This window comes from Gallinula chloropus (genome assembly GCF_964237585.1).
Source record: "Gallinula chloropus genome assembly, chromosome: 3".
Classification (NCBI taxonomy): domain Eukaryota; kingdom Metazoa; phylum Chordata; class Aves; order Gruiformes; family Rallidae; genus Gallinula; species Gallinula chloropus.
This window is the reverse complement of record NC_140087.1, coordinates 67,593,202-67,736,411: the sequence shown is the minus strand read 5'-3', so window position 1 is coordinate 67,736,411 and position 143,210 is coordinate 67,593,202. Positions and strand designations below refer to the sequence as shown.

Below are 143,210 nucleotides of genomic sequence, written 5' to 3'. Positions count from 1 at the left end.
CCACTGAGTGTGCATACTTTCCCTATGGACCATTAGAGATTCTATTCTATGTTTTTTTTCTCTCTCCTCAGTGTTTTCTTCGGATTCCTTTCCTCTTTACCCTGTGTGTGGCAATTTCAAGTGCGTATCCTATGTGGGGTTTTATTCTGATCCATGCCTGTTTTGTTAAATAAAATTATGAACTAAGGCATGTGTACAATGTCTGTCTTGAAATTTAGCAGTAATATCCTGATCAGGTTAGATCTAGGATGGAGAGTTTGCCACTGAGACTTCTTGGCTGTCTGCAGGCTAGGGGACATAGCATCACCCTTTCCCTGTATCTGCAAGGCTGTCTTTTTAACTGATAGAGCTAGACATTCATTCCTCTTCAAAGCTCATTTTGAATGTCATGTGAAATCACGTAATTATATCAAACTGTACAGCATCTGCTCGTGAGTCAGATAGAAGAACATGACGATACAGCCCTTTATTTCTTTAACAACTTCAGGGAAAGAACCTCCCCTGCAATTAAGCATCACTTCATGAAATTAGCAGTGATATCTTGGGCTACAGATTTCATTGTTTCAGTCTGGCATGGTCGGCAGCATCCCTGCTCCAGGGAAAGTCAGATAGCTTGCCTAGCGACAGCTCACTTGAGGCGTTTGCTTCCTGTCCTCAAGACAGAGCATGGTTCTTGTGTGGAGTGGAAATCATTAAACCCTCTTTTTAATAAAAGTGGGGACAGTGTTTACACAAGAACAGATGTGAGTAAACACAGGCGGGGAAGCAAAGTGTTTTGAGCTCTGTAAGGTGAGGTTCAGAGGCGGTCAGGTAGCAGTGCAGCTAGGGGGTGAAATAAACCCCTAAAGACCCAGCTTTAAGATGGGGCATGAATAGCTATGTAAAGGGGATTATGAGGTGCATTCACCTGATAGCAGAAGATTGAGCTCCAGAGTACTGTGGGTCACTGTGGGTGGGATGCAGAGATAAGAACTGTTATCCACAGCTGGCTGGGTTGGGCAGTAGAAGGCATATCCACATGCAGTTGCTCCCTCTGCTACTACTTATGTACATGCAGCATAAAGTAATACACAGGTTTATTTACCTGGACTCTGACATTGGCATCTGCTTAATGAGAGAATAAAGGAGCTCTAGAAGCAAATTAGTCCAGAGTTCTGCTTTTCAGACTGAAGACTTGTGGTTTAACCCCTGCCAGTAACAGAATGCTGTGTAGCTGCTCGCTCACTCCCACCACACCCATGGGATGGGATGGAGAATGGGGGGAGTATAAAAAAAACCCTGGTGGGTTGATATAAAGGCAGTTTAATAGGATGAGAAAGGAATATAATAATATATAAAATAACTGATGCACCAATGCAATTGCTCACCACCTATGGAAAAAGAAATGTGATGCCCAGTCTGTTTCTGAGCAGTAATCCTGGCTCCCAGCTGGCTTCGCGGGTCATGCTGAGCATGATTTTGTATGGTTGGGAAAATGCCTTTGGCCAGTCTGGGTCAGCTGTCCTGGCTGTGCCCTCCCAGCTTCTTGTGCACCTGGCAGGGCATGGGAAGCTGAAAAGTCCTTGGTGTAGACACTGTAGCTATCCAGCAACAACTGAAATCAGGGTATTATCAACTTTATTTTCATGCTAAATCCAAAACACAGCACTGTATCAGCTACTAGAAAGAAAATTAACTCTATCCCAGCCAAAACCAGGACAATCCTTTTGATAGTGTGACTCAGGTGTTGCGGGTGTGTGTGAGAAAGTAATGCAACCTGGAAGTAGTCATACTGATGTAGTTTACCACTACTGTTAAGTACCTGAATACAGAGCACCTTTTGTACTCCTGTTGCCATATATGTGGCTTAATTGATACTAATACAGTCCTGATGGTGGTGTGTTGTTTTTTTAAACAGCAGCAGCTAAAAAACCCCAGACAAACCCTGAAAACCTTTAGCTGTGGTTCAAAAGTATGAAGGCTTCTGATATCATATAGGCCAGGATGAAGTACAGAATACTTTAAGGTGATAAGGGAGGTGGGATTGGGCAACTGTTCCATCCCAGTGAATGGTGCTATTTTCAGGTTCTAGTTACCAGTGAAAAAGCTAGGTTTGTGCATCAGTAGAGTGAGGCTGCTGATTTCTGGCAGGGAGGGAAGCTCAACTTTAATCTAAGATGTGACTTGATGAGTCTCTGGCTTTACTGATGAGGTTAAGAAGGTTCCTATCTCCTCGCTTGCATTTACAGAATAAGCCCACAAACAGCTTAAAGATGTCTTGGAGCCTATGTACAGTTTTATTATCCAGAATATTTTATGGCAAGGTGTACTGCAGCTGAGATTTCAGGTAGGTGACAAGTTCCTTTAACAGGACTTACTTAGGAAAGGCTGGCTGTGGAGTACAGGTCACAGAGGGAGAACACAGACCAGCATTCACCCCGTTCTTGGCAGGGAAGCTGACTTACGTGCAGTTGCAACTTATGCTGCGTTTACAGCATTATGAACAAAAAGCTCACTTGACAGAGCTTTAGCACTGAGTGCTGCCAAGTAACATGCCTACCTTTGGTCCTACTTGTATGTCTGCAGGGCCATGCCATGAGCTGAACTAGGAGAGAGATACAGCTGAAAAACTGAGTGGGTAAATCAACTTGTAAAAACATGGGCAGGGCAGGGAAAACAGTCTGTAAAGTGGTGCTTCCAAAATTGAGGTGGCAAGCCAAGGAAGGAGCAGCAGGAGACATGTCACCTGTAGAACTTGGAGATGCCAGATGTCAGCCTGAGTACATGTTGCTTGAGCCGGGGTAACCATGCACATCTTGGTCCCCTACAACTGTAATGTAAAACGATGTAATAGTTAAGCTCTTGTGTTGTATCATGCCTGCAGCAGCCCTGAAGTATCTGCATGATCAGTTCTAAGAGGCGGTGACTTGGAAACTGCGTTAACTTCATCACTGTTTTATGGCTCAGACATTTAAATGATCCCACCCCCTTGCTTGATGCAGTCATTCTGATGTTAGTGGAATAAGGAATGAGCTCAGAACCTGGTCTGACACGTGCAGGTTTGGTTCTCTGAACATGCATCCTACTGGAACGAGCTGTTGTGGCATCGTTGGCCATGGGAGTCGAGTGCACACAGGTGGTGTCTGCCGGCATGTCGTGTGTCCAGTTCTGTAGCATTAGTTAAAATGGGGATAGTAATGCCTGAAGAGCTTCTGCTGGCTTAATGCTCACTGTATTAAGAAACCACTTTTCGTGTGGGAGGTGAGGAAAGCTAGCTGGGCTAATAAGTGATGATTAAAAAGAAAAAAGGAAAGAAGGTATAGCATGCATGGGTACAGTTATGTAAGAGAAGCGGAGAAGGAAATAGATCAGCGTTTCTCCAAGAGCCTCATCCATAGAGCTGCCGGGGAATTTGGCTGCAGGATCATTCTCAGCACACCCTCCACTTCCTCTTTTCCTTTTTGGGGCCAGAGATGGATGAATTTATTCAGTGGCAAGCAGGATGCAGGCTCTGACTCCAGCCAATGGTGCGTGGTGTGGTGCTGTTTACCTAGCTTACGCAAGGCAGAGCCAGCCCCTCTTTAGTCAGAAGGCACTACCCACGGTTTAAGTAAAAGAGAGCAGACTGAGAGCAGAGGCACTCAGTCTGGCAGCTGCGGTGGGATTAAAGGAGTTGGTGGATTTCGGCTGGTTTTAAACCATATTGAAGGGGGAGTGTGTTTTCTTCTCTACTGCGCAGAAATACTGGGAGGACAAAAAGATTCTGGTAAGTGGTCTGCATGCCATTACTTTTACCTTCTAGTGTTGTATTGTTTCAGTCTGTCTTCTAAAAGCCCCAGCTGCAGTGTTTGTGGGGAGTTGAAAGTTTAGTGATGTGGTCAAAAGGAAATCTGAGAACAAGCAGTATGTCTGTGGGCTGCCCTTCCGCTTAAAATAGGAAAAGACAGTCAAAGTGTATAGTATAATAAATGCTTCTTGTTCATAAGAAGTGTCAGTCGCTACTCATTTAGAATGAGTCTAGAGCAAGATGCCTTGAAACTGTCAGCATTACCTAACAAAATCGTACCAAGGGGAATATCTCAGAGCTGTTAAAGATTAATGTTGTCGAAACAAAAAAAAAAAAGGCTTTAAATATAACTGTAACCCCTGTTTTTGCAAGATGATACAGTATGTTATGTGAAAAGGCTTTAAAACCACATCTATTTAGCTCATACATCAGTACATCAGCTGTCTTGTCGGGAAGTCAGAGCCTCACAAAAAGCAAAATGATAATGTTCAGATCTGTAGGACAAGAAGGCATTGTGGCTTCTGCAGGCACAGGGTCCTCAGCTGGGTATTCTATAGAGTTCAGGTGCCTCAGACAGTGGATCTTTCAGGACTCAGTCATGAAAGCATAAAAAGCTCCATCTATTTGCGTAACGGCCCTTTTAAAATTAAAATGCTTCTGCTTTGGCATAAACTCTTAGCCTGCATATAGAAGGTGCGCTTCTGTCATCGACTTGAAATGAAAGTCGGGACTGCTTATTTTTAACATAATACTGCCTAATTTGTCAGAAGGCAGTAAGGAGGATAATTTTAAAGGGTCCTGACTGCAAAGTTGTCTGTATCCAAACTGTACTTCGACCACATTTTACCAGTATTGTGCAAAGTTATTTGCTTTTCTGCTTACATGCCCTGAAGATAGAAATCAGCAGTGCTGTGGCTAATGACCACCTACTGTTTTTCTTTCAGCATGCCTCTGTCATATTGTTTAATGGCTTCATACATTACAGGCGCATAGGTATAGTCTTCACTTGATAATCGAAATTACCCTTTTTAACAAAGCAGAGTTTCTAGTAACGGCCCAAGTGCGGCCAAAAGCTCACGTAGAAAGCTGCAAATTAATCTTAGATAGCTCATGTGAATAACTTTCATGGGTAGCAAGTACAACCTGTAGCATTTGGTCCACGTGCTGCAGAGGCAGTCAGGTGAAGAGCTTTGCCTCGTGTGAGGCTGTGTGCTTCATTACTGGTATATCCGAAAGCTGACGTGGAGGACATGCGTGGTAAGGGGGTGTACACCGTATGTATGTGTAGCAGTTCAACCGGCGAAGAAATTTTCTCGGCTAATTAAGGTTATAGATAATATTGCAGTGACAGCTTTAAAATAGACACCTTGTGCCGAAAGACAAATGTTTTCAGCTTCCCACACGCAGTCTGAATTACATCATTTGTAACCTGTAGGAGGCTATCGTGGTTTCCTCAGGGGAGGATCAGCTGTTACTTTTCGTAACTGAAAAAAATGCTGGATTCTTCTTTTTTTTTTTTTTTTTCCCAGGGGAATATTTTCAGAATTTTAATTTTGTCAGTCTGTCAGAGTGGATTGTTAGCAGTTACATAAATCTTCTGGGTTTGATATGCCTCGCCACGTCCTCATCCCATCAATGACAGTTCAGAATAACAGGACTGAAGTTACTATCAGAGGCTGTTTGAAATCGGGCCCCTGTACTTAGATGGGTTTTTTCTGTCTTTGGAACAGTAACGCTATTTTGGAGTACTGTCTTAAGGTACATGTTTTCATATATGGGCCTATAATAGAAGTCTTGTTCTAAAACACTTGCCTTGTTCATTGCACAAGGATGCTTGTCCTCACAGTGCTATTCCTGACTTTCTGAAAATCACAGAGAACTGTTCAGACTTGTTTCTGAGACTGAAACAGGACTTGAAGCAGGACACTGGATGCCATCCCGACTAAAACTGCTGTTTCCTAGAGCAGAAAAAGGTAGCTGTAGCCGTGGTGCAAAGCAATAGTTTTACTCTGTGTATCAAGTTAAGGCTCCTTTGAAAGCGTCCACAAAGTGTCTTCCTCTTGCTGTGACTCTTGTTTCCAGGATGACCAGCCTAATAATGGCAGATGTCCATAGTGAAAAAGATGCTTTCATTCTGCTCATGAGAATTAAAACCCCCTCTATTGAGATTTTCCAGATGTTCTGAAGGCACAGCCTGCAATAGCTGTTTGCATTGTTTTCTGTTTTCTGTTTGGTTTATGTACCCTGTGCAGGGAAAGCCACTGCTTGCTCATTTCAGAGCTTGGTCTCCTCTTACATTCATTGCTTTCATATCGTAAGACACTCTTGTGTGTATGGTGGGTGACTAAGCTTATTCAGAGGCTGTGAAAGAAAAGGCGAATGGTATAGCCAAATGAGAAAGAAAAACCCATACAAAAGCAAAAGTCTGGGCTGATTTTCCACACTCACGTGGCCTTTATTTTATTTATTCTGTAGTGCTGAAAAACTCCCCCTAGAAAGGAGAAAATTAGTATCCTTCCTTCGAAAGGTAAAGCAGGGCTATTGATCTAAAGCAATTTAATACATTAACAGCTGTGTATTACCTTTCCTGTGCGTTTGTAGTGAAGGATGCAAGCTGTAAACGGAATCTAGTTAACCTTGAAAGTGAAATATAAAACCTGTGGAGCTTGAAGCTTCAGGTATGTGTGCGAAGGAAATGTGAGCTTGTTTTTATTGGGAAGTTGGGGAAAGCGTGAAAACTGTGGTGGAAAAACGCATTCTTTGGCATGTTCTTCCACCCAGGTGATTGCTTCAGTAAACACTATTTTAATAAAAGCTTCCAAAAAGATTGTTAGGCAAAACAGCTAAAGGAGAATAACTTTCTAGTGGTGATTCAACTGTCATGTAGAAGAAAGTGATTACTCAATCTTTGTCTCAGCTTTCAGCAACAGTGATGCAAGGAGCTGATTCTGTATTGCTCCCACCAGCGTAGATCAGCAGTAATATCACTGGTATTGTTTGTGGAATCTGGCAACTTGGACTCCGTGGGGACTTGTCATCAAACAAGAAGGCAGCCTGCTGGGAATTACTTTGGGGTTTTTTACATCATCTTATTATTTATTGCTTCTTTCTACTTCTGTGCTTGCAAATGCCTTCATATTAACATGCTGGTATTCTACACAGATCCTTTGTGTCTCTCCATGACTTTAACTTTGTTCTGGTCCTTTAAATCTGGAAATGAAGATTTTGCCTTTGAAGATGTGGCTGTAGAAGAGAATGTGCACCACAGACATGCTGCGTGTGCACTCGGAGTTTAGTTTCTGATCTTGCTGACACACAATTACTTAGTGGAGATTGGTAGGAGCAGTAAGGAGCTTAAATATGGAAATGGATTTTGGTAAACTTGGGTCCTACTTTTGTTTAGTCAGGTAACTGCACAGTTCAATGTGAATTCTTTGTTTGAAGAGCAGTACAGGGTTTTGCATCCAAATACAGCTCCAGACAGTAATATGTAAATCTGGAGGGGGAGGATAAAATTTTGCTTCTTCGGTAATGGGGTTGATCAGAATTTATGCTTTAGCTGATCAGTAGTGCAGTTAAGGTGTACATTTCAGTTCATTGAAAAAAAAAATTATGGGCTTCCTAAAATGAATTCTACTCCTAAAATAATTTAGGCTGCCAGGTGGTCTGGTCCAGTCCCCTAGCTCAAAGTGGGACTGGAGAGACTCAGATCAGGTTGTTCAGGGTCATGTGGAGTTTGAGGTTGGACTGTCTTTCAAGAACAGAGGTCCCACAGCTTCTCTGGATTACTTTTCCCTAATAGCTGATCAGGATTTTCTGTGTTGCAGCTTGGTTGTTGCTTCTTGCCCTGTCACTGCCTACCTGTGAGAAGAAATAGATTTGATTTTTTTTTTCCCCGTATACTCCAATTTGATACAAAATTGCTGAGGGAAGAGCTGGATATGAGAATTGTAAGGGTAGCAAATGGACAACTACAAATAAATTGTATAAAAACGTCGGTAGACAAGCTGCCCCGTGCTTTGTTTCTAGAAGCCAAAAAATACAAATCCTAGAATATGTGGATAGAGAACGTTAAAAAAGAGAGTATTATAAACATGGAAGCATTTCCAGTTTTGCAGCTGAATCAGCATATTTTAATTTTAATATACTAATTGACAGAGGACTTCTTTTTATACTGAGAAAGTGGTTTTTTTAATGCAGTATTTTAGAAAAGGGCTACTCTGGCACCAGCTACAGTTGCTTGCAGCCTATAATGCTGGCTCTGTGTTTAGAAAATGATGGTAATTTATTACAAAGAGACTTTTATTCTTGTATTTTTAGCTCACAGCCGAGTGTTTAATGAATCTCTGCTTGAGCTCATTGAATTTATGTTCTCCCTTCCCCCTGTCCCATTTTAACCGTTAAGGTACCGCTATTCTCGCTGCCATTCCAAAAGCTGTACTGGGTCTCCTAAAGAGTGAACTTAGGAGGTGCTGTACCTCGCAGAGAACAAGATCTGAAGGCTTTCTGTAGAAACCACCAAAGGCTAATCGTGTTTGTAGTCCTGTAATGAGCAAAGGCAGCTGAACGAGGATGGCTGGTAAGCTAAAGCATAGTTCAAAGGCAACCAAAATTTATTATATCTCTGGGTCCCCCACTGAAAATGGCATGTTCAGTGAATGTGGGCAAACTCTTAAACATTTTTATCTACTCTGAGGCATGATTTGTGAGGTCTTCCTGGAGAATATTCTGCCTCCAGATGTGGAGACTAGTGTTTGAATGTGACAGGAGAGACTGCAAGGATACAGCTCTTCCTTCTGCTTGAATGTGATCACAGATCCGTAGCTTGTTTTCTGCATAGCAGTCTTGCCTTCTGTGACTCAAGTGAACATTGAACAAGCATGCTTGTAAGAAGTTGGATTTACATTCCTAGAACAAATTTAAAATACCCTTTCAGATTAGATGTCATCTCTTTCCAATCCCTCAAAACAATTGCACGTGATGGTATTGTGCAAGTTACCTTCCACGAGCTTCCTCCCAGCTCCAGAGGAACCAGTGTTATGAATAAAAATGCATTACTTTTTCATGAGGGTTTTTTCCCATCCCAGTTTCCTATTTTTGAGACTAAGTAGTGCTATTTGATACCCACAGTGTTCTTATGCTAACTGCAGAAGAGAGAGTTGTACTTACCTCTTGAGCAATCAAGTAACGCCTTTCCAAACCTGCTTTCTCTGCGTGCGGGCTCCTTTACTCATGCAGTCTTTCCAGTTGTGTAATACAGGACTGGGCACAGGTTAGGGGTTTTCAGGCTTTACTCTCTTCTCTGTAGCAGAAACACACATCTTGACTTGAAAAATTTGCTGCTAGCAGTTCTGTGATTTTTTTGGGTGGATGTTGGATGGGGTGGGATCTTGTAAGTAGCACCTCAGTCCTCATCAATATTGCAGGGTTTTGGAGGAGTATAGATCAGCGTGTTGTTCAGAGCAGACTCCAACAAAGCTCGCTCCACCAGCGGCTGGAGATGCAGTTGAAAAATTAATGGTCGTAGAAGCAAGCTAGCTTGCACATGTTTTGCTCACTCAGTGAGTTGCTTAGCTGTATACTGGCACTGCAGGGCCAAGCTGTCTTTTTAACATAAAAGTTTTAGGAAAGGCTAACTAATTGTCTTGTATTCTATGAATAAAAACTGGACAGGTTATTCGATAAGAGAGCTTGTTCTATAAATTAGTGGATCTTTCTGGAAAGGAGCGTTCCCTCCTGTAACTTCTTAAATGCTTTATCCAGGCTTAAATGATCCATAAGCCTCCAGTGGGAGAATATCTAAGTTTTATTTACAGATAGCAAATTTGACTTGGACTAGTCTTTGAGACCTCATTGGAAGAATGTAATCTTTGTTATTTCTGGAAATGAAATGAGTCTTTTGGTTGTGATGCATCAGGCAAATCATACAGGGTGAGAAGTAGCATGTGGTGGTGTGCTGATTTTGGTTTTTTTTTGAGAGTCCTGGATTTTGCATGGGCTTGAGTTGAAGTTAAGTTGGAGGTGTTAGTTGTGGAAGAGGTGTGTGCAGCTAATAAAGGTTCTGAGACGTATTTAAAAAAAAAGTTCAAACATTCAAGCCATGCTTCTGAAAACGTGTCAGCAAGGTCTTTCACTGATGATGGCTCTCTTTTCCTAACTCTTGAACCCATCCTTAAGTGAAATAAGAAATGTCCACACCATCATGTGTGCTGGTCGCAAAATAAACTTTGTGGGATTTGAATGGGAAAATGTATTAAGGGGGAGCTGGACATTAGATGTTGGATGCTTTCCTTTGTATTCGGATTTTCTAGTTAACATCTTCCATTGCTTAAGTCTGTCACTTGGAACCATTGGTTCCATTTGTGGTTTCTGCTTTGTTCTCTTTTAAGAGTAGGTTAGTGACCACCTGCTCAGGAAACTCTTCATAATCTCCTTTCACTGTTCATGGGTGATTAATTTCAATGAGACTCAGAAGCTGTCTCTCTGACTGGGAAGTGTATTTTTTTATCTTTCCATGAAATCTTTCGCTTGGGTGAACAGAGGAGAAGTTATGCCAAAACTTTTCTTACACTAATGGCAAAAGTTAGTTATTTGTATTACTCACAAATGTCGATTTAAAGGACAACCATTAGGTATCTTAGGGAAGCAGTGTGGAGCATTGCATGTGAAATGCAATGGCCAAAATGAAATGAATTATGTGGAGAGGACTGAAGCACAGGCGAGAGATTGCAGATACCAGTGTTCAAGTAGAAAATAAGATAATTTGTGGAGGAGATTAAAACATTATAAGGTGCTTTTAGAAGACAATATATAAGCAACTCTAATGCGAGAAGACTGTAAAATAAAACCAGAACTGATCTGTACTCACATAAGTAGAAATAGTTCAGAAAGATCTGGCTGAAGAGCCAGGCGGTGTTAAACACTAAGAGCTAGATAGTTTAGTAACCCTGCAGTGTTTTCAGAGAGTGGCTGGTATGGTGCTCTGAGTTGGGGTTGTGATGCCAGGATCAAGGATGACTCCAGATGGCCATAGCAAACATGTACACTGAATACAGTTAATGTTGTGGGGCTTTGTTTATCAAATAGAACAACCTCCACGTGGATGTGTTAGGAGTACTAGTATGAGTACCAAGATTAAAATCTTCATCTTGAAATTGTAATGGTAGAGTTTGGGTCCCACCCACAACAGAAAAGATCCTTGCCATCCCTTTTAACTTGCTGCAACATGTGGGTCAGCAAGCTAGAAATGCTTTGGTGCAAATTATACTGCTCTGGGGTCTCCTGCACTGTTGTTGCTGTTCCTTTGGGGGCTGCTGGATCAGTGTGAGGCACTTTCTGCCCCAGCTGAACGATGGATATACCCTGAGGCTTGAACCGGGATAGCTGCCGGGTGAAGATGCACATTGATTCCTGTGCAACGAAAGTACTTTGGTGTAACTGTCACGTAACAAGATGCAGACGCTTCCCAGTGGCGATGTGCAGATCAGGTTTGTTCCTGTGCACTCACACATCTAGTTAATGGGTCAGGATATTGTTGTGATAATGCTACATGTGTGTTAACCACTAAGACAGTCTCCAGTTACCTGATTGTTTCAAGCACCATGAAATCCACAGTACCCAGGCTTGAAAGCGAAGGAGAAGGGATTTGGAAAATGAGAAATGAAAAAGAAGGGTTTCAGTTTAGCTTCCTGGTTGTGTTGTGCAGACATCACAGCAAAAGTTTGTAGTAGAGTAAGATGTCCTTGTGTATTTCTGTGAAGCGCTCCCAAGTATGCATGTGAGAGAGCATGAAGGAGCATACTGGATTTTCAGAGAGTAGTGTGAGCTGAGTGCAGGTGGGGATCAGCATACCTGTGCTGAATAAGAAATTGATAGATTGAAAAGAGATGTTGAAGGCCAAGCTTCTCCATGAAGGAGCAGTGGGGACCAAGAGTGGGTAAAGATCAGGTCAGTAAAGGGATCTTTGCATCAGCTTCTGAATGTGAGTAGGGTGTCAAGCACTGCCATGTACTTTTCTCTGTTCTTAGGATATGAGATGGTTGGTGGTAGATAAAATCTTGATGGTGATATCTTTTTTGCTAAAATCAGCAGTCTAGTTGAGGTAGAAGAAAATGGAGATAGAGCCGTACTCATGATCAAAGTTGACAGGATTCAAGAATTATGTGGGCCTTAAAGGTGTATTTGCACAGCAAGCAGAATGTTAACCATCAGTATTTAAAAAGCATAATAACTTTTTGAGTTGTTATAAGAACTTCCCTGGAAGGGAAGTTAAACCTCAAACAGGCGAGCATCAAGGCTCATTCTTTATCAAGCAGGTGCTCTGTTGGGTAGGCAGGAAGGTCAGAGGTGGGTTGAGTAGGTCAGAGGTTCCTGGAAATGTTACTAGTGAGAAGCTGTAGAAAATATCAAACTGTTTCTTATAGCTGAAGTATGGACAAAAAATGCACTTCAAGAGACAGTTCTCATTAAGAGTTACATGTAATTCCCTCGGGAAGTCTCCTTCAAACAGCTGTTTGTGTCGCTTCTGTGTCGGGTTAAGCATGAGATCACATTGCACTCTCCACACCTTGGTAGACACCTTTGGTAGACTTGGTATCAAATAATTGTACAACTTCCATTTGCAAATCTAGAAATGTCTTGGAAAGCTGTGAATCGGATATTTTCAATGGAAAACTTGTAGCTCTGTAGCTAATGGACTAGTCTTGCCTTTTTTTTTTTTCCTTCAAATGTAATCCCCATCTTACTCTCTTTGGTAGTTGAACCAGATGTAGTAAAGCCATTTACCACGCATACTAAAAACTAGCATGAAGGAAAACAATGGTGGATGTTTTAGTCACGGCCATACTGGAATTTTCTAAATTAACTTGTGTGTATTTGGTATCTGGTAGTTCTTCCAGGCAATTAATCCTTAATTGCTGTGGTTTTTATACACATTTTAAAAATTATTTCAGGCAAAAGCACCCAATACAGAAAACAGATATTGTACCTGCTGTAGCAGATAGGGGTGCAGGTTTGTGTCATTCATAAATTCTAGACTTTTCTCTCACACTTTATTTTATCTTTTGTTTTTACAGGAAATAATGAAACAAGTGTACCACAACTCTTGATCAGAGACCTGAAATTTGAGAAGTCATTAGCTAAGCTCATGTTTTCTCCTGATCAAGAAAATCATCCATCAAAGGCACCAGTAAAATATGGTGAATTGATTGTATTAGGGTAAGTGTTCATGTCTTGATTGGGAGTGAGAATGCAGTTCGAATTTCAGGGGGCACTTAAGGGGATAAAATGCAGGTCCCACAACCTACCACTCCTTTTGCAGTATGTCTAGTGACTGTGGAACTGATCAGCTTTCCTTTGGTGGCTGGTCGGATGGAAGGGTAGGAATGGAGGAAGGGCTGCCTTTTTGAGTGGCAGCTGGGCGTAGTTGGAAACTTGCGCTGCAGTATGCTTGCGTTGTTTGTATGTTTGCAATGTGTTTACCTGACTCTGGAGGTTGGGCTCTAAACACTTGGGTGGATAGATGTAAGTTGATTTTTCAGCTGTTGTGTCCTTACCAGGTAAGTGTTCTGTGATAAAGGCAGCCAATTTGTGAAGGGGTTTCCAGTCAATTCCAGATTGGGCTGAGGCAGGTGACTAACGTGGTATTGTGGAAAGGCAGGTTTTCTAGGATGTTAAGTAAAATAAAAGGAGTTTTAGAAGAACATAGTAGCTGCCTATAATATCCAAGTGCAAACTGATTTTAATAAAGCGAGTTTGCCAGCTGGCCTGCTCATGTTGACATGTTCAAGGTGAGAGTCTGAGGGTCTTCTAATGGATTAAATTGGAGTCTCGGAGGGCAGGATATCGATTCCTTATAGGTTTGCATTTCAAACAAAATTCTTTTAAATACTAGTGTATTAATTGCCAGGGTTGGCAAGCATTTAGAATCTCCCATTTACAGTGTGAACACATCTTTTAGAGATAAAGGTACAGATAGGCATAAAACCTTACTTGTTTTTGTGTTTGGGATCTGAATCGTTTTCGCTTGTCAGTAGTAGCCTTGAGATTAACATGGGTAGCATTCCTTGCTCAACGAGCTTTCTGTGTATGTGCTGTAGTTCTGTAGGCATGTTTCAAAATTGTGTTTGTCAGTTCTCATTCAGATGTGTTTAATTGGAAATCTGTAATTACTAATACCAAACTCATTAAGAATTTGTGCTTAGATTTTGAAGTTCTTCTTGGTCTGTATCTCGTGAAAAGTTAAGTAATGCAGGAAGATGGACTTTGTTCTTTTCACTGTGCTTTTTGGTAGGTACAATGGGTCTCTCCCAAATGGAGATAGAGGAAGAAGAAAAAGTAGGTTTGCTTTATTTAAAAGGGCCAAGGCAAATGGGGTGAAACCTAGCACCGTGCATATTGCCTGTACCCCTCAAGCAGCAAAGGTAAGCTTGCTTTGTCTAGTTACATTGTCTTTTTCCTGGTGTGCTCTCTTAAGAGTTCAGTGAAGTCAGTGCTGTTACCTGAGGTGAAATGATGTAAAAAGCATGAAGTTTTATCCCAGGTTTTTTGAAACCTGTCAAGAAACCATTCAGCAAAACAAATCTGGTCTCCAGAAAGAAAAATGTTTATTTTTGAAACATGAATGTTCTGGGGACAGGCTAATCATGTAAAACCATTTCTGTTTGGTTTTCCTCCCAAACTCACTAGCGATGTCAGTTCTAGCCTTCCTGGCTTTGCCCTCATTCATGCTTTAGGGCTACCTTTCCTTGATGTGAAGGTGACTTTGAAACAGAGCTTTGCCAGAGCTCTGTGTGCATTTGCTGCTCAGTCCAGTGGGTAGGAGTTCCCTAGGGATGGAGACAGGTGAGTTCTGCAGGGTGCAATTTTTATGGCCTGTAAGTTCTGAGTTCCCATTAAGAAGCAGTAAAAGAAGGTCCTGAAGTTGGATTGTGTTTCATGTCAAAACTATCACGCTATACTGAAGTATTACTGTGAAATACTTGTGTTGTGGCAAGTCAAGCATATGTGTGCTGATCTTCAGTAAGCAGTGGAGCATGTCTACTGAAACCAGTGGAATTTGAGAATGCTCAGTGGTTGTTTAGAAAAGATCTCCAGTGTTGAGATCAGGCCCTTGAACAAAAGTAGCGTCAAGTGTTTGACTCTCTAAACACCTTGATGTTTGGGAATACTGATTCCTAAACTCAGGAAATGGCATAAAATATTCTGAAATCAAAACCATATTGCTAAACAAAGTTATTGGAATACAGTTGCATCTGTAGGAGATCTGGGAAGAACTTTTTTTTTGTTAGTTATTTATGGTCATCGAGTCAGTGCTAATTAGAAGCACTTTAATGAGAGTATTTCTTCAGTTCCTAGGAGGTAATTACGGAATGAAAATCTGGACTAACAACTGAAACCCAGATTACTTCTGCAGCCTCTGAATTGCTTCATTTTACTCTGTTTACCACCACTGCTTGTTACATGTTTTTGCTTATGTGTCTTACTAATTATCACTGATTTTTAGTATGAAGTGGGATTCTGTCCTTACAGTTAAGTCCCTAAGTTTGTCCTCGCTTTGCTGTTGAAGTTCAGGCTGAGAAGGCCACGAAGGTGTGTTACATTCAGTTTTAGCTTTTGCACTCAGTTACTTTGTTCTTTTGTGTCAAGGCTTTAACATGACTAACAGTGTGCCTTGATTATGTATATTTTGTTGCAGTGTGTGGTAAAGAGACCAGTTTGGTCTGTTGCTGAATCAATCCTGCAGCTGTAATGGTTGGGACTGGTTTTTTCTGCAGTGTAACTACAGGTGTGTCACCGACAGCCATCTGCCTCAATGCATTAGTCGAGCAGCATAAGAGCCTGGTTATATATACACTGCCTGTTTTGCTGATGTGTTCAGTAGAGATACTGTTCACTGGTTCAATAACACTTGGTATTTTTTCCGTAGGCAATAAGTAATAAGGACCAACACAGCATATCTTACACTTTGTCTCGGGCCCAGACAGTAGTAGTTGAGTATACTCATGACAGCAACACAGATATGTTCCAGGTATGTGAAGTGAATGTGATTCATTAATGTATTCTTGCTTTTGGTACTTTCTAACACGGCACCCTCTCAACAGGCTTTTTCCCTCAGACCCAAAAATTTGCTCTTTACTGTTCAGAGTTGTTTGTTGCCAAAGCCATGACATGAACAAGGCTGTATATCTGTACATCTCTTTTAGGCTTGGTCTGAGGTGAAAGTTGTTTTTTTTTGTGACTAATGCAGAGGATTATGGCTTTGCCTTTGATTGCCAGTCTGTGAGTTGTGTAACCTGTCTCCTGGTCCCTCCTTGCAAAACACAGAATAAATTGTACGGTTCTCTTTAGGGACTAGGAACTTTGCTTCTAGCATTTATGAAGGGATTTAGGATCAGCTGCTTGGAGATGGCATAGAAGAAATGCAACGTGAAAATACAGGAAAGCCTCTGACACAACTGATATGAAAAGCACCCGACTCCTTTAAGCAAACCCAGAAATAAGCCCAAAGGGCTGTGTACTGAGGAGAGAGGAGCCCCAATTCCGATGCTCTGAACTGTCAGCACAACTTTGCTGCAGTTCCTGTATGTATGAAAAGGAACCACAAACACATTTGCAACTGTGATGTGTGCTCATAATTGTTTCCTGTTTTTCTCAAAAGGAGAGGTTTTACTTCGGGGGTTTTTTTTGGGTGCTTTGTTCCCTCTGATTCCTGGACTGATCTTGCGTTAATTTTTGTTGTTGTTGCTAATTTATGGCAAAGAGTTTTGCTGTCACAGCATTTAGCTGTGACGCCACTGCAGGACCTGAGGAGGTGGGAGGTGTTGGTAAGGGGTGGAGGAAGCTGTTATGCAGCTGCGAATACCTACAACAGAGCAGAAGGGCTGTAACGAATTTAACCGCAGCACAAGCTATTGTTTGTGTAAGTGTTCTCTCTTCAGGCGTGCTGCGGCACGTATGCTGCTCTGAAATGGCCAGTGGCAACCCCTGTGTTCTGATGGGCTACCCTGCCGAAGAAGCAATAGAAAAAGACCTTCTAACAAAGCAGTTCTGGTCTCGTGACAGCTCTCCATCCAGCCTTCACCAAAATGCACCTCACCTCAGGCTTTTGGGTCTCCTGCCCAGCAATTAATAATAATAAAACCAGCTATTTTGTAAGAGGTTTGTTGTGAGAGCTCTAGAAGTGAGGAGAGGTGGTAGTGGTCTTTAAACATGGCTACGTGGATGTTTGGGAGAGGGATATAACTTTTCCTGCTCTGTAAGGAAGTGGACAAAGTTAGTTAACTGGGAAAGCAGTGAAACCCCGGGTCTATCAGACCTTGTAGCATTGTGTGGGACTGCAAAACTTACTCTTCCATGCAACCAGGAAAGAAAGCCCAGCTGCTGGAAAAATTGGTTGTAGTCAGATGTTGCATTCCTGTTGTGTTCTGTGCATGTTAATGTCACCCCTCCCTGCCACAAACATCTCATACCTTGTCTTTTCCGACACATTTGCTGCTTCTCTGTGCCTCACCAGAGCTGGAGAACCAGCTCTCACAGTCTTAATTTTCCTACACTTCCAACTAGCCTGACACAGTTTAGGATATTCCGGGCATGCGAAGTGACTGAATATCACTGTTGTTCCATCTAGCTGCTGTTTCCTAGCTGGTCTGGTGCTGCTGCAGCTGGTCAAACTGACCCGAGAGTGACCTTTTTGATGAGAAGGCCTTCAATGGGAAGTCATCTCAGAATTGACTTCATGACATCATTTTATTTCTCTTTCATTCAGTTGGCTGTGCTCAGCCTTCAGAATAACTTCGATCACGTGGAGGTGGAATAACTCATCGTTTCAGATTAGCCTTTAGAAACCTAAGTTTAGATTGGTGGAAGGGAATTCTTCAACCTGGAATGTAATGATTTTTTTATCTGATCGCTTCTCATGTTGTTGAGTTTGAATATTCCTGGACCCAAAGGCAAACTTCTAAATAGTTGGATTTGGTTTTTAAATCCCTTTCCAGATTGGTCGGTCAACGGAGAGTCCTATAGACTTTGTGGTGACAGATACCGTTCCTGGAAGTCAGAGTAACTCCGATACGCAGTCTGTGCAGAGCACTATATCGAGGTTTGCCTGCAGAATCATCTGTGAACGTAACCCTCCTTTTACAGCAAGAATATATGCTGCGGGATTTGACTCTTCAAAAAACATCTTTCTTGGGGTAAGGGAACTATTTGTGTTTTCCACAGAGCTCAGTGCAGGCAGGCTTATTTCTAAAGTAATTCATAGCTCCACTTCAGGAAAATTAAAAATTTTCATTGATGTAATTTCTCTTAGGAGAAAGCTGCAAAGTGGAAGACATCGGATGGGCAAATGGATGGCCTGACCACAAATGGAGTTCTTGTTATGCATCCCCGTAATGGCTTTACAGAAGACTCCAAGCCAGGGGTGTGGAGAGAGATATCTGTGTGTGGGAATGTGTTCAGCCTCCGTGAAACCAGATCAGCTCAGCAGAGGGGGAAAATGGTAAGAGTAGTGGTGGAACTCCCATGCAGCGTGTTTATTAAAGTGGGTACGGACGCAGGTGGGGCAGCTCGGGCATAAATGCCAGGCTGGAATCTCCCTCATTCAGTGTGAATGTCACCTCTTATTAGCTACGCTGATGTGAAGGTGTGTGTCCTGCTCAACCTAAATAGAGAGGTAGAGAGTTTATCTGCAAACTAGTGCTTCATTGAGATCTAGATTGCTCTCCTGAATTGAGTTGCCAGTCTGCTGTGCATCATAGTCATGCGCACATTTTAAAGAGTGCTTTCCTCAATCTCTCTCTTGAGTTTATGCTTCTAAGGTTTCCCCACTTGTTGGGGAAAATAAAAAATAGTTTTACTGACATGTGTCTATATACCTGGATATCTGTTTCCACCTTGGTGTTCTGAGTTTTCTTCTTGTTTCCAAAACATTGAGGGTTAAACCAGATGATCTCCAGAGGTCCCTTCCACTCCCTACCATCCTGTGATTCTGTGATGTTTCCAGGAGGTGATTGGTTTGGGTGTGACTTGGGATCTTGCAGCAAAAAGAAATGCTGCATAAACACTTGATTCAGGAATGCTGACAGCTGACTTTTTCTGGAGGAGAGGGAAGTCAGATGTAAGAGTGTTTGAAGTAGAGAGTCTAAAATGTGGTGGAGGACTAAACATGACTTGTCATATGCAATTCCTGCTGGATGCATTTCAGGTAACATAGCTGGGAGTGGTATAAGGATGGAGTTGAAAGAAGTTGTTAAGGCTGCAGAGGTGGTTTTCAACCTTTTTTTTTTTTATGTGCACATCAATCTCAAATTTTGTGGTTGTTTTTTTTAAACAGAGATAAGATGAAACTGGCCTTTGTATAGGTATCTTGTGTAGGATAGTCAGTAACTGCTTGAAAACTTACGTCTGGATCTTCCAGGCAGATCTGTGTTATGGAAGTGCTGTATGTTACTCTTCGTTTAACATGCGGTGACTCCTCTCTCTTGTTGTCCATCACAAGGTTGAGAACGAAACGAACCAGCTCCAAGACGGCTCTCTCATTGACCTGTGCGGAGCAACGCTGCTGTGGCGTACTGCGGAAGGGCTTTCTCGCACTCCCACTGTCAAGCACCTGGAGGCTCTAAGACAGGAAATAAATGCAGCAAGGCCCCAGTGTCCAGTGGGGTTTAACACCTTGGCGTTCCCCAGCATGAAGAGAAAAGATGTTGTAGACGAAAAGCAGCCGTGGGTGTATCTGAACTGTGGCCACGTCCACGGCTATCACAACTGGGGAAACAAAGAGGAGAGAGACGGCAAGGATCGCGAGTGTCCCATGTGTCGCTCTGTCGGCCCCTATGTGCCTCTCTGGCTTGGATGTGAAGCGGGATTTTATGTGGATGCAGGACCTCCAACTCACGCGTTCAGCCCGTGTGGACACGTGTGCTCAGAAAAGACAACTGCATATTGGTCCCAAATTCCTCTTCCTCACGGTACTCACACTTTTCACGCAGCCTGTCCATTCTGCGCGCATCAGCTGGCTGGTGAGCAAGGTTACATCAGACTCATTTTCCAAGGCCCTCTTGACTAACACACGTGTTACTGAGGACTGCAGTAAACTGATAAGCTAAGCAATTCTCATTTTTAAACCAACTGTTTTTCGTATTCTCTGGGCTTTGCTGGTTTGCATTGAGATGAAGAATTTTTAGTTTTTTGTTACAACAGCTAAATCCCTCTCTGTTGTCTGGAAATGGAAGGGGCGGGGGGGGGAGAACTCCTGCTTTTTTTTTTTTTAGTTAAGAACTATTTCTGAAGAGGTGAAAGAAGTGTTGTAGAGTGAACTTTGATGCCTTCTGTTTAATGGTTTTGAATTATATGCCCACAGTGTTTGGAAGTTGTTTCGTTTCTTTTTGTATATGGAGGGTAAATAGTTCAAAGAACATTAGTTTACAGCTTGGATGCAAACGTTGTAAAATATAACATGTATATTAACTCTTTTCTATTTATCTTTATTATTGAAAAAATATGTAGAATGTATAGAGAGTAGCATGGTCGTAGTGTGTTCATCCAGCAGTTGGATGTGTAGAGTAGTTCTGGATGGAGGAGGACACAATATGGAAATGGTAGAAAAATCTTTTTTAATCTAAAATACTGAGTTCTTAGAATAGTTAAAATGCTTTTTAAACAAAGCTAATGCAAACTATGATGGCATAAAGGTGTGCTTTAACCATGTTGAAAGGTAGCTGAGAAGGACTTCTTAAAATGTCTTTTTGTTAGGACTGTACTCAAGATCTGGTTACGAGGAGAATATTTACCAGACTCTTTGAATATGCAACTTAGTCTAGATTAAGGATTTTTTCTCCTTTCATGCTAACATGTCTCTTTATTTAGCATTAGTGACATTTGTGATGAGGGTTTTTCCAATGTTAAAACATCAACAAACCTGAAAAATGAGGCTCATTTTGTTCCTTGCTGACTGGGGTGGGAGGTGAAGGGAGAGGCAGATGCACCTGTGCACATGCAGGGAGCAATTAGTGTATCTGCCGCGGTCCCAGCTCGTGTCGGAGCCTGTCAGTTGGATGTTCTGCCTCTCATCTGGTGTGTGGTTGTCACCGGCTTTGTTGTACCTTGCCACAAGGTGCAAGTGCTCACCTAGGCTACAGAGGGAACAAAGTTGAAGCCTGGTACCCCAGGGGTGTGTCCCTGCACCCGTCACGAGGCTGAGCGATGCGTCCCTGTTCAGCTTGACACAGTCTGCAGTCTGTTAGGGGAGAGCTTGAACTGGGGCTGGACCAGACTGGTAGTCCTCACTGTGGGATGCTTGTGCAAGGTCTGCTCGCTGCGGTGGGCTCTCTGTGGTAGTCTCTCTCGATGCTCTCCCCTCCTTACCCTTCCTTTCCCTTCTGTATCCACCAGAAAAGGCCAGTGCACTACATCCAGCTTTGCTGCTAACCCATCGTGCTTCATGGCAAACACACAACCTGACCTTTTAAGATTGAGTTGAGATATTTTGGCCAGCTTCATACTTTTTTTTCCCCCTGAAATAAGTACTGTATAATTGATAGTAGCAAACTTCTGTACTTTATAGCATATACTGTACTTTATCTTTTCGTTTTGAAGCTGTTCTGAAATTTTCTTGGTTTAAAGAGAGACCTATCTTGCTTAGATGTCATGAATTATTTACTTTGACTGTCAATTGTTTCTCCATTTTTAAAAAGAAATTATATATATTGTTTGGTTCACTCAGGAAATGCATGTGTCAGGAAACCTGTATTATAAGTTCAGTTAGCTGTCATGTACAAGTAACTGCTGTTACTCCCTTTCCACAGAAATAGAACTGATTTTGACATTTTCCAGGTTATATGCATTAAGTAATGGAACTTATGCAGCAAGAAACCCCTGTATTGTAGTTGTTCTAATCATTTTATTCAAACTATATTATACTGTAGTTTAATTTTTATTTGCAAATTAATTTATTCAAACTACGTGAGTAAACAGTTTTCAAAAACAGCAATTCTGGGATTGTCAGTTGCTTTGTTTCCAGGGGATGGGGAAGGTGGCTTCTGCTGTCATGTGGCGTGTGTTCAGCATGTGTGGAGTAACATCACGAAAAGGAAGTAATGTGGAGAAGCTTACATGTTATCCCTGTCATGGATTTGAATGGCTCCTTTCAGATGTGACCTTTAATGTGTTTTATGTTTAACCCTGCATTAACAAAGGCAAGGTTGTTGTTCAGAAGGAATGGTTACATGCTCCCTTCCCTGAGGAAGCTAGAAGTAACAAAATCTAAGCAAAAACTTTAACCAACTGGCTGGACTCCTAAAATACCAAAAGCTCTTGATTCCACCTCCACAAAGTCAGATTGATGCTTGTGGAAGTTTCCATACTATAAAAAAAGACAGGGATCTCCTGGAGAGAGTCCAGCGAAGGGCTACGAAGATGATTAAGGGCCTGGAGCATCTCCCTTGCGAGGAGAGGCTGAATGAACTGGGGCTGCTCAGCCTTGAGAAAAGACTGAGAGGGGATCTGATCAATGTTTATAAATATCTGAAGGGTGGGACGTGGGGGGAAATAGCCAGCCCCTTTTCAGTGGTCTGCGGAGACAGGACAAGGGGCAATGGCTGCAAGTTGGAGCACAGGAAGTTCTGCACCAACATGAGGAAGAACTTTTACACAGTGAGGGTGACAGAGCCCTGGGACAGGCTGCCCAGGGAGGTGGTGGAGTCTCCTTCTCTGGAGATATTCAAGACCTGTCTGGATGCCTGTGTGACCTGTCCTAGGAAACCTGCTTTGATGGGGGTTGGACCTGATGATCTCTGGAGGTCCCTTCCAGCCCCTACAATTCTGTGATTCTCTAGTCCTGATCTTGTCAGTTCCAGGGGTGTGAAAAATAAGAAAAGGACATGATTAAAGTTAGAAAGCAGCATGAGTAATAGGTGAGTTGTGAGAACAGATTGAGAGCTGGGTAGGAGCAGACACTTGGAAGGTGCTGTACTTGCCCTGTGTTGGAGAGACAGCTGGATGCCAGCATGGAACTGATGGTGCAGTTGGGTACGTGCAGTTGGGTCTGACTGTGGAGAGGAGGGAGAGAGGTTCATGCCTAACCTACAGCCATTGTTCAGCCTCCGCTGTGTTAGGATGATACATCATACATTCATTATATTTCTCTACCCCTGCTCCCACCCCCAAAAAACAAACACTGTGGCAGGTGTAGTCTTAGCAGAGCCAGCTGTTAGTCTGGGTAGCGTTATGCCAGGATAACCTGCCCTATGTTCTCTGCTCCTTGTGTACTTTCCTTAACCTGAGCTGGGCTTGTTAATGCCATTTTAAATAGGGAGAACACGGGCATTCAAATGCCTGAGACACAGGAATCCCGCTGTCAAAACCAGGGCAGCAGTGCTTTAGTAGTTCGAGGAACAATTCCCTTACAACATGCAAGCTAACTAAAAGCAGCGTCTCTGACTACGGTTCCCAGTTTGGGTTCCCCCTGGGCTTCTGCTCTTTAATAAACAATTTAAACAGAAGGTCTTGTGCTCCATAAACTGTAAAATGAGCGTCACGGTAGAAGTGAAATGATCTCTTTGACTCAACCGGCTGACTGAAATGCTCTGAACTGGAAGGCCTTTGCTTCTGAACCAGTTTGGGACCTGGGAGAAGTGCTAAAGGTTGTGCTGCTGGCTTTGAGACGATCACAGCTCCTCTTGTGTTCAGCTGTAATCAGAGCCTCGTACCTGCAGGAACCAGCCCCAAAGGAAATCTCTGGCCCCAGCCTGCTTTCAAAGTGTGTTTGAATGGAAGAGAGGCATTGGTGATGCAACCAGCAGATGGGACATGGCCGTTCTCTGGCAGAGCTCCATAGGTCTGCAGAACTGATGAGGACATGAGGTAAGCGTAGGCCCTTTTCTAGCCATAAAGATTTGTGAAGATCTGCGGAAGTGCAACTGGAAATGGGCAAGTAGCTTTCTGCAGTTTCCTTGTGCGTCGCTGCTGTGTTCCACACAGCTCTGTGCTGTGTGCAATGCAGGTGATTTAATGAGCTAATTTGCTTTTCAGCCATAGGAAACTGCATGGATTTAACAGGGGTAAAAGGCACAGCAGCTGCAGTGGTTGGTTTCTGTTTCCTAAAGCAGAAGTGGGGCAGCTCCTGGTGTGCTGACTCACAGCATGGCGGGAACGCGTTGACAGGGAGGTTGCTGGGGGCTTTCCCCGGGAGGGTGGTGGGAAACCCAGCAGCAAGGCTCTGTTCCCTTCGCTGACTCAGCTGTTGGGTTCAAGCAATGCCATGGTCATGTGGTGCAGCTCTGTGACGTGTGGTGCAGGCTGGAGATGAGGTCTTCTACCTACATCTGAGCCAGGCTTTTTACACCCACAACACTGATATCCAGAAAGGTTTAAGGACACAAAGTCAGCAGTCTTGTGCTTAGAGGTGCTCTGCAAATCCCGTAATAGCCCTGCGATCTCCTTCAGGAGAGACACTTTCCAGGTCCCATTCTAAAAATATGTTTCCAGTTTTGCAATGTAAAGCTGTCGTGATGACTGCAGCTATCTACCTGCACACTGCCTCCCAGCCTGAATTAAGTCTGGCTGCTGTTGAATTAGAACCGATTTCCTGGTCTTAGTCTTGGCTTGTGCAATTCCTGCTTCCTTTTCTATAAGAATATCAGCAAAGCTCATGTTAAAAATAGACAGCTCATCTATTTTTAATTGTAGTGCTCAGCTGTAGCATAAGGGCTGTGATCATCCTGGAAATGGAGCTTTTAAGGCGGCTCTTGTGGCTACGGGAGATCACTTGTACATGCGTTATTGTGAATCCCAGGGAAAAAGGTCTGGGAAGGCGTCTGAGAAGCTACAATACCTCCTGTGACTTGTGTCGGAGGCTCTCTGGCAAGTGTGGCCTCTGTGTAGGCAGCAGCAGCCTGCACTTTCCCAGGTGCTCCTTCCAGGGCAGCAGCAAGAGCTCAGGACCCTGCCAGGCTTGCAGTGAACACTGAGCATTGCTCTGCCCTACCCGCTTTGGCTGTGGTATCCCATGGTAACGTACCCATGATGCAAGCTGAGCTGGGGAAACACTGGTGTGTGTGCTATTTATTGTACAAGCAACAGCCAGCTGCTGGTTGTTGGTCTGGTCCTGTCTCCCTCCTGAAAGCACGAGGGTGCTAGATTTAAAGAGCAGGGGTAAAAGTGCTTTCATTCCCACCAGTCCAAGCCGCCCCTGTGAGAGGACCCAACCCGAACGCAGCCTTGGGGGTGCAGCAAAGCCCACAGCTGGATAGGCCGCTTTGGACATGGCTGGGCATCAGTGTGGCGGTAGGGAACAGCGTTAGCCGCAAGTCGAGTGCCTGAATCAGTACACTCCTGCAAGCTGCTGCCCACCCTCTTCCTCCTTCCAGCCCTGGCAGAACCCGTCCTTCCCACAGCTGCAGTGAGCAGGCAACCTTGCAGAAGGAGGCCCTGTTGGCTGTCCCTGGCACTAGCTTGTGTGGGGTCAGGTTAGGCAGGGGCTGCAGGGGGGCATCCCCTGAGGCTGAGCTGGGGGATGGATGAGGAACTGGAGGGCAAGTTCTGGCAGTTAGAAGCTCCCTGCCTGTGCCCTGCCACTCTTCCTTTTGCTGCTAGCATGGCCAGCTCTCCACAGGTGTCCTACTGCTCCTCTTGCAGGGCTGGCAGGAAGGAAAGGGAACCAGCACTAAGATCCCCCCGTTTCCTGGCCGTGCTAGTGAAGGATGTGTTTGTGGGAGCAGCGAAGGCACCAGCAATGCTCTGTTCTGCCATCCCTGCGGAGGGCCCAGTGCTGCCGTGCAGGGGGTGAGACATCTCTCCTCCTCTGCGTGGGCACGAATGACCTTACTCATCAACTAGAGAAGCACTTTCCTGCTGGCAGAAGCAACTCCTTTGTAATTTGGCAATGCCTGCAATATCGTGATGTTTTTATTTTGAGTGCTTTGGCTGATTTAGTGTCGCTAAATGGCTCTGGGGCAGGAGTGAATTATTAATCTGCTCCGACCTCCTCTACCCTCTCTAGGTGTGTAATAACAGCTCTGTACTGGGAGATCTGCTGCCTTCCCAACACATTATGAGGGTCGGTTCCTTTGCTGTTGTAACTTATGCCAGGATTGTCTATTTTCTCCTCTTTTAGGGGAAAAGCCTCATTAAAAGGCTTCCCCTCTGCAGCATGTGACGGACTCCTGAGGATTCCCCATGAGCATGTCACACGAAGCCCCAGCTGCACAGACAAGGTAGATGGGGAATGATGGCTCACACTTTCAGGTAGTAGATGGAAACACAATGCTCACTTAAATCACAATGGGTAGGGGGCAAAAGCTCCCTTTACATATATTCTTTACTGATAACTCCCACCATCACCCTGCCTGCTGATTTATAGCTAGTTGTCTTTGTCCTTTTATTTTTCTGCTTCAAACCACCCCCTCCCCCCACCCAAAAAAAAAAGAGATTAACTTCTGTCTCTTTACTTGTTTCATGTGTCGGTTTCTCAGTCACCCTTGCTGTGGTTATGGTTATTTTTTTAAGTGTTCCTATGGAAATATGTGACTTTTAATGCATGTTGGCTGGACTCGGGCCCTGCAAAATGTGTTCCTCTTCAGCCTCAACAGTGTTTCCCTTCAGTCTCTCCAGAGAAATGCTGGGAAACTGGTCAAAGATAAGGAAAAGAGCGGTGGCTTTCCTGAGAAACAGCCCAAGATGAGGCTTGTGGTAAGCCCAGCCTTCCACCTCTGGGCTGAGAGGACCCGCTTCTTTCCCTGGGTTGTGCTCAGATCCCCATCCTAGACCTCTGACACCTGTCAAGTTGTTAGTACATCCACCTTACAAAGGGGACCTACGGGTGCTATTCCCTTCAGCTGTTGTAATTTAGGAGCTGAATGAGCACACAGCATTTAGTACTTCCATATCCTCTTCTCTCCAAAATAGTATTTTCAGCTGATCCCAGAAGATTTGAAACAAAACAAAAGCATGCAGTGCTATTCTGAACTTGCCTGGGTGCAGAACTGAAGCCTTCAGCTTGCTGTCATGCGCTGTAGGAAAGGAGTTGACTCAACTCGTCCTTTCCAAAAACCCCATGATTTTATTTTTTTTTTCTGTTGTGTGGGAGGAGGAGAGAATTAGTTATTCAGTGGAATGAGGACAATTAAAAGCAAATGCAGCTTCCAGAGATGCCATCAGCTGTTCTGTTGGCCCTGAGCAACAGAGACGCAACCTGGCTTTTTAATTGGTGTCTTTTTTTTCTTGTTCTCTCTGGTCTGTGCTTCCTGTTGGCACAGCAGCTGATATTTTCCTAAGTCTCCATAGGACTGAGATCCAGTCGTGCCCACTTTCATTTTGCCCAGACAGGGACCACAAATGTGACCTCAGTAGGGACAAAACGCTCCAAACTGCTGTGGATGTGAGAGGTCATGGTCTCACCTGCCTAGTCTTGCCCTGTGATAGGGGATGTGTCTGTGAGTCCCACTTCGGGATGAATCTGTGGTGCCACCCTCCGCCGCTGCTGGAGGGATAAATGTCTGAGGTGGGTCGCAGGGATGCAGGATGCTGCCCCTTCCCTACAGGCTGTGGTCACGGCAGCCAGCTGGGCAAAGCCGATGCCAGGCTCTGCAGAGCAAAGCTGCTGGGGCTGCAGTTCATTTGATTAGCTGGCTTCCCTTCTGTGGAGGAGCTAAATCAATCAGATCTTTTAAATGCCACGTAACAGCATGGATATTTAATGCTTTTTCACTTGTTTGCGTTAAAAGTGGGTTCAGAGCAGCTTTCCTGAGAGGCAGGGTAAGCGATACCAAAGATCTGGGCTCCGTCATCACACTGGGTTTTTTTGGGTGTTACTCAGCAGTTCTGCCAGCGTCACTCTCTATCGCCTGGAAATCTCACTCCGCCTGTTCTCAAGCGGGAGAAGCAGAAGGTGTGTGCAGGCGCCTTTGGGCGTCCGAATCAGGGCTCATGTCACACTCCTTGGCAGCTCCTGGCAAATGCCTGCCAGGGAAAGCCATCACCAGAGCTGGGGCAAGTGCCTTTGCAAAGAGCGGGCAGCAGGGGCTTTGACTAGAGGCTCTGCCAGCCCCCTGCTCTTAAAATGCTGTTGCCAAAGGCAGGGTATTGATACAGCTGAGTGTTTTTCGTAGCACAGAGATCTAGAATTGGTGTTCCACAAGACAGCATAAATGTATTTCTAGACCCTGTGTGTCTGCATTTTGTTATATTTTTATCTTTACAGCCTAATGGTTAATAAAGACAGGCTGTATTTATGTCTCTGCAGCAAAAATGATGTTGTACGGTGTCATGCAAGAAGCTTAGGTCCTTCTGGCCCTTAACAAGCTTTGAAGACTGTTATTGAGGGGCTAATTCTCAACTACAGGAGTATAAAGGAGGGATGTCAGAGGTTGGTTTCCCTGGGACACAGCAGCAGAAGGGAAGAGCAGCTGCAGGAGGCCCCAGGGTGGAGGTATTTAACCCACCTTTGCTCCTGGTACTCAAAAACATTAGCAATGCATCCAGCGTATGCTGTGTAGCAGCAGTTTCTAAAGGACTTTCCTCAGCCCAGCGTGCCTGGCTGATCCTTACATCCTGTATGCATACAGTCAGTGACTGCCTTCTGTTTGCTCCCAGGCCCTGAGCAGCAGTGTCAGATCTGGGCACCTCCTGGGTGACTCTGTCCTGGCAGAGCCTGCCCTGGTGAGCTGTAGCTAACGCACTGACCGCGGGCTTTTCTGGTCGTGCAGAGTGCCGATCTGTAATCATAACTGTAATAAGTAATTGTTCTCAAACCTTCTATGACTGTAAATAAGCAACTAGGGCAAAGGGGAACCATTGTTCCATCACTAGTAACACCCTGAAAGAACTTCAGATCTTGCTGAGTTGGTGCCTGTGGTAGACTATGGCTGTGAATAGGTAACCAGGTCAAAAGGGGAACCATTGTTTTATCACTAGCAACATCCTGATAGGATTAAATGAGTTAACCAAATAAGACACTGAACACAACGTAGAGGAGGACTACGGGGGACCAGGACGACCCCCACTACCAGCTTACACAGCTACAGAAAAACACTGGAATATGCCACGTGTACCCGGAACTACAGGACTATAAAAAGGGGACTCCAGAAGGGTGAGGTGCGTGCCGTTTGCAGGAGCAAGGGTCTCCTCCGGACGCCCAGCGCTGATATTTGCCTATATCTTGCGGGCTTGCTTAATTAATAAATTGTTGTTTGGCTTTATCAACTGGAGTATGTCTCAAATTTATAACAATTTGGTGCCGTGACTCGGATGCAACTCACAAGATGGGACTCTTGGTCTTATCAGGGAGGCGCCCCGCCTGTTGTTTGGCGGCCTTGGTAGCCCATTTCCCATCTCGATTGCACCGACGAACCCAAATTCCAAGATATTAGGCAAAGGAGGCCGGCAGACCCTATAAACTTTGTGCACAAAGGTCCGGACGAAGACGCAGGACGCGTGAGTATCTGGGGGGGAAATCCGTTCGGTCTGGGTCGGGGATCCTGGAAGCGCGGCGAGTGTGTGTGTGCATGAGAGGGGGACCGGCAGCTCGCATTCCCCAAGCGAGTGCGGACCCTCAGTAGTGCGGTTCTCATTGCCCGCGAGGGCGTGAGCCACGAACCAGGGGAAGCGAGTGAATATATTGTTGACTGAGTGCGCTCCAGACGATGGGACAGAAGAAGAGCAAGCTGTCTGATCCCATGGGTAGCCCAAGGGTAGTGCTACACGGTAAGCCGCCAGACAGTCCTTTGGGGTTAATGATTGCCCACTGAGGGGACTAGCTGTCTAGGCGATGAAAGAATAAAGACTGTACGATATGGGTAACGTAAACTGTGTAACTACAGTGTGACCTCCTGAGAGTGAACAGGGGAAATTTGGATACTACAGTGTGGCCCTCTCAGGATGTATTGCCCCTGTGAAGTTTGTACGTAATTATAGGATGGCCGCCTCTAAGGCAGTCAGTATCTCTAATGATGCTTCTTCCCTGGCCTGGGGGATAGATAAGTTTTGCAATCTTGAGATGCACTGATCTTGTCCCTTACCCCAGGGACAGGATTGGGTGAAAAACTGCTGGCTCCATTAAATTATCTGGGCTGGCAGAATCAGTGCAAAAAGGCTGTGTGTATTCAAGCATGTATGAGCCATGGAGGCAAGGCATTCCCCTTGCCACACCTTAAACCACTGATTAGGGGTCTTCCTGATAGCTTGAAAATCTATGTGCAAAGCCTAAAGGAAAAGATTCTGCGAGCAATTGATCACAATACTTGCTACCCCAACTAGCAGAAACAGCCTGTTTTAACATGGGAGATTTAAGAAACCTAATCATAGAAGGTATAAAGGAGGCTGCTCCTAAACTTTACTAAAGCCTTTGAGATTGAGCAGGAAAAAGATGAGACACCCTCAGTGTTTTTACAGCGACTGAGAGATCAAATGAGAAAATATTCGGGTATGAATCCTGAAGATCCTGTAGCACAAGGTCTTCTGAAAGTTTATTTTGTGACTAAAGCATGACCTGATATTAGGTGAAAGGTACAGAAGATAGATGGTTGGAGTGAAAGATCTTTGGAAGATTTACTAAGAGAGGCTCAGAAAGTGTTTGTGAAAAGAGAGTAAGAAAAGCAGAAGCAGAAAGCAAAAATGATGGTATCTGCTGTTGATGAGGTAGTAAAGAAAAGAACAGAGCCAGTCTCACCTAGAGATAGAGGGAAAAGCTGGACAAAAGGAAGTGGGAGGGGTGTGAGAAACATGAATGGAGGAGGAATTGGCCGAGGTAGGGGAAAACTTTGGCAATCCCTATGGGCTGGTTTTCTCTCAGCAGGATGTTACTGGTGTAGCAAACAGGGACATCTTAAGTGAGAATGTCCTGAGCTAAGAAAAGAAGAAAGGGTAATTCCCTTCATGTCCTTTGAACATGAATAGGGAAGTCAGGGGTTTATTAATTTAAGGTCCTACCAAGAACCCTTGATAAAATTGAAGGTGGGACCCCAGGAGGAGGAGGATGTTGTCTCCCTGGTTGAGCTTCTAGGACTTCCTTAAATTTTATGCCTCAAGGACTGAAGCTATAAGACCAATGTATAACTGTATCGGGGTAAAAGGGAAAGGATTCCCAGTCCCCATGTTTGAAAATACCACTTTAAGATTAGGTGATGAGAAAATTTGTGGGCAATTTATATATCCCTGATTCCGGAACTAATTTATTGGGAAGAGATTCGATAATACAATTAGGATTGGAATTGAAAACCCAGGATGACCAAATTGTGGTATCCATGTCTTTACTAACAGAGGAAGATGAAAACCAAATTGATCCAATAGTGTGGGTGCGAGAGGGTAATCGAGGTGGATTAAACATTACCACTTTAAAGATTAAACTTAAAAGGGACAATGAAATTATTTGCCAAAAACAGTATGCTATTTCATTGGAAGGCTGTAAAAGTCTCCAACCATTTATAGAGAGTTTAATTAAAGATAAGCTTTGGAAACCATGTATGTCTCCTTTTAATACCCCAATCTTATCAGTAAAAAAAAAAAAAAGACAACAAACAAACAAACAAACAAAACCCCCGATGGGTCATATCCTTTGGTACAGGATTTAAGACAGTTAAACCAAATAGTTCAAGTGCGTCACCCAGTAGTTCCTAAACCTTACACTCTATTGAGTAAAATACCAGATGACCACAGATGGTTTAGTATGATTGATTTAAAGGATGCTTTCTGGACCTGTCCACTGGACCCTGATAGTAGAGACATGTTTGCTTTTGAATGGGAAGATCCTTTCACAGGACAAAAGCAACAAATTATTTAGATGGACAGTTTTACCTCAGGGATTCACTGAATCACCAAATTTATTTGGACAAGCATTGAAACAAGTATTAGAAAAGTTTAAAGTCCCAACTGAAGTCACCCTTCTACAATACGTAGATGATCTTTTAATCTCAGGGAAAAATAAGAGAATCGTAAAGGAAACAACAAATGCTTTGCTAAATTTCCTAGGGAAACAGGGACTAAAAGTATCAAAAAAACAAACTGCAGTACATGGAAAAGAAAGTTAAATATTTAGGACATCTAATCAGTGAAGGGAGACAGAAAATAAACCCTGAGAAGATAAGAGGAGTAGTTGAGTTACTTCTGCCGAAAACTAAGAAAGAGCTGTGAAAATTTTTGGGATTGACAGACTATTGTCGCCTATGGATTGAATCATTTGTACTAAAAACAAAGGGATTATATTTTAAATTGTTAGAAGAGCCTAATGACTTGGTATAGAGTAATGAAGAAAAAGAATTAATACAAGGATTAAAACAAAACTTGATCACTACTGCTGTGTTGGCACTGCCCTCCCTTAACAAACCATTCCACTTGTTTGCTACCATAGATAAGGAAACAGCCCTGGAGGGGGGGAGTTACTCAAAAGTGGGGAGGCAAACGACAGCTAATTGCCTATTTATCTAAACTGCTGGACCCAATATCCCGAGGGTGGCCTGAATGTGTACAGGCAGTAGCAGCCACAGCCCTCTTGGTGGTAGAAAGCAGAAAGCTAACTTTTGGAAGAGCACTTATAGTAAGCACTCCACATCAAGTAAGGACAATTCTGACTCAAAAGGCAGGAAGAGGTCTCACTGATTCTAGGATTTTGAAGTATGAGGCAATTTTAATGGAAAAAGATGATTTAGTTATAACTGCTGAATCATGCCTCAATCCTGCCACCTTTTTATCAAAAGGGGAGACTAATAACCAAGAACTTGAGCATAACTGCTTAGACATAATACAATATCATACTAAAGTGTGACCTGACTTGAGGGACATACCCTTGCCAACAGGTCTCCGTTTATTTACCCACTGGGTAGTACAGGCACTAGTGGACCACTTTGGAACCAAGTATATGTGTACTGGAATTTATAAAATCACCAAAAGGATGGTGGGAAAGTGCCTGACATGCCAGAAGGTCAATAAACAACAACTCAGAAAAAAAAAGATACCGGGGGGGAGGGACCCTTTCTTGTGTTGCTTACCACAGATACTGCGGTTTGAACGGCCGAAAGAGGTTGGACGCACACTAGCAGAATAAAGACCGGTTCCAGAATCTCGGTGGGAAACTACAAACAATCCTGACAACTTAAACGCCACCTTTCGAAGAACCAGCGAGTAAAACTGTCTATGAATGACAATTTATTTTGTTCAAATGTTGGATGTATATGTTATACTTTCTTTTGTTTTGAGTGTCGAGTATGTAAAGACAATTGGTGGGTACATTATAGAGAAAGAGAATATACCCCAGACATTTGTGAAAAATGTTATTGGGCAGAAAGAAAACTAACCGAATTAACCCTTAAATTAGCAGTAAAAATTGGAGAGATTATCCAAGGGTCTGAAGAGTGGTGGAGGATATATACAAAAGGGATAAATCCCAAATTAGGTTGTACATATCCTAATGAATATAAACAAGGTAGCCCAAAAATAATTCGGGTAGTGTGCCGGTCCCAGGTGAAACATTTGGATTGTTCAGCCCTGGAAGTGAAACATAAAAATTGGGAAGCCTATAACACTTGTAAGCTGAGGACAGGAAGAACCCCTGAAGACTATGACTGCTGCCGAGAAGATGGAACACCTTGCTGCTCCAAGCAACGGAGTAGGCAAAGGAGGCAGAGGCGTAAGGAAATCGTGGGGTATTAAGCCCTCCAGTCCTATCACGAGGTGGCTCCATACACCAAGGCTGAAAAAGGCACCAGATACCCAAGAACCAGAAAATACCAAACAAAAATGATTGAGTCCAAGCGTCACCACTCTAGAATAGTTATTATGAACCCACCAATTGCCTTAAATAAAGGGGGGCTAATCATTGTATTTTTATAGATTTATTTAAATTTTGTATTTTGTTATTTGGGGACTGGGACCGCATTAGATCCAAGGCAAAACGTATTGGGTTACATTATCTCAAGCTTTGAATGCTACTACTTTTTGTGCTAGTCTTGCCACACCAAGTACTCCATTTATCACGTGTTTGGTAGGAGTGCCACTGAATAGTTCCACCTGGAAAGTTTTTGAGGTTGCAATGAGTAAAATAGCAAGATGTCCTTATATTTATAATGCCAGTGAGGGCATGACAAGGTATGATTCTTGGGATGATAGAGTCCCAATTGGTTCAGAACCACAGGAACTGGAATTAATGGGTTCTTTGAATACCAGCTATTGTATATACATAGATGCTGCCAAGTACCCATGTAACGAAGGTAATCACGTTAATGTTTCTTGAATGATGACCCAAAATTGATTTAGAAAAAGAAGAGGCATCGATGCTATTATCTCAAAAAGCAGTTAGTCGGTTTGAGAAACAAATTGGTCAAAATTGAAAGGGGGGATTGTAATAAGTAATTGTTCTCAAACCTTCTATGACTGTAAATAAGCAACTAGGGCAAAGGGGAACCATTGTTCCATCACTAGTAACACCCTGAAAGAACTTCAGATCTTGCTGAGTTGGTGCCTGTGGTAGACTATGGCTGTGAATAGGTAACCAGGTCAAAAGGGGAACCATTGTTTTATCACTAGCAACATCCTGATAGGATTAAATGAGTTAACCAAATAAGACACTGAACACAACGTAGAGGAGGACTACGGGGGACCAGGACGACCCCCACTACCAGCTTACACAGCTACAGAAAAACACTGGAATATGCCACGTGTACCCGGAACTACAGGACTATAAAAAGGGGACTCCAGAAGGGTGAGGTGCGTGCCGTTTGCAGGAGCAAGGGTCTCCTCCGGACGCCCAGCGCTGATATTTGCCTATATCTTGCGGGCTTGCTTAATTAATAAATTGTTGTTTGGCTTTATCAACTGGAGTATGTCTCAAATTTATAACAATAACGCTGCTCTGTACTTAGTCAGGCGTCTTGCAAAACTCCATTACGACTGCCTTTTGGCTGCCAAACATGTCATCTCAAAGGAGAAAAGCCGGTTTGCCAGATAGATGTTTTTCTTCCAAAAGAAACATGTTCACTGGCATGATGTTACTGTCCTTTGCATGTGAACCCTGATCAGCTTTCTCCTCATTTTGCTTAGTACAGATGTCAGCTGAGCGAGTGTAAAACTGTAGTTATGGCTCTCCTTTGAGTACCACATCGTGGGGGGCTCTGAAATTTCCCTACTGTTTCAAGGGGAGAAAAAAGAATGAGTTCCCAGACTGGATCAAACATAATTTTTTAACGAGTTTTCACAGAATCATAGAATGGTTTGGGTTGGAAAGGGCCTCAGATCATCTAGTTACAGCCCCCGGCTGTGGGCAGGGATACCCTCACTAGACCAGGTTGCCCAAAGCCCCATCTAACCTGGCTTTGAATGCTTCCAGGGATGGGGCTTCCCCACCCTCTCTGGGCAACCTTTTAAATGCAAGCTTCTTTGTGACAGCTGATTTTAAAATGTATTGTTCATAATGTAGCTGTGGATTCATGGAAGGTCCTCTCGTGCATTAGCCAGCTCTACCCAAATCCTGCTGGCGGGCATTCATCTCACCCTTTCAAAATTCTGCAGATTCATGGAGACTCCACAACCTCTCCAAGCAGTTCCTCAGTTCAACTATCCTCCTATTGAGAAATTGCTCCTCTCCTTGACCTTGAAGCCTCCCAGAAGGAAAGTTTTAACATATGACTTCTTGTTACTGACACCACAACCCAGAGGGAGACAATAGGGTTTTTTTCTCCCTCCTCCTAGCTGTCTTTTACACATGTGAAGACTGTTAGTATGTTTCCTCCCAGCCTTTTCTTCTCTAAGCTCAAGCAGTCCTTTTCATCTTTCTTCACAGCATGTGCTTACCGGACTGCTGGGGTTCTTGCTTCTGTTTCCCAGGCTCTGTCTTCAGCTTTGCCAAGTCTTCCCCAAGACCTTCCACTTGCTGAGTGAAGTGAGAAGGTCCCTGTCCCATCCTGTGCACTGCACATCCCTTCAAAGCCTCTTACCCACCTCCTTCAGTGGACACAAATCTATCCTGATGGTTCTGTTCCCATATGTTTCTGCCCATTGAGAAGCATTTCAGTTTTGGGTGTGTGAGCCCCGAATGCTGAGCAGTTCAGATCTTCTACAGAGTCCTATCAGGTTTTAACTGCCAGTGAGGAGGGTGGGTTATCCACACCAAAACAACCCTCCACCAGCAAATATTAGTGCTGCTGGCAGCATTGCTGCTGGGACCCCTAGGATGGGATACAGCAACTTCCACCCTGAAAAATATGATGGACAGGGTCCCTCCATGCTGCAGGTTTCCATGCTTCTCCTAGAGCATTCCCAATTCACCACTCTCTGGGGGACAGACCCAACACAGACCAACGATCTTACACAGCCAGGCTATGTCCATCTTCCCTGTGATTTGTCCCTGTCCCAGGCTGCACCTGAGTATTGTGCTCAGTTTTGGGCCCCTCATTATAAGGAGGACATTGAGGTCCTGGAGCGTGTCCAGAGAAGGGCAACCAGTCTGGTGAAGGGGCTGGAGAGCAAACTTTACAAGAGGCGGCTGAGGGAACTGGGGTTGTTCAGCCTGGAGAAGAGGAGGCTGAGGGGGGGCTTATCACACCACCTACAATGACCTGAAAGGAGGGTGTAGAGAGGTGGGGGTTGGTCTCTTCACCCAAGTGACAGGTGACAGGATGAGGGGGAACGGCCTCAAACTGTGCCAGGGCAGGTTCAGATTAGACCTGAGGAAAATGTTCCTCACTGAAAGGGTTATCAGGCACTGGCACAGGCTGCCCAAGGAGGGGGTTGAGTCACTGACCCTGGATGTATTTAAAAGACGGACAGATGAGGTGCTCAGGGATATGGTTTACTAGAGGACAGGTACGGTTGGACTCGATGATCTCAAAGGTCTTTTCCAACCTAGTGATTCTGTGAAACCAACTCATCAATGAACAAACCTCAAATTCATCACCTCCCACTCTAGTAAGTTAAACTGAAGAGCAAGTTGAGACCAAAGTTGTGTACCTACTGTTTGGGTTGCTGGGGTTTGTTTTTTGTTTGAGCAAAAGCTTTTCTATTCTAAGCACTGGTGCAGAGTTTGGGAATAAAAGAGTCACCAGAGGCATGGCTGCTACCGAGCGGCAGTTTGCTTTCCCCTCCGTGACACTGAATGAACTCATCCAACAAATGGACCTGGGGGGAAAAAAAAAAAAAAAGAGGAAGGGTGCCTAACAAGCCTTAAACCTCTGATATTCAATTTATTAAAATTTAATGATGAGGTATTAATAATGAATGCAACCAGGAAGAAGGGAGAACTGCAGTGTAATGGCCTCAAGATTTCGAGTTAGCCAGATTTCTCAACAGAGCTGGGAAAGAAGAGGGCATCTTTCAAAAGGATGAAAAGACTCCTCTGAGGGACAGATGTAAGCCTCAGTCTGGAATAGTCTCTGCGGGATGGGTAGATTGCTTGGGGGAAGAGTATTTTAAGTCTTTCTTTCATTAAAAGCTGAGCTGGTGGTGAGTGGAACCACATCTTGTAAGGAAAAGACAATCACGAATGCCAAGACCTTGAGTATAACCTAGGGAATTGGGGTCATTTCCTTGCTGATGCTGATTTCCTGTGTGAAATTAACTCTTTCTCCCATTCCCTGCAGCACACATACAGGAAATACAGCCTCCTGCCTCCTCAGCTGGATTTTGGGAGCCAATGTTCCCATGGCAGTAGTTGTCAGGGACACCCCAAACCATGTGATGGATGTTACATACCTTGAGTATAAGCAACTTGCCTGTGCGCCTCATAGTAACGTTGTCTAGACAGTTTCCTTTGGTGGCTGTGTGAGCCAGCATGATGCAAGTGAAGATACAGCACGTCGGTGACTTCCCTTTCCTAGCTGCCAGGCCAGCTGCATTATCAAAGTGAGAAACTGAGTTAGTTAGGTATGGCGTGTTTTTGTAAGCCCACAGCGGTTACTTTAGGATCACGTGGAGTTTTTAAGATTAATTATACTATATTTGGATGTCCCCTTAGATAGCAATAATAGGTTCTCTGACCCTGTGGGACCCATCCCATCCCCAGAGTTTAGAAAGTTGTTCACTGACAGCCATTCGATTAGTTTCTTGAGGGCTCCAGAGTAAATTCTACTCAGCCCTGCTGACTCTGAATTCATCTCATCTCTCTTAACTATTGTTTAAGCTGTTCTTTCCATCATCTGGCCTGTATTTCCTCCCTGTGGTTGTTAGTACGAAATGTGTTAATAAGCATCTGGATGCCATTAACATATTTTGTGAGAACAGAAGCGGAATAAAAAGTAGAAATTGAAGGCAGAGGCTATGTATAAATAAATAAATCTGTGTTCTTTTGTGTATGCATCAGGAGCAGCTTCCCAGAAGAAGACATCTTTGCACCTCTCTTTGTGCTTTTAAAAACACACTGCTGGGACTGATTGATACTGATCAGGTAGGTAATAAAACAGGCCAGGCAAGGGAGTGGCCATGTGGTAGCAAGAAGTGCTTCCATGAGACCTAGAGGGCATTGGAAAGAGCTTGGTGCGTCTGTGATCATCTCAAAAAAACCCTGTTCCCATAAGCATTCCTGTTCTGCCTTTGCGAACAAGGAATAAAAAGAGGCAGGACAGAAGCATCCTGACCACTTTTCTCCTTGCTTTTCATGTCTGAAAAGCAAATACTGAGCATATCTGAGGTTCTTTTGAACAGCCAACAGCAGATGAAGTAATTTGAGGCCTTGCCCACAGCGCAGTTTACCCCACCAGCTGCTGTAGGCCGTGTAACAGAGGTGCTTTTTAATACAGCACAGACATCTCATTAAATCAAGTACTAGAGAATGTCCCTTCGGTTTTGACACACTACCCACAAAGTGTGATGTACTTCCTGTTACACGGGAAGAAGTGTTGTCAAGGCGAAGAAGTGGATTAGTGTGGATTTTTAATTATTTTGATCCTGAGCTCTGATACATCCTAGAACGAATAAAGAGGTGGTGCAACAGCTGAGCAGACCTCTGGTGGGGGAGCCGAGCCCTGTAAATGCAAGGAGGTGATTTTGGCCTTGCTTCTGTCTCCTCCTTCCTCGGCGCAGTTGCTCAGTTCCTACCGAGGCTGCCCGCAGGCAGACACTAGGAGACCAGAAAAGACACATCCAGGTAGGCCTCATTTCTGGAAATTTGGGGAAAGGCTGCCATCTGCTGTAGTACAGAGCAGCTGCTGGAAATAAATCTGACCTAAATCAAACCGTAAGAGTCACGCTGAAGCTGAGATTAGTTTAAGAAGCTGTGATTAGCTCAGGAGAGAAGCAAAGTTAGACACTTGAAGACAAACTGTGCGCTCTAAAGGCACATTGGCATTTTCCACAGGGATCACTCTGCCAACAACAGCTATTACCTATCCCTACAAAACCACACCCCTGGAGGGAAAGAACCACCCTCATGGTACGTGTCTCCTTTAATCCCTGGTAGTTCCCAAGGAGGTCAGAGATGGGCAGAGAGGGAACTGAGGCACGTAGCACTGGGGATGCTGTGCCGCTTCCTGGATGGAATCTAGGTGCCCACAATACTTGCGCACCAAGGTACATGTTTTTCCTTTCAGCAGTACGTGTGTGAGACCTCAGATAGCAACTAGCTAGCTTGGCTGCTTCTGCATTACGTGGTTGGGATTCCTGGGACTGTACTCTTGACCAGTGGACTTTGCCTGAGCATGGCAAAGTTTAAAAACATCTTAAACTCAGGGCTTTTATCTCTGATCTTTAAAATAAAATCTGTACTGAGTCCTGTAGTAAAACTAGAATCAAATCCGTATCTCTGGAAGTCCCTAAGATCCCAGGCTTGCTTGCTTGGTACCTTCTTTAGACATCAGCAATTTGCTCTGCTCTTTCTGATCTTTTTTCTCACTCCACTTCATCACTTGCTTTCAAACTGGAGCTCCTGACACCTCACTTGTTTTATAAAAAGATTTACTGCATCTGGCAACTTCTGTAGATGCATGTTCCTGGAGTCCTTTGAGTCAAACACCTCCTCTCTCACATGCTCAGATGAAAAAGATGTAGCTTTTAAAACATCTATGTTGCGTGTTTTCTGCCTGCTTGAAGGCACAGGTCCATCCCTCTGCCAGGTGGTGCCTAATACACTAAAGCCCAGTAACATCAAAACATTTCACTGGGATACCAGGATGGTTGGGAACAGTGAGGTCTGGGAAGGAAAACAGTTGATTTTGGACAGTGTTTTGTTAGAGCAGTCAGGAGGTCTAACATCAAATATTGCTGGAGAGATGGTCAGATCAACATGACAGGTAGTCCAGCCTAAATGGTGGAAGCAGATAAACAGATGCCAGAAAAAGAGGGGTAAATGTCTGCCAGCAGTACAAAGGTAGAACCACAACAATGCTATAGATGAATTCCATACGCATCAGGCATACCTGGTCTTTTCAGAGTGATTCCTTGTTGCCAAACAGGAGAATCTCCTGTAGTGGTTTTCAGTACCTTCTCATCATTTAAAAAAAAAAGTCCTGTTTGAGTCCGTGATTGATGATACTGGAGTTACCACTGCTCAGACCAGACTGTTTCCCATGACACTTCCCTGAAAACATCCCACTAGAATCCCTCCTTTTGTAATGTCGGGGTGGCAGTGGCAGAATTCAAAGAGAGCGCTGCACATAACAAAGCTAGCCTGGAAAGCTGACATAAAAAAAAAGCCAGAGCCCCTGATGACTCAGGTATTAACCTACTCCACTTCATCAGAATAAGCTGCCATCTGATAAAATGTGCTCACTCCAGACACAGAAACAAGAGCTTTTAATTTTATGCAGCTTCCTTATTGGAGGCTGACAGTATCAAGAAGAAACTGGGTTAAATGCAGATACATCTGCAGCATGTCTAACGTGCTGAGGAATGACTTGGAGCCAGGAGGAGCTCTGCTTCCATTGCAGACATGGAGGAATAAAAGCTGTATTGCTTAGAAGCTAAGGGAGAGATCTGGCATCCCTGTTTTATGGACTATCCTTGTGTCTTGATGGAGTCTGTTAAGAAACTGTCCTAGACAGAGTCATGGACCTCCACTACCCTAATCCATCTACTTTTCCTGCCTGTGGACCCCTTCTGTGCACTCTGGTGTGCAGGAGTGGCATTCTCATCCTCACCCACACTCATGAGTGGTGGCTCTTTCCCATCTCTGAAGAAGAATGTGGATATTGTCCTCTAGGGTCGGACCAGGCACCATCCTGCCCTGTATCTTGCCTCTAGTGAGGACACAGCATGGCAGGAGGTAGCCTGTGAGCGCAGAGGTGGGCCAGTCGTCTCTCTTCTCTACATACACGGGTCTGATCCTGAGCTCTAATAGTAAGCATTTGTTTGACATGATAAAAATAATCTTCAAAATTGTTGTCAGTGTTCATTTTGAAAGCCACTAATGTGGCCCTATAAAACTGCCATCCCATTCTGTGTTTTGCTAAGCTCCTGCCTCGAAAGGTTTCTTGTGGCACTGAGCTCCACACTCCACTTACACAAGCCACGGAAATGTTTTCCTCGCTATTGGCATGAAAAATTCAGTCTTGATATCCCTTCACATCACTGAAGACAAGGAGAGCAGAAACTCCCCATCTGCTTTCTCTGCAGTGTTCATTATTTGACACGTCCTTTCACAACCCTCGCTTCCTTCAAGGAGAGTTTTGCCTTGGTGTTTAGTCGTTCCTATCATTGTTTAACGCTACTCTTTTAGAGACAACATTACCCACTACACTCAGAGTTCCTGGGGGAACCTCTAATTACATTTAATCATTATTTTCACTTCTATCCCTTATGGATCCTGATACCTTGTCCGTTTTTCACTGGTAGTACAAGCTAGGCAGAAGTTTTCTGTGAAAGTTTCAGAAAGCAAACAGGGACCCTCTGAAACACTACAGCATCCCAAGAAAGGAGCCCAGATATTATGAGAGATAAACCAGCTTTTACAATAGTTGGCTACTAGTTCTGCCACCAAGCAGTAATACGCATTTCCTTACTTATTATTGTCTCTTGCACTCTCTCGTATCTGGGAAAACATCGAGCTACTTTGTTCTTTTTATTGTTTATTTTCTACATCACAAAACTCACTGTTTCCCCTGTTTCTTTTCCAGGAAGACTCGCAGAAGACTCCTGAACCAGAATGAGTGCAGGAAAAAAACCTGCCATATTTTTGTTGTTTTTCAAGAATGCCATTTTAACTCACATATCTGAAAAAAATGGTAGAAATTTCTTCCTGGCTAGAACTCCTGGGAATAGGACTTGTTTGTGTTGGAGACTCTTTGTAGGACTATGTCCCACACGCTTAGGAATGAGGATGTTTGTCATTTTGTATCACCAGGGCACTCTTAATGGACTGGCAGCACTGAGTCACGTTCTCCCGCAGAGCCAACGTGGCCTGTCACAGTCAATAGGAAGCAGAGATAACTCAAATGCTACAGTCAGAAGATTTACCGTCAAAGCATCCTTTACAGACCTAAGTTGTACTTAAAGAGGTAGACTGACAACACATCAAGTGAATTATGGTTGACTGAGTCACAACTTCCTCACTAAACTCTGCAGGTAAAGAAAAGGCCATACTTTTCTGCAGAGAACTGTCATGAATATGAGAGCTCAGACAACCAGCCACACTGCATGCCCTGAGGAAGCTGGTTATGGTTTTAACCAACCTTTCTTCCCAAAGTCACAAGAAACCATACACTGATTACTCTGCTGTCTGGGGGCAAGGAGATATCTTGGGTTGGAGTGGCATCGTTACTGCCATTGTGGTGTTTAGCCAAAAGATGACAGAAAAACAATCAGCAGGAGGCAACTGCATGTCTGTCAACCTTTCCTTCTGGTCCATAAATATTAGGCAGCATTAGTTTATTCTTCCCAAGGGAGAACGAGGACTTTGCTGTTAATAGAAAATGCAGCAGAACAGTAACAACATTTCATTCAGAGAAAACACCAATGAAGCATAAGGTAGAAAATGAAACAATTCAGGTAGAAACCCAAACAATTTGTTACTTTCCTCACATAAGAACAAGAGTCCCTTCATGGCAACTGAAAAATATTAAAAACCATGGAAGGGCGCCTGGCTAAAAGGTCACTTTGGGGGTATGGTTTTCCCCTGTGTCTCTGGCACAGTTAACCATTGTGAGTTTGAAGGTACCTCTGGTGAAATGCAGACCTGAGGCTTTCAGCCAGATCAGTACTTCCTGGGCAAATGTTGACCGAGGGGTAGGTCCAGCTCCACATAAAGATCATTTCACACTGCATGAGCGATGCAAGATTTCTTTTTAAAGCTGCTCTAAGCAATCAACAGAGATTAATCTGGCAGGACATCCTCTCTGGTAAGGGTGAAGATGCTTCAGTATCTAAGGTCCTCACCAGCTGAACACTGAGATCAAGCCTGCACATCAGGACCTGGCTCTGGTCCAGTTTCCAGACCAGAACCAGACACATCCAAGGCAGGCATAGAAAATGGTATCCATGCTGCAGCACTCACCTTCAGCTTCAGGCTGACCCCTAAGGCTAGGGAGGAGAAACTTGGTTTACCAGTGAGGCTGTGGGAAGGGCTTTCCCTTCACAAACTGCAGCTGTAGGTAACAACTACCCACAGCTGCTCCTCTGCTGGGAATTCCCTTTCTTTTTGCCTTTCCCCTTCCTTTGCATCTGCCTCTTTGCCAGTGGAAAGTGTAATAGAGATACTCCCAGGTCCTTTTCCAGAAGCCAGACTACTGAAAGCAAACAGCAAGTACACTTTGGGCAAACCCAAACTTTCCATCTCACTTGTGAGTACTTACAGGAGGCACAGGACCACCCCTGGCCAGCTGTTAGCAATGAGCAAGGCAGGAATGCCATCCTCAACCCACATGGCTAAGGGCATTCATCAAAGCCAACAACAACACAGCAACACGTAGCAGAACTGAAGTGGAGGACAGGACTAGTGTGGCCTCCATCCCTCCCACTGTCTCTCTGATATCATTGACTTTTTCCACGCGAATACATTCTGCAGGCTCAGTCTTTGTGCACTCTGCATCTCTATACAGCCAACAGTTTTACGTTATGCTTGTGACCTCTCACTGTACTGCAGCTGTGTCATGTTTTGGGTATTAGAAGACAGATAGACTCCAACTAATGTGATCTCTAAGAAAAAAAAAACAATCAAAAAAGCAAAAACCACCAGCAATCCACCACGTTTTCCCCATGAGAGGCATGTCAAATGTGTGCCTGCAGTGTGAAACACAGCTGAGGCTGTTAGGGACAAAGAGATTTCTGCCAGGTGGCGGAAAAGATGTTATGAAAATATTGTGAGTGACGTTTGCAGGTTGCTAGAGGGAAATTCCCATTGGCTTCCTACCAAGCATTTAATATTTAACATAGGGGTTTTTACTGCTTTTGCTGTTCCAGTTTCAAATAAAGCCTGCCTGAGCCATGCTGTGCTATACTTATTCCAGCACCTCAGAAAGCCAAGGATGGTATTTTGAAACATGAGAAGGTACAACTTTATTTTCTAAAGAACATCTAGGAAAGATTTGATGGATGTGAAGAGAGGACGAAAGTGGTGGTAATGACTTCACTGATGCTGAAGTCAATGTTTATGAAGTAATAATATTAAGCTGGTATTTCTTCCTGATATGCTACATTTTCTGCTCTTTAAGCTCAATGTATAAAGCAGTTACGTCTTGCAGGGTAAGACAGATGAGATTTCGTGGCACCTTCACATGCAAGGCAGTAAATGGTGCTATGTCAACCTCAGTTGGTGCCTCCTGGACTGTCACACATACATGAGAGGCAATCAGCAAGCCAGGCGGAGTAGCCAGTACTTCAGTACCCACAGGAGTACATTACACTGTCCTTTCAATAAACTTTGCAATGAAAACTTTGGTGCTGCTTGAGTTGTGAGCCACAATAAACACTGTAAAAAACTACCAGGAATATTCTGATGCAAAAAAACATTGAGCTCCACAGCAACAGTTTTCACTTACCAGTTGTTGTGGCTTGAGGACGTTAACCTGAATCAACAATAGCACCACCACCAAAGCCAACCTAACCTCTACTTTCTGTGCTAGGTGTGAAATGCTTGCTTCCAAACTGGGCTGGATTTTTTTTCCTGGTACTGTAAGGGAGTCAAAAGTGATCTCTGTGCCCTCAATAAATTGGAATGTTGCAAAACTAGGACTGCTGATGTGTGGGCTGGGGCTGTGATTATCTCAGGGAAGGGTCCTGGACTGATCTCCAACATGTTCATAGGCTTCCGTGTGTCCTGTGTAGCAGGAGCTTGCTTGACTTCGTAGCATGAGGCCAGCTGGGCCTGCAGATAGGAAAGTGAGAGGGGAGTAATTGCAAAGAAGGCATCATGAGATCCTTATTTGTGCTCCACGGCATTACGCAGTATTACGCAATCCAATGTCTGGGGACGCATGGCTGCATCCAGATGTGCAGTGGCTTGAGAAAGGGAAATTAAACAGTGAAAGCAGGAAAACTGCAGCCACACATTTCCATTGGCCTCTGAGGGTAAATGCTAATTAAATCCTCTCACCTGCTTCTCTCACGTGTTCCTTTTAGCAGTGTCCTAAGGTCTACAGAGCTGCTGGGAGGAATGAAATGGGATGCTGCAAGCACAATATTGCAGCCTTCCCAAGACAGTGTCTGGAACAAAACAAATAATGTCCTTAATGCAGCACTGTGTGGCAAACAAAGTGTCTCCACAAATCTCATGTTATTTTCTTCCTGCTATTTATCTTATGTGTGTGTGTATGTATGTCTTCTGCATCTATAACTTGTTCCTTCTCTCGCAGAAAGCCCAGCCTGCTGCCCAGACTGTCACAGGGTTGTAATGGGTATCAGCAGCTTTCTGTTGCCTTTAGCGCATGTGATAAGAAAAGCTCACTCCTGCTATATTCATCAAGTAAGAGCCTGCTACCAGGCAGAGGAGCATCCCCAGCCAATGGGTCAACACAGGGCAGTCAGATGTGTCTTTCAAAGAAGCCACTGACGAAACCCTGTGACTCCCAGGCACCCGATCCTGGCAATGGCCGTTTGGTATTTACATGTCTGAAATCTGCAAAACAAATGGGATCCAATGAAGGTCTGTCAATCATGATAAATAAAGAGCAAAAGAGACATCTTCAGCCCGGCTGGTCAGGCACAGAAATCAGTTAGCAGTCTGTGAGATGAAGTGTGAACCTATGCATTTCCAGGCATTTAGATGGCCTGTAGCCACGTGCTCACATGCCTCTGCTCACTAACCCAAATGGAATTACTGCTATTAATTAGTCTCCCTGCGTTTCGGTAGCTTTTGTTCACTGCCACAGGTCTATGGCCAAGAATCTAAGTGTCTTTAAGGCACCACTGGACATCAGGCTGTTACTGCTTTGTTGAAACCTAACATGTTCCTCTATTGCAGCACCTTTTGTGGCCTGAGGAAGAACTACAGCCTCAAATGTGTCAAAATTAAGTTACCAGACAAAGGACTGTTGCGTATGGTGCCGGAGTGTGACTGCGGCCACCTGGCACTGTTTCCCCACTGCTGTGCAGCAAGCCATGACCGAAACCCATGCAGGAGCAGCTGCAGAGCCCATCTGGTGCAGCTCCCCTCCCCAGCTCACTGCCAGCTCAGACGGAAGCCATGAGGCCTCCGTGGCACCGAGGAGACCCTGTTGTACCCCACCAAGGGCCCTGCTGGGATGCATCTGTGTGACCGTGCACTCCAGGATGGTGGCACCTCAGCAGTAGGGCAGTTGCAGGGACTCCTGCACCCTGTGATGGCGACGCTGCAGCAATGAGGCACTGGTTGGGGCTCTAAGATGGCAGTGCCTTGCCCTTGGGGCACTGGTGGGGCCTCTTAAAAGGCAGCGCTGTGTCTCTGAGACACATGTGGGGACCCTCGAGCTGCTGTGCCATGGTGCACTCTCGGGGCCTCTCGACCCCCGGGATGGTGGTGCTGTAGCTGGTGGGGACTTGCAGGACCTCGCCAACAGCAGCACCTCGGCCTTGGGGTACTGTAGAGCCTCTCCCCCGGGAATGACGGTAGGTACTGCGGGTCACCACTCCCCAACCCCGCCGGCTGGGTCGGGGCGGGATGGCAGCACCTCAGCGCCGCAGCCATTCCCTAAGCGACACCAGCGTTGCTCCCGAGGGGACGGAACCGCAAACCCCGGCACGCCCGGGCAGGGGCAGCCCCTTCCGCCGTCTGCAGTGCGGCTCCTCCCCCGGGCGGCGGGGAGAGGCGGTGCCTCGGCCCCTCCTGCCGCCGCCGTCGCTACTGCCGCCGCCCGGGCCGCTTCCTGCGCCGCGCCGCCCTGCCTTGCCTTGCGCGGGGGGGGGAAAGCGACGTGTCGCCGCGGAGGCGCCGGCGCCGCGCTAGGCCGCGCCGCCCGCCCGGCGCCGCAGGTAGGCAGCGGGGAGTTCCCGGGTCGGCCGGGCCGGGCCGCCCGCCACTAGGCCGCCGGCGCAGGTGCCTCCCCGCCTCCGCCCGCGGCCGGGGGGCTCTCCCGGAGAGCGGCCGGGAAAGTTGAATTTTCCCGGGTGTCCTTTGTCTTCTGCGGCCCGGGGCCCTCCGCGGGGCGAGGGCTGGAGGCGGCCGGGGGCCGTGTGGGGAGATGGGAAGGTGTGAGGGAAGGGGAGCCTGCTTCGAGGCGCGGGGGGTGCCGCCCGGTTTCCCCCGTTTCTGCAGATGCACGTTTTGTATTTCCGTGGTGACCCCCCGGTGGGAGACAGGCGGAGACTGGAATCGGTGCCAGTCCCTAGAAGGGAGGTGGTGTGTGTGTGGAAGTGTCAGCTAAGCCAGGCTTTCCTGGGCTGCCCTGAGCATGGCCATCGTGGCCCTCTCTCATGTGGGCTCTTTCCAGCAGGTCACCGACGTGCCGTCCCTGGGCTCAGACTGGGTGGTTTTCTGGATGATGCGACGAGGAGAGATATGACGACGGCTTCCCTGAGATACTCCTGGCGTGTTCTCGCTAAGGTATGGTCAGCTTCTCATGTGGCAATGCTGTGCTTGTTGGGCATGGCTTTTATATGCAGTCGGTGCCAGCACAGGGAGGTAATGACTGGGGGCAAGGATTTGGCACATGACACCTCTGTTGATGGCAACTGGGGTGGACTGGGATGTGGATAGCTAAAGGATTTGATGGTTCCAAAAATGGTGTAGGATTGGGATGTCTTATGGATTTATAGATGATCCTAAAGTTATGTGTGTAGACAAGCATCTTTTTCTTAACTTCCCTTACTGTAATTTTTCAAACACAGTATGTTTTGTTGAGAGAAATACCCATATATGTTTATAAAATACCTTGCGCACTTTCAACAAAAAAATTAGCTTTCTTTCTCTTTGCCTGTCCAGTTTTGACCTTAATATTTTATTGATTCTCCATTTCTTCTCTGCTTTTCTTCTATTTTAGAGGTACTTAGGATTTCCGTTACATGCCATCGAGTGATCCCAAATGTACAAAGTACCTCTTTTAAAGTGCATAAAAATACTTAACTTTGTTACAGATTTGATTCTGTGTTTTTGAGACTTCCAAAATGCAGGTGTTATGTTGACTTCACTGTCTTCCCTCTGTCTGATAGAGTCATGAGCAAGAACTCCAGTGGACTTCTGCGCAGCTGTGGCCCTGTGCAGTCACAGCTGCCTTCCAGCCCTGTGAAAAAATGCTCTTACTAAAAAACCTGACTGCAGTATGTTAATTGTTGTAGTGGCTACAGTGATTGCTACTTTAGCCTGAGAGCCAGGGTGACTCTTTCCCAAATTGTAATATAGACAAAAGCTATAGTTCCCTTGAAATCCTCTGGGCATAGGATGGTGCTTCTGTTGGGTAGGAAAACAATGCTTAAAATGAACTAATTGACAGGAGATCTATGGCTGTCTAAGCAAAACCTGCTGTGCATCGTGCAAGCAACCTCACCAGTGAGGTCTGAAGGCTGCATGCTGAGCAGTAGCTCTATCTCTTCCATCCCATTTGTCAGTGATAGGATCTATCCTAGATGTCCTTGTGTCTTAAATACTTTCTCTGTGGTAGGAATCTGGTGCATGTGTGGAGGAATTTTGCTTTCCCATTGACAGCACAAACTTCATGGGTGGAGAAGGGGACATAGACTTCCAAAGTTGAACAGTTACATTGTTTGCCTGAGAAGTGTCAGCAGCCACTAGAGAGAGTGAAGAAAGCAGACCACAGACTTGCTCTTTGGCAGTTTGAGTGGGAAGAAGTTAGGAAATGGAATCATGTAGGTATCATTTCTTCTTTTGGGGCCGGAGCCACTTCTGCTTTCTTCCTTCAGGCTTTTGGGGAAATAAGGAGCTGCAAGTTTCTCAAGAAGTTTGAAGGGCCATGAGCATCTTGTCATCCTTCCAGTTGAGAGGCTCAGTTTCCACTCCTTCCCCCCTATTTTTTTTCCTTTTACACATTATTTTGTTTAGTTCTTGTCTTACTTGATGAATATAGCAGAAGGAGTGAGCGAGCATGAATATGTGTTCTACTTATATTTCTAAGGCCTCATATGTTTAAGTGCAAATAACTATTTACCATTATATCTAAGATTTGTCTTCCTCCTGTTTTTAATGTTTTGCACCCACCTCCTTTAAGTGCTGGGTTAAAAAAAAGTGCTAAGTATTCTTTTTCAAAAGGTAAAGAATCCTTAATGCATTTCCCTCATACTCAGAAATGGCAGATCCATTTACTGATCAGACATTCCAAAGTACTCATCTTTGGGTAGAGGAAAAAGCTAACATATTTCAGCTACTAATCTGATTCTTAGAAAAAGAAGCCACTTTGGATGTGGGGGTGTGCATGTTTAAGGTTATTAGAGTTGGAGTAGCATATCTGGTGCTTTGCAAGTGCGTGTGCTGGTGCATATGCTGGTGCCTGTGAATTTTACACAGTTACCGTTAGCAGTGGTGTAAGACCTTCCTTTTAGAGTGCCAAAAAATACAGCATAACTACTGTGTTTTTCACATTTATAGAAATAACTTGCTCTTCTTGTAAACGGAAGCTGTTTGCGAGATGAAAAGGAACTGATGTGGTTAGAGGGGATCCATTTGGTTTGATCTTCTGCTGGGCAGGTAGTAATACCACAAGAACTGTTAACACACACAGAGGTGTCATGCTCTGGTGCTCACCAGGCTGAAGTTTGAATGGTCTTGTTTGCTGAGTACTTGCCCTACAGAGTGGCTTACTGCCTTCCAATAGTGGACTGGCATCCTTTGTCAAGACTGCTTGATAGGACTTGCTGTGAGATAGGCTGTACCTTCTTTTGGGTAATCCCTGGTCTCAGCTTTTTACATAATGTCAAAACTATTCACTATTTCTGTCTCTTTCATAGCTACCTGCAGTTGTTCAGGGCATTGGTAAGGCTTCGGAAGGACCATTCTCATGAAAATTCACGTTTTTAGAAAATGAGTTGCAGGTTAACAGATTGAGCCTGACCCTACTGAAGATAGCAAGTGGAGAGCCTGCCCAGGGAAACTTGCTGTTGACACAAATTACCAACAGCTTCTATCAAACTCCTGTTGTAAAGTCGGTGCCTTGGTGTTAGGATTTTTGCTCTGGCTGGCACAGTTGTTCTGCCTTTCCTCAAAGCATCACTGCTCTGTGGTCCTTGCCTCTGACCTCCAGCCTTGTAGCTGGAGTGCCTGCCAGGGCTCCTTGATCTTTGTTCAGCTGCATGCACCCCTGTGGAACCATGCGAGATGCTCATATTTCACCGTGTTCCGAGGGGATAGTGCACACTGTAACACTGATGCCTGAAAAACAAAGGGAGTACAAAGAGATGTCACTCTCGTCTTGTGTGATAGCTTGGGCAACTAACCACAAGGCCTTTTCTTCTCTGACATGTTTTTACTGCTTTGTTAATTGCTTCTGAATGATTCTACCACCCCTGGCATGGAAGAACTTGATGCATAATGACCCAAATAGCTGTAGGAAGGCCTGTTCCTCCAGCACAGAAGCTGCCTTCCGATTTCAAATTAGTGTTGATCATTGGGAAGTTAGGTTTCTGAATGAGAGGAAGCGCATTTAGTACGTTGGCACAAATCACAGATGTTTCACTTAATTGTTTTATTCAGTACCTAAATAAAGGTGAAGTATTACTTTTAAGATGGTTTGTCTGTAGGGAGATAAATTGCTTTCCAGTTTTTGACAAAATAAATAATGCGTGTGTGCATGCATGCATTCAAATAACAATATGTTGTGCTGTGATGGGGCTTTTTGGGGTAATCTTTTTCAGATTATCTTACTCCTGTATTAAAAAAGTAAAGCTCAAGAAAGAAACCAGTACAGAATATAATAGGAAAATCAGATGCTGTTTTACCCTCACCTTGTAGCTGACCCACAGCGCTTTGCAGTAGAGATGCAGCTGCCCTGTTCTTTCTTTGTAGTCAAGTTACTTTTTTCTTTGCCTGTTTCCCTGTGTGAGGAGAGAATTTTGAGATGGCATTATGAAAGAGACGGTATAAGGGGAGGGTTGTGACTCTTTAAGCTATTCAAGTGCTCTTGCTTTTCCACAGTCCCCATTATGCAGTTTGGGGAGAAAGTAGTACAGTCTGGCTGGGCTCAGTGCTGTCCAAGGAATTACAGAATATGCTGGATCGTAACAGCACATGTGGCTAAGCAGGGCTGATGAGAAGCACAGATAGCTCATACATAGCTTCCTTGTCAGGTTGCTTCATCCCAGCGAGGCTCATCTGGGTGGTCTTCACTCATGCTGACTTTGCAGAGAAGGTATGCCCTCAGTGTGGGGACATGAGATTTGGGATGCTATTAAAAGTCGTGCGGAATGCACTGAAATATGTGTGCAGTCATGAATGCAAATATACACACATATATATATTAGGCTTTCAGAAAGGCCAGGCTGACACAGGCTTCTCTCCCAAGTTGTGTACGGATGTGCTTCCTACCCTAAAACCCCAGGGTGGAAATAGGTGTTCAGAAAGAGCTTGAGCGTTCAGAACACCTTCCGCAGCTGCAACCTCATTCTCTGAAACTCCTGAAACATTTCTGCTGAAACTTTCCCTTGCTCTACTTTTGGGGTGCAGAGTGGACATTGTGGAATACTTAAAGGAGAACTTGCTCAGTGCTGTATGGTCAGGTGGAAGCCCTGGGCTCTTTTCCGTGGGTGCTTGGTGTCTCTTCAAAAACAGATGTCACTGTTTTTGAAGCCAAAATCGAGTTTGGAGAACAGATTCTATGGATTGTGTGAAGGACTGGAGCTAATAAGCTACCATATTTTTGGGTCCCTCTTATGGTACCAGCTAACTTAACAAGACTGTTGGTTGAAGGTATTACTGGTAGGTTGTAGATTTATTTGTTAGGGAGAGCACAGAGAAAGGAGAAACATGGGTTTCTTTAGTGTATAAAGAAACATGGGTTTTTTTAGTGTATACATTGAGACTTATTTCAAACACCTTGCAGGAATTGTGCTGGCTTCGTAAATTCCAATTTGTGTTGCTAATACAAATTACAAATTTACAAACCAAAGTGTGTGCATATGAAAATTCTCAGGAAAAAATAATTAACTCCTGTAAAGCTACTACCTTAAGTAGGAAATGGAAAATTGGTTGATAACACTGTTGGAAAACTGCCAGAAACAAGGAAATACAAAGTTAATATCCATGAGTAGGAAAGGCTTATTTCACACCTTCTCTAATATCTTGTTTGTATATAGATAATACTGGATGTTTCAGTAGTGAAGAATTGCTCTCTGAAAAACAAAGAGTGCATATAGTGCTCAGAACACGGAAAGACAGCTTCTGAAGAACTTTGTGCAAGTGCTGGTACTTACAAAACCAGGCACACGCTCAAGAGTTGTAACCGTCCTGTGCAATTACTTCTGAGTAATACGCTTTGTTGTTTGTTGTGCTGCTCTTCTAACTGCTGAAGCTTTGGGTGTGAAACTCAAGGGTCAGAGAGTAGTCATCACAGAACTACCTTTTCAAAATAAATGTGGTTAATGCATTACTAACTGCACAGGTCTACTTTGCTGACTAGACGGTCTCCAGGCATGGGGTTATTACATTTGTCATCACAGTCATTTTATTCTGTGCTGTATGTTGTACAACTGTGACCTGTCAGAGTTGCCAAGCATGTTCTTGAACAAGGATTTTTTTTTTTAGAGAGGAAGCTGTAAGATTGTCGAATATGAAATATTAATCTGTGTGTGTGCAGCGGATAAGAATCCCGCACAGGCAGATCATCAGAGCTCTTTTCATTGTGCTGGTGGTTGGGGTTTTTTTTAATGATTTTTTTAAAATGTTGAACTTGGGTGATATGAAGTCATTACAGTGACAGTGTAATTTAATGTAATTTTTTAACCTGAGGAAATGAATGCAGTGTGTACAAAATAGATTTAATATATTGAAGGCACGTTGCATCTAGAGCTGTAATCCCGGATTTCTGTCATTACTCTCGTATCTAACCCCTAAAGTTTCTTTTATTGTGTTAGTTTAATACACATTGCTTGACAAAATGTGAGTAAATTATAGTGATTACTAGAGAGAACCAAGTTAATCTAACCCAGTTTTAATTGTATGTAATTTAAATATTGATGTCATTAAGTTACACAGTTGCATATTCTCATTGCTGCACATATGCTCTTCTAAATAGGAGGCTCAGGGGACTCGCCATTTCATAATTCATTCTGCACAGCTGATTCACAAGGCTGGTTAGAAACTCTGTTTTAGTAGTTTAGCATGAGAAATTACTTTCGTGTTGGTGAATGAATAAAACCTTTTTTTCAGTTTTGAGCAATATTAATGTCAACCAAAGGGCTCAGGTGTAGGGTAAGATCTATATCTTCATATGGTCTTGTCATGTACTCTCTTCTTGTATATACTTCTCACACTTCTCTTCTTGTAATGTATATGAGTATACATACTCATACTTCTCTTCTTGTAATTCAGACTTAATTCAGGTAGCGTCCGGTTTTCTTTCTTTGAAGCTATAGTCAGGTGTTTCAAGGACTGCAGTTTGAGGAATGTCTGGTTTTGGGCAGTAGAGATGGGTTTATTCCTCTGCAAATGTGGCTGCTCATTGAGGTTAATTATCCATAAGGCCCTGACTTATGATGCTACTGGAATAGCTGTTAACTATGAATAATTTAGTAGAGCGTCATATTGCATGCCACTTAAGAAGGCCTCTGCATGTGAATCTTTGTCTCTTGCTGAAATCCACTCAATAATATCAAGGTTACGGCTTGCACTTGATATTTTATTCTACTCTGCTCTCTTCATTCTATTTTAAGATTTGTCAGTGTTGCAAAGACAATGTGAATACTTCATGTTGATAAGTACCTACTCTGCACAGCTATTTTAATTATAGTTTGTTTTTTAGAAGCTGAAGTCTTTTAAATTTATTTTAAGTCTCGGACTGGCATAATGCAGTTAGCATTTTCTCCACTGACATTTATGTAGTTGAGACAGTGCACAACTTGGAACATACTTGCAGGCAATACTTCATTATGGGGAAAGGAGAGAAGCTTAATGAAAGCCTTGCTAGCGAAAGTACAAGATTTCAGTGCTTTCTACAAATTGCCTTAGATGCTCATACATCTGGCTAGAGCAGACTGTGTCTCGTATTACAGAGGCTCTTTCAGGAGAAAAACTGCAAATGCAGAACTTTGAAGCAGTTCCAAGTGCAGATAAATTTACTGTATGCCCTCAGGAGGCTTGATTGTTATAACTTAGCATTCTTAAAAAAACACATCCAGTGCTAAAATGAGAGCGTTTTGTCATTATCGTGAACTAGATTTTTCACAAAAATGCCCCAAAACATTAGAGAAGAGCTTTGTAATGAAAGCAGTTGCTTTGGAAATGTCAAGGGAAGAACATAATATGATCGTGCAACAGAAATAGTAGAAATAAAGTTTTCTTTGAGGCTTTTTGGGGAGAGAGACTGATGCTTTATTATATTTAAGGAAGGTCTGTTAGATGTCTGGAATGGTTTTCTCCCATTTTGACTCTTCCTGCTTTCCATTAGTGCCCACATTCTCTATCTCAACTTGTAAGTTTTTTTGGTATGAGAAAGAAGGAAATCTCCCAAGGCATCGTAGGAGACAATCAAAAAGGGTTCTGTCCGTCTGTTTTCACCCCTTTGAAAGGTCACTTCTGAAAGCACATTATCCTCATTGTCTTGTGGTACTGTCAGGTAGAAAGGGAGAGGCAAGAGAACATCAGGAATGGTGCCCAATGGATAAAGTGTGTTTGTAAGTAATTTTTTTCCCATTTTCCAAACGAGATTTGCTGTAATATACATGATGCTGTTAGAAGTTGACAGGGTGGTGTGTAGTCATCCCTTGGCGCCTGCTTCAGCAATTGAAGATAAAACACTCCTTTTATCTTTTTGTGCTCCTTCAGTGTATAAGTAACGTAGGTGTCTCTTAAGGGTTGGTAGTTAAATGCTAAGATCTTGCTTGGTGTGTTTATTTCTCCTTAAAGATGAGGATTCAGGTCAGTCTCTTTGAATGATCACTCTCTGAGCAGTACATTCTGGGGATGTTTTAATAAACCCTTAAACCTCTAATAGTTCTGCAGTTTACTGCTGACTCAGCTGATACTTTGATGGAAACGTAGCTTTGTGTGCAGATGGAAAGAATTCATTGTGGTGTTAAGCCCTGGTGTAAAATTGGGAGCTTAAAATTAGTGGGACCTTCCTTACTGCAGAGCTTTTTGATCTATGTTTTAATTGTCTTCTCTCTGCAAATGCTTTTTTTATTTCTTTGAATAAACTACAGTTTACCAGGCAGCCATGAGAAGTTGAATTGTCGATTTTCCTGATTCACATGATGAAAGATGAGTGTGTTCTGTGCACAGTATTTGCTCATGCTCTTCTGGAATGCCTGTAGTCTTCAGATTCTGATTTGTCTGAGATCCGATTATTTCAGTTACCATAAATCATTAATGACATTGTGGGTAGCTGTTGCTGGGCTTGTCTGAATCATGAATGTAGGTTGCAGACCTCCTCCTTTGGAAAACCCAGTGCTCATCCTGATGCTGGGGCTCTAACATTAAGGCAGCGTACCAGTTTTTGGGCTCCCAGTCCTGGTGTAAGCCTATCACGCAGATGGGGTAGTTTTTCTGACTCTTGTCTTACTGCTATTAGTTGCTGGTCAATGTAGCACTTCTTTGAAGGTTGAGATCACAGAATAATAGGTGTTGGAAGGGACCTTGAAAGATCATCTAGTCCAACCACACCACCAGACTGGGATCACCTAGATGAGGTCACGCAAGAGCATGTCCAGGTGGGGTTTGAATGTCTCCGGAGAAGGAGACTCCACAACCTCTCTGGGAAGTCTGTTCCAGTGCTCCGTCACCCTCACAGTGAAGAAGTTTTTCCTTCTGTTCACATGGAACCTCCTGTGCTCCAGCTTGCACCCCTTTCCCTTTGGCCTAGTGCTGGCCATCACTGAGAAGAGCCTGGCTCCATCCTCTTGACACTCACTCTTTACATGTTTGTAGACACTGATGAGGTCGCTCCCCAGTCTCTTTCTCCAAGCTAGAGAGACCCAGCTCTCTCAGCCTGTTCCTGTTTGTGGCCCTGTGCTGGAGTCTTTCAGGTAGCTCTCTGTCCTTCTTGAACTGAGGGGACCCGAACTGGCCACTGTATTCCAGGTGTGGTCTCATCAGGGCAGAGTATAGGGGGAGAAGGACCTCTCTTGACCTACTAACCACATCCTTTCTAATACAGCCCAGGATGCTACTGGCCACGAGGGCACATTGCTGGCTCGTGGTCACCCTGCTGAGACATAATTTGTCTCTGTTTCCTTGTCTTGCCTGGGCTATTGTGGGGGTTGTGGGGTGCAGCCCCCAGCACAGTAGAAGCACTGTGTGGACCAGACGCAAGAGGTGATGTGCTCCCTGCAGAGGAGGTGAAAGGCTCTACCTTTGTCTACCCAAGCTTCCTGATATCTCTGGGGACGTTTTGCTCTGAATGTGTGCTCTATGGCTGCAGTGCTTACTGCAATAGGAAGGAAGAAGTGCCTGAAAGACTTATTTTTTTTCTTCGAACGTACAATTTTATTGGTGCTGTGTGCAAGAGCAAGCTGTCCCCCAAGCCTAGAGGAGTGGGAGGGAACAGACTATGAAGTTACATCCTCCACCTCACTTTTGTGTTAAAATATCTCGCGGCTGCTGGTGATAATGTGTCAGTTACAGTCGCAGTTAAAAAATATGATGTAGGTGATGGGGTGTCATAGTTTCGATACAACCAGTAACCACAACTTTATTAAAGCTTTGATATTTGCTGTTTCTTGTTTAGCTTTTATCAAGTGGTGATTTTATGCAATGGCATCAAGCCACAGTTCTTCACCAGTGCCTCAGTCAAACAGCAGCGATGCTTTCCTTAAAAAGGAGATGGACACCACAAAACGCTTTCGACCGGTGCAGTCGCTGCCTGATGTGTGTCCCAAGGAGCCTACAGGTAACGTCGGTGTGCGAGGAGAGTGAAAATGCAGATACATCTGTTAATCCATTTACATTTGTTCAGTCAGATTTTCTCATATGCTAGGTGTAGTGTACTAAGCTGTAGTCTTATTTCAGAGGGTGCTGTGATTCTGCTTTATGCCACCCAATGTCTCTTTGGAGCCATGGCAGAAACTTCTTATCTGCAGCTTGATTTTTAGATGCCTGCATTATAGATGGGATCTTGCATGGAAGATTTCATGTTATAGTTACGATTCATACTACATGCAAGAGGAGGGTGTATTTGGTCACAGCCTGTGACAGATCTGTCCAGTGTGCCGGGACTCTGGCTGCATTACTTCTGTGAAACACCCTGACCCTTTTGCAGTGGGAAACAGCAGAGAAGGACCTGTCTCTAACACCGTCATAAATGTCCAGTGCTATCATAAAACCAGGTTTTGGTCACTGTTACAGCTGCTGTGGTACACTAAAGCTTAGGTTATAAAAAAGAGTAGGAGGGGTAGGATCTTAGGAATTCTAAAACATAAAGGTACTAAGTTTCAACTGTCATTCTGATTGAGTTCAGGTTATTAAAAATATGTTTGTGGTTGGAATTTTTTTCAATAAATAGAAACTGATGTTGAGCTAAATATATTTAATGAGTGTAAATACACCACTGTGTTTAGAACTCGCGTTGGTCAATCTGATAGAAATGCAAGTTCAAGTGTTGCAGAAGGAGAATATCATGCATCTTTTCTATAGATAACTCTGTTCCACTGTGTGATTGTGGAAACGTGGTTTGGTTAAGAAGTGCATTTTAGCAAAAATACTACTTTCAGTTTCTCACCTTAACAAACTGTCTTGTCTTTTGTGCTGCAGGCGATCCCAGTAATTTATGTGACAGCCCATCTCTAGTTGTGGATCAGCACAGATGGACTATTTATCATTCCAAAGTCAATCTCCCAGCAGCACTAAATGATCCTAGGTTAGCAAAAAGGGAATCTGATTTCTTTACAAAAACATGGGGAGTGGACTTTGTGGACACTGAAGTCACACCTTCATTCTACCTCCCACAGATCACCAAGGAACATTTTGCATTATACCAACAGGAAATCACTCCGGTAAGAACCCAAAATTAGATGCACCATAGTACTAGGGGCCTGAAAGAGATTTGAGATCCTTCTTCTAATTAGAGATTGTTCCAGTTAGTGGACAGCTGATAATTAATTTGTTCTTGAGTGCTTGTTGACTCTTCGTTAGGCATTTCTTCTTTTGTAATCTCACTATTCATAGTAGAAAAAACGCTGTCTAAACTCTCTCTAGGCAATTTAATATTTTGTTTAATTTGTATTTCTGAATACTGAGCTCTGCACCAGGTCTTACAGTTCATGTTATTCTTCCTGATTATTAATCCTTTTTCTGTAAGGTTTGTTTAATGATTGGGCTCTTCAGTGCCACATAGCATTTTCAGACCTTTGGATCAAATATAAAACACAACTACGTGCTGCAAAGATTGGAGATCTTGACATTAGAGACACTTCAAAGTGTCTCTAATGTAAATTTATACATTAAGTTCTTAAACTATAAATAGGCCTATTATCTTGATGATTTCTTTTGTAACAGGAAGGTTTAAGCTACATCTAAGGACACCAGGACCAGTAGGAGACTTCTACAAACTCTTATAAAAACAAGTGTCAGTAAGTATGTAGTAGTATTTTAAAATTTTTTTAACTGAAAGATGATGTAGAAGTCTCCCACTGTTCTGCTTCCTTGGTTTGTAACTTTCTTATTTTTTCACTGGTAGAAAATTAGCTGCAGGAAGTGTTGCTGGTTTGAATCATAGCTAAAGTATGTGTCGTGTTTTAGCCCCAGCTGGTACCTAAGCAGCATGCAGCTGCTCGCTCACCACTTCCCCACTGTGGAATGGAAAAAACCCTCGTGAGTTGAGATAAAGACAGTTTAATAGGATAATAAGGGAATAATATAGTATGATTTGAGATGATGTAATATATAATATGATGTGTAAATGCAATTGCTCACCACCTGAGGAGGGGAAAAAAAAATCCCAATGCCCAGTTTGTTTCGGAGCAGTCATCCTGCCTCCTGTCTGGCTTCCCCAGTTATATACTGACCATGATCTTGTATGGCAGGGAAAATCCCTTTGGCCAGTCTGTGCCAGCTTTCCTGGCTGTGTTCTCCCAGCTTCTTTTGCACCTAGTAGGGCATGGAAAGATGAAAAGTCCTCGGCTTAGTGTAGACACTACAACTACCTAGCAACAACCGAAAACATCAGGGGGTTATCAATCTTATTCTCATACTAATCTAAAACACAGCACTATACCAGCTACTAGACAGGAAATGAACTCTAAGTCAAAACCATGACAGTATGTGAAAGGGACTTGTCTGTAGCTGAACTATTTTGCCATTAGTTCACACATTCAACATTTAAACCATGTAAGAGCTCACCCATTAGCGTATAATGCAGTGACTGAGAAATGAGTGAGGGTTGTGGGAAGAGGGAACTGACCCATGATGTAGCTTCTAGCAGAAGTCTGGCTCACATCGGTGTCCTTTAGAAATGTAATTTCACACTGTGATGGCTTCTGGTGTTTACACCTGTAGATAAAATTTGAAGCTCAGCACCATGAAACAAGATGTGTGGTTTCAGCAAGGTGCTCATTAATAAGATACAGAAGCAGTATCTACTTCAGTTTTATTTAATTTAGCAATATAAAAGCATTTATTGTGCGTTAGTGTGATTTCTGGATTAAACAGAGAATAAATGTTTGGATATGTAGTTGCTTTACTGTTGTATCTCATCATGTAGAGAGGTTATTACTGCTCTTCAATAACTTCTGTGTTCTTTTTCTCGTGAGATGTAAAGGTACTGAAAAAACTATGCATTGACCAAAACCTTCAACCTGTGGTACCATTTACCTGGACAAACATAATCTGAGCTTTTAGGAGGAAGATAGTAGTATTGTGAACTTGTCAGAGTTATTTGCTGTAACGCAGTGTGTGACACTGAAAATGTTCTGAATGTTCTGTTTCAAAGAAAAAAAATCCTTGTAAAGCCTCAGAGTAATTCTTTAATATATTTTCTCTTTAACAGAGAGAGAAGGTTCATGAAAGATGCAAGAATATTTATACTCCTAAAGATACCTTCGACAGGACTCTATTACACACCCACGGTACAGTCAAAGCCTTCCTTTAGTTGTTAAGTAATTTCTTTAATGAACACGTACTCATCATCTCTGTTACCTGCTTGGGGCCTTCATGGGCAAAAAATAGTTGCTGGTGAACAATAATTGACAACCCAGACATGGTATTTGTGACCACTGCTGATGCCTTATATTGCGGTACCAGCTCTTAAAGTTTTTCTTGGCATGTTTGCATTCACGGCAGGTCATTGTGGCCCTGGCAGTTTTTTCTTCAAATTGGGTTTTTTTAAGATCTGTTGAAAATGTTGCATCGAATTTTTAGTGTCTGTTGACTTTGCAGTGAAGATTGTCAGTACTGTGACATGTGTCTCTGCCATGAGGATCACAGAATGGCTGAGGTGGGAAATAACATCTAGTTATGGTCTAACATCTGGGATGGTCTAGTCTAACCCACCTATGGATGATCGTCCGTGGGAAGACAGGTCTAGTTGAGTTTAGAGTTTACCCACAGACGGAGATCACATGCCTTCCCTGGGCAACCTGTTTCAGTGTTTGACAACCCCCACAGTAACAGTGTTTACTTATGTTCAGATGGAATTTTCCCCCTCTTGTTCTGTCACTGGGCACCACCAAGAAGTGCCTGCTCTCTCTTTTACAACCTCTCATCAAATATTTAAAAACACTGTTAAGATTCTCCCCCCAAGCTTTTCCAAGCTAAACAGCCTCAGCTCTCTCAGAAATGCCGTGGTCTTATAATCATCTTTGTGGTCTTTCACTGGACTCTCTTGAGTAGGTCTAGGTCTGTCTTATACCTGGGAGTTCAGAACTGGGCCTACTGCTCCAGGTGTCTCACCACTGGAGAGGGTGGATCACCTTGCCTCACCTCATTCTCTCTCTAGTGCAGCCCAGGATGCTCTGTCACAAGAGTGCTCTGCTGGCTTGTGGTCAGTTTGTTGTCTGCCAGAACCCTGGGTCCCTCTCTGCAGAGATGCTTTCCAACTGCTAGACCCTTAATGTGTACTGGAACTTAGGGTTCTTCCTATCCAGGAGCAGGACTTTGCCTTTTCCTTTGTTGAACTTCACGAAGTTCCGCTCTGGCCAGTTCTCTGCTTAGTATTTCCCTGATTGCTGTTAGCAAAGACTACCTGGCACCTTTTATTTTTTTGTGTCTGCAGCTGTAGCAAGGCTGAATTTCAAAATTTTATGGAAGTAGTTCAGCTAATTTGAATCTGGACAAAGGAAGGTGAGGGGCAAAACAAAAAGCATTCATAGCCTGGAGCAAGCTTTGAATGTTTAATCTATTTTCTCAGAGATTTTAGTATAAAATAGTTCATTTGCCAATTGCTGTTTGATCTGTTTTGTCTGCATCAATGTCTACAGGTAATGCAGCAAGAAGCATTCTAGTACTTTACTCATTTTGATCAAATTCTTTAACTTGGCTTTCTTCCTCTTTTTCCATGCAAAAGGAAACACTTCTGTGGGGGTTCTCTATGCTTGATATTATTTCGGAATAGCTCTTCCTGAGTGACTCTGTGTTGTGTACTGCAAAATAGAAGTTCCTTCAGGGTTAGCTTAATCTGTTTTGACAGAGTCTTCTGCTTCTAAAAAGAGAAAATTACTTTGCCAGCAAACTAACTGGGAGTTTTCTAGTGGAAACATCATCTGGTAAAACGAAACTCTATTTTCTATAGTTTCTTTTGTTAGTGTTGTCTGTATTCCTCTAACTCCAGCCCACAGGACTTGGCCTTTCACTTCTGTAAGAGTCAATGCGTACAAAACCGAGGACAACAGGATGATTCCTAGGTTGCCTTTTGTATTTCAATGCAAATAAAATAAGGAACAAATCAAGAACCAAATAGTTGGGAGAAGTGTGGGGGTTAATGCTGAGGTAGTCAGGGATGAGTAGACTGTCCAGCTGAGGTTTGGGCTTGTTGCTTTTGCATTCCTGACCTTTTTTTGGCCTCCAATGTGCTCCTTCTTCCTCATGCACACTAAGTTCCTGTGTAGGAGAGGAAAGGGGGATTTTGGCTGAACCTCAGAAGTCTGAATTTGCCTTTTCTTAAGTTCTGTAGGGGTGCATAACTCTACTGTTCCATCCTCTGCAGTTGTCTGGTCAACCTCAAGCAGGGGAAGGACTTATTCTGTGCTACTTGCTTGGTGTGCTTGTGACTCTGTTCTGAGTGGGGGTGTTTAAAAAAGGGGTGGGTGAGGTGCTCCAGGAGATATCTTAGTGGTTATGGTGGTGTACAGCTAACTATCGCTTTTGCTTTCAAAGCAGCCAAGTGCAAGCACCTTTGTATGCTCTGAGCATGAGACCTAAACTACAAGAGAATCAGAATGCTTCACGTTGGAAGGGACGTCAGGAGGTCCTTACTGTAACTGTTGTCTCACAACCAGTTCAGGTGTGAGACCTGGACAAGCTGTTCAGGGCTTTATCCAGTTGCGCCTTGAAAACCTCCAAGTAGGGAGAGTACCAGCCTCTCTGTGCAGCTTAATTGTCGTTATGGTGAAAAAAGTATTTCCTTACGTTCAGTCAGAACGTTTCATTTTAATTTATAACCACTGTTCCCAGTCCGCCTGCCCTGTCCAATCCCAGTGAGGAGCTTGGCACCTTTGTCTTGAAAACTTCCTCATAGAGTTTAATAATGTTGAAAGCAATTGTTTTCCATTGTTTGCTCATGAATGACTGCCTTGTACTTTGTTTAATTTTAGATAAATCCAGGACAGATCTGGAACAAGTACCTAAGGTATGGTTCCTGTGCACTCAAAGGTTTTATAAGGAGTTCTCACATGGAGTCTTGAATATATGGATGTACTTTCTGCTTTGTGGAAATATTGTCCAAGCTGGTGACTTGAGCTGATTCTCAAGAGGATCTGCAGTGCTCAGAATTTAAAAAGACGAATAGCAATATGCTTTTACTTTATTTATTATTTTTTGTTGTTGTTTTGGCCTTGATTTTTATTCTACTTGAAGTAGAATATAATTGCCATTTTTTTTCATATTTCATAGTTAAAACCTCAGAGCTGGGAAAAGTTAGCCACTCTGTTCTAGGAGGAAAGGGAGGTTGAATATTGTACAATTTAGCATTAAATTTAACTCCATGAATCCTTCAGCAAAGTTCTCTTGCATAGACGCATGTAGTGCGTATGATGTGGGTTTTTTGTGGCAGGTTGACAAAAGACACAACTCCACATCCCATTTCTGTCTGAATAATTTTTTCTAGATACATTAAGAAGTCAGTGTGTTAATGTGGGTCAGCATCTCTGTGCTAGTTGTGTGTGCTGTTATTTGAATAGCTGTCACTGCAATGTTTGAAGTCCCCGAAACGAGAGTGCTTGAGTGTGGTGTGATTCTATAGTCTATGCTGAACCTTTTAAAATTACACTTTGTAAATACAGGGAGAAGGGTGCTACTTTCTGCCTGGAGGCTTGAGGTTTGTACCAGTTTTGTAAAATAAAAATGTTATCAGAGAAAATGTAGTAACTAAGATGCATAGTTAACGTCACACTCTGACTCTGAGACCAGTGCATTTCTGCATTGTGCTGGAGGAGATCAGCCTGAGGCCCTGTTCCCTCCTAGGCAATGCTTGCTGCACCCTGACAGCTGGCTGGATCTTCAGTCTGGTAGAAGTGATGACCCCAGAAATGAGCAGATAGGCAGTAGGATGCCCCTGGTATTAAAGAATATTTGCTCTGGTCCTTTGGAGGACCCACCTGCAGTTTAATGCTGCCTTCGTTTTCACACTCAAGATGTTTAGATTATCTCAGGTTCTTAATAACACATGTAATTTTGGAGCTGTGCCTTCCACTTCTAAAAGATGGGACTTTGTCAGATCACACAAGCTTTTAAGGTGTAAAGTAAATTGGTTATAAGGTCTGGAATAAATTAATTTGCCTGGTTGAATGAAAATTTAGCTTCTAAAAATTTACAATTAAAATATTTAATAAATTTAAAATATTTTAAAAATATTTTTTTAAATAATGTCCCTGTTCATTTCATGAGCCAGGACATATGTTTAAATGGGGGAGGAAAATGTAGGGGTGAGGGAGGTGCATTTATTTCTTTTGTTTTTCTGTTTCAGATTTTTATGAAACCAGATTTTGCCTTGGAAGATTCCTTAACATTTAATGCCGTTTTACCATGGTCTCATTTTAGTACTGCTGGTGGAAAAGGAAATCGGGATGCAGCTTCCTCCAAGTTACTTCAAGAAAAGGTACAACTGTGATACAAGATGTTGTTATTCGTCACAGCTGTTACTTACTACATAGAAACTCCATTGCTGCTGTTCCATACTCTCTGTTGAGACATCACTGTTGTGGACTTTGTTTTCTCTCATTTTACATCAGGCTGCAGATTGTTAGTAAACAATGCAGAAAGCATCTTACCGAAAGAGAACTTTTCCCCTACTAAATCAATCCACCTCTCAAGTCTGGATGTGGTGTAACAACTGGCTCTTTATAAAAACTTACTGAGAACTTCAGAAACGTGAAGCTCTTCATTAAGGAGGAAGAGTATTCCTTGAGAGGGGAAATCTAGAGGTGGTACACTGTCTGTTAAAAGTATTGCTTTCTCACATCTTGGAAAAACTCCAGTTTCAAGGCGATGTGGTTTCTAAGCTAAAAGAAATACTGAAGGTTTTGTATGCCAGGAGTTTCCTCTTACTTTTTGTTGTCATGTCATCTGCACTGATCCATTTTTGCATTTCACGAAGGACTTGAGCACACTGAAAAGCCTGAAAGCAGAGCTGTTTCTTTCCTGTTGGAAACAGAAGTCTTTACTTGTTTTTTTTTTATTCTTTTTTTGTTAGTTTTATGGTCATAGTGTAGAAAAATCCCGTAATGAATTATTTTTATGGTACAAATACCCCTAAAATACTTACAGAAAATTATGTAATTTTGTAGCCTGATTTCTAACTTGAGTTTTCTCTCCTATTTAGCATACTAAAGCTTCTGGTAATTAGGTAAGGAGAGAGGATAAAAAACCCAAAAACTGAGGTGCCTTAACAAAAAGTAGCATGGGATCTTCTGGAAGATGTTCCAGATTTCCAGGGGTTAGTCTTCCTGCTCTCCCTCCAGGTCAGGAGGAAGGGACAGGCTCTGCTGGAGGCTTACTTGACCCTTCATTGGCTTGTCCTCCACACCTAAAGTTGGAGTTTTTTGTGGTAGTTACTGTCTGAAGATGAAAAAGCAGCACCTGACACGTGCTTTAAACTCATAAAGTGTGCCTGGCAGCAGCACAATGGACAGGTAACGTGAACTTTGAGTGAAGGATACCCTAGCCCTCTCCGATGCAGTGGAGTTAACATAAGGCTTTGAACAGCTGTGAGCTGTGTCTCTTGGGAGAGGTGATACAAGTCCCTAAATAGTATAAAAGAGTTCAGCTGCCTCCAAAGCCATATGTCTGCCAAACAAATTATTGCACTGCTTCATATTACTGAAATGGGCCCAAGTTTTTTGTTTTACTCTTGAAAAGCTCTGAACTTCGTGAGGTTTACGCTTACCACGTGCAAATAGGCACCCTGCTGCCATAATTATTGCTAGCCCCAGGCATAATTTTTCAACAGGATTTTGAAAACCCTGCCTAAAGCATACATGCTTGGGCTCTTAGTGCTTTTGGACTGCTGCTAATCTGCTTGAACAAGTAATTTCCCCCCCAACGTTTTTCTCTTCCTTACCTCCTTCCATGTTTTGCCCTACATTGGGACTGTAAGCTCTTGGAGACAGGTACTAATGCTTTGTTCTGTTTGTTCTACCTCACTTAGCATAACGAAGGGACCTGGGGCACCTGGTTGGTACAATCACATAAATAAATGGTCACAATAAGCCTTTCTCTGCTCCCCATGTTGGAGTCTGTCTCAGCTTTTCCTGTGGGCTAGGTGTGTCACAGCTGTTTGGTGGAGGACGTTTTTCATTAAATGTATTACAAAAAAGATGGGTTTGCATACTGTCTGAATCCCCAGTGTTAAATACAGGCAGGGGGGAAATAACTGTAGGAAGGAAATATTCTCCAACTGATTTTCTTTCCATCTCTGGATGGGCCTTTTGAAATTCAGCAAGAGGTTTGAGTGCTTGCCACCTCTTAGAACCAGGTCATCTGAGTATTAGCATTCAGATGAGCATCCTAATGCCTCGGTCCTTTGAGTTTGCATATTCAGCATAAGCCAGAGCACAGGGCTTTTACAGCTCAAATAATCAGGCCAAGCCAGTGGTCCGGTAACTGTTTGACATGGAGAATTTGAATTTCACATTCTAAAGGTACTCAGGCATACTCTCTCTCTGGGAATCCCAGAGTGCCACTGCACATGAAATACACTTAATAGGAACTCCAGCTGCTTGGCAAAAAACAACTGCAGCCAGAGATATGCAGTGGAATTTTCTTCAAGGATGATGCTGCAGCCTTTTAAACGAACAGAGTGATTCCAAAGCCAGGTCATCAAGTATAGTCGAGCTGCATCTTTAGCAGCTTCAGTCACCCAAAGTGCATAGTGTATTTGCATGTGTATACTGTTCTTACTTGCAGGCCAGTATCCAGAGCTGTCTCTTGGTTAATGGCCATATTCTAACAGTGCAAGTGTGCAACTGTAAGCTACAAAAGCTTGGGTATTCTAAAATTGGTGTCTTTCTACCTTGTAGTTTTCAAGCAAGGGACACATTGTCAGCCTTCCCAGAGATTTTGAGCTCATTTAAAACCAAATGATTAAATCACAATGGGTAGTTATTTACTTGCTAATCTGAAAAAGGGTTTTAATTTTTATTTGCAGAATTTCCTTACAATAAGATAAATACCCTGAAAGCATATTTGCATGGTCATAAACTTGCCAAGTCATAACAACACTATTTATTTTTGTTCCTCCATCCTTTTTCTAGCTGAGCCATTATCTGGACATTGTGGAAGTCAATATTGCTCATCAGATTTCTCTGCGCTCAGAAGCATTTTTTCATGCAATGACCTCTCAGCATGAGTTGCAGGACTACCTCAGGAAAACCTCCCAAGCTGTAAAATTACTTAGAGAGAAAATCTCCAAAATTGATAAAGTAATGTGTGAAGGATCGCTTCGAGTTTTAAGACTGTCACTCACCAGAAATAACTGTGTGAAAGCATACAATAAACTGAAGCTAATGGCTACTGTACACCAAACACAGCCCACAGTACAGTTGCTGCTATCCACTTCTGAGTTTGTTGGAGCTTTGGACTTAATAGCAACAACGCAGGAGGTGTTACAGCAAGAGCTTCAAGGCATTCACAGTTTTCGGTAGGTAACCATCTAGAAAGCTAATAAAGCACAAGTAGAGCTAGAATGTGTTGGGCACATTAGGTTGGCAGAAGGAGTTTGTTCTTTTACCTTTGTTTGCTCATTCTTAGAGGGCAAAGTACAAGAGAGAGAAAATGTAAGTGTGGCAGAAGCAGTGTGATGAACGTGTGTGTCTTTCTTTTTTTTTAGAGGAGGGTGGACTTTACCATCTAAGTGCTTTCTGCTCTATTCTTGTCTGCCCATTAGACTAGGGGCACAGAGATGAAAGCCAAGCAGTGGCTGGACCTTCATCTTGCAGGGCTTGTAGCCCACAGTTCAGAGATGGTTTCCAAGCGGTATCCGCAATCCTCGTGCATGCAGCACCTCAGTGATACAGTTTTTGTTACACTCCAAAGCCTGGGCTGAGTGACTGACCTAGGCCTGTGGTGTTACAGGAGCACACATGGACCATGTGTGGAGGTCAGCCTCCAGCCTGTGAGCAGAGACCACTGCAGAGCTATCAATTCATGGCTCAAAATGTGGTCTTGAGGTTGACAGCTGGTCAGATGGGACATGTTTAGCAGTATCTGCTCTTGTGGAGAACTGTATTTACAGTGACCAGGGTTTGCTTCCACTTCTAACCAACTGAGAGGTACAGTCCTGTGAGCTGCTGAAATTGAAGAGAAGAAGCAGTGGGCAGGTGCTGCCCAAGCTGCTGTTGCTACTATTTTTTCACTACTATTACTATTTTTTAAAATAAGCTATCATAATGGTCATATAAAGGATAAAAGTGGTGTCTGTAAAGCTGCTGCTGTGGTATGATGCTAGTAGAAGGAGTCTTATTTTAAATCAGCTCTGAGACTTGCATCAGCCAGTTTAGGAGCTGTATACTTAGTTTTGTAAATTGATGCTGGGAGAGGGGATGGTTCTGTTTGGAGGCTGTGGTTCTTGCAAGCTGGTGGTTCCCAGCTTGCGTAATAAAACCATGGCTGTTGCTCAATAACTGTAATGTGAATGTTAAGAACTTTAGATAGTTACTGCTCTTATCCATCTGTTCTGATGAGCTCCCCTTATAAAACCCATGGTTTGGAAAAAGACTCAAACTTTATCACACAATCACAGACTGGTTTGGGTTGGGAGGGACCTCAGAGATCATCTAGTCCCGCCCCCGTGCCATAGGCTGAGAAACCCTCCACTAGCCCAGGTTGCCCCAAGCTCCATCCAGCCTGGCCTTGAACACTGACAGGAAGGGGGCAGCCACAGCTTCTCTGGGCAGCCTGTGCCAGGGCTTCACCAGCCTCACAGGGAACAGATTTGTTCTTTATATTTAATGTAAATCTTTAAGATTTAAACCCATTACCCCCTGTCCCATCGCTACAGTTCCTGATTAACAGTTCCACTCCAGCTTTCCTGTAGGTCCCTTTAGGTACTGGAAGGCTGCTGTAACACCACCCTGGAGCCTTCTCTTCTCCAGGCTGAACAAGTCCAACTCTATCAGCCTGTCTTCACAGGAGAGGTGCTCCAGCCCTCTGATCGTCTTCATGGCCCTCGTCTGGACTTGCATCAACAGCTCAGTATCTTTCTTGCACTGGGCACTCTAGGGCTGGATACAGTACTGCAGGTGGTGTCTCACCTGAGCAGAGGGGCAGAATTGCCTCCTTTGGCCTGCTGATTGCGCTGGTTTTGTTGCAGCCCAGGACACGGTTGGCTTTCTGGGCTACAAGCGCACGTTGCTAACTCATGTTGAGCTTATCTTCACCAACACCCCCAGTTCCTTCTCAGGGCTGCTCTCAGTCCATTCTCTGCCTAACCTGTAGCTGCCCTTGGGATTGCAGTGACCCATGTCTTGTACCTTGCACTTGGTCTTGTTGAATTCACCTCTTAAGCCTGTCATGGTCCCTCTGGACAGTATCCCTTCCCTCCAGTGTGTTGACTGCACCACACAGCTTGATGTTGTCAGCAAACATACTGAGGATGCACCACACTCTTTGACCACGGCTCTTTGAGTGTGACCATCTTTTTATGTAGAGAAGATCTCAGAAAAAGTATTTAAAACTATACTTACATATACATATATATATGTACTTTCTCTTTTTTAAAGAGCTAATGAAGGGTAGCAAGGAAAGCTGTTAGAAGCTGTTAGTGGTTTTCTTTTAACTTAGATGGCCAATCCCAGAACACCTTAGGGCAGTTTCTTTTCATACTTACTGTTCCTACTCTCAGCCGCTTGGTTATGGTGCACAGCCCCTGACTGAGTCACTTCTGTATTTACCTTGCTGATAGTGAGTGTACTTTACAACCCTGTGACCACATCAGTAAGAATGAGTTGTGTCTTGCACTCAAGTAACCTGTGTGCTACGTCAGCAGAGAGTGCAGTTCTGTGGTCATTCTGCTTGGTATACGTGATGTCCAAAGTCTGTAACAGTATTTTAAAATTACTCTTGGATGTGGACCATATTTGCAGGTAAACAAATACTCATCTTCTCTGTAGCAAGTAATTTCTTTGAATAATCACAGACTCACAAGATTGGAAAAGACCTTTAGGATCATCAAGTCCAACCATTCCCGTCCTATGCTAAACCATGTTCCTAAGTACCTCATCTACCCTTTTTTTAAACATACTCAGGGATGGTGACTCAACCCCCTCCCTGGGCAGCCTGTCCCAGGCCCTGACAACTCTTTCAGTGAAAAATTTTCTCCTAACATCTAATCTGACCCTGCCTTGGCGCAGCTTCATGCCATTGCCCCTTGTCCTGTCTCCTGTCCCCTGGGTGAAGAGACCATCACCCACCTCTCTACAACCTTCCTTCAGGTAGTTGTAGGCTGTGATAAGGTCTCCTCTCAGCCTTCTCTTCTCCAGGCTAAACATCCCCAGCTCCCTCAGCTGTTCCTCATATGATTTGCCCTCCATCCCCTTCACCAGCCTGGTTGCCCTTCTCTGGACTCATTAAAGGACATCAATGTCCTTCTTATGGTGAGGAGCCCAGAACTGGACACAACACATGCTTAGTTTGTTGCTTTGCCACAGTTAAAAATAGAGATATGAGTGATAAAAAAAGTGATTTAAATGCAACCTAAACCATCACCCCCACCAGAGATGCAAGTGCAGTTGAGAAGCCCAGCTCAGTTCTTCCCACATCTCAAAGTGGCCTCTGTGTGTAGCCTGCCTGGAGAAATAATGTGTGGTGAAAAGAGGGAGATCTCGACAAAACTTCTCAGTAGAATGTTTTGTTTCTAAATATAAATAAAATGAAACAAAATCTGTATTGATGGCATACAGAAATAAAGAGAAATACCAAGTAAATGTTCTTGTTCTGAGGAAGAATGCTGTGATTGTCAAGTGAGTTAAATACCTGACTTATTTAAGAAGAGATGAACTAACTGCTAAATCAGTATTTCATTTTTCTAAATAATTAGTATCTCACTGTAAAAAAACAAACTTGTTGCTTTTGTGTGGTGGGTGACAGCTTGTAGAGTTTGCTCTTGAACAGACTGCCCTACGTTGAGTCATTTTATTCTAGTTACTGTAAGAAATGAAAGCACCTTAAATTGGTATCTTTAGGTTAATATTTTCAGTGATTAAATGTAATAACTGTATGATTCTTATTTGCTGCTACTATAGGATAAGTTGCAAATCTGTACTGCCAGTTTTTACATTGCTTTCACAGCTCTTGTTGGGGTCATGGGAGATCCAATGTTTTTTTAAAATATTTTTGGTTTTGCACAAGTATGCTGGAAACCACATGTTCATACTTTTTGTTTTTTAATATATATACAGTAGAACACAGATAGCTGGAAAAATAGTACTCATCTGAGCATTTAAAAAGAATTTTTACCCTACACTCAAAATTTTACATAAGGGAAATGTAGTATTCAGTCATTGAAAGGACCTCATATATGACTGATACCTCTTAGGAGAGGTTGTTGCCAAGGTGTTTTGGGGGAGTATGAATTAAGGTTTCACTTACTCCTGTGAGTTTGAGGATGGGGGGATTTTTGTCGTTGTTATTAGGGGCTAGCACATGTTGGGCAAAGTGATAGCAGTAAGTGCTGGGAACTCTTGTTGGAAGTTTCCATACCTGAGGTTTAGGAGGGTAGGTTATGTTGTGTTTCAGTGTAGTTAAGCATAGCTACAGAAGCAATTTACCAAAGACCATCTTTGTGCTGACCAAAGTTGAGAGCCTTGCATGAGTGTTAGTCCTGCAGTAAGCTTTCCAAATGAGAATCTTAAATTTTGTCCGTTGAATTTGCTTTGAAATGACCATGATGGATGTTTCTCTGTGGGCCAATTTTGCTTCAATTCAATTCTCATTTGAAATGTATCCACTTTGTCTGTTTCAGCCAATTCTTGACCAACAATTTCAAAAGCAGACATATCCCTGATCATCTTTAAAAAAAAATAATCCATTAGGGTCCATCGAGATTCATTTGTTTCAGCTCAGTGCTGGCCATGTGGGGTTCTGCAAGGAGAAGGTACCCTGGTTGGCATCCTGCTTCCTCGCACCCTGGTGCTGACTTTGTCCTATGTGGGCTGAGGCCAGATCCTCTGGGCTTTGCATTGGTACAGCAGTGCTCGTACCAGGGTGTCCTGAAACATTTTTACCACTGTACACAAGCCAATGGTCCAGTTACACCAGCACTGGATTGAAGCCAGGTTCACCATCCCCATTTTGTGTCCAGGTTTATCTAAAATATCACGGCTCCTCTTAATTCTCATTGGCAAAGTGTCGATTTCTTCTGGTTTTTTTTCTTTTAAAGTCTGATTTTTGCAGATACTTGGTGCTGTTGGTGAAACCTGGAGTGCCTGGCATCTCTGAAATTCCCACTTTTAATTTTACACTGCTATAAGTTTCTCTAGCTGGACAACTTTGAAAGACTGATTGACGTTTCTAATGTGAGAAGTTCCCCGTGGTTCTGTGTGGCATCAATCTGCAAAGTATGTTTTAAAATCTGCAATACACAGAAAAAGTATTTTTAATTGGAACAGCATAAAAATGGCAAATTTAAAAAACCTTTGGTGTTCTGGGAAGGCCATCAGGTCATGTAAGCTATTACTGTGTCTCAGTCATGTGAATTAAAACCATGATCACATGAAAAGCTCAAGTGTTTGAAGTGGAAGAACTTGGAGACTGATGAGCTGAGGGACTGGATGAGTGAAAGGCTGTTCCTTTTTAACACCTCTCTGCTGACAGGCACTGAGTATTCTTGGTTCTGGGTCACTTCATTGGGAAGCGAGTTACTCGGCACCTTCCAAAAAAATACAGCAAGCAAAAGCCCTGCATCCAATTTTTACCTTCTAGCAATATTCCAAGTCCATGTGTTTTGCTGCAGGGTGATGGTGCCTCTGAAAAGTACATGGTTTCAGCTGCTCTGAGAAGTGAAAGATGTAAGCCCGCCATTAAGCCAGCGTTGATTGCATGGAAATTACATACTGGGTGGTTATTTTCTTCAGCTGTGAACTAATGATTCATTTTCAGGTTGATTATTTAGCTCACATCTCAATGGCTGTTTTTCTTAGGCATCTTGGCTCCCAGCTTTGTGAACTGGAAAAGCTGATAGATAAAATGATGATTGCAGAGTTTTCGACTTACGCTCGCAATGATTTAAATAGACCCCTGGAAGATGATTGCCAAATTCTGGAAGAGGTATGTCTGTTATCGAAGTAAACTGTCTGATGAATACGTTTGCATTTTTAACATACTTTAATTAACACCAACTAATTCACTCGGGTCCTTAGTAGCAACATTATAATTTGATACTATTTCTCTTCTCATCCAAACCCCGCCCCTCTGCCTTTTTTTTTTTTTTTTTGGTGCTTGGTAAAATTAAATAATTGTAGCTAAACTCATGGAACTGCAATCCAGCCCCCTACTTTATGTTTTTCAAAATAATCAGTTTTCTCTCTGATTAAATGTATACTGAATTATTTTCATGAACCTCAACGTGTAAGTGGGATAGGACAGGGGCTGTCGTATCTACGTGACTGTAAAAATCCAGTTTTGCAGTGAAAGTTAATAGATTCATGTTGTTCTCATTCTGTCTCCCTATGCATTTATGGGTGTTTATTTCAAGCATATGGTTGCCCTGAATACATGCTTCATTTGCAGTATATATACCTCATTGCTTTGAAGATTGTAAACTTCTGAAGATTAAGCTGTTGAGATTTTGTAAACCATTTAGTCTTGTTTCATCCGTGGGTTCCATGGAACACAAGAATGGCAGTGGCACTGAAATGGTCCCATTCCTGCCCTGTAGATTCTTCCCACCTTGGAGCTGGAATGTGATGGATTTTCACTTGTGCTATTTAGTGTCATTCTTGTTTGGGGTAAAGAAGCTTGCTGATCTGTAGAAATACCCATGTTTTTAAGCACAAGTGCATGAGCACAACTGAGAAATGAAAAGGCTGGGAGGAAGGAACTGTGTTAGCAGGTATTGCCACAGGGAATTCTGTACACTTAAAGTGTGACATTAGTCCCAGGGCCCCAGATTGGTGTAAATACTACTGTTTCTTTTCCTCACCCTGATTTTTTTAGTGTGTTTTATTTTTCATTTTTTATTTTCTTGATAGGAGAGACTTGTATCACTAGTATTTGGACTTTTAAAACAAAGAAAGCTAAATTTTTATGAAATATATGGAGATGAAATGATTATTACAGCGAAGAACATCATTAAACAGGTAAGCCAAACTTCTAATATATCTGATGAGGTTTCCTGAACTCCTCACAAATTATTTTTTAGTTAGGAATAAATTTGATGAAATATTTGGTGGCTGATGTTCTCTCATTTAGAGCAGCAGAGCTAGCAGACACCTGAGAACTTATTGAAGCGCAGAGTTCTGTTTGCAGAAAAGACCTGGAAGGAGTAGGCAGCATAAGTACAGCAGATCACAGCTTTCCATGTATAATTGCCATTGTTCTGAGTCCCCTGATTTTAGATTAGTTTCTCATAATAAATGGCTTTCCTGAACAATATAGTTGTGTCATAACACTCTTTCAAAAAAAAAAACCAAAAACCCAACAAAAACACATGAAAAGTGCTCCTGCTGCCCCAACCCCCCCCAAGTTCTTGGTGTAAATACATTAAAAAAAAACAACTTTGCTAATTGAGTTCTCAACAAATGCTACAGAAAACATTGCCTGTCTGAATGTTAGCACAGACTGTAGGCGCACAGTCAAAGTTGTAAAACATCTTTGCCTCTTTGTAAGACCAAGCTGAAGTAGTGAAGAAGGTAGTAGTAGTGTTGGCCCATAAAAATTAGTAAAAAATTAATCCTTGTCCACCTTGCTGCTGCTGTTTGCTATTTAGAGTAGTGTATCTTTTCAAAACAAAAGTCTTTGTAGATAAAACCAGCTGAAACCAACAAAGGAAGAAAGTTTAGATTACTTCTTTGGGGAAAAATGCATGGAATATTTTAGACAGTAAGACCAAACTTGGAGGGTGAGCTTGTTACTTTTACTCGTCCTGTTTGTTTGCACACATACGTGAGAATATTGTGCAAGGGGTTTTTTTCTCCCCTAAAGATAGTGTGATTATTTCAGGAGTCATGTTCTGATGTGTTATGAGCCACCTCTGATTTGTATCTCAAAGGCAGGGAGATAGTCAGGTGGTGGGTTTGCCAACAGTTGAAGATGGTCTTTCCTGCCCTCATAGTATAGAATGGTGTTCCCAGCAGTGTTGTGAACCAGAGTGGGAACCCATTATTATCTATATTATTATTATTAGGATTTTGTTTTAAGCCAGATTGGCCTCCCCCAGTCCACCTCACATTGCAGCCCCATGGTTCTGTTGATCTGTTGGTGCAGGGTGTGGGAGAGAGCACAACTTTGTGGTCGTGCTGTATTGCTGTAAGCTTGGAAAAGCAAGTGCATACAAGCTGTGTGCAGCTGCTCTGGGCCTTCACAGAAGGTGTAACAATAAAAAAAAAAAAACAACTTAAAAACATGAATGAATAACACCAGGATAAAACTGTTCACCTGCCCATCAGTTCCCACTGGCTTCCTTAATAAAAGAAACTATTTCCTTCCCATGTGTCAAATGTGGCTCCTGTTGAAATGCATTGCTGGGCTGTTTTGGTCAGGGCTCTGGTAGCTGCCAGGCAGCTGAAAGAGCAGAGGTTTGTAACCACTGAACACACTGCGTAGAACAAGCTCTGCCTTTAAGAAGCTTCTGTACTGCACACATTTATTCAAAGCACAGGTAAAATCCATGTAGCTTGAGATGGCAGCCATCAGTCACCATTTGGATTGTACCTATTCACTTAAAGGCAAGATGAGTTTGTGTACTCATTTGATCAGGTTATTGATTGGCATTTGAGAGAAACGCTCCCCTCCAGTTGAAATGGAGGTGTTTTGTACCTATGACTTATAAGTAATGTGAAAAGAGATCAGCAGGCCAATTGCCTTAAAACAATAGACTCATTTGGAATGAGAATTGATGGTTCTGGAGACCAGAAGAAGCTGGACAGTTTTGTATGTACTCGTTGAAGAACAATTGTCCTTTGAGAAAAGGCCACAGCATAGCAATAAAGACGTAGAGAAATCTAGGGACAGAATCAAACAGTGTCCTAGAGGTAGAGGAGGGCAGACAGACAGCAAATATCATGTCTGCTAGGAGGGCTGGGCTTGCCTTGACAGTTGAAATGACAGGACTACGTGTGTGCTTCTCTGCTGCGGTTCCATCCAGGTTAGTTTAGTTCCCAAGTCCTGTACTTAAAACCGAAAAGGATGTCAAGCAACATTTTCCAAAGCCAGTTGCTTCTGTTCTGAAGTCCCTGACCCCAGAAACATTTTTGAAATGGTGCTTAGCATCCATGCTCAGAAAAGCAGGTCCCTTTGGGATGGAGTCAGTGTGCCCTCCAGAGCTTAGTACACAGTTAGGAACATTTGATCATCTGTATTTTGCAAATAGATGTTTTGGGGGGTTGGCTTTGGAGGTTTCTTTTGGGTTTTTCAGTACTTTGGTTTTAAAGAAACAAGTTGTTAAATTATGAAAATATGTCTTTCCTTTATTATTTTACTTTTCATTATTTAACTTGAGGATTATCGTGTATATTGTGAAACTCAGCAGCAGTTAGAAGGAAGCTAAGATCTTTTTTGTTTTGTTTTTTTCCTCTTTGAATTTGACAGTGTGTGGTTAATACGGTATCGCAGATAGAAGAAATAGATACAGAAGTGGTTGTTAAGTAAGTATACAGCCAGATTATTTTTTTGGTGGTGGGTGGGGATAGGACATGGATGCTTTTTAGCATAGATAAATGCACCGTTCTAATTTGTGCTTAAATTCCCTATAATTAACTATTGTCCTTCTCTTTCACCATAAACCTCTGCTTCTGTCTGCCTCTGTGAGGATACTGTATATTCCCCCTCTCATCCATATTCTAATGTTACCTTCAATCAAATTTACCTTTCAGACAAACACTAAACTTGGGTGCACCTCATTGCATAGAGCAATACCTACTGTGTTTAGTCGTATGTCTCTTAACTACTCGAAGGCATTCCCTGGTGTCCTTGTCTGGGATTTTGCATTAAACCATGTCAGTACTTCCAGTACCTCCTGCAGGAATGAGAATAGGAGCTACCCAGGGCAGGGATCATACAGCTTCAAACAGGTCTGCAGGAACCTCACAAAGCCCAGCAAAGGCAAATGCTAAGTCCCATGTCTTGGAAGGAGCAACCTCTTACAGGAGGAGAGGCAGGAGCTGATTGGCTTCAGAGCAGCTTTGCAGGGCAGGTCCTGGGGTTTGCTTGTGGAGAACTGGTTGGCTGTGGTCCAGCAGTGTGTCCTTACAGCTGCAGCCTGTTCTTTGTCAGTATAGCCAGCAGCTGAATGAACAAGAAAGACAGAAAGTTCCTGCAGAAGCCACCAGGGGCTGAAGCATAGAGCGAAGGAAAAACAGGCAAAGGAGATGGGTCCTCCTCCAGCCTGGGGAAGGGAAAACTCAGGGGAGAATTGCCCACAGCTACTACACAAGAGCTGTAGACAGAGCCAGACTCCTCTTGGAAGTTTGTGGGGGAAGAATGAGGGGCATCAGGTACAACATGACTGGTGGGAAATGCTAGTTGAATCTTAAAAACACATTTTCCCTGTGAAGATAGTCTAACCCTGGAACAGGGGCCCATAGAAGTTGTGGGATCTCTGTTGTGGGGTATGGTCACGCCTTGACTAGGCAGAGACCAGAGCAACCCAGTCTAATTGGATCTGTGTTGAGCAGGGGTTGGACAAGGCACTCGAGAGGTCCCAGATCCAGAGGCTCCTACCAGCTTCTGTTTTTATGTAGGTCTGTGATCCCTTTGGCTCAGTAAAGAGTTACCCTGGCATAATAAAACCAGACCAGTGAGAGGCAGAATCTACATGGGATTCATACCCAGATTGGGAAAACACTGGGCAGAAGGTCATTTTTAAACATTAGATACTTGGTCACTGTTCTCCGGTGTTTGCTATCCGGCTGTTGGGCCCTATCTGTGTATGGCAGGGTTTAACTTTTGTTCTATCCATGACTTTTCTGCCCTTTGCCACAAACAGCTGACTTGCACTTTAGTAGCAGAATTGGTCTCACTGCAATGCAACCAAATAATAACACAGCTTTTGTTACACTGCCAAAATGTTTTCATTTAATTTTTTTGTAAACTTTTTCGCCACATGATTCGTGAAAATGTTAACAACCCCCCAACTTCTCCCAGGGAAAAATAACATTATGCCCTAGAAGAAACTAAATGTGAGGCTTACATTTTTTTCAATATGATTTATTTTTATATACCTCCTTCCCCATTTCACTTGCATATGTTGTGTTGCGTGACTGTTGTTCAGATGATGCCTGTTGTTTTGCCAGATAAAAGTCTGTGCAGTCTTCCTTATATCTGCAGGTCCATTTAAAGCATGCTTCTTTTTTCCTTTATGTGCTGGTAGGCATGATGGCCAGTAAACATTTGCTGTTTACTAACACTGCTCTTTTTTTAGGCTTGCAGACCAGATGAGGATGATGAATTTTCCTCAGTGGTTTGATTTACTGAAGACTATTTTTTCTAAGTTTACCATCTTCCTCAAGAGAATAAAGGTAAGATATTGATTTACAAAGAGCATCACATAGTTCAGCCATGAAATGGACTGAAGTCACTTTCCATTTGAAGTCTGAAGGTGTTGGGTTTGCTTGTAGAGTTCAAACTTTAGATTGAAAGAAGGGTATGTGAATATTGGCATCGGGGTGAAAATGATTAGTGCTAACAAAGAGAGCAGTGGGAAGGAGAATAGCACCTCTTGTTGCATGATTACATCCATTTCAGGCTGTTAAGGATTAGGACAGAACTTTTGTATGTGTCAGATTGCTCCTAATGAGGTTTCTTTCACCATTCTCAGAAAGGTCTGGTATTAGTTACCTCAGACAGATGGATCTGCTTCCGAATGCTAATTACACAGCAGAAAATAAAGCCAGGATTTAGTTTCATTCTGTAGGTAAAAGAAAATCTCTTTCTAGGGCAAGCTTGTGGCACGGGGTTTTGGGTTTTTTGTAATAAAAGTTATATTTGATTCTAGGCAACGTTAAATACTATCCGTAGCGTGGTTTTCTTGGTTCTAGACAAGAACCAAAAAACCAGAGACCTGGAGGACACCTTACAAAAGAACTCTGCTAAAGACAGTACGGTGGATACAGAAGTGGCTTACCTGACCCATGAAGGCATGTTCATAAGCGATGCATTCAGCGAAGGGGATCTCCCACCTGTAGCAGCTGACACTACCTCTCAAAGAAACACGTCCCCAAACAGTGAGCCCTGTAGCAGTGATTCAGTGTCTGAACCAGAGTGCACTACCGATTCCTCATCCAGCAAAGAGCAAACATCGTCTTCTGTCACTCCAGGGGGAGTAGAGATGATGTAAGTAAATGCACTGCCTGTTTCCACTTTGCAGTGTGTCAGAAACAAGGTGTTAGGTGCAGGCAGCTGTTTCTGATCACACAGTACAAAAATTACCTTGAAGGAACGTGCTTTTCTAGTCAAGTGCATTGCCTCTCCACCATCACCTCTAGAGACTGCCATCAGATTGCACTGTCTCCAGCTCAGCTTTGTTTTGTTTATTTGCCTTGTTTTCACCTCTGTGTGTAGTTTTACAGGGACTGATCATGTCACTTCTTACAGAAAAGGGTCCCTTCTCCATCTGTTTTGCTGGGGAGCAGGAGAGATGCAAGTCTAGCCTACATGAAAGGCAGATTGTGTCATGCCCTTAGCTGGCAAAGGTATCTCTGTTCCCTGTTTGTGTTCCCCATGGCTATTTTTTTGTGTTTGTTCGGGTTGTTTTTTTTTTAAGTTGGCTCCATGGAACACACCTTGATACATTCTAGAGAAAAATCTGCTGTTCACTGTCAACTATTTGACCTGCATGGTTAAATAAATCCATCTTGGTGTGTTGGTAACTCAGGCACTGTGGCCACATGGTGCTTCCACACCCCAGAGTTACAACCTTTTTGGCAGCCTTTATGCATCCCTTTATTTATGGCTGAAAGGCAGAGCTAACCAGGCACAGTGTGTGTGTGACTCGGGCATGAGCCAGTTGAAAAGCCAGCCTGTCTGGATACAGAGTTCAGGGAAACAAAATAGAAATACCACTCGTTACCCTGTGTGAAGATGGAAGGTAGCAAGTGGTTGCTCAGTCTAGCTGAGTCTCACTCAAGTGTCTGTACTTGTGTGCTTAAGCAGTTGTCAGTTTTGTTAGAGACATTCCCTCCCCCTCAAATCACAATGCTGGCTGAAGGAGACAAATTTAAAATAAATACACTGCATAAAGCAAATTCAGGCCTTAATGTCCAAACATTTGTTGTACTCTGGATGAGAAATGTAATGTGAAGAGGAGCCCAGGGTTACGGTGAGGAGCAAGGGAGGAGTTACGGGGATTGGATCCCAACTGGTCTTGAACACTTTGCTGAGTTACTAAAAATATACCACCCAGCTAGAGCTGTTGAGCAAGTTATTTCTAAGGCTGGTTGTGTAACTTTGTTGTAAAATGAGCTTGCTTCATCCCTTTTGTGAATTTCCTTGCACCTCTGTGCTCTGTTTGGAGCAGGCTAATAAAATTAGGCAGTTAGGGCGGTGTTGGCCCAGTTGCTGCTCTCTGGTGTCTTGTATATCCTCTTTCCTGTCATGCTGTCAGCCTCTGGAGCAGCCAGAATGGACCAGAAGTTTGTTATCTTAACTAACTACATGAATGACAGAGATGTGCTACAGAACAGCCTCAAAACAACAGACAAATCATACAAGGTTATTTAAAAAGCACCAAGTTAAGAGCCTGAAGTCTAAACAGCTAACAGAATGACACAGCCTATAGATTAGGGTGGTGGGGAGTTGCAGGGTGTTTCTTTTAGGTCTCATGTGGATTGGAGGAAAAAGCTGTGGTTTATGTGCCATATGCTTGTGATGCTCAAGTGTTACAGGACCTGGGTGAACTTTAGCTTGGTGCATGTTAATGGTATTTGTTGATTAGCAGGGGCTGTATCATTTTTTCTCTTAGGCTATTAACAGCAATTAGAATGTGGGTTTAAAACAAAAGTATAAGGATATGCAGTTATGTGTTTCCTTGTTAAAGGGAGTGACATGACATTGACAGCAGCTTAGAAGATCCCATCTGTACAAAGTGACTTTGGTTATTAACTGACTGTCTGCATCTGACAGTTGCTGCAAGGCTTTTTCCTCCCTCAACAGAATTACTGGGTTTTTGCTGGTTTTTTTTTTTTTTTCTTTTTTTCCTATAAATTGATGCTCATCCAACTGGTTCTGTCGGTTGTAGGATCAGTGATGACATGAAGCTGACTGACCTGGAACTGATCAGGCTGGCAAACAGTATTCAAGAGTTGCTTTATAATGCCTCTGATATCTGCCATGACCGTTCAGTCAAGTTCCTCATGGCAAGAGCAAAGGTAAGGACCTTGGGTCAGGCTGCTGCTGGTGTCTAATCCTTAATGAGAATGTACTTGAAGTTACTAGCTTAACGAAGGAGAATAGCGTTCTTGATTGAAATTAAGTAACTGTTCCTGCTGCCATAGGTGGTTGTTAATTAATGCCCAAAGTGCACAAGCGTTAACATATCATGTCATAGTAAGGCAGTGTGTGTTTCTGCTACCTTTTCCCCCTTTTTTTGGTGCTTTTCAATATTCTGACTTGCTGTCTCTGAATGTCCATGCCAAGAATGTGTATCTGTGACAAGGTAGCCGCTTGCACTGCACTCTGCCTTTTCTGTCCCAAGTAAGGTTGAATAACATGCCTCAGATGTGCTGTCTAGTTACTTCTTTACACCTCTGAATTTTTGCGGCGTTACATCTCTCTACAATGGTTTTCTCTGCACGTAGGATGGCTTCCTAGAGAAGCTGAATTCCAACGAGTTTGTGGCTCTTTCTCGCTTGATGGAAGGCTTTATCTTAGATACTGAGCAGATCTGCGGCAGGAAGAGTATGTCCTTGCGAGGAGCACTTCAGAGTCAAGCCAATAGATTTGTGAATAGATTCCATGAGGAGAGGAAGACAAAACTAAGGTATCTGAGTAGAAGATCTTTGTGTTCTTACATGAGTAATTTTGTCAATTGTATGCCTGGCAAGCATAATATTTTCTTGCCTGGAACACTAGTAAGCCAGTTATATGTAAGAGCAATGTGTGAAAAAACTGTGTTAAAGCCCTGTTATTTTCAAATGGTTTAGATTTTCACTGTTTTCATTACTTAATTTCTTCTAACTGGATTGTTAGAATCCCATGCATACGGTAATAGCTACAGGAATTACTCAGGACTGACATTGCAGGGCAGAATTGCTCTGCCTCGGGGATTAAGTTAACTTCAGGATAATTCACTTCCAACTATTTTTTAAAAGTAAACAATGAAAAATTCCACCCCCAAAACTCAACCCAAAAAACCTCCAACAAAACCAACTACTATTAAAACATAAAACCAAAACACTTGGGAAACAACCTTTCCATTAACATCATCAAAAGCTCTTAAAATTGCTTCACATTACTTCAATGGCAATGATCTCCTAAGGGTCTTTATCGTCTAGTCTAGTCTTTTGTCCGCTATGGAATCACAGAATCACAGAATCATAGGGGTTGGAAGGGACCTCCAGAGATCATCGGGTCCAGCCCCCCTGCCAAAGCAGCTCCCTAGCTCATATTGCACAGATAGGCGTCCAGGCGGGTCTTGAATATCTCCACCACCCCCCTGGGCAGCCTGTCCCAGGGCTCTGTCACCCTCACTGTGTACAAGTTCCTCCGCATGTTGGTGTGGAACTTCCTATGCACCAACTTGCAGCCATTGCCCCTTGTCCTGTCTCCACAGACCACTGAAAAGGGGCTGGCCAATTCCCCCTGCATCCCATACTTCAGATATTTATAAACATTACTTAGGTTCCCCCCTTAGTCTTCTTTTCTCTAGGCTGAACAGTCCCAACTCACTCGACCTTTCCTCACAGGGGAGATGTTCCAGGCCCTTAATAATCTTCGTAGCCCTTCTGTGGACTCTTTCCAGGATATCCCTGTCTTTTTATACCAGAGGGCCCAGAACTGGACACAATACTCCAGGTGGGGCCTGACCTGCTGGCCACACTCCTCCTGATGCACCCCAGGATCCCATTGGCTCTCTTAGCCACCAGGGCACACCGCTGGCTCATGGCCAACCTGTCATCAACCAGGACCCGCAGGTCCATCATGGTGGAGATCTCACAATGCATTTGTTCCTTTGGGCCAACACGATGTTTTTCTGCTTTGCTACTGCCAATTGTTGGGTGCCTCTTTTTACAATGAAGATGAAGAACATAACATTATGGGCTGCTAGCTTTTTTATAAATTACCGTAGTTTTGATTCCACAGCAGTACAGGCAGGAGAGGTGTGAAGACAAGGTATTTCATGTTCTCAGCCTCCTCTCTCTTGTGTTCCAAACTAGCCTACTCTTGGACAATGAGCGTTGGAAGCAAGCTGAAGTTCCGGCCGAGTTTCAGGATCTTGTCGATTCGGTGTCAGATGGCAGAATTTCTCTCCCTGAAAAAAAACCAGCAGGTGTGTATCTTGCAGTCTTATTGTTAACTACATTTATTATCAGCAAAGGCTGCTGTTGAATTTGATGGACATATTTTGACATCACACTTTCTCTGTGTTTGCTCGCTGTCTTCTGGGGGGATCAGAAGGAAGCTAATACCATTTTTTTCCCCCCCTCCCATCTCCCATTTTCTTCTGTTACCAGTGTTGAAACTTCTTGTGCTAACTTTAAAAGATGATTTATTTCTTGAAAACCCATTTAAGTGTTAGCCCCAGGGAAGGAGCTACTTTTTTGTACAAGTATTTCCAGTGTAGAGGCTTACAGTCTTTGCATAAATTCAGTCTTTCCCTAAAAGACATCCCTCAAGTGTTACAAGGGACCAGAGAGTGTGTGTGTGTGCTCAGCCCCCCTTGATTTAAAGAAAGCTTTCTCCTTCCCACCAGTTCATCTGTCGTTTGTTCAAATGAAAGGCAACATGCCATGTGGCTGCTCATGGAAGTGAAAACTCATGTATGTTCAATTATTTACCTTGCCACAGAAACCTTACTTGACCTCAGAAGTCACTTTTTCCCTCCTCGTGCCCTATTTCCCTGTGTGCAAAACGGGAATGCATAATGCATTCTTACCTTGTGAGGATTCTCATCCAGTATTGCACAGATGAATATGTGTGAACAGCAAGAACGGGAAGAAGTCATACATAGAGGGGAAAGAAAATGGCAGTAGATGAGAAGGAAGACAGTATGATAATGTCATAATGGAGAACCCCGGTCCACCCCTCAAAAAAAGGAATATACCAGTGACAGAGGGCATATTAGGTGGTAATCACTCCAGTTACAAAATACAGCACCAAAACATGCTTATTAACTGTTGCTTTTGCAGTTTCCTTCAAGAAGGTGTAAAACTGGTGGCATCAAATTTAGCATGAAAAACTGCATCAGTAAGACTTTCTACCGTGAAGCCTGAGGAGGAAATTTTAAGTTAGAATACTAATTGACACAGTGAATCACTTGGGAATATGTAGTAGAAAACCTAGCAACTTTTCTGCTGCTTCTTTTAGTAACCTGTTGTATTTGAAATTTCGAAGTCTATAATGATTGTGGAACTTTGGAGCATTTTTGATGTAAAATCCCAGCAGATAATAAAGCAGCTTTACAGTTTGTGATTATTATGATGGGTGACCAGCTATATAACACATATTGTAAAAGAAAGCAGTGCCTTAGAAATTGATTGTGGGTTTTTTTTAAGCCTTAGCAAGTGAACACTAAATTTTTAGAAACTAGTGTGTTTTGTGTTTGTTTTTAGTTCAACTCATCCCTTTTCCTTTCTTGCTAAAACATCCAGTTACTGAAGAAAGAAAGCCGACTGAATTCCTTATTGTTGAAGGACAAAAATATGCAACAGTTGGGTAAGATGCACACTTTTCTAGTAGCTGTGGGTTAGTTGGCAAGAACTTTTGAGTGGAACTCTGATGAATACTAACAACTTCAGCAATCTTACATGAATAAAAAACCTCTCTGCTTCCACAGACTTGTTCCTTTTTAGTTCCCAAACGGTTACAAAACATTGCAAACTCTTTTGCACATTAAAAAGCTGTTTCCTCTCTGAATGACTAGGCTGAAATTGATGGTTTCATTTGAATATGTTTTTTTCCAATTATTTCATGAAAACAGAGAGACATGAAAATATAGATTTGTCATCATAGCACACTTGTTATTTCTTCAAGTATAGGTTATCTCTTGTCAAATTACCTGAGTCCACTACTGAGTGATTGCTTATCTTATTGAGGATAAGAAATGAGATACGGGCTATCTCAGAAACCACATACGCTATTTCTTAGTACCCTGATTGCTTTGGATCAGAAAGTAGCTTTTAAAGCTGGTTATATCAAAGACATTTAAAAATATGTACTCACTTACTTCTTTCATTTAAAAGCATGCTGTGTTTCCAAAGACTGCGAGGCTTAAGCATTAAATATACATGAGAGTGTTTTTGAGGAAGGAGCAAGGCCTGAAGAATTCCCTCCTCAGAGCCCTAACATCAATTTACCCCAAACTTAAAAGTTCTGATTTATATAATGCCTTTGACCAGCTGTCAAAGTTGCTTCATGGAGATGCGTCGTTGTTCAGTTAGAAACAGAAGCTGGTGTCTCAGAACTTCTGTGCCAGCCTACTAGTACCACAGCAAAGGAGCATGCCAGGTTGAGCGGAGGCATTTCAACAGTCTTTAAAGGATAAGAGTCTAGTCTAGTTGGAGGCCAGTAGCTAGTGGTGATCCCAAGGATCAGGACTTGGTCTGGTCTTACTCAAATTCTTCATCGGTGAACTGGACAAGGGGACAGAGTGTACCTTCAGCAGGTTTGCTGTTGGTACAACCCTGGGAGACGTGGCCGATACGCCAGAAGGCTGTGCTGCCGTTCAGTGAGATCTGGATAGACTAGAGAGTTGGGCAGAGGGGAACCGAATGAAGTTCCGTAAGGGCAAGTGTAGGGTCCTGCACTTAGGGATGAATAACCTCAGACACCAGAACAGGTTAGGGCTTGACCTGCTGGGAAGCAGCACTGTGGAGAAGGACCTGGGAGTGCTGATGGACAAGCTAAGCATGAAGCAGCAGTGTGACCTCATGGCCAAGAAGGACAGTGGTACCTGGGGTGCAGTGATAAGAACATGGCCAGCAGGTTGAGGGAGGTTCTTCTCCCCATCTTCTCTGCCCTGGTGAGGCAGTCACTCCACCCCGTGGAATGGGCATTCTTTATAAGTGTATGTGTATATCTTCTGTGTTTTGCTTCTGCTTCAGATGAGTCAGTGAGGCTGTTTAATGCTGTAACCTCTAGCCTTAGGTAGATTTCTATCAACGTGACTGACCTGTGTTGTTTTTTGGTTTTTTTTTTTTTTTCAATGTCTTCCATGCACTGAGGTGACATATTTGGCTGTTTCTTCTCTTGTAGGACAGTATTGCTATTAATAAGAATAATCCTTGAGTACTGCCAGTGTGTGGATAACATTCCTTCCATCACGACTGACATGCTTACCCGCCTGTCTGATCTACTGAAGGTACGACTCCAAATGTACTGTCTGAGCTGGTCAGGGCTGTTCAGGGCAGAGAATGCATCTTGCTCTCTGTAATGTGCTTTTGTGATTTCATATAAAGGAGATAAATTGTCTGGAGATGATTGTGCTTGTTACTGTGCCATAAGGTAGCCTTCTAAGCTAAGGGCGTTAAAGATGCGGTTTGTTGTGTGAATTAATTTGAGGAAGGCTGTCTTTCCTCTTGTTCACCTGGAATGTTGGAAATCCCATCTAGTAGCATTTGTTACAGCTGCCTGTCCTTCAGGCTGGCTGTAGGATTAATCCTGCTGGAGAAAAAGCAATTTGATCCCAGGTGTCACAGAGATCTATCTGTATTCAGGAAGGAAACAAGTCCCTTGATTTTACAAGTCAGCAGAAGTACAATCAGTAGAAGCATGAAAAATACTGTGGGATGTAGCTTCTGTTGTAAAAGCTAACAGTGATGAAAGACCAGGACTTTTTTGTCATTTATTTCTCAGTAGAGAAGAGGAAAGCTGGTAAAGCACAGACACTGCTAGGCAATATGAGTAATCAAAAACACAAGGAGCACAGGAATGCACATGAAAACTGTCATATATAGGCTTCAAAGCCTGAAAGTTAATTTATTTCAAGGTTTTCACTTGTGTCTTTGCCCACAAAGGTTATGTCAGGTCTAAGGGTTCTTAACATGGGCGTAATTGATAAAAGATGAATAGATTCTGCTCTCCAGAAGTAAATTTTGCATGTGGAGGATGAGAAATGCACCCAGAAGTAATCATTCAGATTCATCCACAAACCACCTCCTTAGAAAGCATTATTCAGGAGAAATGGGTTAGTCCACGGCTGGGGACATCCCTCTGTTCTCCAGCTGCTGCTTCACTCAAGTCTTGCAGCACCATTTTGCAGGCAGACAGAATAGCAGCAGATGCCACAAACTTAGACAGATGTACATCTTTGCACTATTTCTCTCTCCTGACCATATCTAGTTCTAGCTCTGATGTCTGTGTTTCGTTCCTTGGTAATTAAATCTGTGCAGTTTAATTAATCTATTTCCTATCAACGATGTGCCATCAGTTGGAAGGATGACCAGAACAGCTAGCAAAAACAAAAGCTCATTTATTACACTTTGGACAAAATAAGAGCCGCTCAAGGTATCCTTGCAGCTCACTATGCTTTTTGTTTGACAGCTGTCAGGGCTAACAGGCTTCAAAGGTAGCAAGAGCTAGTCTTTACTGTGATGGCAACAGCTGCAAAGTGTTCCCAGGTAATGGAATTCCAGGCTGTTTAGGACTGGAGTGAAACAACACCCTTGTACGGACAAAAACGTGGTCATAATTACTGGAGTTGTTTGATGCAGATGAGAAAAGGCTTGCCAGAATGCAGAAATGCTTTCCTCCAAGCAGTCACAAGGAGGGGGTATTGCTCTTTTGATGTTTCACACATGCTGCTTCCTCACTGCTTTGTCTGCAACAGGCTGTTCGGGAGCAGAGTAATATTCACAAAAGGCGGCGGCAGAGTACGAGTGTCTGTCATCCTCTATAGAGCCTGTTTTCAGTCGTCTGCCAGGCAGCCAGTGAGTTGGCACTAGCCTGAGCTTAATACCTCAGAGCAGCTTAGTCTCTGTAGGACTTACCTGTCTCTGGCTCGGTGGATCTACTTTTGAAGTCCACCAGGAGGCATAAGGAAATGTGTTATCATCTCCTCCTGCTTTTCAGGAGGAGGAGATGACATGAAGGTCAGATAGTTTCAGATCCCGAGTTCTGTCTGAGAGCAGAGTAGATTATGCCTCTCTCAGGTCTGGGAGCACACTTAGCTCAGGTTCAGTTGTGGCAGTAGGTCTGGGTTGTTTTTCTGGCACTGGACACACCACCCTGGCAGCCCAGACTGGGTGTGCCGTGTCCATGGCATATTCACTCTGGCCTTGAGGTTTGTGACTGCAGGAACTTGCCAAAAAAATTGTTTCCTGTTTTTACTTCAGGTGTGTGATATTTGGGGGTTTTTCTTGCATTATCATGAAGCAAACCCTGTGAAGGGTGATTGTGGCCCCCAAAAGAGAGGAGCTGTAATGTGAGGGAGCCCTCTGTGTTGCAGATGTGTGGGTGCCTGAGAACCAGGGCCAGCTCGCTGTAGGCTTTGCCTCCCAATTTCAACAGGACAGTTCTGTTCAAATGTGCGCCCTGAGGCTTCTACTCTCTGATGGAGCTGGAATTGGGGAAAGCAACAAGGGCTTTTCCATCTCTGCTGCATTACCCGAGCCAGTCTGGGATATCCCGCATCTCAAGCTGAGTGGTGGAGCAGAATTCCAAAATAAGACAGTCTGCTAACAGGAACTGTCTTGCTGTCCAGAAACCTTTGTGGTCTGCGTGCGTTTGACTATAATCTCTTTCTCCTGGAGCTAAGTTAGGGAAGCCAAGTCCCGAGTCATCCATTCACCTGAATTCTTACAGAATTGGTTTTTGACATGGCTTAACACCTTCTCTGCATTCTTTCTTAATCTTGGCCTTTTGTAGTGTTTTGTAACACTGGTGATTGTAGTGAGGTGGGGGTTGGTCTCATCTCCCTGGTAGCTAGTGACAGGACAGGGAGAAACAGTCTGAAGTTGCATCAGGAGAGGTTTAGGTTGGATATTAGAAAAAATTTCTTGCCTCAAAGGGTTGTCAGATGTTGGAACAGGCTGCCTAGGGAGGTGGTTGAGTCACAATTTCTGGAGGTGTTTAAAATAATAGTAGATGTACTTGGTGACACAGTCTAGTGTGGACCTAGTAGGGCTGGATAGATGGTTGAACTTGATGATCTTGAAGGTCTTTTGCAGCCGTAGCCATTCTGTGAGGAACAGATTCAGCCACTTCAGCAGCAGTGAGTTTCAGCGCTTTTCAAGTGGTCTTTAACATCAGAAGTGGGGACGGTCTAGAGCCAGAGCAGAAACTTGTTCTTTTGATATTTTCCATTCTGATACTACGCTGGTCTCCTCTTCTTGGCAAAGCTAGTGTGACTTACCCTTCACTCCACCCAAAGCCCCAGTTTGAGAAGTATGTTTTACACATTTCTGGTACAGAGCTGTTCTTGTGCACGGCTTTCAAAGGCTGGACAGGTCTCACTCACTACTTTACTTTCATGCTGACAGAAGCCTCACCCTGAGGTCTCATAGAGAAGCAGAAATTAACTCCTGGATTGAAATCACTGAGTAGCTAACTGTATTTTTATAGCTGTGTTGCTGCCTCCCTTTGCTCCCTTTGCCTCCCTTGAGTGCTTTATTATAAGCAGAGTTAAAAACCACTGTCAGCCAGTGACTCCTGAGAGTGGTGAAAAAGCTGCTGTTGTACTAGTTAAGTCATGGGCTCCTACAAGGAGGGGTCTGCAAAACCCAAATGCTGGCTTCATTCATTTTGCAATAATCTGTTTGATCTTACAGAATTCTGCTCTGACCTGTGGTTGTGTGCAGCTGCTAAAGAAGCCATATAAATTTTCACTCTCTTTTTCACAGTATTTCAACTCTAGAAGTTGCCAACTAGTGCTTGGAGCTGGGGCATTACAAGTTGTTGGTTTGAAAACAATCACTACGAAAAACCTAGGTATGGATTTCCGCGTTTAAAATGTTCAAGCTTCTTCTGCCCTTTTTTTGTCTTTAAAAAACAGACATAAATGTTTGTGATAAACTATGTTTGTGTCACGCTGCCATGGATAGAACACAGAAGGTGGTAAGACCCATCAAATCCCTTTGCTGTTTACCAGATCACTTTAAATGTAAAGCTTCACTGTGTTCCAAGAAGGAAATGTAAGAGCAAATCACAGGCTAGCAAGTTCTCTGTGAAAACGTTTTGGCTGTGGGAAGGTGTAGCTGTTATTTTCAGTGGTGATTTGGCATGCTTGGGAGCTGCTTAGGGTTCAGCTCTTGAGCCTGGGGTTAGGTGGGCAGAGGAATGCAGCCCAACCTCTGTCTCCCCTGCGCTTCGCTGAGCTGTGCTGTCCCGCCTGCCCCGCGGTTCTGTGTTCGCAAGGCTGTGTCCGCCTGCAGCTCCTGCGGGCTGTAACCAGTCACCTGTCAGCAGCGCAGGAAATCATTTCTGTGGGTGGCCTTCATGTGGCTGAACGTCCCAGTGCAGTCAGGTAACACAGGGCTCTGAGTCTGTGTGCTGAATCCAAGCTCAGGTTTGGGCTTTCGCGTTTCTCCTTTTCAGTGTGCATCTATTCAGCTGCATTGCCAGTCCCGAGTTACCTGTGTGGACTGCTTTAGCTGCTCTGAAAAGCTGGGGAGAACTTGGTGCCCAGTGTCATGCTATAGGGAGGTCTGACATGCTACCCAAGACCCTCAGTTTTAAACTGTCTCCTGAAACTGCAGCCGTTGGTTGATGGGTTGAAGCAGGCATGTGAACGTGCAGTTGCCATGTTTCAGGGTGTCCTGGTTACCAGTCTGCATTTCCCCTTTTTTAAAAGGGGATAGCTTGAGGAGAATGGGTTGAGAAGATGCCCCCCCAAGGGGCTGTGGGATATAGTGTGGGAGCAGACACGGTTGAGCAGAGAAAAGCTGGGCTGGGTCTTTTCTCCAGAAGGCTTGGCTTGGCCAGTGTGGTGACCATGTTGGCACCGCCCTGTGTCCTGCTGCTGGCTCAGGCCCTGTTGTACCCAGGAGTAGCTCAGTTTTGGGGCTCCTGCTGGCACCATGGGCAGGAGCAGGCTCAGGCTCTGGGCAGCTCAGCACTGGCAGGACAGGGTGTTTATGTACACCTCCTGCAGAAGAAATACCGACACCTTGAGAATGTGGCTGCCGAGGTTAGGTAGCTGATGAGTCAGGTCTTTTGAGATCTCTCTGATGTCTGCATGTGCTCAGGGCTCAAAATGTCAAGTAGACACTTAAAGACTCTTGTAAAATTAGTCCCTTATCCCATATCTTACAGAAACTGGGTGTGAATAAATAGGTACTAGTCTGGTGTCTTCACTGGGTGGAGCTTTCCAGTGGAAACAAATGCTTACCTCCTTAAAAAAATAAGAACCCACCACAGCCCAGAACCCACGTGTTAAATTGTCTTGGGTCTGTAATTGATGTTAAAGGAGAGATAGTCTATACAAAATTACTCTTCCTGTGTAATAATGAAGTTATTTTTCTTTCCCTCTCTTGCTTCTGGATTTGCAGCCCTTTCTTCACGTTGCCTACAGCTAATCGTACACTACATTCCTATTATCAGGGCTCATTTTGAAGCTCGACTGCAGCCGAAGCAGTTTAGCATGCTCAGGCATTTTGACCACATTACAAAGGTAATTCTTTTGGCATTTCTAATTAAACACAAAGTTCTGCTTTTTAACTGTGCTCCAAAGAATATGAATGCCGTTAGATAGTAAATAAAACTTGCTTTCTTCTGTTACAGGATTATCATGACCACATAGCTGAAATTTCAGCAAAGCTCGTTGCCATAATGGATAGCTTATTTGACAAACTATTATCCAAGGTAATGATTTATGGAAATAATTATACACTCTCTAAATTGCAATTGAAGGACTCACTGTATACAGGCTAGATGTTTCAAATGGAGTCGTAAACTTTCCTAATCGGGAATTGTTTGAACTTGTGTATAAATACAAAGCTCTGTACTTGTAAATGTGTTTCATCTTAACATGTGCCACTTGGGTGTCATTTACCTTCACCCCCAGAAGAAGTAATTGTTTACTCTTTCAGCAGTAACAGAGAGGCAGTAACAGAGCCACCTTCAGCAGATGCTCTGGTGTTTACAAAAGGAAGTGATCGCCTACCCTCAGCAGTTTTATCCACTGACAGTTCTTGTCTGCACTCAGATCGAGCCAGTTCCCATTTCCTGCTCTTCCCAACAGTGCCTTTTTGGAAGTGGGGAGTGTGTCATTTATCTGCAGCTGAGGGAACAGCAGAGGAGGAGGTGGTTTTGGAGGGAAAGGACCAGCCCATCTATTGGGCTGCAGGCCAGAGGACTAGAGGTCTGCCCTTAGCAGAGCCTGCTGTGTTGCAGCGTTAATAGCTGTCCTGTGAAATGCTCTGGGTGAGTTTTGGGTTTTGGACACTCGGTTGAACAGGTTCGTCCTGGGCTGGATCCACTTGCTCTGACTCAGAGAGGTGAGACATCCTGGGCCCGCAGCTCCAGTAGCTGAAGTACATGAGATTTTAAAGCTTAGTGTTTTGCTTTGGGTTTTATGATCTTAAAAAAACACAAACAAACACAAAAACAAACAAACCCTGCCATGCTATTTAGTGAGAGAAAAAAAAATCATTCTTTACTGACTGATTTGATTGGGGCAACCTCTTCCTCATGAGAAGCACAGCATCTCCCTGGCAGAGCACAGGCTGGGGACAGGCTGCAGAGAGGCGGCTGTGACAGGCATCATGTCTGTCTTACTTGCTGCTTCTGTTACTTTGTTTGCTTTATGTTGTGCTTTTTCTTTTCATCTGTGTCATGATGTTACCTAAACTTAGTGGAGGAAAAAAGCCAACATATTTGAATGAGGATTCCCCGCCTCCTGTTGTGTTTATGCTTTTTAAAACACATTTATGCCCTTCTCTCAAGGTCCAAATAGTGGTCTGTTCTATGAAGTAACTGGGCTTTTTGGTCATTTTACCTCTTATCTCTTGAAAATAATGCAAGAATTTAGATTATTGATACTAAATTCCTTAGCCAGAACAAACCTGTAACATAGTCTGCGTTCTTAATGGTAGTTGTTAAATATCTATCAGTTACCATCCTTCCATCTTCACAGCCCTATCTCCTCTTGTGAGATAGAAACTGAGACTGTTCCTGTCTGTTAGAGCTCTTAAACGCTTGATTGAGAGCGCCTGGCTCATGTAAATGGGACCCACGGAGTACAGGGGAGAAGGAGGCCGTGTGTTGATTTGCCTCCCTTCCTAACATACCCCCTAATTTGGCATGTCTTGTTCCTGAAATAATGAAATCTTGGCACTGAAGGCTGTGAAGGATGTAAAACCAGGGAATTTGTAAACAGGCATGTCAGCACAACCGTGTCAGCATGTTCTTCGGTTTGTGTGGCTTTGTGAGAGCCCAGATGTTTCAGTGCCCTGTGGATAGAGCGGTCACCAGCCTCGAAGTGTGTAGATTGGAATGAGCCAGCAAGCAAGTTTCCTAGTGATGTGTGCCCAGGGTGCTTTAAAGCCAAACATTGCACCCTCAAGAAACCTGCTTTGTGGGAGACAGATCGTTTGGTCCAGTAGATGGGATGTTGACCTGGCACTTGAGTAATGTAGGTGAGCTACTTTTAGGTTTCCAGGCTCTGCTTCCCTCTGGGAGCTCTGTGGAACAGGAGCTGTCTTCAGGCAGTGCCACTGGGATGAGGCTGTGCGCTCATCCAGGCGTTTCACGACAGCACGGACAGTTCCCAGCACCCGTCTCTTTGGCACGGAGATCAAGCAGGAACGGGGGCATTAATAGCTATAATTAACGAGTGAAAAAGGCACAGGTTTCAGAAAGGGATAAATGGTCATGGAAAAAAAATCCCATGTGAGTTCTTAGCTTCTCTTGGCGCTTGCTGTCTTGTGACTGTTTGGACAGAAGAGCAGTAAATTTTTGTCTGATCCCTCGTGGTATTACGTGCTGTTGACCTTAGCTGGAGATAAAAATGGCCAGCAACTTTCAGGGCTGGAGCTCATGTTTCTTTCTGATGCTGTTGCTTCCCTGCCCTCCCCCCCCACCATAACGACAGAGAGTTTGATTTGTGTGTAGTCATGCAAGGGCCGTTGCCACAGCCTGATAGTTCCCCTTGGCTTTACTCTGGTAAACTCTACTTCATTTGGTGCCTAATTTTTGTGTCTTAAGACAGAGTCCTGGACACTGTGCAGTTACCCTGTGCAGAGAGCAGGGCTCCTGGAGAAGTAAGATCTACTTTTCTGCTGCTTCCCCTGTTAGAACAGGTCATTGGTTTGGCTTTTCCATGAAGTCTTTCTGAAAATTCTCCATTTCTGTTATTTTCCTCTCGCACCTAGCCGAGCTTTGTTCTCTTCCACAATTCGGGCAGGCATAGAGAGAGCATCTCCTCCCGTGTGTTTGTAAATATTTGGTCATAATGATTCAGCTCATCCTCTGAACTGTGCTAGGCTCCCTGTGGAAGTGTCACCCTCCTGAAGGTGACCTGCCAGTGTTTAACCCAGGCTTGTGCTAGCTCAGGCTCTCCCAGGAATCGGTGTCCCTGTTCCCAGCTCAGTTCTACAGATTGCTTCTGAAATCTTGTTCAGATTTTCCCTATCCAGAGTGGGGACATAAGAGATTTGTTACCTTTGAGCGAGTCTCTTGCCAGACTGGTGGTTTCCAGTGTTTTATTTGTTGATCTCGGTCACTGGGAGAAGGGACACTTTCTGCTTTGTATTCTGATGTGTTTCTGCGGCATTTCTGTGGGGTTTTGGTTTGATGTTTTATGGCCAATACTGAGTTTTCAGGAGCTTCCGTTTCTTTATGCTTTCCTTTCCGTGTTCCTTCAGAAGATTGGGTGGGTGCATGTGATCACAGAGAATTAGTTTGCTCCCACAAAGTACTCGAAGGGTGTACTTGTCAGAGGTGCCTGTCTGTTGCTGTAGCGTACAGATCTGCAGGAGCACTCCAGCTAGCTGGCCACACGCCGTGCAGCTGTGTGGCTGGCAGGGTTTATCCTCTCCACATCTGTAATGCACAGCGTACTGGGAACCAACACACAGTATTGAGCAACGCAGAGAAGCGGTTCGGGTGTTCACAATGATGAGTAGGTGAAGTTGGGAAACCCTCAGATTCCATATGGGTTGGAGTGTCCCCGCTTCCTTACGAAGGAGGGTGTATGATGTCAGTGCTTGGCTGAATCAGATCGTGCCCAGCAACCGTTTTAATTTTCGATTCGCTGAGTGAGCCATGCTTCATGACATCATTAACTGTGCAAGACCTCAGATGGCTGTTGGGAATTCTCCTCCATTAACTGTTTCAAGGTGGCAGAAAGGAGTAACTGGTTTTGGTTCTATTTGCAGTATGAAGTGAAAGCTCCTGTTCCTTCAACATGCTTCAGGAATATCTGCAAGCAAATGGCAAAGATGCATGAAGCTATATATGATCTCCTTCCTGAGGAGCAAACTCAGGTGAATGTTATTTTTGAGGTTCACATAACACCTCCCACTGACTCAGTAGCAAGAGAGACTTCGGCTTTGTCTAGGAGGGGCAGAAAGTCTTGTTTAGAGCCTTTGTGTCACCCACACGTTAAAGGGGTCAGCAGTGGTCCCACAGGCAGCTTGGTCAGAACTGCAGTGAGTGTTTGGATGTGTGGAGAGACTGATGAGACATGCAGAACACTGAGAGGTTAAGGAATTGGTGCTGAGATCCTACACAAACAGCAACACTTTGGGGCTCAGGTACAGCCTGTTTCGGGAATTCTGTGATGCTAGTGGCTCCCGAGGTCCCTAAACGTATCACACAGCCAGACTGTGCCAGCTGTTCCTCTGCTTCGCTGCAGTTACTGCTGCAGCAGTGTTGTAAATCTAAGGGCAGGGAGGTCTGGTCCAGTCACTGAATACACCCAAGTTGTGGTTTCTCTCTTACACTAAATTAAGCGGTCGCTTTACACTCTTTTCTGTGGTTTTTCATGGAAACATGACTTCAAGTGCTTGTAGTACAGGAAAGAGATTGGTTAACTTCTCCCCTTAATATGGGTTGCTAGAAGTTTCTGCCAACAGGGAGAGAAATTCATGTTCCGAAGAAATGGCTTTTAGGTGGAACATGTGGCAATAAGTGAGGGTGTGAACTGCCCTGTGTGTTCCGTATTGGATGTGGTCAGAAAGATTAGGAAGTTGAAGGACTGGTGGAAGGGGGGAAAAAATAATCACATGAATTGCAAAACCAAATCCAATGGTTAGCAACTTCATGTGCTTGCAATGTATTTCCTTGCCGGATGTGGTGACACAAGCAAGGGGATGATTCCTTACTCTGTGCTTTCTCCTAGATGTTGTTCTTACGAATTAATGCAAGCTACAAACTGCACCTGAAGAGGCAGCTCGCCCACCTAAATGTAGTCAATGATGGAGGACCTCTGAATGGGTATGTTTGGGCACTGGGATTTGGGTTTGGTTATTTACTGGCAGTAATAATCTGGAGGAAAGTTGTGGCTGCTGAATGCAGCCGCACTCTGGGTTGTAGAATGCCCCGTTTGGAGCTTCCTGGCAGTGAAGGCCTTGTGCCTTTCCCTAGGAACTGGGAGTGCAGTCAGCTTGGTGATAGATTGAGAGATGAGCATCGTCCTGCTGGAAACCTGCTGTAGGTTCCCTCAGTCTGTGGAGTGCTTTTCTCTTTTTCCTTTTGTGTGACAGCAGTAGCTGTGGGTTAATTCGCAAGAATTAGTGATTCATGAAGCAGTTTTGAAACGTGGATGATGACTCATGATGCTAGCAAAGCAAACATAGGAAAAAGCAGTATTTCATCTCTGCCATGGGCAGCTTCTGTACGGGAATTGTTTTTACAGCAGAACTAGATTTGAAACAGAGATTATGGCCCTTTCCTGCCCCAGCCCAACCCTCCCCTCACTGAAAGGTCAGCGGTCCCTCTCCTCAGAGGGTGTGGCTGGCCAGGCCTGGTGTCCCACAGGCTGAATCCTGTTGTAAACTGGATTGTCCCCTGGAATGCCAGGCTTCATAATCTCTCTCAATGACCTGGGGGAATGTGTTTGCTGTGTAGTAAGGGTGAAGTTCAGTTGGCCTACCCACATGCAGGAAAACAGTGTCTTAGGGTGAAGAAGCCAGAGAGGAAAGTTTATAAATGTTTCAAATGTTGCTGGAATGTAGAAGGGTTTTGTTCCTGCCCAATTTATTCTGATTTGTCCTGCTTATGCTTACCTGCCCTGGCACTCTGTGAGAGTCTATCTGGAATGTTTTTCTGTGCTTGTGGTGTATTCAGAAGATGACAGAGTTGCCCTTGGTGTTACTGAGGTGTTTGGATTGGGAGTGAGGCTGTGGCAGCCCCAGCTGGAAGGAGAGCACGCTCTGTGTGTGTAGGGGGGGCGAGTTTCACTCTTGGGGTTCTAGCACAGTATGAGCAGGGTGCAGTGCTGTCCTCAAGCTGCTCCTCCTGATTCTGGGTGAAGCATATGGGTGTGTAGCCTAAATGGAGAGTTGTCAGGATGTGGAACAGGCTGCCTAGGGAGGGGGTTGAGTCACTGACCCTGGATGTATTTAAAAGACAGGTAGATGAGGGAGGTGCTCAGGGATATGGCTTAGTAGAGGACAGGTAGGGTCTTTTCCAACCTAGTGATTCTGTGATCGCTTTACAGTGGGGCGGTGGGGCGGGTGCAGGTGGTCCTGGGGCCGTGCTGCAGGCACGTCTGCCCCCCCCCCCCCCCCCCCCCCGCCATCCATACTGGTGGGAGGGTCTCTTGCCTGCGGCCCTGAGTCCATGTCTTTCATGGTGGCAGTTACGCCCTTTAGAGCACAGCTCTGGGAGTGCCTCGCTGGGGCCCTTTGAGAAAAGAAACTGCCCCTTTCTGTAATAATAGTAAAAAAACCCGGTCTGTGAATGCTGCTTAGTTTGTTTGGGGTTTTTTTTACTATGAAAATACCAATTCTGTGCTTACATCTCGCTACTTTCTAAGTGGGTGATCAGGTTTCTGTCCTCCCTGTAGTTCCAGCAATGTGTGAGGGATTTGAACCCCACACCAACTGTCACAAACACTGTTGCGTTTTGGCTGCTTTTCTGTATTGTAGCAGCCTAATGTAAGCCAACATTGTGATAATTAATAATCCAAGTTGCAGGGGAATCGGGGGTTTATGTCAAGTTAAACTGGGGATTGCAGCATGGGAAGAGAAGTTCTAGATGCCCCAGTTCCTCCTGGGTTTTCTGACCTGGCTGTCAGATCTCCCTTCCCCATAACCAGTCCCACACCGAGCAGCAATCGTGTCCTGTCATTCCTGTAAGACAAACCATTGCCGCAGCATCGAGTTTCGAACTGATCTAACCGGGACGTAGTGTCTGACTGTGCGCTGGTGTACCTGTGTGCCTGACTGATTGCTGCATCGACAAGCCAGGGAAGAGGGGATCAGTTTGGGCACTAACAGTGTTGTGTGTTTCACTGCAGACTGGTTACTTCTGATGTAGCGTTTTACACTGGAAACCTTCAAGCCCTGAAAGGCCTTAACAACTTAGACCTAAACATGGCTGAAATTTGGGAGCAGAAGAGGTGATAATCCCCTGGGAACAGTCACTTGGCTCTGACAACAGACCGACTTTCTTCTGAGCAGTGTGACGACTGTGAGGTGAATACTTAAGACCGGAGTCCAAGAAAGGACACTATTGATAGTCGGGGAAACTAGACTGGGAGCAAGCTGCAGGGAGCGATCTTCTCAGTGTCCTTCGGCAAGAAACAAGTGATCAGCTGTCTGTGCAATGGTCTTTTTCATTCTCTCTGGAAACAGACTCAGGTTTCTTTGGACCAAATCCAAAAGAACACATAGCTGTAACACAGCTGTAGTTGTCTAGAATGCTCTGTATATCTTTATATTAAAAAGATGCTTTGCATTTCTTCTAGTGCAATGAACTTCACATGGTGTCCCACCTTATTTAATGATGGTACAATATAAAAACCTTGCAGTTGGAACTCTGTAGAAAATGTTTTTCTCTATGAAACAATGCTGTTCTAAAATTTATTTTTTTACAGAACTTTATATAAATAAATGTCTTTTGATTGCTTGCACGTAGGATTCAGCTTTGTTAGGGAGCAGCCCTGCTTTGGGGGCTCTCTCACAGCTGGGCTCTAAACTGCCAGGCGAAGAGAGGGTTTTCTAACAACCTGTCAGTTCACAGAAGCTGTTCCGTATAGGATCAGCAGTAGCCGTGATGACCTAACAGTGGGCTTCTGGCAGCATCTGAAGGTAGCAGAAGGGCTGCTGTGGGGATGGCTTCCTGCATCTCCCAGCCAAGAGCTGTAAGGTAAGGTCAGGGGCGGACAACTCAGGCCCCTGCCACACAACCCGCATGTAGAGAGGGAGGAAAAAGCCACGGAATCCAGGGCAGGAGGAATTCTCAAGTTTTTAAGGCTGCTGATGCAAAGTTGCACCGTTAAGGAAGGCGCAACTGGGATTAACTTATTTCAGAGTTTTTAATACTACCTTTTAAGACTGGATGCTGCCAGTACTAAGTAAAAGTGCCTGTGTATTTCACCTCACACCTCTTCACCTTCCCCTAGTCTGAGTGCCTAACCCTGTGATGATCATGTATGATGAAATGGTCTGCAGTGCGCGTGTGCCGATGGTTTCTTCAGACAGGCATGCTTATCTGTTAGCCTAACAGATGTCACTAATTGTCAGTCCAAATAAAGCTCTAAAATCACCGTTGTTTTTAAAGATCACTTCTTTAATGATACGTACCAGTGTTATATATACTAAGCTTATAAAATAAAGTCTGCATGTAAATACAAGAGAAACATTAAGAAATCAATAGTGATCAGGACAGTGAGTTCAGTTCCTGTACAAATTTAGAAATGACTCAATAGGAGATAAATTAACATACATGGCTGTGACAATAGGAACATGAGTGTAGTCAACATGATCCATTTATTGAAAAAAAAGAGGGCAGATTGAGGATTAAGATATGAACAGGAGGTCCAGTCTTAAACGGGATGTGAAAAAGCAAACACCACACGTGGATACTGAGGCATTTTTCTCAAGTAGTCGATTCTTTGGGTGAGTTTGGAACATCAACGATTCCTGCTCTCACACTACAGAAATGGAGGTATTGACAGCCTGACCCCAGGGGCGCGGCAGGGGAGCAGCCCCGGCCTGCAGCTCGTGGGGGTAGGAGGGCTACAGCGCAGGGTGGGTGTGAGCACATGAAATACAGGGTTTAACAGCCCATTTAGCAGTAGTGAAACTTTTGGTTTTTCAACTGTGCCTGCCGCTTACACTTCATCAAGAGTCACGTGAGTAGCTAACCGTGTTGTCCCGTGTGTATTGCTTCACAGCTTTACTTCCGCAGTTACCAGCAACTCCAACCTACTCCATGTTAGAGGCAAGCCTCATAACTTCTTATCAAAGAAGATCTGTCCATCTTACCGCAAGACAAACAGTATTGCACTTCAAGGTTATATTAACTGAGTTACAGAATCTCTTTAAGGACTGAAGCATTACTTACGCACATCCATTGCGCTATGTGTCTGCTTAAAAAGATAAGCAAGAGAAATTAATTTTAAATTAATACTGCAGGGTACTGTGAAGATGACAAAGCATAGGCCCTCTGTGTACTTAGATTTCTAATGCTTAAAAGGTTCTTCCATCACGAGCTGGTTTAGCACAGCAGTCTGCAGAACCGACTGTGCCGTTTCACCGACTCAGTGGTCCAGGATCCGAAGGTTGCCAGATACAATTTTGTTCTCCAGTAGAGCTCCAGCTGGGATGTCAATTCTGTCACCATGGTTTGCAATGATGATAACTGTTCCCTGGGTTTGCAGGAGAGAAAAAGCAGCGATTAGAAACTTTCTATTACCTGTTGCCTTGGGATGAGCTGGAGTAGGGCTGGCTGGAGGACCAGGCGGGAGTCAGCTCTACCAGCCAGAATCCGGATGCACTCAGAGCTGGTGCTGCACACTTTCCTTGCCCCCACAACAAAGGCTTTAAACAAGGACTGCTGGGAATGCTGTAATGCAGATACCATCGGCTTACAAGTAGAGCTGATGCCTTTGAAGCTAGGTGCTTGCTCTAAGCACACTTCATTTGCCTCCTTGCTTTTAGATGGAAACCTGCTACCTCCACATCATGGGTATGTCACAGCTACAAGGCACAGGAGCAGCTGGGGACCCAGGCCTGCTGTGGGCAAGCAGTCTGCTCCTAGCCTAAGCCGGGGCCAGTGCAGGTTGTGCTCCATCCTGCCCTGATCTGTGTCAGCAGCTAAACTGGCCCAGGCTGTTCCAGGACCACTGGCCAGATCCTAAGGAAGAATTTGAGAAACTAATTTGCTCAGCTCCAGCATTCACTAATCAATTGAGAACTTCAACTGGTAAGAAACTGCCCCTGGCTCTAACGCCAGCTGGTGAGGTGAGGCAGTGCATGCCTCAGAGCTGAAGGACAAAGATATAACTGCTGCCTGGAAGAGTCCCAAGTCCGTGGTGGTGGTGAGATTCACAGAAACCTTGGCTCTCATCCAGCCTACAGAGAAGCTGCTGTAGCAGTAACACCTCGCACACATCATTCATAAGGGTGACTGCTCAGCCTTAGCCTCTGCACTCCTGGGCCACTTCCTTGACTACTAGGAGAACTTCCATGGACTGTGCCTAAAGGCCCTGACTTGGGTAGAATCTGTTATACAAAGGAGCAGTTACGCTTATGCAGGAGTATCCCAGTCACACACTCACCTTTAATGAGACATTCTTCCCAAATGTAACATCACCTGAAACCGTGAGATGATCCAGCTCCAGCATATCTGGAATACTTTCAAACCTCCGCAGGTAATCTTGAACCTTTTGAAGAGAGGAAAGAGTAGAGACAGTTTTAAATGCATCTGTGGATTAAGACAAGAGTAGGAGCTTCCTGAAAACTCCTTTCAGGGTTCTTTCTGGAACCTACATCTGACAAATGTAAGAGTAGCTACTTGGAAAGCAACACGGTGTTGTCATTTCTGTCAGCAGTAGTTACTGAGGAACAGGGAGGGCAGCATCCCACCGAGCCCTGGAGAGCACACACAACCCTGCCGTTTCCTCGGCTGATGGGTAATGGAGCACCCAGCAACACGTGTGCAGTGTCACACCGCTAAGGAGCTTCTGTTCTAACAGCCCAGCAGTTCTTTACAGAGGAGAGCAAAAGGGAAAGCCAGATGGGCAAAGGTACGTGAAGTAAACCTCACATTTAGCTTGTTACTGCTATGGACTGTAGCTTTACTCAGAGCAATAAAACCAACGTATAATTATAGGAGTTTACCTTTGTGAAAGAACTTCCCAGTTTGACAAGAGGCACTGTCGGGAATTCACGCTTCTCGCTCATCGTTAGAGATCCAGCGTTAAGGCTGTACAAATTAGACATCACAAGCAAGAGATCTGATGTGGTCTTAACTGGCAGAAAACGACTACGAGGTACGTTTATTCCCAGTGAGTTCTCAAAACTCTTAATAGCGGCACCAACTGCAGTCTCCAGCTGGATAACATTCAAGCCTCCATCCAGAGTCTGGAAGAGAAAACTCAGGTCAGCACAACCAGCAGGTAACAGCACTCAGAACTAGAGATGAGCCTAAGCCAGAGCTCTGTGTTTACTGACAGTCTGGCTCCGTTCTGAAGGCAGCAGTCTGTTTAGTCACCCAGAAACAAACAGTTCTTTAGAGGCCATTTCCTCTAAAGCCTTCCTAGCTGATTACCTTTGGGTTAACGATGATCTCCATGTCAATAGCGTTCTTCTCTTGCAGCCTTTTAATCGCAGACAGAGCGATCCACAAATTGTTGGTATTGAATATTTTGAATTTGGACACTGACTTGAATTCATCCACGTGTGCTTTTGGGACCTGAGCAATCTCCACCAGCCTCAGCTTGTTTTCATATTGCGTAAGCGTGCCACCCTGCAAGGGTCAAAGACGTTCTAAGTGCGATGCCAGAGAAACCCTCCCCTCCCTCCAGAGATGCACTGGTTTGTTGGTATTTAAAGCTCAACCCCAGTGAAAATATCTTGCCTGGTTCTGGCTACCAGGTTACTAATTATAGAGCATGTTTAAAGTACAGTCAGAACCCCCAAATGATCATGTTTCAGCACTCCAAGACAGTTCATTCTTCTAATGAAAGTTGTTGAGAATCTTTTGCAAGTGCTGCTGGCATCAAAAATCACCCTCAGCGGGACTTCATTAGATTACAGAGCAAAATCCAAATTAAATCTAATCTGTTTATGGCACTTCCCGGAGAAACAAACAGCACTTTGATAACCTGAACTGTACTCCTAAGGGTGCACTGCTGACCAAGCCAGAGCTTGCTTAATGCCTAACGAGTACAGAATAAAAATCACGTTTCCTCCCCATCCTCCTCTTTAAAAGGTCAGAAGCAAAGTACAGTTAGGTGACAAATCAGAGATACTTGATGTGTGCCATAAACATCTGACAGGTTGTCAAACCTGGACTTTGCGTACAAAGTCAAGCAGTTGGGGTGGGAACAGAGGGGCAGCTCAGCCAGGCTGAGTCGTGCAACGTGCACCCTGACGGCTGCATAGGCTGTTCAGGCAAGTTTATGGTCTGTAGAGATACAGCTACTGTATCCCGGCCCTCAGCGCTCTGCTTTTACCATCCCCAAACTTCTCCCCTGCGTCACAGCGTGGAGAAGGTGTTTTGATCAAGCCCAGGTCTGCCTTGTTCTGCTGTTGCCCAGAACCTAGATGCAATTTGTTCCACGAATTAGAATTTCATAAACTTGCTGATTTTGTGCATCTCAAATTAGATCACAGCTGATGTGTTAAACAGTGCCTGAAATAGCTATAAGAAGATTTAATGTATGTCTGAATTCGTGCACACCTGGCCTTCCACCAACAGGCCAGGCATTCGGACACACTCGCACAACTCTCCCCCCTTTACCTTCACATCCGCCCGGGTTTTGTTTGTGACTTCCATGACAAACTCGCAGCGCTTTCCATTGGGTGGGTTCATGAGGTGATTAAGAATGTAAAGGTCCACAGTGGCACCCAAGTTATCTATGTTGGATACAAAAATATACTCCTTCCCCTCCGCGATGAGGTTATCCAGCAGCCCGGAGTTATAGAAACTGGCGTAGATATCTCCGTGGCCCGGGGGATACCAGCACTCTGTATTCTCTCCTGAGTACGATACATCCTTGGCTATTGGCAGCAGAGTTTCCTTGTTAATTCTGGGATACCTGGGAAGACAGTGGGTTTTGTTAAGTTCTCAGGGAAGCTGGATGAGCATAAAGAAAACAGAGTAGTAAAGGTGCAACTACTTTATTCACGCATCTTCTAAAGCTCTGCTTTCTAGGCTAGTGTAAGTACTTGGCCCTGAAAGACCCATCCAAATACAGACCCATCACTGAGAAGCTGCAGAATGCAATCTCTCATTCAAGAATTTAAAGCCACAGTTCTCCCACTGTGGTGAAACACAGCTTTCTTCAGACACGCAGGTTCATAGCATGCCAAGCATGCCTCTGACATCATCAGTCACTTCAGCAGACTCAAGTTTGCTCTTGATAAGAAAGCCATGTTCTGTCTCACTCCAGAGCCCAGGGACCTTAAGGCAAATTCAGGACCCAAGGGGCAAGCATCCAGCACCCTGTTAACCACACTCTTCTCAAAACAGTCACCCCTTCACACCTCTCCCTAATTTTAATACCTCGCCTCCGACTCTGCTTTCAGTGTTTCAGAGAGGCCTAAAACAGGGACTGATAACAGGTACAGAAGATGCTACTGCTACCTCAGCACTGCAAAGTAAAAAGCCCCACACCCTCTGGGTTATGGAGAGATGGAAGCTCGTCCTTCCTTCCACCCCAAGTGGAGAAGTTTCTTTGATACCTGCTTTGATTGAAAGTGTATATCTTCACACGGCTGTGACTGTACTTCTGCAAGATCTTCTTTGTGTCGTCGTCTGTGTTGAAGGAGTTCATGAGAACAAGGGGAACATCGGTGTTGTAGGATTTGTTTAAGTGCTAAGGTGGGAACAAAGCAGTATATTATTAGTGTTCACTCTGACACGTAGGATTTTGGGAGAAAAATTATTAGATAAAACAGATTGGAAATAAATCTGTTGCCACACGCATCTCTGCCTAACAGGTAAAGTAAAACAAACTCTAGTAAGAAGTAAAGATAAGGCCCAATTATATATTTTATTTACACAGGTTTTGTTTTTAAATCCACATTGAGATTCAAAATTTGAAGAGCATGACACCACCACATTATTTTACGTTTCAGGCTATTGTTGATTGCAAAAGGCATGTTTTTCCCCAAATCACTGAAGTCTGTTGGGCAAGGTTTCAAAACCACCTCTGCACAGTAAGCACTTCTAAGCCTTTTTTGGCATGCTACAAGACGGACAACACTATTAAGAGTACATAATTAAATGTCACAATCTTAATTATCTGGGCATCTGTAAAGTGGAGCTGAAATACAAGAGCATTTCCACGTAGACAGCACAGCTCTGGAACAGGCACACCAAATTTCCTACCCTAACCACCATCTTAGTTATCTGCTGTAAGAGGAATACTCTGCATTAAAAACAGAAGCAAAATGTCCTCTTCTCAAGACCAACAGCTGTTATTTTCTTTCACTTTTCCCTCTTCAGCACAAAATGCCAGTCACCACTCCCAGCATGAGAGTTTTAATTCAACAAGGAACCCAGAGCTGCTGTGAATGGACATAAAGAGAGTTCTTACAAAGCTAAAGACTTGCACCTGGAGAGCCAGAAAGAAGCCCAGGAGTTAGCTGTGCCAGGCCAGCTCCACAGTTGGATTACTTGTGTTTCTGGACACAGCCACAACTGTCCGGGTTGGTGTGCACAGGCTGAATTACACTTGGACAGAGTTCAGTCATCGACAGCTCCGTCCCTTTTATCCACCTGTGTGCTTTCCAAAGCAATTCTCCACCACTAGCACTGTGGCCAGACCTCTTTTCCCTCTCCTTTCCCTTTTGGCAAGCCTCCACTGTAATCTCTCTTAAAGGGTCATACAGGAAAAGTTCAGCGCATCTCAATCCCCAGCACAGAAAGAAAGGGAATGTTTTATTCCAAAGTACAACTCAGACACCATGACCATGGCATATAATGCAAACAAGAACTAGATCACAACTTTCCCTTACCCCAAAAGGGCAGAATCTGAACAACTGCTTAGTGGGACTTGTCTTCAATTAAGATCAAATTAGAAAGAGAAAACTAATTAGCAAGAATTTCAGCTGCAAGTGTATTCCAAGTTAGGTCACAGTGCCTAGATCCCTTGAAGTCTCCAGAACAACTCAAAGACCATCAAAAGTTACCTCAATCTGCTGAACTGTCAGATCCAAGAAGGTGTTCTCATTCCGCACCCCGATAAGGCTTTTTGGGCCTTTACAACCCATGCTTGTGCCCAGGCCGCCATTCAGTTTCACAACCACCAGCTTATTCAAGACAGAAGCAATGTTATCAGGCAGTCCTCTGGCCTTTATCTTCTCATAGGGCTGGATCTGTTAAAAGAAAGAAAAAAAAAAAAAGAAAAGCAGCTGTCATATGTGAAAAGAAATTGCATTTGCTTTCTCCTAAAACCCTGCAAAAGTTAGAATCTGGCAACAACACCCACATTTGTTTATATGATTTGACACTAATGAACACTTGCAGAATGAGTCTATCGTAACCTGATTTGTTACAACACAAACAGCCCAATTTCCTGCTATAGCCTCTTCTCTTGAGAGGTTGTACACACTGTGTGACACCAGCCACCGTCAGCTTCATGGGACAAAACACATCTGTCTCCTCTTCCAGGTAGAGGAAACTTAGTAAAGAAGTCAGGCCAGTTACACAATCACAGAATCTCCTGAGCTGGAAGGGACCTGTAAGGATCATCAAGTCCAACTCCTGGCGCCACACAGGGCCATGCAAGTCAGGGCATGTGACCGAGTGCATCGTCCAGACGCTTCTCAAACTCAGACAAGCTCAGTGCTGTGACTGCTTCCCTGGGGAGCCTGTTCCAGTGCCCGGCCACCCTCAGTAAAGAACAACTTCCTAACATCCAACCTAAACCTCCTGTGTCACAGCTTCATGCTGTTCCCTCAGGTTCTCTCTCTGGTAACCAGAGAGGAGATTGGCACCTGCCCCTTTGCTCCCCCCGTTAAGAAGCCATAGACCATGATGAGGTCTCCACTCAGCCTCATCTTCTCCAGGGTGTACAAACCAAAGGACTTCAGCCTCTCCTCATAAGATTTCCCCTCCAGACCCTTCACCATCCTTGTTGCCCTCTTCTTACCATCCTCTTGCCTTGCAGCCAGAGAGGGGGTCTCCTTGGAAGCCACCTAACTCACTTCCCTGGTAAGATGCCCCCCTTCAGCCAGACAGTTGAAGAACACATGCCCTACATGCAGGACACAAAACTTTTCTTCCCTGAGCACCTTAAACTCACAGATTTTTATTTTTTTTTAAATACTTCGCAGTGCAGTTTGCCAGAAGCAACATTCTTGGCAAACAGTTGGTTCTTTGACTCAGTCTAAACCAATTTCCATTCCAGCTACTAGTCCAATATAATAATTCATGGCTCACAATAGCGTGCTACAAAGTAGAAGAGCTCCTAGTTCTTATCATGCTATTTCAGGATGCATTCATCTAGCTCACATTACACCTTGCAGAAAGTCTTCTACCTTGATGACAGCTACATCCCACAGGCTTAAAAACCAGAGCATGGGTCACATTTGGGGCTGGTGATGGAAAGTAAAACCAGGCTTGTAAAGACAGTGTGCCTTGCATTAGGCATTGCTTGTCTCCTAATCCAAAGCACCTAAATCAAAGAAACAAAGGTAACAATGCAATGATAAGTATCATGTCAAAACTGTTAGAGCAAAATCAATACAATTATCCTTTAGCCATGCCCTTCTAGAGGTTTTCTTTTGAAGAAAAGCTTTGATGTTTCAGTGCTGTGTGTACTGCAGTGGCAAGAAAATGATTTTAGTTCTGATAAGGGGTGTGTAAGATCCACAGCTGATCTGCAAAAACAAATACATACAGAGCAGTTTTCAGAATTGTGTTTGCTTTGGGCAAGTCAGGCCTGGGTTCCAATGGAAATTCACGCTGCACTAGAACAGGAGTCCTATTTCTTACCCCAGTGGGGGGGGCAGAGAGGAAAGTTTGCGCAACTCCAGCATTCCAGTTCGCCACAGGCAGCAGATTAGAGCAGATCCCTCACTTTAGGGAAATTCTGCCTTAGCGGGATCCAGAGAGCTTACAGTATGTATTTAAAGATAAGATCACTCCACAAGTTAAAGCATAATGATTAACTAAGCTCTCATTAATCAAACAGTGGAAGCTGGCCCAGGAGGAACATCTCAATGCAAGTGCTTAAACTCATTCTGCTTCGAAAATTTCCCAATGCGCAGGGTAACTTCACTTGAAAGCCCCACTCTCCCACGACAACACTTTTAACTAATATAAAAACTTGAAATATGAGAATAGCAGCAGATTCCTCCTGGAAACACTCTCGATGCTGAACATTGAAAAGTATCTATAGTCAATGTTGTGACAACTTTTGGCTCTGTGGGCAGTGTTACTGGGGAACAAGACAATTTAACTGTTTTGTGATATGTACCCACCAAAACAAAGATACACAACTAAAACAATGAAGCTTGACGAGTAAGCCTAGTCACTGCTTTCTTTTAATGCAACTTTTGAAGCTCCATTCTGCACAAGGGCCAGGAACTCTGCTGCACGTTTCTGGCAGGTACTGGGAATACAGGCACCCCCAGACTGTACTGCTGCTAGGAGAGAAGGTAACAGCCAGACTCAAACACAACTCTGTGCTAAGACTTCACTGCCACATTAAAGACAGAAATGTTTCTATCTGTGTGCTCATTACAAAGTTCTTGCATTCCTACCTACCCAGTAAGTTCAGACAACCCCACCTCTCCATGTTTCAAAAGCAGTGGAGGTTCCCTCTGCCAAAAGCCCCTGAGGCAGTGCATGCAGGTGAAGGGCTTTAGGAGTAATGCAGAGACTATCCAAAGTGTGAAGTTACTGTCACATTTGAGATGAAAACTGTTTAACTACCATGCCTGTGACTTAGCTGGAAAGCAGTACCTTCAATACCTACGACTTTCCTGTTTGTTCCTACTCTTACAAGCTAGATTGCACTTATTTCACTCCTTCATCACGCTGAAAGGTAAGAGTGGAGCCAGGGTTCAGGCAGCCAGCAGTAACGCAGGCACAGTCAGCTGCTAGCAGTGAATCTCTCTCACTAAGGAGAACTAACTGCAGAAACCAAGCAGGAGATACTGGCATGCTGCTCCCATTGAATCTGCAGAGAACGCCAGCCACAGAAAGAAGCAGTCCTCTTAGTCACTGACAAGCACACATACCTGTCAGGAAAGGCTGGTGGATCAATAAAGGACACAGGAGAGGAAATCTGACAGCCAAGGCTTTCACCTGAACACTACTGACCTTCGGACAACCGGACCTTTGATCCCTAGAAAGTTACCTACGTCACCACAATTTGATTCACACATCTAACTAAGAGAGATTTTTTCAAACAAGGTTTTGGGAGGTCCCAGCAGTTTGACAGAGTCTCAGTTTCCACTCTGTATCATAAGATCACAAAATAAAACACAACAGTTTGGCAGTAATGCATTACTTAGTGACCCATATAAAAATTTCAATAAATCAAAATGGATATCTGCTTCCTTGAACTGAGAATTAGAAACAGTCTCCTTCCTTGTTAGCTAGCTGGTTAAGAACAGCTCTCCAAGATCCCTTCGTTAAAAGGGCTGACAGCTTTAAATATGTGGCTTAACCTATAACTTCACAACTTGTTATGAATAATTTATGCAAATTCCTATTACAGGTCAGATGTGTTACTGAAAGGTATCTTAGTCGGACCACTTTGCTAGGGAAGCAGTATAGGTAAGCCTGCCCATTCCAGCTTCCCCATGTGAGGGTGTGACAGCATTCATTCTATGCAAAAAGGCTCTTTATCTAGCGATATCAAGAAATTAAACAACTGTTCTAATCACAAACACGTCTTCACAATTAGTCACACAGTGCCTAGAGATATCAAGATTATGCCATAATCCAAGACACATGTAACTCTGAGAAACACAGGCACAGGGTATGAAGTATTGTGACCAGAAGGAAAATATCCATCCATTTTTGCCTTGCCTTTTTCTGTCCATGGCCTCCCTCAGATCTGCTGGTTACAATCTCTGGCCAACTGCAGCCTTTTCCCACTCTTCCTTTTGTACCCCAAATCCTGGCACAGCTTCCTGCCTCCAGGTTATAAATTCTGCTCCACTGCATCATCCAAAGATGACAGAAGGTTAAAATAAGGAAGTAAAGAGACAGCTAAGGTTTGATAAGATGGAAGAAGGTAGAAGATAAGGTGACAGCTAGAAATGAAAGGAGTCTTAGGGCAGGGGGGCAGAAGACCCTACACCAGACCTGAAATAACAGGAAATAAAACACCAAACAAACTGTCAGTTTTCCAGCACAGAACTCTGCCACTGGGCTTGGGCATCAGACTTTGCAGAAGATAAGAGTGATGCCCAGTAACACAACTGTCATACCAGTACATCTTATCAAAACATTCCTCTTCACATTTTAAATTTAACAGCAGCATTTTGGAAGCATCTCCACAGCCCCGCTTCAGCAAAGGCTTAAAAGATGCATAAGCCAGGATAAGCAAAACCAGAAGCAGCCAAACATGGCTCCAGAGCAGTTGGGATGTGACTGAACCCTGGGCTAAAAGGCCCATCCTGGTGCTGCCCAAATGTCTAGCCCTCCTGGAAGGAAACAACCTGGCAGCAACTCCCAGAAAGGCTGTGGTGGGATCTGGCCCTACACCCGGTCTGCACCCTGGGGAGCAGGCACCAGCTCCTAACTATGACCTCCTCCAGCAGCATCTGCCCTTAGGCCTCTCTGAGGGTAAGACTCTTAAAAGATTATTTTATGTCTTTTTTTTTAACTTGGGTTTGTGCCTGCAGAGCTGGGAGCTCAGCATCCTAAGAGCTCTACAATTTGAGTTTGTTTGGGTGTTTAGGCAGCAATCTGTTGTTGTGCCTCTTTCTAATGCAGAAGACTCATTCACGAAGTCTGAACAACTAACAACTTTTAAAAGTTTAACCGTACTCAGACTCTCAGTAAATAAACGGCAGCATCTGCACTAACATGAAGTTATAATGTTACACAGGGACGATGGAAAGCATTTTGCTTGTTTTTTGAAGTTACACCTTCTTCATGTCAGAGATGTGGAACACAGCGGCCTTGATGCTTCCTGCTCCTTAAAGGGGTGGAGGGAGACAGAATCATGACAGTAGCGGTTACGCTATTTCTACAGAGCCTGTACTTCCCCCTCCCCACCAGAAGTGGTGGGAGATGGACAACTGGAAAAGTCAAATTCACAACAGCAGCTTAATTCAGAAGACTAACTGGAAGGTGAGAAACTGGACCTATCCACCCACGAGGTTTGCAGGAAACATTCCTCCCACTCTTCTCCATTTAGCAATAGTGGGAGCATACATTCCCTAGGCATTCCCAGATACTGTTCTTCCTCCTCTGCAAGCAGGGCTTGCTGAGCTGCGTTCACATCATCCAAAAATTACTAAGCTACTAATACTTGTCACTTGCATCTATCCTGGTTTCTAACATAGTTCTGCCACATGCATAAACAACTGTTGAAAGAATACCAGGATGAGGTTACTAAGTTGGGGCAGCCGTAGCAACCTAGATAAACATTGTGTGGAAGCCACTTCCTAAATACTCACATCTACCCATCTCAAAAAGGACCATTTCAGATTGCCCACACAAGCACTTTATGTTACAGAGGAACACTACAGCCCTTCATCAGGAAACTTATGACTGGCAATGGAGTTATTCAGCTAAATTAAGACAGAGAAAGCTTTCAAGTCTGCAGAGCCATTTTATTTATAACTTAGCTGAGAAGCTCCTTTCTTCTAGGAAGTAAGATGCAGAGAACAAGGAGACTAATATTTAGGAAAAAAGAAAAAGAAACAGAACATATACGTACAGGCTTGCCACATACGTACGTGCTGTGTAAAGACACAAGCATGCTGCTTCAGCTAGAGAAGGCTCCCTTGAAAATAGTAAGAGATGACAGTAAATAAGGACTGTAAGTCAGCTGCTTCGGGTATGAGGAAGTGGGAAAGCAGTTTATACATAAAGTACCTTTCCTTAGTTGGACAGAAAGGCCAGATTATGAAGTCTGCTCAAAGGAAGCTTGTATAGCAATCTTCACAGCAGACACAAACTTTATCACGCATGTAACTGTGCCCCAAGGGATTGCCAATCAGCTACAGCTGACCTGAAAATATCACTAAACATCGGAAGTTTATGGAGCTTGTCACCAATAAGCCCAAAGTTCCTGCATGGCATGCCCTCCATAAAACAGAAGCAACTGACCTAAGCAAAACACTGCACAAAGACAGCAGCAACAACAGCTCTAGCAATTAGTTATCAGCAAGCAGTTCTGCAACCAGAGAGAGGCACACACACTAGACCAGTCGTGCATCAGCAATGCCTTAGCATCCCCAGATGTCTGTTCATGCAACAGAGCACATCAGCATGACTGAAATAACACAAGCCAGAGCTAGGGCAGCAGTGCTGTCTGCACCTACCAGAAAGTCATCCACAAAACAGCATCCAACACACTTTCTGTGTGAAGACTTCAGCACTCCCTAACAGGACTGTATCGCAAATAAGACCATTTCATCTGTTCCCACAGACCATTGCCTCAAGAGGTCTAGAGCAGGATGGTTGCTGCACTGGCACTCACCAACTGCCACAAACATTTTCTGATGCTATTGGGAATTAAGCAGGTGCAAGTGAGAGAATCTGAAGGTCAGAGAGGTCAGTATTGCCTTCAAGCTGAGCTGTAGCAATGGGTTTGCATGTCAGATCTGGTCATCATTGCAGATCAGAGGACAGAACAAGTCAAAAGAACCTTTAACAGATCAGGACCTTTTTCATTTGAGATTTATTGCTAAGTGGAAGCTGAGGAAGGGGAGAGAAAGGACACACAGAACTGCACTATTCTGGTTCCAACTGGAAGCTGCACCATTTTCACCAGTCATGTCAAGCTCTTACAAAGACAGTTTAGACCTTAAGCACTCACTACCTTGCAACAGCTATGACTGTGCTAGAGAACAGTAAGACACACTCTATAGCTAGAGGCAAAATGATTTTCATGCAGAACTCAAAGTCCTTCGCATTTCATGCATCCCCTTCCTTTTCTTTTACCCTTCCTTTCCATTACAAAGACAACTCCATACAAGAAAATCCTTTAGCAATCTTCTAGATGCTCTGCAAGGATCTTTGATATAAGCAGGTTTGCAGAATGTTAATATGCAAAAAATCAAACAGCACTGGAGTTTTTTGATCTAGCGCAATCCCTCTCTTATTCCAAATGCATATCCGTTCAGGAATACCATCTGTTCAGAGTTAGTTTATTCTATCCACAGTTCACTTATTCTGCCGGATTTTCAAGAGGAAATGTACAGAATAAATGAGAGGGGCAGGACATGGATATGGCATTCCAGTGTTGCAGGATGTGTCTGAACAAACTAAAGAAGGTAAGAGATCCTGAAGGTTACCAGCATGGATTTGTCAGAGAGGCAGGGACAGCTGATACAGCACACAGGGTCGTGAATGTAAGAACTGACGGCAGATATCCAATTCCAAGCGTGCACTGAGAGGAATTAAACATGCACACATTGTCTCACTTCTTATCTAAAGACTGTTGCCCAAACTACTAAGCACTTTTCTTATGCTGCATCTACATCGATCCTTACCGTCCCCCTACCCACGGACCTCCTAAAGGTCAATACTGACATAAGTTACTCTAGGATCAGAGACATGCTGTCAACATGAGATTGCTCTTGGAAAAAAGCCACCACACAGTGCTGCCGTTTCACAGGGGACATACACGAGAAGCCCCTAGAACTTTTCAGGAACAGAAACGTGCAAAAAGCAGACTCTTGCTGTGTTTCATCAACATTGGAGATTGTGTTCAGGTTGGACAGATACCTTGAAAAACCACCATTCTTCTCATTAACAAAGAGATGATAAACACTGATTTTAATGTACTGAAGGTACATCAGAAAGCTTAATGAACACTTCACCACCAGCAGGATCCTCAGAGATTTACACTCACTTTATGAGAGTAATGTGACTAGATCCTTACTCCCTGCCACCACTTCCCACCTGCCCTGAGGTCAATACCACTCTGCATTAGACTGTAGATGGATCTAAAACATTTATGCTTGAGCTTCTGCTGGGGGGGATGAGAGTTGCACTGGCAACGTTCAGACGCCATCTGAACAGCCAAAAAAAAAAAAAAAAAAAAATTCAGCTTTCAAGTCTCACTACGTTCTTCCTGCATCACTCACAACACAGCTCTCCAAAAAGAAGAAAGTCTGCAACTCAGCTCAGGGCCAGACTGCCTCAAAATCTTCTGTTTTTGCTGAAGTGCCAACTACCCCAAGCCTTCACCATCATGCCTGAAACTAGCTTATGTAGAACCTTCAGAGCAAAATACTGATGAAATTAACTGTTCCATCATTCCATCAAGAACTTAGTTCATTGGATGCTGCATCAGCTACAATGCAAAATTTGTAACTCAGCCTCGCTAAACATTTCAGCTTCTTTTGACATAGACATTGGAAATGACAACTTGGCAATGAAGCCTTGGGTCTTTAATTCAGAGAACAACAAACATCAAGAATTCAGATTCAAGCAGGATCCTTGCAGCATCGAGACTGCCAGATGCCAGTGCCATCACCTAGCAGTTCAGTCATGTGTAGGCACTAACACAGAGAACTACCTCATCACTTATGAGCGTATACACGTGCAAGAGAAATACTCCACAGTAATAAAAATCAATTCTTGTTGTAAGAGTTTGGAACAGTGGACTTGACAAGTAAGTGCTGATGGGGAAATATTTCAGGAACAAAAAATGGGCAGGAATGACATGGCTTACAGATACATGACTGGAGTGTTACTCATTTGAGACGTCTCAAAACTGTGGTTTGGGATTTTTCTAAGATGATGTATCTTGCTTCTTTTGGTTTTCCAGACAATGTCACAAGTGATTTTCAGAACAGTTACATGAGGCAGTGTCGGGAGTTTGACTAACAGATTTCAGAAGCATACTCCTACTCCAAGAAGGTTTGGAAGAGTTTGTCAGAGACAGATAAAATGAGTATCAGGGCTGTCATCACAGTCGGACAGGAAAGGAATACACCCATATTAGTCAATATGTACTTGCAGAACAAGGAAAAGGGACAGTTTCAGAAACAGCACCAAGTGAACCCTTAAAACATGTCTCCAGAGTCAAATATTAGGAAGACATTTTGCTTTTCAGTAAGAGCATGACATCCATTCTTTTCCTTCATGGTATAGCTCACTTAGATGACAACTTGAGCTGCAGATAAGAATCCCAGCACCGGGGAAATAAACCCTCTAATTGCCATGCTCCTTTCACACTCATGTCTTTGAATGCTCTCTCTACAACCTAGCTGAGGTTTTGCATTGCTGTTCTGAGGTTAACGTGATCACTGCAGTTTCCTTGGAGGCCCCCAATCAGGACTTTGCTATTGCTTCCAACTCAAACAAACAGATCACTGCAATCTACATCAACAGGATTAAATTACACTTGCCATGTCCACATTCTTTACCTCGTCTCCTTGTGAACCAGCACTCTAAATATATTGTTAGAGTCTTCAGAGAAGGAAGTAATGGGTCCTAACTATGCCAACTACCATTGTAAGACTTTGGACACATAGAAGCAAAGCATCTGTAAGGAAAAAAACAAGTCAGAAATTTACCAATACAGCGTGAAATGGGTTCAATCTTCTGTTATCATGGTCCAGAGCTTACAGTTTGCTTGCCTATCAGTATTAGTTGTTACACTGAAAACACGAAGGTCAGAGATGAAATCTCCCGTTGCAGAGAAAAATGGAGGAATACTACAAGATAATCATTTCTGTTTCTCTTTACTGATGACAGGAGCTTTTACTTGCCAGTAAATGCTTCAGGAAAGAACAGAAAACTACATTCAAAGAACAAGTACAAGGGGATAACACAGAGGACACATGGAAGTCTGATCAGAAAGTCTGCCCCTCCATAGTGCAGTCCCATGGCATTGGGCAAAAGCCTGAAAGACCTTTCCCACCTAACCTCAAAATCAGAAGTACCTCATGTAAAACTGAAAATTAAAAGACAAAGCCTATAAATGCAATAAACTATGAACTTTTGGCTGTGGGTTTTTTTTCCTCTTAGCAGCTAAAAACTCCATCTCATTTTCATCTGCTTTTACTTTTTTAAGTATGTACACACACATGTATATGTCTGCCTGTATATACACACAGATACACACATGCACAAGAAGATACTCCAAGCTCTACTAGGTATCAGCTGAAGATTACACTTGACAGAATTCCCAGTGGTTTGGACTGAACAAGCAGCCAACCAGTTCTGTACAGCAACTGCAGACAGTCACACTGGGGAGAGTAGGTCATTGCTTTCTGGGCTGTGACTCTTGCAGAGCAAGGTTCTCAAAAGCAGCAGAGCACCCCTACCACCTCTTAAAACAGAGGTGTCTGATCAGGCAGCTATGCAAGATTACCAAGTTTCCAAACAAGCCTTGTGTGCATCATCCTCTGTACTGTTCTAACAAGACCAGGAAGAGAGCACAGTAGTTGAGCTGTTTCTTCTCCTAGCTATATAAACTCAGAGTCAAACAAAAGCACTCAAGAGGAAGTCTGCATGTATTTACAGATGGACACCTGTCCTGAAGAATTCTTTAGTCTAAGGCCCTTCTAATATCATCACTCTACTGCTTCTAAAAGCTCCTACTGTTCTTACCTATACTAGCTACACTGGTAATTCTGAAATTCTGATCCTGCATAAATCCATCTTTATCTAATAATTCCCCAACTCACACCCCCCCCCCTCCGCCAGCAATGAATAATTTGGGAAAAATGACACTACAGGTCATCAGAAAAACATTTCATGTAAGACACCTTTCCCTTTCCGTGGTAGGTGCACTACATGGCCAACTTAAACAGGTGATGGAGGCAGGATTAATACAGGCAGGGTTTGAGGCAGATAGGAAAACAGAACTTACAGTCAGGGGAAAAAAAATATGAAATGAAGAAAATACTCAAAAATTTGAAGTTTGCTCTCAGTTTTTAAGAGCCCTCAACCCCTCCTGTCAGACCAGGAAGTCTGTAATTATGAACTTCTCCAAGGAATCTTAAAACAAGATTCTTACTATGAAGTGAAAAAGGAGGTTGGTTTGTGGGTGTTTTTCTCTAGCTTTCTTCTGTGATGTTTATTAAGTATAATTATTTGGAGTTTGTGATAGGCAGCAAAATTTTCTCCAAGATGCATGCATCTCACATAAGGTGAAGTGATGTAGTTTTTCAGGAGTCCTAATAGTTTGAGTTTGATTTTTTTTTCCTTTTTGGTCAAAAGTTGCTATATATCTGAAGGAACTGAGAGTGTGCCAGTGCAGACCATAAGGAAGGAGATATCCTTTCTAATCTTGCTCTCCTTCCAGACCTCCATGACCTTAAGTTAGACCTCTAACTTTTTTTAAACAGCTTGCCTTGTCTGGGAGCCTCCCAACAGCCTATTGCAGCGTCTTATTATGATCCTGTTTGCAACGTGGTCCCAGTGTCCTACCAGGTAATTTTCAGTCCTTTGCAGAACTTGAAAGAAGGTGTGTAAAACTTTGAACGTAGACAATAGGTTGGTCTCTCTCCACAAAGCAGCCCATTCAGTCTCATCAAATTGCTGTCATTTAATCCCAGGATTTACCTTGACACAGAAAGCAGTTTATTCCTTTCCTTGTTGCAACTAGCTTTTTACATATTTAAAAGACTTAGTGCTCCCCAGAGTCTCACCCCCTCTAGACTAAAAGCAGCCCCCTCTTCTTCATCCTTCCTTCTAAGTCACGTTATCTAGAACTCCAATTCCTCACCTTGGCCCCTTTTACTGAAGGTAGGCTTTTATTTCTCCCCAAAGCAACACTTCATTCAGTGTTCCAGTACAGAAGAGAAACACATCACATGTTTTTGAAGTTGAAAGAAAACACCCAACCTTGGAAAAACCCTAGACTTGCTCTAAAACAGCATAATTCTTCAACACTTTAAAGAGCAGCACCGCATCTCTTCTGGAAGTAACCGGACAGCCTGCCTTTCAGTTGCAAACAGAGCCTCATTGAATCACCACAGAGAGGCTAAGAGAAACCACACATGCATGAGGATACAGAAGTCCCGCAATATGCCAAGATCACTGCACTGGGAAAAGCAAGAATGCATAGCACAGCTACACTGTTAGAGTCAGAAGGCAGCCTAGGGCCACAGATGAGTCAATAAAACGAGGTTAGGTTTAACTGGAAGTGTTTATTTCAGTACTAAACAGTGCTGAAGAAAAATATTTAGTGCTTTTTCAGCAGCAGCTCAGTGGCAGGTTATAAGTTGTAACAACATAGCTGACATTAGAAAATTACTCTCAAAAACCCCCACAGTTGACTACTTGTTTCAGATTCCTTGCTTTTACTGAGCTGCTGGAGATTACAGAAGTTGCTAGATGAGATATATAACCCAGCCCACTTGCCATATGTCCCTTGCAAATTATTTAGCAGAATGGATTGCTGGAAATGGTCTCATCAGAGATGCACAACCTTCTTTCTCAGGCAAGAGAGAAAGGGGAAACAACAAGGGGCCTACCTGCTTCCCCTCTAGCACAAGACACTTTACTCCAGAGAAGGTGCCAAATGGTAAGATGGCATCTGTTCCACTTTGTTCCCCTCTCAAAGAACAGCTAACAAAATAACACTGAAGAACAACTTGACACATCTCTTAAGTAGGACCTGCTGTTCAGGAACACATACAACATATGTCAATAAATAATTATTTTCCAGACAGAACCCAAAGCGTTGCCCTGTGTGATTTTACAGAACCACGGCTGTTGTATCCATTCTGTGAGTGACTGCATCAATTGCTACAAGTAGCAATCATCAGTTTTATGTTCCCTATAGACTGCCACTTCATCACAACTTACAGAATCTTCTGGAGGTCTCTGAATCTTCCCCCAGTCCACAGACGGCCCCTTTTCTTGCAGGAATCTATGAAAGAGCTTCTTAAATCCTTCCAGGTCCTTTTTAGTGTGCTACAAAGAGAAATGCATTAGTTAATGCTGGTATTCAATGCATACCTATTCAACCACAGAAACATTTCTACAAACACGATGTACAACCTATTCACACGAGTAATTTTATCAGCACTGAAGTAGAGACATGCTAAATTTTAAGTACAATTCTAGAAGGTACCAAAGCTCATTTCCACTAAAACTCAAGGTACAAACGCAATTTGGATACCTAAAAGACAAGTCTTTAGTCAAAGCAATAACCATTACAATTTGGCCCTATCCTTAGGGCACCAATTTAACCCTCCCTTTGTATATAAATATATATATAATCCATTAAAGATTACATGGAACCTTTAATAACTAAAGATGATTAAACACTTAACAACTCTGTCACCTGATTTATATGGAACTTAAAGTCTCATGCTGGTAATTGTATCTAGGCTACTCTTCCACACATCCTAAAAATAAGAATCGCTGTATTTTGTAATTTTTCTCCCTCTATAATATTTCTCTCAATCTCCTACACCTAATTTATCATGCTCTGGCTGGCATCCACATCATGGTCCTTACCTCTAGCTCATTTGAAGGTGCAGTCGCAAGTATCTTATCAAGTTCTACTTTCATTGAATACTCCAGCTCTTGTCGAATGACTTCCTGAAACTGTGAACTGCCAGCTTGAGACATTGCTTTGCTTAAATCTGGAATAAAAGTAAAAACAAAAACACAGGTTAATGGAAAAAGAAGAAAACTATCTCAAATAGACTAAAAATAGCCTTGAATTTTCTTTTAAAAACTAATGAACTCACATAATCTAGTCTCATGTTATTACTGTGCTAGCACTCCAGGAATCCAGCATTTTTGTTCCTACTGACTTGGAGAACAGACATTAAATTGGGGACACAGAGAACCACCTTTTGCTCAAAACTCAAAAAAGTCCCAAAAGGCCAATGATCCATCTCAAGATGTGTCCACAAATCCACAGCAGTACGCTTTTCTTGCCAGACAGCCAAAGAATCCCTCTGCGTCAACATACTTTAACAAGTAAAAGCATGAAAAAGCTTTTCACTAAAAAAAAATTCATTTATGTAGAACACTGTGACCAAAGGTACCCTTTCTGTTCACAGAAGAAAATAAAAACATATGTTTTAATTATTTATACAGTGCACTTTCACACGATCTTCAGTTTGTTCCAGTGAATATTCCCTTACTTTCTCTTACGAGTATTTTCACACTACAGCACGCATTTCAGTTACTAAGCAACCTAGAAAATTAGTCTGTCTATCACTTCAGCATTTGTTTTGCTTTTGAAAGCGATAAGCTCCATAAATGTGAAAAAGAGTAAATACACAAACGGTCTATATAGTGAAGTCCGTATCACAGAATGAAATGGGAGATAACGTGACTATTTTCCAACAGAAAGCATTTGAAGCAAATGCATTCTCAAAAGACATTCTGAGTATGTTCTCTAAAGACCTCAGTTAATTTAATTTCTGCCAAATCCCTTGAGTAATCACTTCTCTGTGTCACGGAGAGGGATGTATTGCCAAATATAGCCGGATTTTAGAAACACCCTGAATACTAGTGCAAAAAGGGACAGGAGGAAACTTTGCAAGTGAACAGAGTGATACTGCCAGAATACACTGTAGGAAGATGGACCTGTGTTTAAAGTTTACTTCTTTAGAATATGCATTAAAAGGCCATACTATTGATAGCATCTAAGCAAGCCAAAGTCAGCTCATTTTAATACAATTTTGATTTTATTTTTTTAAGCAAAGTATTCCACAGCCTCAGTGACAGTGTCTAATCCTTGCTTTGAAGCCCACAGAAGCCATTTTCCTGACTGTACTGTTTTGCAGGTAGGGGAGGAAAAAGACAGACAAGTGCTGCAGTGCACATACTGTGTGTGGTGCGACACAGGGGACACGCCAGCTCAAGATGAGAAGTACAGTGCACGATAGGTTCTTTTTTCTACTCCTATTTTTTTTTAACCAAATGCTTCATTTAGTAGTAAAAGCAGGTAATAGCTGAAAGCCTGTTAGGCATATCTTTCCAGGCCGAATATGTAAAAACGCAGACAGCTCTTGATTAGGAAGCACCTCCTCCTCCAGAGGAACGAGGAAGTCAGTACCAGGTTAATACTTCATACCAAGCTCTCTGCAAGTACCACCTTCACACATTTTGGGCTGCTGCATACTGAAACACTGTTTAAACTTCTAGAGGAACAACTGCTAGAAGGTACTTTCACATGTTTGTAATCCTCCCTGCAACATGTTGTAAAACAGCAACAGCAGCAGCCATTTCTCACAGTTCATCAGCCTGTAAAACATGTGAAACCGCCATTATGATGCAACGCATCTGGGAAGAAAACTCTGCAAATGTCAAGTATTGAGACTGTCCTTTGTGCTGTTAAACACACCGAGGCTAAGTGAGGCTGAGCCAGCAACAGCAGCTATCCCAGGCTGCTGCAGAGGCAGGACAACCTCCACTCATAGTAGCCAAGAGACTTGTACGTATCTACCAGATTAACACGACAAACAAATCAAAAGAAAAAGGCATCATAAAAGCAAACGCACAATAACATCCAAGCTGCCTTTTTTTTTTTTTTATAATACTATAAATTCTTCACAACTTTACAAGCAAATGCCAAACGTGTTTGATCACCAATGGAAGGAAAGCCAACCTGTTGCCTCTGCCAAACGCCAAGCATGCAGAGCTACCAGCTAGATGGGGCATTTCCCACTGACACTGGGCTGCCAAAGCTGCCAGCGCTGGCGGCTGTACCCTCCACTGGAGACAGCGAATACTGAGGCTTTACGCTGACCATTTCACTGTTACTGCAACCCTTCAGTCCCACCCAGATTCAACATGCCTGGGCACAGCTGCTTGGAGAGGGAATTATTAGTGTTGTTATTATTATTCTAATAACAACAAGTGGTACATTTTGGGGCAAGGACGTGGCTAGAGTCTATAAGAACATGCATATGCCTGCATATTCTGCACACAAGAGAATTTGAGTATTGCCACTAAGCAGCCAAGAGAAACAGCAACTCAAAGCCTTTCTGCTCTTAATGTGCCATTGCAAGGCAGAGGCTTTTAACCATTTATCTTAAGAGATGCCCATCAGGATTTGGGCTGGACAGGGATCTACAACACTCTAAAGGCTCTCCAAAGCAAGACCACAAGCACAGCACTGGCACATCTGCTTCAAACGAATGAATTCAGCACGAGCTGCTCCCGTCTCAGTTTTTGAGAAGAAGCTGGAGTTTATGCACCTCAACCTACTGCCGGCAGAAAGACAACTGTAGTCCTTTAGCATGAGCCACTGTTAAATCTAACAGCCTGGGTGAAGGTTTATTTCCCTTTTCACCCAAGCAGCAATGAGGAAACAGAAAGGCCAGTGCAACTGCGTATTTGAAAGCAGTTATTTCCTGCAGGCAAGTAAAATTTCCTAAGGCTGTAATGAAAAGTAGTTATTGTACCTCTAAAAACCAGATGGGAGGCAGAGGTGCTGGATAATCTAGGAAGACATTTCCAAGGGTTCGTGCAGCCATAAACTCCCAAATGATTTTTAAAGAGAAATGCTTCTTCCAAACTATTTTGCCACCAACACCTCAGATTTCAGCCTAAGCCCACTTTTATGGGATCAATATTCTTGAACACTCGTCTGCATGAAGAGAAGGGTAGGATAAGGTAGTGGAAGACTCTTTAGGGATCGGCCCACGCAGGAAATTAGGAACAGAAGAGCATGACTAAATCGTTGAGGCTTCAGAAAACACTGGGCTTTGCAAAATGACCACCCAGGATATCTTACTTTAATGGCTTCAGCAGAAAGCGCTCCCTCAAATAGTAGAGAAAGGACAGCTCTTTAATCAAGCTCACAGTGGTGCCTGGCGGGTGGAGAGTTTCACTCAAACCCTCCTGCCCCCACTGTTATTTCTAGCACGCTTTTGTGCTCTGCTCTCACTGCTATCCTGCCCCCCACCTTCGCAGCACAAACTACTGTATGAGACTGAGTATTTGAGGGTTTATCATATATAACTTTATAACTGATATATGAAAAAACAGATCAGGCTAGTAACAAAGGAGGTCTTCTTACACCACCAGAAACAAAATAACGGGCACACATCCTTAGGAAAACTGTGCAAGGACTAAACAGCAGTGAACCCTTGCTTAAGGATCTTCACACATTTCCTTTCTGCCATCCCTCCTCTTATTCTAAAATAAAGCACAGAACCTGTTAGGATTGATCAGTTTTGTTCATCAATGTGCCCAGACACGAACTTCACTGCCTTAGTACTCGGTATACAAGGACCCAGCACAGGAGTGAGCTGTGGGACAAGTCAGGCAAGAAGTTCCCCCTCTCGTGAAAAAACTGGGAATCTTTTGGTCCGTTATGAATTGCAATTACTTTTGCCATCCAAGGAAATATACGGAAAGCTCTACAGCAGAAAACTATTTAGGTCTCCTTGGAGCCTGACTGCATAAAAATCAAGGGTGGCCAGTAAGTTAAAACACGCAGCTGAACTTTAAGTGCTCTATCCTTGAACTCTGTGCCGAGGGTACAGACTGAATGCCTTAAGTTCCACCAACTCCACTGAAAGTTCAAAGCAATTTTTATCCCTGGTGAGTATAAAAATCTCTTTAAACACTCACACCGTAATGCATGATGTTAATAAATATTACTTCTTTTCATTTTTAGAACTGAGCATACCCACTCAGCTTTTACAAACATTTTTCTTTTCCTACTACTAGCAGCAAAAATTCATCAACATATGTCGGGCTGAAGCACATGTGAAATGAAACCTAAACGCGCTCTCTCTCTCTTTAATGGATGAGCACATTAACCTGAGCTAACTTACAAGTTTGCAACCTAGGAAGCCATTCTTGCCAGCTGCACCCACCAAGAGCTTAGGTGTTATTGTCGCACACAGCTGGATTTCTAAGTCTAGCAGCTGACACTCAGGCTAAAAATATCAGTTGACACTGGCAACATGTTTTAGTACTACTGGCCTGATAAAAGAGCACATTAATGGCAGTTACATTTTATAAAAGCTTTTAGGATTCTCAAATCACTGGCCATATTTTAAAAACTGGTTATGATCCTTACATAGGTTTCTCCAGCTTCCAATTTCATAAATAATATCCCTTGCCTGCAAGATGGCTACCTTCAGCAGTTGGCTGAGATAAGCCAATTAATTCCACTTAAAAAGAACAATTCAGAACGTATTTTCGTAATGTAATCACAACGTATTTCACAGCAAGACAGAGCTTATCTTGATAACTTTCCGAGGGCTGGTTAAGCAACGTGGCTGCAACACTTCCGAACCCCCTTCAGCTCTCTACACTTTATGCGGGTGCCACAGGACATTCGCAGACAGTTGATGCATTTACACAGCAAGTGTTGCACAGTCCTAGGCACCCATTGGATGATCAGCAACCTCCCAAAGCCCGTGAAGACCCTCGAGTTCCTGCAACATACAAGTTTGCTCAGCAAAACGACCTACTCTTTCCACAGGCAGTGCTACATGTGCCAATAGGCCTTCATGGATTTACGTTAAGGAAACCTACAGGCATGGACGTCATTACAAAAAGCATACATGCACCATTAGTAGAGAAAACTGCCACAGCAATGCACCAGTCTTTTTTTCTTCCCGAAATGACCTCTTGTGGGCCAGTTCCCTGTTTTGCAATAAAGGAATCCGAGACTCGGACCATGTACGCTCACGCATGTGGAGAGTAAAGGAGTGAGTGCCAGAGTCTATGGGGATCAGAAAACACCAACGTAAACTCAAGCCTCCGATAAAAAAAGTGAAGACGTTCGACCTCAGCACTCTTTCTCCCCCAACTTTAACAGACCTCTTAGCGGAGGGGGAAGATCTGCACTTGTGAGATCCCCCCGTATACTCCAGATCCCGCCAGTGCATCCGTCGCGGCCAGGAGCCCTCCTGCTGCCGCAACCACCCGGTTTCACCGTGCGCTTCTACCGCACGGCAGAGCCACGCACCCGCCGAGGTAAGCGAAGCGAGCGGAGCAGAGCCGGGGGGAGGCCCCGCTCCCAAATAACGAGGAGCACTCTGAGGAAGCCCTCGCACATGACAATTCCGTCGCCGATGGGACTGACTACTGCACCTACTGCTGCTTGCGCTGGACCGGGCTGCTGGAAAGGAGAGAACGGGGTGTGGGGGGGGGGGGAGGAAGGGGAAGGAAAACCCCCCAAAAAGCAGAATCTATGCATGCCCAGCTGAATAGCCAAAAAAAATTACAAAGCACGCCAGCTTACCTTTCATAAAGGACGACATTTTCGCGCTTTAATAAAATTAGCACTTTGCTCTTACAAATACAGGGGTCTCGGGGTTTGTTTTTTTTTTAACCCCGGGGCCGGTGAGGGAGAGGCCGGGAGGGCAGGCTGCCTCCCGCGCCCCCGCTGAGGTTGGCCGCCGGGCAGCTGCGCGGCAACGGAGCAGGGAGACGGGAGAGACGGCGGCCCCGCTGGGAGCAGCCCGCCCGCCGCGCTGGCCCCTCAGCCGAGCAGTCCCCTCCCGGGCCGGCGGGCGGGAGGCAAACCCCGAGGAATTTAAATTTCATCAATGAAAGAGGCGGACCCGCCGCGCCCCGGGTTTCACCACCCCCCAACCCTCCCCTCCTCTCCCCTCCTCTCCGGGCTGAGCTGCCCGCCTCCCCGGGGCTCCCCGCACAGCCCCTCCCCGCTCCCGGACGGGACAGGCCGGCCCGGCGCGGCACGGCCCCCGCTCCTCGTGCTCCGCGCGGCCGTTAGGCCTGAGGGCGGCCCCGCCTCTCCCTCAGGCGGCGGGGAGGGAGGGTGAGGACGCGAGGGGTCATCCCGCCGCCCCCTCACATTGCACCGGGGAGGAGATGGGGGGGCTAAGGGCGGGGGGGGAGGGGGGGGCGGCGGTCCCGCCGTACCCACCTCGTCGCTGCCGGCACCGCGGGCGGCGGGGGGCGGGGAGGGGCGGGGCGGCGGCGCGGAGACCCGCGTGCCGCGCGCGCCCCCGCCCACCCCTTCCTTCCTTCCTTCCCTCCCTTCCCCCGCCCTTTCCCTCTTCCCTTTCCCCCCTTCCCTCCGCCCCGGCGGGGGCGGGGTCTCGCCGCCTTCCCGGCGGGCCCCTCGCGGTGGCGGAAGCGGGCGGGGCAGGGGGGTGGGTGCTTTGCTCCGGGGCAGAGGGAGCGAGAGGCGTGCTGCGGGGCGGTGGGACTGAGAGCGAGCGCCAAGGGCTGTGATGGCGGCGCGGCTCTGCGCGCAAAACGGCCCCGGGGATGGCGAGGGGCGCCGGGGCACGGGCGCCTGCCCCCGTAGGGCCGCTTGCGGTTCTCCCCGCCGTTCCTCTGCGGTCCGTCAGCCCCGCGGGAGACGCGTGGAAACGGGTCGCGGTTGCTGTTTGAGCACCGCGGCGCGGAGTCTCCGCGGTAGCGGGTTCCTCGTCTAGTGAATTTGGCCGTGGTGCCGGGAGGCCTGTCGGCCCCCCGTGCGTAGAGCCCAGAGGTACCGCGCTGCGGCGGGGCGCCTCGGCCGTGGCTTCCCGCTTTCTCTAGCGTTCTCCCCGGTTTTGATTGAAAACTTCCCAGCAGCGGCCGGGCTCCCCGCTTCAAGGTGTTGGCACCCGGTTATGGGCGTAAAGCCTGTGCCCGTGCCCACCATGAGCACTCCCCGGCAGCCCGTGGGTAAGCGGCAGCACCCTGAGTCCCGCGCTGGTGGGGTGGAGCAGCCCAAAAGGGATGGGAGTGGAGGTCAACTCGGGGAAGACAGGCTTGGGAATGGGTGGGAGACACGGGCAGCCTTGCCCGGGATGGGTAGGGTGCGCTTCATCCTCCCTGGCTGCAGGTGCTGGGGCTCAGCCAGGTGCTTGGGGCTCCCTGTGAAGCTGGGTGGGGGTGTGGGGGTGTGTAAGGACATCCCAAGAGTAAAACAGTTCGTTTTGGTGTCCCTTCTGGGCCTGCCCACCTCTGCTTCTCAACTTTAAAAGAAAACCAAAAATGGGAAGATGAAGTGATCCGTGAATTCTGTATCCTGACGTGCTAGACCCAGGACCATCCCTTTGCACCTCGTGCTGCCAGGCAGGTGCAGCAGCTCGCTGCATCTGTGAAGATGTTCCTCCTCTGCCTGGGATCCACCGGCAGGAAGGTCCTGGATTCACTCCAGGACTTCAGCAAAGTCCTAATCCTTCTCTCCAGACATTGATGGGACCTTGCTGTTACTTAAAAGCAAGAGCAACCTCACTCCTGTCCATGCACTGGTAATTAAAACGCATTGCTTTAAACCCAGGGCTGCATTCCCACAGGTCTGCTGCAATCCCCCATCCAACGCTTGTAAGCCAAAAACAAGCTAGATGATCTCCGCATAGTACCAGAACAACTTTACAGCTGTCCGTTTAGATGATTACAGACATAACTTAATGGCATAACAGGGGTAACTATATCCAGGCTATGGTAATGCCCATAACTTTTTATCCACTTGCAATAAAATTAATTTAGGTGACCTGTCCCGCTGTGGTGGAACCAGCAGGAAACCCTCCTTCCTCCACAGAGTTTTATGGGAGTAAGGGAAAACCCAAGGCTGAGCACTGATGGTGTTGGTCAGGTCACCATGTAGGATGCAGGTAACAGGAATGAGCCCAGCCAAAACTGTCAAATTTTGGTAAAACTCTAGGTTTTACCTAGAGCTCTTGGTGGTGTCTTTCTAGGGAGGTGAAGAAGATGAAGCTGATGGGGCTGACAGATCTGTCTGTCTGTTTGCCTCAGGAATTCATGCTGCTTCCTTTGGTGGGTGATGGCTGAAGGACGGACAGGGGAGAGACTGTGTGGCACACATCCCTGGCCTTATTTTAAAACGTTTAATTCCTCATGAGTTAGATTAAAATGCAAGACAGAAGTTTTCATTGCAGGACGTGCAAGTTGAGGTGTTCAGCTTCCCAGTGATGCATGGGGAGGAACAGGCTGGCAGCCCATCTGATGTTTTGGTTTAATGAAGTAGCCAACAACAACAGGAAGTCAAAGTGGCCCAAATTAAAAAATAAGCTTTTGATTGCATCATGCCTGACATCACTGTATCATCCAGGGGGTTCAGCATCTTCCAGGAACATTGGGCTAGACCCTGTCATGAATGTAAGAGTAAGCATCAACAGGAAAAAGGCACCAGGGCCAACCTGCTGCCTGTTTTTTATGCATCATAAATAAAATTCCTCATAAATACGCCTCATATAAAAAATTAAATAAATACAATAACAGTGATTTCCATTGATTTCATCACCCAAGAAGCTGATGCCAAAGGAAGATGCTGCCAAAAGAGTTGGTCTCATCCTCCCCTTACTCCAGCCCTTCTCCCCACCCTGCTTTTGGCCGGAATGGTGGCTTTTCAGATTAACTCATTTCTGGCACGGTGAGTAGGGGAGGCGAAACAGCCAGCATCATCCCGTCATTCCTCTCATTTATTTCTCCCTATGAAGTTTCCCACCGAGGACATTTAAGTTTCCATCCTCCGTTTGTTTTTCAGCCACTTCATTTATTGCCAATTAACTCTCTTGCGAGCTGAGCTGGATCTGCGGGTGGAGAAAATCTGGATGTTTACAGGGAAAAAGACACGTCACAAAGCCGGGGCAACGTGTCCAGGAGGCGCTTGGGAAGCCAAGGTGTGAACCTTTTCATTTACTGGCTAGGGAGTAATAGAAAAAAAAAAAACCCGTTGGTTTTTGTTCTGCAAATAATATAAATAGTAATGCAGATGCTGTACGGCTTAAACTGAAAGGTTTTTACAGATTCACAGAATGTTAGAAGTTGGAAGGGACATTGAAAGGGCATCTAGTCCAACCCCCAGCCAGAGCAGGATCACCCAGACTAAATCACACAGGAACACATCCAGGAGGGTTTTGAACGTCTCCAGAGAAAGAGACTCCACAATATCTCTGAGCAGTGTGTTCCAGTGCTCCATCACCCTCACAGTGAAAAGGTTTCTCCTTCTGTTCACATGGAACTTCCTATGCTCCAGCTTGCACCCCTTTCCCTTTGCCCTGTTGCTGGCCATCAACTGCGAAGAACCTGGCTCTGTCCTCCGGACACTCACCCTTTACATATTTATAGGCATTGACGAGGTCACCCCCCAGTCTCCTTCTCCAAGCTAAAGAGGCCCAGGTCCCTCAGCCTTTCCTCATAAGGAAGGTGTTCCACTCCCTTAATCATCTTGGTGGCCCTGTGCTGGACTCTTCAAAGGAGTTCTATGTCCTTTTTGAACTGAGGTGCCCAGAACCAGACACAATATTCCAGGTGTGGTCTCACCAGGGCAGAGTAGAGGGGGAAAAGGACCTCTCAACCTATTAACCACACCCCTCCTAATACACCCCAGGATGCCACTGGCCTTCTTGGCCATGAGGGCACATTGCTGGCTCATGGTCACCCTGCTGTCCACCAGAACCTCCAGGTCCCTCTCACCTACGCTGCTTCCCAACAGGCCAGTCCCCAACCTATACTGGTACCTGGGGTTGTTCTTCCCCAGATGCAAGACCCTACACTTGCTCTTGTTAAATCTCATTAAACATCTCCCCACCCAGCTCTTCAGCCTGTCCAAGTCTTGCTGAATGGCACCACAACCCTCTGGTGTGTCAGCCACCCCTCCCAGTTTTGTGTCATCAGTAAACTTGCCGACTGTGCACTCTATTCCCTGATCCAGGTCATCAATAAATATATTGCATAGTACTGGTCTCAGTACCAACCTGAGGGACTCCACTAGACTCAGGCCTCCAGGCCTCCTCTGTCCCATTGATCAAAGCTCACTGGCTTCTTCCCTTCAGCCAGCTCTCAATCCACCTCACTGCCATCCAGACCACACTTCCTCAGTTTGGCCACGAGGATGCTGTGGGAGACGGTGCCAAATGCTTTACTCATGTCAAGGTAGACCACATCTGATGTCCCAGTTAAGTTTATTTTTTTCCCTGCAAAGTAAAGCAGCACCCCGAGACCCATCAGGCTGGGCCAGGGGCTGCCCCTTCTCCCCAAGAACCCCCCAAGGGCATTTCAGAACAGGGGCTTGAGCCTAATTTGTGGCATAAGGCTAGAGTGGGAACAGCCTGAGAGCTTGGCTCTGCCAGGAGAGAAAGTCCTGGCCACCTGTGTGCAGCATTTAATACTTTTCATCATTTTATAGGTCTACTCTCCCTCTGAAATGGTCTGCTACCAGTTTTCTTGCCCCTGGGTCTTGCACTTAGTAAAAGCACTGTTTAATATTCCTGGATTTGTATATGCATGTATGTAAAATACATATACAGTGAAATATATTCTATACATGATATGGTTTTCTATACTATACAAATACACAAGTTTTAATATTTGTAAATAACTGCATGTTTATATATGTTTATATGTACTATAAATATACATACATAAATCCATGGATTTATAGGCATACATTATATACACATTAGCCCAGGTGATGTGTCCAGACATCCAGCAACTCTACAGACATCCCCAAGAATGTATGTTATGTACAGTTACATATTTTTTGTAGAATTTTATGTAATATGTAAAAATTTAACACAAATGTGGACATTTTATATATGCCAGTATATAACTCCATGCAGTGTGATACCATTATAATAATTGTTTGGTCTTACTGGTTTAGAATCTGGGCTTTCTCAGGCAGAGATGGCAAGCAGCAGGGTAACAGTAAAAACCAAACTCTGGTCCCCCTTGGTTGGGGTGCGTGGGGCACCTCCATCCGAGCTCTAACACCTCCTGTTTGTGCAGCGAGGGCAAACACCCGGCTGATGGAGTCCCTGGTTGCGCTGCCTGTGACCAACGCCCAGTTGCGATCTTTCCTCACAAGAAGAGGCTCATCAGCTAGCGCCATCAGTCCCGCTCCCGTTCCCCCTCCCAAGTGCTGCTGCTGCCTGGGGAGCAGGTGAGTTACAGCATTACATGTAAGCCTGATGTCAGGAACTGCATTAATAAATGTAATAGCCCAAGCAGTTCTAAGCTTTCAGATTGCATCATTAAAAAGTCTCCCTCCCGGGCACTGGTCCGTGATACCCTAGGACCATGATGTGGGGTGCAGAAACATGACAGTCTATTCTTCTGAAATTGCTCCCAGGTGTTTATAAGGGTATAAAAATTGGTGACCTATGGGCAGCAGCATAGGGCTGCTCCAGCGTTGAACCAGCTGGGCTTGAGCAGGCGAGCAGGCTGCGGGCAGGTAGATCCATGGATGTGGCACCGAGCATCCCAGGCAAATTATTGAGGTGCTTCAGCTGGTCATTCTGTGGCCTTCTCCTCTTCATTTTAAACAATTATTTATTTTTAATTAAAGTAAAATAATTTGGTTTTTTTCTTAAATCCCATGGCTTTCTCTCTCTTTCTTTTACATGCTTAAAGAAGGAAGTGCAACACACCTTTGGGGAAGAGCCGAAAGCCACTGGATCAGAAATGAGCTGAGTTGCACCTAAAAATCCCCCATTAACAACCTCAGCAGAGCCTCCCCAGAGGTTCAGGGCTACAACACTTGTACAAGTGTTTTTGTCCAAGTGTTTTTTTTCCATAGCAACCTGGGAACACGACAGAAGCAGCAAGGGCTCCTGGTTTGGGAGGGGTTTGGAGGTGGTGGTGGGAATGGCTAGAGCTGCTCAGGGGTCACAAGGTAATAATGGGGATTATTTTGTCCACAAATAGGCTGGGCAAAGGCTCTGGAATAATTCAGTGTCTATATTTAACTCCCTCCTTGCAGTAACGTGGCAGCACATCAGCATGAGTGACGGCATGGACTTCACTCTGGATACAGAGCTGTGAGGGGGCTCCTGGTCTGGAGATGTTGGTGTGGCCAGGGGGGTAAGGCAGGGTTTCTATACGTCCTGTCCCGTGATCTGCTTCTACATACAATCAAAGTCTTTCTGCTGGTTTTCATAGGGACTGAGGCCCTTGGGACAAGCCCTCATGGCAAAGGACAGATGAGTCTTGTCCTTATCACCGCCTGGTCATCACCCTTTCACATTTGCCCCTGGGTTTATTCCCACCACTGTACTTAAGGGCAAATCAGGTGTTATCTCGCTCCACTGGACACAGCTGCAGAAATTCTTGGCACAATGCTTTTCCTTTTGGGGCTGGAAGCCAAATGCTGGAGAGATGGGAGAAAAACAGCACTGAGCTGCTGAGCTTTGTGAGGTTCCTGCAGACCTGTTTCTTCGGCTTGAAGCTGTCTGATCCCTGCCCTGGGTAGCTCCTATTCTCATTCCTGCAGGAGGTACTGAAAATACTGACATGGTTTAATGCAAAGTCCCAGATGAGGACACCAGGGAATGCCTTCGAGTAGTTAAGAGACATACGACTAAACACAGTAGGTTTTGCTCCATGCAATGAGGTGCACCCAAGTTTAGTGTTTGTCTGAAAAGTAAGCTTGATTGAAGGTAACATTAGAATCTGAATGAGAGGGGAAATACACAGTATCCTCACAGAGACAGACAAAAGGAGAGGTTTAAGGTAAAAGAGAAGGACAATTGTTAGTTATGAGGAAATTTAAGCACAAATTAGAACAGTGTATTTATCTATGCTAAAAACGTCCATCTCCTTTCCCCACCCATCACAAAAAAATAATCTGGCTGTATACTTACTTAACAACCACTTCTGTATCTATTTCTTCCACCTGCGACACCGTATTAGCCACACACTGTCAAATTCAAAGGGGGAAAAAAAAGAGAACAAAACAATATCTTTGCTTCCTTCTCACTGCTGCCAGGTTTCGTAACACGCAGAGTAATCCTCAAGTTAAATAAGGAAAAGAAACACAGGAAAGATCTACTCATACCGTTTAACAACGTGTTTGTCTAGCAGCCCAAATCTGCGCAGCAGCCCTGCCCTCCAGCGTACCAGGGACACTGCCCCAAGGCTTCTGCTCTATGCTGGCTCTGCACGTCTGGCTTTCCACCAAATGTCCCTACCAGAGAGGTGACCTGTTTTTTTCCAAATCTCTACTTTGTTTTTAGGGTTTGGGGGGAAGGGGGTGGGGTGGAGGGTTTATGGTTACCCGAGCAGCTGGTTTCTGAGGGAAAATGATGGCTGTGGTCACGTGCTGCAGCACGGTGAAGTTTGTCCCTGAGACAGAGTAGTGCTCTTCAGCCAACTCTTAGTCCTGCAGTGCTACAAAACCAAACAGAAGACCAGCCCCAGTTTGGCCAAGTGACTCCTTTTTTCCCCTGAAATGCATAAAATAAATCCATTTGCATTATTTTCTTGCAATGGTTGTGCCAAGTCAGTATCTTACTGACAGATCACCCCTCTCCTTCCCTTGCATGTGCAGGAGTAGATACATCACTGTTGGGGTTAGGAGCCACATATCACCCATTCTCAAGCATAAAATAATTTCTCCAGGCCACCTGATATTTTCTGGGCCCCTGTGGTTCAACTGAAGGAAGCGTGTCCTATGGTGGTGGCACTGCCAAGCACTAGGGGATGGAGCTGCCCAAAGGGCCAGTGGTGAGACCCAGATTTTTAGGTGCACCATGTCCTCACTGCTGCCTTTGGGGGAGGCAGCTGAGAAAACCTGGATCTACTTGGTTTGCTTTCTATTAGTGGGCTGCAGGTTGGGGTGACAGGATCAGAGAGATGAAGACATGAGTGAAGTTTGCTGCATCTCAAAACTTCATCAGCAACATGGGGCTTCCTGACAGCCAAACGCCTCTCCACAGCTGCTTCTCATAGACACAACACATGGTGTAAATACCACCTTCATGAGGTCATGCTGCAGTAATCTCACAGCGACAGAATGAGGTATCCTCCCAGACATTTGGCAGGCTCTTGCTGGACCAAAAGCCAGGACAGCCTCAGGCCTGGACCCATGGCTCAGTGAGGATGTCCTGCCCCTGAGAAATCTGCAAAGAACATGTAGTCCCTTTAGGTCCCCAATGCCTCTTCAGGTGCTGTTACTGAAGAAGATGCAGGAGGAAGGCAAGAAATGCCAGTTGCTGACCCATTTCAAGTAACAGCACTGCTGTTACTGACTTACTGCTTTTGTCTCCTTTTAATTTGAGGTCTGTTTGGTTTGGGTGCGTTCTCTGAAAACAAAGCTTACAATAGAAAGGAGATCACATATTTATTGCTACAAGTGAATGTGCTTCTCATCTTTTCCATGTCTTACACATTTAGCCCAGTGTCCATCACCAGGCAAGCTCCTCCGAGCCCCTGGGACACACTCACAAGGATTTTTGTATTGGGTCGGTGACTCCTCACAAATCCTGCCCTGCCTTCTTCCCCATTCTCTGATGGAAATCAGTGGAGTTCACCCTTTTTATTCTCACCTCCTCCACACCAGACTTCCCCGCTCTGTTTCCACTGTAACAATCCTGTTTCACAGATTCTCCTTAGAAAGAGCGCTTAGTAAATCCTTTTAATTAAGGCTGTGTTTGACTCCCTTAGTTACAGAGGAACAAAAGACTTTAGCTGGAACCCCTGCTAAAAGGTTTTCTTCGTGGCACTAAACAGTCATGGAGAAGCCAGACATAAACTCAGCAAGCAGTTTATTTCTAGTGCCCAGACCGCATATTGCCACCATAATCTCATTTTGGTGGCAGATGTGGAGCCTCAGAGGTATTTTCATGACATGTCACAGCTGCTCAGGCTTTGCTGGTGGCAGCACAAATCATCTCGGAGCATCATCCTTTCCACCCAAGCTTGGGGTGGAGTGGGTTAAAATTTGCCTGCAGTGCTGTTCTTCAAATGCCACGTGGTAAATCTGTTGGATGATAAATCTGACTGTTGTTTATAAATCATGTTTACTGTGTTTCAGCCATTTTCAAGGAGATGCTTACCCATGCCTTCACTGAGGTCCTAGAGGCTTCCTGAGGGCAATTGAGGTCCTTCCTGGTGGGCTGTAGGACTCGGCAGCGGTGGAGAAAAGGACTGCAGAGAGCACCCTCCTACCACTCTTCTCTGATCTGGAGCCGTACAGGCCTCCAGCAAAAATGGCTGAGACCAAGCCACAGTTGCTCTTCAAAACATCTTGAGAAGACATGACGGCACCTCCCCAGAGAAGAGATTTTCCATTGCTTGATCAGAAATAGTGACTCCACGGTTTGTGAGACCCTCCCATGCTTGTCTGGGCTGCCTGCATGCTGGGCAGCAAGGGAGGGAACCGTGCCTGTGCCCTATTTTCCAAGCAGCAACATGTCTGGGAAGGCATCAGCACTGCTGGAGGAGGCTTGGAAGGGGGCAGTGCAATATTTTTCCCATTAATCATTTATTGCACAGCAATTTTTTCCTTCAGCAGAAGGGGATGGTCCCGTCACACACGTTTTGGTTTTCCACAGAACTCCCAAGTGATTTGCTGCCTAATGTAGCGTGTGAGTAAGAGGCACTAAAACCCAGCCAGGAGCAGATCAGGTTTGTGCTCCGGTCTGCATCCTCCTTGATGATGGAAGTTTGTCTCAGACAAATCTCCTCCTTCTGGCTGCAGTAGACTTCTGGCAGCTTGTAGGAAGCATTGTGAGTGACCCGTGCAAAGCTATCCACACCCCAATGGCCGAAGTTTGGGAGTGGATGTCCATGAAGAAGTCCTTACAGAGGCTGTATTTGCAAGGGTAGTAAAGAGGGCTGCATCCTAAGGTCCTGGCCAAGCTTCTTAGCTAGCAGTGAAACTGTGCTTTCATTGCAGCTGTGCAGAATGAAACAGCACAATCATAAAGTCAGACCTTTCATGGAGGCTCCTCAAATTTTCAATCCCAATCAAGTTGCTATTGGATAGAATCATGCAATCATTTAGGTTGGAAAAGATATTTAAGATCGTTGAATCCAACCACTAACCTAGCGCTGCAAAGTCTGCCACTAAACCACGTCCCTAAGCACCACATCTACACATACTTTTAAATACCTCCAGGGATGGTGATTCAACCACCTCCCTGGGCAGCCTGTTCCAATGATTGACAACCCTTTCAGTGAAGAATTTTTTCCTCATATGCAGTCTACACCTCATATGCAGTCTACACCTCCCCTGGTGTAGGCACACGATAATCCCAAAAGTACTCCTTGCCCCAAAAAGCCCCTTGTCAGGGTAAGTGCAGTCAGTGATTGCTAAGGATCATCGCTCAGCACCTCAGAAACAGAGGACAGGATTGGAAACCAGGTTTCTGAATGTGTGACTTCTCAACAACACAGGGCCAGTGAGCAGCCTGAGGGAACAACCTCATGCTGAGCATCAGAGAGAGAGAGAGCTACTGAAGGACAGGAGACCTGGGGTGTCTCCGCTGCCTCCGGCTATACGTATTACTTATTACTGGGACCGTATGATGCTCTGTGCTCCAAAAACTCTATTTTGCCCCATCAACAACTGCTGAAAGCCAACAATATTTGCTGTTCTGCAACTGGATCCTGACCATATGGCCATATGAAAGCGGCTGCTTCAAAGCCTGGCTTACCACCTCAACCACACCTGATCTGCCCAAGAACACTGTATTTTTTTTTCTTTTTTTTGCCGAGTTTCCTTAAGCTATATGGTGAAGCATGAACAAGTTTGATCTTCTTCTACCTAGTTTTGCCAGATAAATCCAGAAATCAGCAGAAATGTTTCATGGGCACTAAATGTTCTCTGCTTGAGGGAAGAGGCTTTTCCAGGAGTTCGGCTATACTGGTAGAGGATGAACTTTACAACACGGGCAGTTTCTTCCTTCTGGGTCCCCAAGCTTTATCTGTATCTGTGGGAAATGACCTCACATGTGACCAAGATTGGGCTCCAGAGAGACTGCAAGGGGACCACCACATCGCAGGGCAGCAAGTGGCAGCCAGGAGCAAGAGGCTTTCACTGAATACAAATTGCATGGAGGAGCCAGATCCTGCAGCGTTCAGAAAAAAAAGCTTGGAAACCGATTCATGAGGAAGGGCAAACTGTGGCATTTGCGGGGTTGCCAGCTAGAAGCCTCAAATAAAGCAAGCAACAAATTGATTTACTGCAATGGTGAACATGACGGGCCACTTCCCTGTGTTAGCAGCGAGGAGGTGATGCTGTTGTCTTTGTCAGCCACATGGATTTGACCTGGTGCTGGGCCAGGCTGAAGGTACTCTATATGGGCTGTATGGGCTATATGCATAGTATGACCATGGTAGCTTGGCCTTCAGCGTCTCTTGTCCATGTATCACCATGCTGGGATTTAAGGCAGGTGTTGCCATTCTGCCCCATCAGGAAGTTCAGGACTGAAACTAAGTGGTTTTTTTAAATAAAAGCATTTTTCATTTAAAGGAAAATATGCTGATGAAAATAAAGACCAGGAAGCCACATAGCCATGCAAGAGGTTACACTGGCAGGTGCTGTCTCTCCAGAGGATGTTTCCTTTTTGTTTGGTGCTGTTCCTGCCAAGCCTGGAGCTCAGGGGGCTGTTCCACATCCCACTAGCTCTGGCCAGTGGCACCTCCTCCCAGCCCAGTGCAGGTGTTAGCTTTTCCTCCTCACCCTCTGTCTCAGTGGCACTGCATAGGTGGCTCCACTCCAGCAGCTGTATGGCAAGGCCAAACCCTGCCTCCATCTGCGGAGCCAACACCCTACCTTGTTGCAGCCACTGGCTCCCTGCTTGTAGGTGGCTCGCCCTTTGTTGGCTTTACCCATGTGGGAAGGCAGCAGGGTGCTGCAGTCCCCCAGCCTGCAAGGATCCACACACCAGATCCTTCGGATTGTTCGTCCCTGAGGGAGAGAGGTCCCAAAAGCCGGCACAGCAAATCAACAGCTGGCTAAAGCAACCTGCAGGGCTTCTGGAGAACCGCCTCATCCCTCTTTAAAGGGCTTCCCACAAGGACTCTGCAGAGTAGAGGGTAGGAAGGCTGTACTTTGGAATCTGGACAGGCTGGATTGAGGAGACAAGGCCAGCTATATGAGGTTCAATAAGGTTCAGTGCCGGGTCCTGCCCTTGGGTCACAACAACCTTAGACATCACTACAGGCTAGGGGAGGAGTGGCTGCAAAGCTGCCTGGAGGAGAAGGACCTGGGGCTGTTGATCCTCAGATGGCTGAACATGAGCCAGCAGTGTGCCCAAGGAGGCCAGCGGCATCCTGGATGAGGAATAATGTGGCCAGCAGGACTAGGGCAGTGATCATTCCCCTGTACTCACTCAGCTCTGGTGAGGTTGCACCTCAAATACAGTGTTCAGTTTGGGCACCTCACTACAGGAAGGACATTCAGGTGCTGGAGTGTGTCTAAAGGGCAACAAAGCTGGTGAAGGGTCCAGAGCACGCGTCTTACGAGGAGAGGCTGAGGGAACTGAGGTTGTTTAGCCCAGAGAAAAGGAGGCTGAAGGGATACCATATCTCTTGAAAAGACCAAGCAGTTGAAAAGCAAATGATAGCCATTTATGGGGTCTCAAGCAACACCAGGAGCTATTCAGTCAACAAGAACTGGCAGAGGAGCTTCCCCTTTAAATTTCCTAATCCTCTTTGCCAAGAACTTCCTCCTTTCTCTTGTCATGTTTTAATTAAATTTGCCCAGGATGGACATATTTTCCCTCCCAAGCCAGTTCTCCATGGACCAGCCCAGAGATTGATTCAGACAGGCAAGGCCCCTGGATCACCCGCTGTGCAGCTGGTGTCAGGGTTCCCTGGGGAAAACCAGGATCCTCAGCAAAATGAGACCTCACCTGGTGTGCCCCAAAAGGCAACAACAGGTGGCGTACAGAAAGCCCAACTGCTTGGCAATTAGATCTTTTAAAGCTGATTTAGAGAGACTCCTGGTCTGGTCAGAAGAGAGGTGGATATGGCTTTTGAACATAGTGAATGTTTTTTTAATGCCATTAATGAGACCTGGGGAGAGAGTGGCTTTCTTAGCTGCTCAGCTCTCCTTAAAAAAAAAAAAAAAAAAAAAAAAGCACAATACATCTCAGCCTTTCCCAAGATAAGGGAGCTACTCAAGTGTGTTACCCTTCACCTTCAAGCTTTGTCTACAGGGATGAGTCATTACTGCAGCTAATTAGAGACTTCAAGCTGATTACGAGGATTGCAATAAGTGGAGTCACAAAAATCTCTGGGCCTGATACCTCTTAATACAAAAGCCACTTTACACTGACCTGGACTTAAAATACCCAGGGTTGATGTAAAGTGCTCTTAGAGCGAATGGGATGAGTCCATCTGCATCTGGAGGAGCCAGCACACATCACAGACCTCCAGCATCTGAGGCTTATGGGAAGCTTAAAGGCTCCATCTACCCTCAAGTGAGATGAAAATATATTTCTGGTCACAGAGAGACAGGTCTTTCACAACAAATATATATATTATGTGTATATATATTCTGGCAACTACCTGAAGAGTTGACTGATATTGATCCAATACAAGCAGAACAAAACCTTGCTGAGTCCATTTGTGGGCACCTCTAGGGGTATCTTAAGACCTTAACAAGTCAGTAAAGCTCCCCTCTGGGTCAATCCTGCAACATTTCCATGGTCTCTCCCAAACTTCAGGTTTGTTTTAAACTTCATACAAACCTGACCTCAGCTTTTCCATATGAATGATACAGAGAAAGGAAAAGAGCTTCCTACTCTGTTTTAAAATAACTCCAAGTGATTGACACCGGCCCACTGACCATGGAACAACTTGTGAACTGAAAGTGCTGGGGAAGCATGATGGTCTCGTGGCCTGGAGGTGACCATTTTGGGGACAAGGTGCCAGTGCTTGCTGCAGGCAGGGAAGAACCACCATTGCCCAAAGTGGAGAGCACCCTGTCAGCCCCCAGCTGCTCTGCACCCAGCACAGGGTCCTCCCAGAAGCCACCAGTAGTGTGTCCCAAGGAGGATGACTGCGCAGGCACAGCAATAATCTCAGCAGAGGAAGGAAGTTGCAAAGGGAAGCATTATCTCTGGGATGAACACAGCTCCAAAAATATGACAATAGTCATGAGACCCGTGACCCCACTCACCCAGTGTAAGGTTACTGCCATGGTGACATTTGGATTACAGCATCATCTGTCACAGCTTTGAGTCAGCAAATAGGTGCAGCCAAGGGTTTAGGTTTCCCTGCAAGTAAAATAATGCAGGAAGAGCATTTTGCTGTCAAGTTTGCTCCATCCAACCTCAGCAGCTCCCCAAACCTGTGGGACAGAGGGGGAGGAAAGTAGCTCAGGGGAGCGACATCTCTATTCACTCTAGGCACCCAAGGTCCTGGGTACCAGCATCTGGGTGCAAACAGGAGGTTATGGGAAGAAGCCAAAATACTACAGGTTCCCTCCCACTCACTTCCCAGGGCGGATCAGCCCTCTCAGCAGAGGCAGCTGCTGTATGAAGGTAACCTGTGATAAGTAAAAGAACATGAAAATCCAGCCAAACCAGTATTCCCAACTGGTTGGTATCTAGGAGCACAGCTTGACCCTGGTTGTGGAAACCAGGAATTCATCTCCTTCAGCCCAGGCACCCTGTCCTTCCCCAGCACCAGTGCTTTGGGCAAGGGGGAGTGCAGAAGACCTCTGCAGTCACCTTTGCTCCTCAGCAGATGAGAGATCTGAGGAAGGACCTTTCTTCTGCAGCGGAAAGTTTTGCTGGGGAACAAGTTTGGGATAACATGGTGGCAGCCCCACCATGTTAGTGGAGGGATGGGATCAGTGTGGATCCTTCTGTCAACAAAACTAGAGCTTGCATTGCTGCTGTGGCTCTTTTAGGAGAAATTATGGTTTAAGTAGGATGAAGAACTGAGAAGCAACCTGTCTCTGCACAGGGAAGAGATGCTTGTGTATCAACAAATGTATGTATATATGTATACAAGCATTTTCTGATTGAAAGAAGAATGCATGTGTACATGGTTTGGGATCTCATATGAAAATAGATAAAAAGATGTAAAGGTTTCTTCATGTTCTGAAGCCTTGCCGCTGCCCTCACCTGTCTAATTGTCTGACGCAGTAGAGATGCTGCATCAGGGTACAGAGAGACAGTGGGGCAAAGGGCTGGCATGGTTGGGGCTTGAAACACTATCTGATCATGTTCTGACAGCAGCTTTTTTCTGATTAAAAAAAGCACATCAGCAGACCTTCCTGAGAGTACTTTGGTAGCATGTGATTTCCTACTTTTTCTGACTCTTCCCTCTTCCTTCCAGGACTTTTCTCTGCAGACATATCTCACTCTTAAGCTGCTTTTTTTTCCCCCAACCACTGTCTTTTGCTTTGATGTTTTTCCTCTCCACATACATTCCCTGTTTCCCCCAGGTAGCTCCATCCTTTTCAGCTGTAACACCTCTCTCCTTTCTCTGGACCAGCTAGAAGGAGGACAGTCTGGAACCCATCCCTTGTCCCAGGTGTGAAAGGAGTGTTTTGGACCATGAACAACAGAGGGGATCCTTCCAGACATGCTGCAGCTTTGCTACAAAGGCTGTCACAAGCAAGACAGACCACAGCTCAGGAGACCCACTCCTCTGCTCTATGAGCACCAGCATGCTTGGCTTTCAACACCAGCTCCATTGAATCAACACTGGAGCTGTGGTCTCTGTGTTTGCCACAGCTACAAGTCCTCTGGGAAGTGCAATGTTTCTGGGAAAAGCAGAAACCCCTCCCTTGTCCTTGTGGCAGCTGCAAGGTCAGAGAAGTGCCAGAGCTTCAAAGTTGACATCTAAATTAAAATCCACGCTTTTCCCACACATGGGGTGCCTGGAGTCTGATTTCGGGTTCTAAAAGAAGGACCCAGCTGCTCTTTTCTGATCCAGCTCCTTCAAAGCTCAGGAGGCTCTGGATCATTTGGAGACTGCACCAAACCGAAACCGGAGAGATCTAGCAACGTGTGAGTTGGCGAGCAGAAAACATGGAGACCAAAGTTAAAACCTCAGGGCTGTATCTGCCACTGCTGTAAATCCTGCAGTTCTGCTGTGATTATGACACAGGACACGGACCCCCCATGACTTCATCCCAACCAGTACCTGACTGGTGACCTTCCTCCAAGGCAGCTTGGACCCATTCAGGAAGAGAGTTCAGGGGTGTGGGTACAACCTGCTCTTTGCCAGTTGGCCCCCAGTGCCAAAACCCATATCAAATGCTTGGTCCCAGCTTGGACAGGATGATTATGGATCTGTATCAAACAAAAGCCTCAAGAAAAAGAGCTACAGAAATATTCCAGCAGCTTCATATTTCCCAAGTGGAGGAGATGCGGGCTGCCAGCTCCCTCACCAAGATGTCTGCAGGGAGAACTGCTCCATCAGCCCCATATGGACCCAATATCCCAAGAGAGGGAAATCCAGAGCCTCTACCCTGGTGTCACAGCCTGGTTTTACACTAGCATGTGCACTGCATAGGTGACCAGGGATATTCCCAAGTGCGGGACCTTGGTCCCATCTATGGGTAAATCATTACCCCTGGGCAATTTTATCCAAGCCAATCATCAGCCCTGTCCCAAATCATTCTCAAGCCCTGCTCTGCAATGGGCAAAGAGGCATCAAAGCAGAGTGGGCATGTTGCATGCAGAAAAAGCCTTCTCTGCCTTTGTTGGGGGCACCCAAATAGAGAGGCAGACCTGACCAGGACTGTCGGAGAGAGAGAAATGTGCTTTAAAATACCCACCTGCAAGTGCTAAGGTGGAGCAGAAGCAAAGTGAGTGCTATCTCTCTGGCTCATTGGCAGGGCTTCAAGGGGAACTGGATCACACATCCCATACACAACAGGAGCCAGCAGCATGTCAGCAGCCAGGCACTGCAGCATAATGCATCCAAGAAACCCTTTCACCTGGGCTGGGGCCTGGAGCAGGTGTCTGCAACCCTGTCTGCCTGATATTTTAGGGCCAAATAGCTTGTTACCGCAAACAAGGTGCTGAGCTTACATGTGACTGAGCTTTGTACAACTTCATTTGCTCCCACAGATGCACCAGCACCTGGCTGAGCCGTCACGGAGGAGCCAGCATGGAGGAAAACCAAGGGAAACGCTACCCTCAGGAAACCTGTATACAGCAGAGCTGTCACTGTGAACACACACCAATCATAGTAAACCAGCATGGAAAAAATATCTCTGGTTGCTAGGCAAATTAATGTTCCAGCATAAACAACAAATAT

At 44.4% G+C, this 143,210-nt stretch overlaps 3 protein-coding genes across 4 annotated transcripts; 2 read left to right on the top strand and 1 right to left on the bottom strand.

Annotated features, from left to right (window-relative positions):
* Positions 1-12,896: 12,896 nt before the first annotated feature.
* Positions 12,897-20,330, top strand: PELI1 (pellino E3 ubiquitin protein ligase 1). Its single transcript, XM_084261648.1, has 6 exons — positions 12,897-12,982; positions 14,058-14,187; positions 15,693-15,794; positions 17,761-17,958; positions 18,075-18,263; positions 19,263-20,330. Exons 1-6 carry the CDS (start codon positions 12,912-12,914, stop codon positions 19,827-19,829), a joined length of 1,257 nt encoding a protein of 418 aa, XP_084117774.1. The 5' UTR covers positions 12,897-12,911; the 3' UTR covers positions 19,830-20,330.
* Positions 20,331-56,927: 36,597 nt separating this feature from the next.
* VPS54 (VPS54 subunit of GARP complex) lies at positions 56,928-99,751 on the top strand (the record flags this gene model as incomplete). Of its 2 annotated transcripts, none has more annotated exons than XM_084261347.1 (22): positions 56,928-57,063; positions 57,960-58,165; positions 60,157-60,235; positions 62,918-62,952; positions 64,288-64,419; positions 67,073-67,458; positions 72,956-73,082; positions 74,006-74,113; positions 76,563-76,618; positions 78,394-78,490; positions 78,967-79,304; positions 81,208-81,337; positions 81,767-81,948; positions 83,345-83,457; positions 84,779-84,842; positions 86,382-86,487; positions 89,966-90,053; positions 91,613-91,734; positions 91,845-91,925; positions 95,441-95,548; positions 96,406-96,500; positions 98,527-99,751. In XM_084261347.1, 22 exons carry the CDS (start codon positions 56,928-56,930, stop codon positions 98,630-98,632), a joined length of 2,895 nt encoding a protein of 964 aa, XP_084117473.1. In that variant the 3' UTR covers positions 98,633-99,751. The 2 variants fall into 2 exon arrangements, with proteins under 2 accessions (XP_084117473.1, XP_084117472.1); XM_084261346.1 differs by having other exon boundaries at positions 57,924-58,165.
* A 226-nt stretch (positions 99,752-99,977) lies between these two features.
* Positions 99,978-125,787, bottom strand: UGP2 (UDP-glucose pyrophosphorylase 2). The gene is made up of 10 exons (XM_084261765.1): positions 125,518-125,787; positions 119,808-119,935; positions 119,151-119,258; positions 106,376-106,561; positions 104,924-105,057; positions 103,980-104,277; positions 102,786-102,983; positions 102,356-102,598; positions 101,794-101,898; positions 99,978-100,881 (listed from the first exon to the last, which is right to left on the bottom strand). The coding sequence occupies exons 1-10, from the start codon at positions 125,534-125,536 to the stop codon at positions 100,774-100,776; spliced, it is 1,527 nt and encodes a 508-aa protein (XP_084117891.1). The 5' UTR covers positions 125,537-125,787; the 3' UTR covers positions 99,978-100,773.
* Positions 125,788-143,210: the final 17,423 nt, after the last annotated feature.

Bases quoted from the DNA above. Each gene is read 5' to 3' on its own strand.
- UGP2 (XM_084261765.1), bottom strand. The intron at 106,562-119,150 runs GTAAGTTGTGAT...TTCTTTTAACAG, and splicing joins AGAGACCTCCAGAAGATTCT to ATCCAGCCCTATGAGAAGAT. The intron at 102,599-102,785 runs GTAATCAGCTAG...TTTCTCTTCCAG, and splicing joins AGATCATCGTTAACCCAAAG to ACTCTGGATGGAGGCTTGAA.
- PELI1 (XM_084261648.1), top strand. From the start codon at position 12,912: ATGTTTTCTCCTGATCAAGAAAATCATCCATCAAAGGCACCAGTAAAA. The intron at 12,983-14,057 runs GTAAGTGTTCAT...GCTTTTTGGTAG, and splicing joins GGTGAATTGATTGTATTAGG to GTACAATGGGTCTCTCCCAA. The intron at 15,795-17,760 runs GTATGTGAAGTG...ATCCCTTTCCAG, and splicing joins GCAACACAGATATGTTCCAG to ATTGGTCGGTCAACGGAGAG.